Source organism: Zootoca vivipara, chromosome 10 (genome assembly GCF_965207765.1).
Source record: "Zootoca vivipara chromosome 10, rZooViv2.hap1.1, whole genome shotgun sequence".
NCBI lineage: Eukaryota > Metazoa > Chordata > Lepidosauria > Squamata > Lacertidae > Zootoca > Zootoca vivipara.
Window position 1 is genome coordinate 25134931 of NC_142593.1, and position 144179 is coordinate 25279109.

The following is a 144179-nucleotide window of genomic DNA, read 5'->3' on the forward strand; positions in this document are numbered from 1 at the left end:
CGCGCAGCCCCAGGACCCGGCTGCAGCCTCTGCCTGCCGCGCGTGCGCGCAGCCCCAGGACCCGGCTGCAGCCTCTGCCTGCCGCGCGTGCGCGCAGCCCCAGGACCCGGCTGCAGCCTCTGCCTGCCGCGCGTGCGCGAAGCCCCAGGACCCGGCTGCAGCCTATGCCTGCCGCGCGCGAAGACCCGGTGGGAGCAGGTCTGTGGTCTGTACAGATACCGGTACTGGTACTTAATTAAAAAATAAGACATCCCTTGAAAATAAGCCATGCTGTGTTTTTTTCAGGAAAAAATATAAGACATGACTTATAATATGAGAAACACGGTAGCACAGCAAAGAAGCATTTTTCCTACATACCCCACGAAACTTCTGCGGATCCAGCACCAGTTGCATTGTTTGATTAAGCCCTGCTGCTCTCAGCCAGCAGCTATCAAGTAATTTTCTTTGGATGAGATAGAACTGGAACTTACAGTAAGTTTGTGATTTTTCTCTTATTAACAAATGCAGTAGAGCATAAGTAGAGGCATTCAGATTAAATAGCAGCTCTGCTCCCCGCCCTAACACCACAAGGTAATTTTTTTTACTGTCAGTTGTTCTACCTTCAGACAACTCAGATATTGATGTACACCTCTTTTAATGGATTGCTTTTCGTACAGTTGCTGTGTCTTCAAAATTACCTTGGTAGATTTCAGACAACAAAGCAATGTACTTTGTGTATGTTCACAATTTCTTTATTCTTCATTATGGACTGCTCAATGAAAGCAAGGATACTTTAAATGCTTTTAATGTGCCTCTCTCACAATATGCCATGACTTCTTACCTTTCTGCGACAGTGCTGCTGTTTTTTTCCTGGCATTTAGTGCAACATATACCATGACATTTTTGCCAATGAAAACAGCAACATTTATACATGTCAACATCTGCTCATCATTCAGTTGCTTCATGTCCCTTTCAAAGTTGTGGTGTTGTTGTTAGGAACCTATGTAACTTAATGATTTCACCCATGGATGAAAGATTCGTGATTCTCAGGTCAGGAAATCATGAAAGCTTTATTGATAAAATCACCACACGATCTTAGCATCAGCTCCAAGTACAGGTTCAATCGTAAGCAGAGTTCTGGGATACATGGCTAGTCATAAGAAAAACTTTCGTCCCAAAACTGTTGACACACACAGTCCAATACATAGCTGTTTCCTGCTTCTGATATATTTAATGCAGTTTATTGTTTATCTTTTTCACCACATATTTCTTAATTTATTTCCCTTCCCACTTATTGTTACCTGCTATTCTTCCCCCCAGTGTTACTGCTTCTTTTCATTCTCCTTGTTTGGACAAAATCTCCATGCTCCACGGGAGCCTTCTCAACTATGACAGCTTCCCTGACTCTACTTGTAAACCATATTGACATGCTCTTGGATTTGTTTGCAGCTTTTCTATCAGTAGCATACATTCCAACCAAGCTTCTGTTATTGTGGTTTTAAACAACTTTCATGCATCCTAAAGAGAATTGGCCCTCTTGACATTCCCTTTTAACTACTTCTCCATTCCCCACCCCCTTTAAATTAAATGTGGCTATGCCTTCCACTTGGGACCCAGGTGGCGCTGTGGTTAAACCACTGAGCCTAGGGCTTGCTGATCAGAAGGTTGGTGGTTCGAATCCCTGTGACGGGGTGAGCTCCCGTTGCTTGGTCCCAGCTCCTGCCAACCTAGCAGTTCGAAAGCATGTCAAAATGCAAGTAGATAAATAGGAACCGCTACAGTGGGAAGGTAAACGGCGTTTCCATGTGCTGCTCTGGTTTGCCAGAAGCGGCTTTGTCATGCTGGCCACATGACCTGGAAGCTATACGCCGGCTCCCTTGGCCAATAATGCGAGATGAGCGCGCAACCCCAGAGTCGGTCACAACTGCACCTAATGGTCAGGGGTCCCTTTACCTTTACCTTTATGCCTTCCACTTACATATTTGTTAGTACTGTGGTTACTGTTTCCAACCAGTCTGACAGCACATATATCTCACACCAGATCTTGGGCACCCCTTGGGATGCAACCCTGGACTGAATCCTATGATTAAGTGTTCCAAAGCATTTACTACTGTATATCAAAAGGATGTGGATCTTTCTAAGAATTCAAATGTTCACTTTCCCAGTAATTGAGAATAAAGAACCATTTCAAGATTATTCTCATAGCTTTGGCAAAGGCATGGCAATACAATTCTCGTACCAAATCTACCTCCCTCAGAACAAAGCAAGGCATGGCAGGTATGTTGCTGCTACACAGTTCTTCGCAGAGGCAGCATTTCTCCCCTTTTTCCATCTATGTCATTTCATGACTTCTTGCATATTGTCGGGCTGTGCCCTATCGTTAATTATATGACCTGGAAGACTTATACCACTATTCTTTATGGAAGGATCATCCTGAATCAGATGAGTCTAAGCTCTTGATGGCTTTCAAATAGAAAAGAATTTAAAAGCTGATCTGCAAGCTTTCTGATATCAAGTGGCAGTTTCCCAGTTCCGCGGTGGTTTAACTATAACTCATTCTACCAGCTTTGCTTGAACCAAATTTTCCCCAGTACCTATGCTATATAAACCCTTTCCCCACAACAACACCCTGTTATCAATCCACTGAAAGTCTCCAGATTTGGTCATTTTTATCCCTGAAATGCTTCTTTGGAGATCCTGAATTTAAAAATCTTAGTTCTTCTTCTTCTAGGACTGCAGCACTATTTTCTCAACAGCACTGGGATCAACGTGCACCAAAGCCATGGATTCTCTTATGCATTTTCTAGATGGAATTCAATATCCATATCATTCACACCTTGCAGACAAGTCACCTTGCAGTAAGCACGCCTGCCACCTCATTGCTGTTTCATCATCAAATGGGCCCCTTTTAAGCAACTATTTCTCTCTTCCTCAGTATGTTGCCTTCCTATCCCCAAGGCTCCATTCTCCATCACAACAGATTACTGTGCCATAACCAGGCTAGCTATCCTATCCTCAAGGGAACAAAGAGCCAGGAGCTCAATGTCTTAGGGACACACCAGCAATTTGTTCCCTGCCAGCAGACATGTGATGCCCTGTACATTACACAGGAAGTTACCGTACTTACTGTACTCAGGCTGGCTTTCTATCTCCATAACTGATTGATTAAACCGAGTATAAACCTGTTTTAAATTCAAGTGCTAAGGACTAGGCATGGTTAAGTCTGCTGAATCAGTGGGATTAAGCATGTCTCTGTTGGATTTATGCCTAAGTATTTAAAGGTGCATCATGAATAATATAGATACTGTTGGCTGCAAATATATTGCATAACCTAAGTATAAACAAGGAAAAAAGAATGCCTCCTTGAGAAACTTCTTCTTGAACATCTGAAAACTTTTCAGTTTGTACCTGGAAGAATTGAGTTATTCCCCTCAACAAACATCCTGTATTCTCTTAGAAATCTAACAGCCATAGTTTCTTTCCAATGAATTTTTGTAGTTAAGAGTCTTTGAAGTGTGGGAAGCAGGCAGGAATCTAGCAGCCCTGAACACAATTTTACTATCTATAAAACTGAATTGTAACCAAAACTTAAAAAACAACAACCTATAGTTCTCTGATTTCACTGCAAGAAACCAAATTGATCTTAGTTAAAACACGAAAGCTCATACCTATGACAAACTTAGTTGGTCTCTAAGGTGCTACTGGAAGGATCTTTTTATTTTTATTTAGTTAAAACAAAGTTGGTAGCATACAGATGCCTTAAGACTGGATGTGCTGTAGAGAGCAACTGATCTCTGCTGGATGAGGGGTGACCATGTATTTGCTTCATCTTTCAAATGTCAGGAGATGTGCTGGAAGCATAGCTATATTCATGACAGCTGTGCTTTTAGAGATGACAATGGCCATAAAACATAAGGTAGGAAGAAGCTGGACAAAACATATGTTTTGCTGGTGTGGAGTTCTCTTTCGTAGCCCAGTTTTGACCTGAGAGATGAAAACTGTTAATGTGCTTTCCAAAGGGGGGGGGGACACAAGTTGATAATTAAGAGCAGGAAATTAAGTTTGAATTCTGATTCTGAAATTAACTTGAAATCAGCCTTCCCTACCACAAGCATTTGCCAGATGTGAAGTGTGGCTGTGAACTAAGCTGTTTTACAAACCTGGCACTAGAAGGCTATACTGTATTCCAAACCAAATTTTGGATTTCCCAATTGTGTCCCAGTATTAATCACAGCTTCTGTGAACTCAACCACAGTTCAGTGACTTACATAATGCTCCTATTACTCGGCTACTCTGAGGAATACACAGCTTGAGCCGTTTTCCCGCCTTGAAAACCAGTGCACATAGCCTTCCAACTGGAAGGGGGGGGGGGCAATATAGCTTTCCACAAGCAGCAACTACATTTTTTTTGAAGTTATAAAGCGTATACACTTTAAAGGCATATGAATGGGGGGGGGGGACGACTTTCACCAACCAAGCACAGAAGCCTGTCCCTAAGCAAGCTTACTCCAGAAGTAAACAGCCACTGACTTCAGAATTGCAGCCTAAAACTACTACAAGGCAGTAGGACACAACTTGTAAGTTCTCAAGCAGCCAAGAAGTCGGTGGAGCAGATCTGGATAAATACAGCGAGTAGGGTTGCCACTTTTAGTTGGGCAAAATACGGGGCAGGTCAGGCAACTTGTGTGGGGGATTGAGGGACTTAAACGTGCAAAAACGATTTCAAAGCAATCTATTACAGTACAATGATCAAATGGAAGCAAAGTTCAAACTGTGAAAGGATGATGAATGTAAACCCCCCCCCCAAAAAAAAAAAAGAGAAAGGAAAGAGGGAAAGGAAGAGAGACAGCAACAAGTTCTGTTTCTCTTCCTCAGAGCTTTACCTCCAACATCGTAACAAGGTTTGCATAACCCCTCATCGAGGTACAGTAAATTTGAGACGTAAGTTTTGGGGAGCAGAGAAAAGTAGCAATGCCAATTTGAATATAAAAAAATGGGAGGGGGGCTCCCAGGTAAGCCCCGCCCCGCATAATCGATCACATGATGCACTGCACACTATTTGAATGGTAATGCCCATCAACTGGGGGTGGAGGGGCTCAGCCGCTTTAAAAAATTGATTGGTGGGGTGAAGACCCCCTCGACCCCTAGGAGTCGGCTCCTGCGGAGAAGAGTATTTACACACGCGGGCAGCAAAAGCGAAGTGGGTTTATAAAGTGGAGTCACTGACGGCGCCCTCCTTCACCCCACGGGCCCCGGAGCCGCAATTCCCACAGACCCCTCGTGACCACTCCACGCGCGCCGCAGGCTCCCTCCTCTCTTCCCTCCCGGCAGGCCTGGCGCGGCCCTCTTCTCCTTCTCCCTCCCTCCTCCTGCCTCCTCGCGGCCGCTATCGTCGTCGTCGTCCTGCGCGAGCCGCGCCGCCCGCTTCCCTTCGCCCGTGACTCCTCCCTCCCCTTCCCGCTCTGTCCCAGGACTGACATCACGCCCGGGGTTTCCATCGGACGAGGGGAGGGGAGGGGGTGAAGGAAAGAGGAGGACGTTGTACGGAGCGGCTGCGGCAGCGTGATGGCGGCGGCGGCCGGGAGGACTTAAAGCAACGGCGTCGCGCGCCCGCTCACCTCGGGCTCGCGGGGTGGTTTTTTTAACCCATTCTCTTCCCTCCCGTCGCGCTCTTCCCTATTAAGCCGCTTCTCTCTGTTTCTGCGAGGGCTCGGGCTGCTTCTCCCTCCCTCCCTCCCTTTTTTCCCCCCGGGTAGGCCAAGAGGGAGGGCCAGAGAAGCGGCAGAGGGAAGAGAAGAGAGGGAAGAGATCCCGGCAGGCCCCGGAGCGCTCCTTCCTTCCTTCCTCCTCGAGGCCCGGCTGCAGCGCTCTCCCCCTCGCTGACTCCTCAGGAGAGGCCCAGGCAGGCCTGGCGGTAAGTGCGGCCCGACGGAGAGCGAAGGAGGAGGGGAGGCGAGTGCGCGCGGAGGGCAGGCTGTGGGGATCGGAGAGAGGTGCGCCATACCCGGCTTGGGCGCCTTCTGTAGGCCGCGGTGGGGCAATGGAAGGGCGCAGAGGGAGGGAGGGAGGGAGCCAGCCAGCCTCCGGCTAGACGGGAGTTAGGAGCCGAGGCTCCGATCTAAGGAAGGAAGGAAGGAAAGGGCCCGGCCCTGGCGGTTTTGCTCGGTTCTGTGTGGAAAGCGGGTGGACACAGGACGCGCTGAGGGGGAGAAACGCCGCTTTTGTTCAGCCAGTGCGCCTCAGGCCGGTCCGTTTGTCCGACCGCCTTCGCTTTCTCACACTCAGCCCCCGCCCTTCACCCCCATAGAGAGGCTCGCAGGAGCCGGCCGTGTTGGTGCTGCTGGTTGTCTTTTTTTCCCCCCTCCAGCTTCCCCCGCCATCTCCCTTTGTTTACCAGGCGGCCGAGGAGAGGCGGTTATGCAGGACGCAGCGAGGCTTTCGCAAGCGGGGCAAGGAGGGGAAAGGCGGCCGGCCTAAAAAAGAAGCGGCGGCAGTAATAGTGGGAAGGGCGCCCCGCGAGGAGCAGCGGGAGACACCCGCCGCGATAAGGGGGGAACCGGAGGGAGGGGAGGAAGCCCATTTGTTTTGGCACCCACTAAATCCACGAGGCCCGCTGCTCATTGGCTGACAGACTGGCTATCAGGGACTCGGTGCGGTGCCTTCCTGCTGCTCTGATCAGTGGCCCCGCCTTTTGCTTGGGTTCCCTTAAATAAATATATATACCTGGGTTGATTGAGACCAAGTGGATGATCTTTGCTGCTGTGATATTCCAAGTTAGTTTGTATGATGCCCGAAGGACGCTGACTTTCTAAGTACCGTAGCTAGAAATTACTCTTGTGCTGGTGGCAATAAGATTTAGCAGCACAAGAGTAATTTCAGCTACTTAACAGAGCTGGCCTTAGTATAGGATTTTGAAAGGGGCAATGCCATAGAAATCATAGTCGGGATCTGTGATTTGTACATTCACTGTGGGTCAGGAAGACAATTTTGTTATAAATCAGTCTTAGTATGTTTACTTGCAGTTTCAGTTCTCAAGTAAGCAGACAGGAGACTATAATCTTAACGTGAGTGAGCAAGCTGCATTTTACCGGTGCTGCAAATTTATAAAATGGTTCATGTATGCATGTTGCTTACAGCACAGTCCTATGTATGTTTACTCAGAAGTCAGATGAATTGTTATAATAGGACATGCTCTAGTGAGGTGGTTTAGGATTGCAGCTTTACTTTCAGAAGAAAAAAGTTCCAGTCTCCTTCAGCACTACGGTACTCCCTTGCTTTCCCTTGGCACTGTCACTAATGGCACTGCTAATTAGATCAATGTCAAAATGCTTCAGAAAGGATCAAATTGGGTTTTCCAATGTATGAAGTTACTTAGCCTCTGAAGAATAGTACTGACCCTGCTGTGTGAGCTTACAGGGTAAAGATCACTGAGAGAATCCATTATGAGTGTTCACTGTCAAACTAGGACTGGAGAGACTCAGGTTCAAATCCCCACTCAGCCACAAAGCAACATTGGGCCAGTCACTATCTCACGGGTTTGGTGTAATTAGAACATGGATGGGGAATAGGAATGCAAGGTTATAAATGTAACAAATAATTCAAGAATCTGATGAGTTGCACATATCCAGCTAGTTTACTGCAGTATCCTCAAGTAGATTACAGATTTGTAAACATTTCACATCTTTATTATTTGTGTATTCATTTTTTAGGGTAACTTGGGAAAAACAATTAACCGCTGAAGTTACATGTGAAATATCTGAAGAGCAAGGAAAACGACTCTCTTAAGTGGACTTTTCATATCCAGCTTCCAAACTGGAAGAACTTTATTTATATTTTTATTTTGGTAAATATTTACAATGAATGGGCACAGTGATGAAGAAAGTGCAAGGAACAGTAGTGGAGAATCAAGGTATGTGCTTAAAGATTTGCCTCTGGTAAATCTTATATTTTCCTTACATTTTTGTGAAAGTGAATTTACTTAAAAATCAGAGTGTGCACAAGGACCAGGACCCAAGTCTAGTGAATCCGTTAATAATGTGCCTCCGGCAGTAATGGAATATGGTTAACTAACACTCAAATATGCATGTCTTTGCAACAGCAGTATACGTAATGGTTTAGATAGGGTGCTTAGCCCAGCCTGTCATATGTATCTGATTACACAGGACTAAGTGATCTCCATAGGATACATTTTGTGACCATATCTTAGACAGATTCCTGCTCCAGCATCATGTTCCTCACTTGCGTTTCTCACTTTCTGTCTCAGTGGTGTTTCATGTCATCCTTGTGTTGTGTTTATGATTGAGGTGAGAGGAGGGAGTTCCACCTCCATATTTGCATGGAATCAAGGAATGGTTTCATCTAGAGTGAGTGCTGGACATGGAGTAGCTAATTCCTGCATTCCATACTTACCTGGTTAAATAAACTTGAATCCAATTCTATACCATCTTAGGACTTGAGCCTTATTTCAGAGTAAACCCATTTGAAGTAGCACATAGTATCTTGGGACTTGTGCCAGTGAGGGTTATGTTCAGTCTCCACTGTTGCAGGCAGTATGCCTTTGAATACTGGAAATCACAGGTGGGGAAGCTGCTGTTGTATTCAAATTCTGCTTGTGAGCTTCCCATAGGCAGTTGGTTGGCCACTGAGGACAGGCCTTTGGCCCAGTCCAGCAGAATTCTTATATATACTTGTGTGTTACCCAGCCTTGCAGATACTGTAAAGGATCCAATCCTATGCCATCTTATTTGCAAGTAAATACTGTTGAATGGGACTTGTGAAGAGAGAGAGAGAGAGAGAGTGAATTGTACTGTAGTGAATTGAATTATATATATCATGTAGTTTTCCTTGTATGTTCATATCTTATGTGCTGTAGAGTGTCTTGAGCAGTGGTTCTCACAAGCTAGATATCGGAACACTCCCTAGCTGGGTAGCTAGCTGTAAAATTGGACTTGCCTCTGATAAGAAGGCCTGTCTTAGAAGGCCACTTAAGGTGTCTCTTTTTGTTCTTTAAAGGGATTCCAAAAAAAACAAATGGATAGGTTTGTTTGTTCATGTATGTTGAAAACACTATATGTTTATAAATTGGAAGCTTTTTAGAAAATGTAAGAGGAGGCCTGCTCTAATCCACCATCCTGATCATAGTGTGGCTATATGTAGTGAATGCTTCTGGAAAACCCACCAGTAGGACATGAAAGGAATAGTCCTCTCCCCACAACCCAGTAACTGCTATTCAGTATCATTGTGCCTCTGAACCTGCATGTACTGCTTAGCGTATATTGATGGCATACCTCTGAATACCAGTTGCTGGGGAACGCAAGTGAGCAGAATGCTATCATGCTCATACCTTGCTTGTGGGTTTCTCATAAGCGTGTGAGAACATGATGCCAATTGCTGCTTATTCCTGTACTTCATGACTATCTAATCCTCCTTTAAAGCCATCTCAGGCAGTGTGCACCACACCAAATTTCAACAGTGAATTCTATAAAGTGTGCTGTATGGAAGAAGTAGTTTGTTTTCACTCTCGAACCTACTACCGCTCTGAACTTAAAATGTGAGGAAGAGCCCGATTAAAATTACAAGGTTTCCCCTTTGTCCTAACACTCCCATGAATATTCTGAATTTGGTAATGTTTTGGTGCAAAAATAATGTGACCCTCCATTTTTATTGTAGTATGGAAACTCAAGGGCAGCTGTCATTTGAGCCTTAGCTACTATAGCACAGACAGCTGTGTCACAAAGATGGTTGCTTGATTTGTAGATAGGTGGTCCCCATCAGTGCTAGTTGAGCAGCCTGCAGTTACTAGTGAGGTTTGGCATTGCCTGTTTCTTCAGCCTGGTGGAATGTGGAGCAGAAGCTACCCAGAATTGCTCCTGCTTTCCATCCCAGCTGTCATCTGCAGACTGGTAGTTTGTCATTTCTCATAATACATCTGGAAATATATTGGAGACTTGGAAGTAGTGCTTGAAAGGCAGTATAATTGTGCTTATATGGATAAAACTTGGGATGCTGATAAAGTTGCCAGTTTATGTTCTGTTTTAACAATTTTGATAGTTTGAGTATGCTTTTCTAAAAGTGTAATTGGTGGAATAATTCATATATTTTCCATATTAGTGGAATATAAAAGAGATTCCCAAGTCATGCTCATTGGTAGACTAATATGAAACAAGATAAATTTGTAATTGAGCCATTTTTATATTTTATAAAGATGCTCTACATGTCTGAAGTCTGCCTGTCTACTTGCTGTTCTTAACAGCTTTGCTTGCATTCATGGGAAAGTTTTGGTCAGAAAGTTGTGGAATGCAATAGAGTGTCTTTGTGGCATCTGACTTCTCAGCTGTAGAAGTTCCCTTTCAAAACCCTCCCAAAATGTCTATTTCCCTCAGGAAACTACATTGAGTAAAATCACTTTAAGGCAGCCTGAGAAGGCTTTGTGATATTGCCAGCCACTACCACTTCAGTCTCATACTTTTGTATTCTTACAGCTATTTGTATTCTACTGATAATGTGTATTAGATACCCAAGGATTAACTATAGCTGTGTAAGACAGGAGGATAGATGACATGGAGAGAGGTGGGCTAGGGCTAGTTAACAGACAGAGGCCAGGAGGCTGAGGGAATGAGATAGGGGGAGGCTGGAACAGTGTCTGTGGAGTGGTGGGGAAATAAGAAAAGCATGAGGCTGTAGGAGAAAAGGAATGTAGGATGCATGTACTCAGGGATGGAGGAGGGGAAATGGGTTCTGACCAGGGGCATCACATGGGGGAGAGCTGCTGGAGTGATTGACCTGGGTGCATTTTTCAGGGGAGGGGTGCTGCTGCTCACACCGCCCTCTCCAAGCCAGCCGTGCGCTGCTTTGTGAGGCTGGGATCATTCCAGCCTCACAAAATGGCTCAGGGCTGGTGTTGTTCCAGTGGCAGCGAGGACTGGGCTGGTGCACAGTGAGCTCCTTTCGCCTCCTGCACCCATCCCCCGGCGCATGTGCACCCTGGGCACTATTAATGTATGCTCCGCTGCTGGTTCTGACTCTTGCTTTTACCGCATTAAAATACATGTTCCCATCTGAATGTCTCTTCTGTCATGAATTCATAAGATGGTCCCTCCGTCTTAATCCTCATTTGTGAAAGCAGGGCAATACCAACAACCTACCTTTACAGGTTTTTTTCTTTTTGAATAGTCTGATATGTATGTATTTGAAACACTCTAGAGACTAAAGAATGGTATAAATGTGTGTGATTATTATTGGCAATTAGCATGATGATACTACCTTTTCCCTGCTGGGTTTGCCACTCTGATCCTTAGAAGTATCCTTAATTAAAATTATGAAAAATGGTTAAATCTGGGTTTAGCTTTCAATATCTCATTTTATTGTTTAGTAAATGATCTAATCATTTGGTTAATCAAAGTAGCATATTGTAAAACTATATTCAAAAGAATAGAATTTCTTGATTGGTTGACAGCCCTAGTAATAAGTAAATGTGTCCTATCTAACAAATAGTTTGTTGGGGTAGAGTCTGTTTTATGTGTCATGGCACATATTCTCAAAACTGATTTTAGATTCTCAATCTCCCCTGGAATCAACAGATTGCAGCTTACTGTCTCTAGTTCTTTTGTCTGAGACCAGTTTTAATTCTAACTTAATTTATAAATTATAAATCAGGGTTTTTTTATTGGTACACTGTTCTTTTGCCTCAACACTGCTATGAACCAAATGAGCTGTGTTATCTGTAGTTACAAAATTACTTTGAATTCAACCAATTTGATTTTCAGAGGAGCCTGGGAAGCACTGAGTACTTTTTTCAACTAATACATTGAACAGGCTTTATTAGTTTGGTAGTACTTCAATTCTTTGCAAGGCAGAACAATAAAGCTAGGCTTCAAAGGTCAGTTTAAGGTCTTTAGGAGTCAAATCTGGTCACAGAGGTCATATTGTGGGAGGTAAAAATTCTTAACTTGTGGAAATTGGATAAATGTAAATTCTGTAATAAGGATTATTGAAAAGTGCCAATACATGTACAGGAAATTGTTTTGAACTTAAAACAAAAGTTCTTTTCTGAACTTAGGCTCTGTTGGTCTACTTATTTAATGAGCATTTGATCCTGGTCCAACTGCACTGGCTACCAATTAGTTTCTGGGCCCAATTCAAAGTGCTGGTTTTGACCTATAAAGCCTTAAACAGCTCAGGACCACAATAACTCAAGGACCGCTTCTTTCCATATGAACCTACCCGGACCCTGAGGTCATCTTCTTAGGCCCTTCTTTGTGTGCCTCCTCGAGAGGTCAGGAGGGTGGCAACACGAGAATGGGCCTTCTCTGCAGTGGTTCCCCATCTGTGGAATGCTCCCCCATGGAAGTTCGCTTGGCGCCTTCACTATACACCTTTAGGCGCCAGGCAAAAATGATCCTTTTTAACCGGGCCTTTGCCTGACCTGATCTACATACTATACCCTTTTTAAAATGCTGGCTCTTTTTACGGTTTTTTAATTGGGTTGTTTGTACAGTGGAACCTCGGTTTATGAACACCTCGGTTTACAAATTTTCGGTTTACGAACGCCGCGGACCCATCTGGAACGGATTAATTCACTTTCCATTACTTTCAAAGGGAAAGTTCGCTTCAATTTATGAACGCTTCAGTTTATGAACAGACTTCCGGAACCAATTACACCCATGCTTCGGGTTAAGTACACTTCAGGTTGAGTACTCCGTGGACCCGTCTGGAACGGATTAATCCACTTTCCATTACTTTCAATAGGAAAGTTCGTTTCAGTTTATGAACAGACTTCCGGAACCAATTGTGTTCATAAACCGAGGTACCACTGTGTTTTGATTTTATGTATGTGATCCTTTATGTGAACCGCCTTGAGACCTTCAGGTATAGGGCGGTGTAGAAATAAAATTAATAATAATAATTAGGTGTTCTGCTTTTATGAGCAAAAGGTTTTTAACTTGAGGTTTTTGAGACTTAATTTTGTTGGTGCAGCTGTTAGTACTGTATGTAAAATCATTAGCTCTTTGCTTTCAATGTGACACTGAAATGTATTGTAACATTGTAGATGCTACTATTTTCTGAAATGGTACCATTAGTTGTATGTAATTCGTATTCATTTGAGACAATGTTACTTTAAAATGTTTTTATTTTCATAGACCTGTTGTCCGATCAAGCTGTGTGTGTTTTTTTAAAAATCGGTAATAACAATATGCAGCAAATCTTGGCCTAACATGTTCCTCCCTTTTCCATTTGCAAGGGGAGGAAATTGAAAGATTCCATGTTAAATTACACTTGTTCAGTTTCTGTAAGTTCAGATTTGGGTTTGTTTGAACTAACAACAGAAAACTTGTGCATTCAAAATTAAAAGTGAAAGCTTTAATATCCCACATTCACAAAGGAAGTACACAAACCTAAGTCTTAGCACAGCTCATTCTTGTAATGCAGAACTTTGATAAATTATATTTGTATTGGGGCTTTGTGTAATATCCAGTTGTTCCACTGGACTTTTGATCCAGTAGGCTATGTCCATTCAGGGAAGATGAGAGGCCATTTTTGTTCCACTTCCCAACATCCTAGCAGTAGCAGCACCCCCCCCAAAAAATGATCTGAACCTCGAGTTGATGTTGAGGGTGGTATTAGGAGCTACCTAGGGAGGGGAATTGGCAAAAATCACATTGTCTCTTTTCCCGTGAGTGGCTAACCACTTCTGACACACTGGTTCTGGGAGCACTGACTGAATATCACCTATTGAAAATAGCAAAACAAACTTGAACCAAAAATGCACCTGCTGCAGCAAGGGGGTAGCTCAATGGTAGAGCATCTGCTTTGTATGCAGAAGGTCCCATGTTCAAACCCCAGAAGCACCAGATCTCACAAAATTGCACCTGCTGCTTTAGCAACAATTAAGGAGCTCGTGAGTTTTCATATTAAAGTTAAGGATTGGATATTATGCTTGCTCCAACAAAGTCCATTCTTGGCTAATTTAAAATACTGTTTCTGATAGTGTATGAAGTAAATATAGCAAGATACTTGTCATGTTTGGATGATCATATCTCAAAGGATATTTGAATGAGACCTGTTCCTCCTCATGCAGCTATTTCATGTTGCATGAGCAAATGAAACCAGGAAGTTTCTGTTAACTATAGTTTCTTACTATATTGAAACTGGGCACAATAGGTTAATGGCTTCCAAAGACGCCATGTTATGAAACTACAGTGGTGCCTCGCAAGACGAATTTAATTCGTTCCGCGAGTCAATTCGTTTTGTGAAAAATTCGTCTTGCGAATCGCGGTTTCCCATAGGAATGCATTGAAATTTCTTTTTTTGCCCACAGGAACGCATTAATTAAATTTCAATGCATTCCTATGGGAAACCGCGATTCGCAAGACGAATTTTTCGCAAAACGAATTCGTCTTGCGAGTCACCATCAAGATCGCAAGACGCATTCGCCTTGCGAAAAATTTGCCTTGCAGGGCATTCGTCTTGCGAGGTACCACTGTAACTTTAAACTGTGATGTTATATCTTGACTTTTTTAGAAGCCATAGTTTTCCAGTTCAGTAGTAAAACTGATCCTGAGAATTCCTGGCTTATTTCCCAACCTGTGAGAAGGAAGGAACAAATTGTCTGTGTTTTGTTTTGTTTTTCGTTATTAGGCCAAGGTGTGATCATCTGAATGCAATGTTATACTCAAACTAGCTGGCCCTGCCATGCGTTGCTGTGGCTTAGTCTGTTAAATGGGCCCTCAGAGTCCCCCTTCAGACTCCCCTGTTGGCCCCACTGTGGATTAGTCTGTTAAATGGGCCCTCAGAGTCCCCCTTCAAACTCCTCCCTCCACCCCCCGCGGCTCACCCCTGTGATTGGCCCCAGTCTATCCCGATCCATGACCTTTCCCGTCCCCTCCTCCCCCCATCCCCCACCCAGGGGAGCCCCCACCTCTATTTGGCCTAGTCTGCAGACCTCTACTTGGCCTAGTCTGCAAAGCCGAGCTAAGCTGCTGTGGAGTGGGAAGCTTTCCTACCTGCAGTACCAGTGTAGCCACTGCTAGAGGCCGCTGTTGTGCAAGGTCTCCTGATTTTATTTACCAACATGCACTTTAGGGTGAGTTGTGTGTTTTTGAACACAGGCGTTTGGGTTTTTACGTGGCCCAGGTGTGACATTTGTCTTTGAAAACGGTATGAGCTTGCTATTTCAGTCACGTTTGACTTTGTGTTAAAATTTGAATGCAATCAGTCCAGCAGTTTTGTTGAACATTGGAGAGGAACACACATGCCCAGTTTACGTGTATATATGTGTGTGTGTGTGTGTGTGTGTGTGTGTGTGTGTGTGTGTGTGTGTATGAACAAAATGATGTCTAATTAGTTTGTCTGAAACACTTACAAATTTAACTGATACTTACATAATTGCTTTTTATTAACTGATGAGTAGGTGAACAGGAAACTGAAAGCTGATAATGAAATGCAATGGGGGAGGGGGAAATGATATTTCAATCTGGAGGCACTTGTATAGTATGGTCAAATTGATTAAATCAACACCTTAGCTAAGTTGGGAACAGATTAATAATAATGGATCCTAGCCAATACAGAAATTGTATATTACTAACATCAAGTTTTAGTAGGGAAATCACATCCATCTAGTTAGAAATAACATATTGAAATAATAGAAGTTGATATGCAAATAGTAATGAAGAGATTATTTTGCTGCAGATGTGAAAGCTTAAAAAATACACAAAATAAAGCCTTTGCATTGATGGACCTAGGGAGCTTATCAGTAGAATAGCCCCCTCCTTGACCTGAAGAAAATCATTGTTTCCAAGACTCAATGTTAATCAATTTAGTATTTGGAAATCATAAATGGAATTGTCTTATGTCAAGTACTCTGCAGACCATCTGATACCTATAAACATTACTAATGCAAGCTGTGGTGATTATAAATAGAGAGAGTGTGTGCACGATTCTACTTTATTCAAACAACAATTTGGAGGACACCTCATTTCAATTGGATATGTAGGTGTGATAACATTTATAATAACGTAAAGAGAGCCCCTGCTGAAAATAGGCCACCATCCGATTTTCCGCAGTGGCATACTAGATGTCCCTTGACAACAATGGCCTTCACCCTTTAATGTTCTCCACCAACAGGTATTCAGAGCCATAGGACCAATAGCTATTGCCACTAATAATTATTGATGGAGACCTTTCTGCAGTGCTATTTTCCCATTAAAAATAGTATAAATGGAAACAGGACCAATTCAGAAAATTGATTAATGATGCTGAGCAAGAGTGGGGTACTAGGTTTGTTATTTCTCTTTCAAATTTACTGCATTCCTGGGAGTTTATGGCGTTCTGCTCGCCAAGGGAGGAACATCCAGCTCTTTCAAGACGGGCAAAGTGTGGACACTGTCAACTGCTGTGTCAGTGACCATGTTTTCTCATGAGTACAGTTCTTGATGGTACTCTGCTCATTGCTTCATCTACTTGTTGCAGCTTGTGATGATCTCTCCCAACTAGGTTTTCAGTGGTGCAGTTTTCCTGATGGTTTGTACAAGGCTTTCTTCATGCCTGTGTACATTTTGCAAGTGTTACCACTGACAGCAGCAAGTTGAATGCTCTGACAGTAGTCATTGGCACATTGTCTGGCAATCCACTGGGCATCACTCCCTGCCTGTCTTAGTGCATCTTCTCACAGGGTACACACTTGTAGGTCATAAGAGCTCTCACTTTGCAAGCAATAACAGGCTCCATTTCCTTAATGTCAGCCTTTAGTGAAATAGAGGACTCTGGGAATAACCAGAAACTGGGGTTCATGGTAGAATGCATTCTGGAACTGAGAAAGCGCGGCATTTTGGGAAATGGGCTATGCCGACCTTTTTCTGGAATGTGTTCTGGTCTTCTTTAAGAGCCTTGTGTGAAGTGCCTTTCCGTGCTAATTGCCTTCTGTGTGAGATAACAAGAAAGAGGGGGTAACTTTCAATTATGGGTTGATTGCAGGATAAGGCTTAGCTGTGAAAGGGCGTCTAACCTTTGCCAGCTACATGGGGAGGTGTCGGGGAATAGGAGAAGGGAGTGCCTTAGTTATTTCTTTGATATGGGTAAATCATATACATCTGGCTTTTGTCCTGTCAAGCTATAAGATGGATGTCTATCAATCGGCTATTGGCTAGTCCCTAATTAAACAAGTATGTTAATTGATTAATTCAAACTTTCCCTGTGGGTCTGAGAAGGATAAAAAGTCCCGTTCTTTGTAATGGAGATTGCTCTTAGCCCTGCTCTAAGCAGAGGCTTTTAGTCACTTCTTGGAGGAACTTGCCTAAGACTCTTGCCTGATTCCTACCTTCGGGAGAGGGAGCCAAGGTGTTAGTAAATTCTGTTCTGTTTGTGAGTACTTTCTCGAGTTTAGTCAGTATATTTTACAATGTTTTTATTTTGTTTACCTGTAACCTGTAATTGGGAACTATGTAATTCTGATATGATATGTGGTTTTATTTAAATAAACCTGAAAAAGATTATTTCTAGTCTGTGGATTTTTCGGGAACTTCCACGAGGCAAAGCTAAGTCTAAAGTGCTCCAGACTGCTCACTCCTACTGTTTTGGAATTTAGTTGTGCTCACGGAAAGTGAACACAGGATGTGCAGCTGGAAAAGCAGAGGGACTTATCCCTTTTCCCTCTGTTTGGGCAGGCAGCAGTTATTTGCAAAGGGTGGTGGCAGCATTTTTATCAATTGGCTTGTTTTGGGGAGATAGGGTTGGGGGAAAGCCCTCCCCTGGCTAGTGAATCCTTACTACAGAGCCTCAAACCAGTCAGAGATCTGTGTGTATCTCTCTGTTTGAAATATATCAACTATTGGTTGCCAAGCTCCACAACACAAGCCATTAGAAAAACTACATTCTAAATATATGAGTCTGAAGTTTAAAACACATTTTTGTCTGTCTGTCTGTCGGAAGCTGCTTGTGTGCAAATGTAAGCAAAAGCATGCAACTGCATGTCCATAGCTCTAAAGCACGTGGCAAGGTCTTGATAGGGTGTTATTAACATTTGAGCAATTGTTATCTGGATGGGGAAACATCAACATTCCCTTGTCCAGCATGCAGTGTTCAGTTACCTAGCAACTAGATGTCTGAGGTCATTCCATTCTGTACTTTATCCTATGTTCTAAGTATGTGTGTTCCAAAAAAAAGAAGAAGCTTATTCCAGGGTCCTTAATTCATTGACACTCCTTTTGAGAGATTTATTTGGAGAACTCCAACTTCCAGATGCAGGCATTGCTGCAAAGACTGATAATCAGCTGGGCATACTGTTGAAGCAACAACATTTACTATCTAAGGCTAACACTAAGGGGCTTTTAAATGAGGACTGCACACCTGGATCTGTTCTTCAACCTTCTTATAATATTTACTTTTAACTTAAAATTGCAGCCAGTCAGATGATGATTCTGGTTCAGCATCAGGTTCTGGATCTGGTTCAAGTTCTGGAAGCAGTAGCAATGGAAGTAGCAGCCAATCGGGAAGCAGCGATTCAGACTCTGGTTCAGAGTCTGGCAGTCAATCAGAATCTGAGTCTGATACATCTAAGGAAAAGAAAGTCCAGGCTAAACCTCCAAAGGTTGATGGAGCTGAGGTAAGGTGGACTCTCTCCACATATGGGAAACTCTATTTAAATGGTTGTTGTATTAAATGAGCATCTGCATACATAGTGTAAATTAGAAAATACTTTAGTAATATGAAACATTGGAAATGCTGATAAAAATATCAGATGGCAGCAGTGCCAAACTTTCACATTTCTAAGAAATGCCCAGTGTTGACATTAACACTGCCTGGGTTATTTAGCAATGTGTGTTGTATCCACTAGTGCCATTCCATTTGTGTAACAGAGTTGCGCTTGCACAACTTCACCCTCCTCTCCCATGCACCCTCAAAATCTGCTCTAGAGGATTGGAACACCCTCCAGAGCAGGTCTGGTGGGTGCAAGAATTCAAGAGGAAAGAGAAGTACCACATATGGAACTCATTTCATGCAGCAGTGAATACGTTGGATGTTTCTGGCAACCCTTAAGTAAAAGTCTCTTTTAAGTTTAGAAGGAACTTACAAAATAATATATTAAAGAATCGTGTCTATTTTTTGCCACACAAAAGGCAACAGTATTATAACCTTTTAGATGCGGTTTTGACGATGACATGATATCCTTAGCATATCAATATAACTTTAACTGTTTCAGTTGTTGAATCAAGTCCCCATGCCACCCCACCTTAAAACATGCACAAATTCAGCATGGCATATTTTAGTTGGAGTGGTTTGAATTTGGTGTGTCATGCTGTGGTGTTTCACCTGAGCCATTCAAAATCTGCGAAGAGGGTGGCTTGCACCTGGCCTCCCCCTTATATAAACTAGAGGTGGGCTAGGTGCAGTCCACAAGCCTCTGCCCCTGATAGGCCCAGAAGGAGATGCCTGTCCTTCACCTGGAAGATCTGCTGCAGTCGAAGGTGAGCGGGACCAGGTGGCCACACCCCCCCCAAGCTGTCTCAGAGGGTCTCCATGGAACAGCTGTGGCCATTCTGTGCAACAAATGATGCCTCCCCGTCCCAGATGAGCAGGCCATATTAGATGTGCCTGCAACCAAACAATGGAATCAAGTTCACAATAGACCCTCCAATATAGCATGCCTGGTGAGACAGTGCTTAAAAGGACTATTTAAAAGTGCCAGTTGATGATGTTGTAGTTTGGAATTAATTTATTATTTCTATGTTGTCAGTGAAAGAAATGTAGATATATTTCAATTGTGTTCATTTGTTTCTTAAGGTAAGGCTTCTGAACAGTGATTAAGATAACTTTTCTTGTATTTAGGATCTGCCTGTTTCTTGTAAAGTTTGGGACTTTACTGAAGAATGTATTTTATTGCTTGTGTTTTATATGACTACATAATGTTTTTATTTGAATTCTGCTTTAGTTTTGGAAATCAAACCCAAGTATTCTGGCTGTACAGAGATCAGCAATGCTCAGGAAACAGCAGCAGCAGCAGTCAAAAGCAGCATCCTCAAACAGTGGCTCAGAAGAGGTGAATAGATAGCTAGTATTTTAAATATAAATGTAAACACAGATTTTTACTAGGCAATGCCCGTATCTTAAAAGAGAAAACAGAGTCAAAGCATTCGTTAAGTAAAGTTACCCTTCAAATCATTGTCCTGTATACCACTGTAGATGCCAACTGTTACCTTTCTTCTTGCTTTCAGTATTAACAAGATTATAATATATGTATTCTAATTCTCTTGTAAAAGAAAAAAGGTGTCGAGTTCAAAAGGGCTGGAGGACCAATTCAGGGGCTAATTTGACAAGCAGCTTTAATGAGGCAATCAGTAGCTGGACTGAGGATCAACTTTTCAAATGTCCCTTGCCATCCAAACTTAATGTACAGTACCATCCTTCCTCATCTTACCTGCAAAATTACCTGCAACTTCGGTGTTGAAATGGTATAGCAGTGTTAGGAGAATGATGGTTTGTTTACATCCTTATGGACCTTATATTTTGTTTTTCTGTGTAGGATTCATCAAGTAGTGAAGATTCTGCCGATGACTCATCCAGTGAAATCAAGAGGAAGAAACATAAAGAGTAGGAAATTAAATATTACATAGCTTGATGTAGTGTTATAAATTTATCTGATAAGTAGAGCACATGATGTTATCAATGTTATTTTATCTCAGAGGTTGCTTAGTATCCAGTGAGTAAACTACTTGCTTATCTGTATACTTTTATGGCTATCCATATAGTGACACGTCAGGATTTGCATATTTAAGAGCTTTGCATGGAAACATTCTCATTTTAGAAAGATACAACTGCAACAGTATTAGGAGTTTAATTGACCAGAACATATTTCTTTTCAAGAGGTCAAAGCCCCTTAAGTGTAATCTGGTGAATGTTTTCTGTGCAGTTGGCCAACCAAAATGTTTGCTTTCTATCACCCCATCATTCTCTCACTGAGGCAGATCTGGTCTCTGACATCACACTGTTTTATATATACTGATATAATGCCTCCAAAGCATGTTACTAGGTCAGGACAGTTCTGTGCCCCTTGCTTCACTGAGATTTGCTTCATTTAAAAGCTTTCCCTAGAATTTACATACTACTTCGTTTATTTAATATATGAAGGTTTGAGTATTGATGGCAGTGAGAAAAAGTCATTAATGTGGAAAATCTATAGTTAGCATTTCATTTTAATGAATCTGGAATCATCCCAGATAGTTCTTAAATTGTGTGAAAAGCTGTAGAGATAGAATTTTTAAACAAAGTGGCAAATAACTACATACTTAAATATCCCACAAATTCCTGTAAATCATTAACTGTTGATTTCAGTCATGTAAAGTTAAAGTTTTAACCCTTTTCCCATAACCCCTTCCATCTATATATATTTTTCTGCTAATTTCACTATTGTTCAACATTGCTGTTTTAAAAAATGTCAGGATAGTAACTCACTCCCCTAAAAATTTTATACTGAAAAAAATTGATTTTATAAGATGATTCTAACTTCTGTTGATCTATATTTAGGTACATAAATGTGTTTTTTTGTAATTTTAATTTATGTAGTGAAGACTGGCAAATGTCTGGGTCAGGGTCTGTCTCTGGAACTGCTTCAGATTCTGATTTGGAAGAAAGCAGAGATAAAAGCAGTTGTGAAGAGAGCGAATCTGACTATGAGCCAAAAAACAAAGTCAAGAGCAGGAAGCCTCCAAGCAGGTATGTGAAAAATATTTTAGATTGTAAAGTGTCCCCCTTGTTTGGATAAATATAAATATCCTCCCTACATGTTGACATCTAGGAGTCCAGTAAGTAGATAAGCTTGTTTTTGTACACTAGGATGCAGAAGAAGAAAAAGTTTTCTTTTGGCTGAGGGGGCATCTCCATATATTTACTATTTTTCTTGCCTCCATAGCAGAATGATCTTCTATCTAATTTAGACTGCTTTAGGCCAAAGCTTGGGCTGATTTTCTGTCTTGCAAGTTTTGTGCTCCAAGGACAAGTGGAGTCGATTTTACAGCTTCCCGTCTTCCTTCTTTATTGAAGATAGTTAAGAAAAATGGGAGGCTGCATGAGAGATCAATTGTGCCTTATGGCTTGACTTCATATCCCAGGCACCATAGCACCAGCCAGTTGTGTCGTAGTTCCTTATTCCTTCTCCAACATTCCTATGTCTCCTGGTGTCTCTCCACCCCTGGCATAACATCTTTTCCTGTTTGTGACCTTCAGTTTCTGGAGGGTTTTGTGTTGGGTTCATCGCCTTAAGGTTCTTTGTTGTGCAGTTCCCATTTCTTAGCCAGAAATAATTATATCACTGTAGAGGGAAATTGCTACATCAATAGTAACATTCAAGAGACCAAATTATGATGATTAGGGTAATGAATTAAGGTGGTGGTTTATTATCCACTGTTCATCCTAAAGTCCCAAGGTAGGTTACAGTGCTACAAACAAACAATTTAAAACAACTTTTAAAAACAATTTATTAAATTAAAAACAATTAAAAACGACTTAAAACACTAAAAACAAGGTGCATCCTTAAAAGATACTAATGGGAGATGCTTCCTACCCGTAGTTCAGCCGTCAGCTTAGTTTTTCTTCTAAAGAACTTGCTTTCTCTTTTATAGAGATATCACCCTGTGTCTGGATCATTTTCAGATGAGACAGAAGGAGAAGGCACATATAAGCTAATTCTCTATTTCACAGTGTTCAAATGCTTTCCTGGGTCCTGTCAATATTATATTTTATTCCTTTTGATTGACTGCAGAGGCAACGACCAGAGTACAGAAAGCGCTGGGCTGTGGCGAAGTCAACTGGTTAGAATGTGGTGACAAAGGCTTTAGAAATCTGACAGTTTGCAGATTCAGAGATTTACTACAGGAAGTTAATAAAAAATTGGTGCTCCAGCACAACCTGCAGGGCTTTGAGCATCTTTGCCTGCCATTTATTCTAGGGATTTTACTGATGAGTGTTATGAAAGTCTGTTTTTCTTTTATTGTTCTTCAAATGTTTAAGAATAAAGCAAAAAAGTGGAAAGAAAAGTGGGGGGCAGAAGAAAAGGCAGCTTGACTCATCAGATGACGACGATGACGATTATGATAAAAGAGGATCTCGCCGCCAGGCAACAGTAAATGTTAGTTACAAAGAAGCTGAAGAAGCAAAGACAGATTCAGATGATCTGCTGGAAGTCTGTGGAGAAGATGTCCCACAACCTGAAGAAGATGAATTTGAGACAATTGAAAAATTTATGGATAGCCGCATTGGACGAAAAGGAGGTAATACTGATTTATATTTGTAAAATTTCTCAAGTGGATGAATGTTTCAAATTATTTCTGTTGGATGAAATATGTGAGAAATACATGTTGTATATGATATAGTAACTGATATTTTAACAACCTTGTTAATCAAACTTAGTTTTTTTGTATGTATTACAAAATATTTTGATTATATATGCTGTTTCAGTATTGTCCTTTTTTCTCTTTATTTGCTGTAGTTTTGCTGTATATGTTGGTTTCAACATATACTTCTGGCATTAATATAGTTTGTATTGAACTTTTAAATAGCACAGCGATGTACCAGCATTCTAGTACAACTTCATGGAGTGATTACAGATGCTTCTGTCATCTAAAACCAATCTAACAATGTTTGCTGTTCTATCTAAAGCCATTTAGTATTGCAGTTGATGCTGTTGTCATGCTCTTCTTCAGCAACTGGTGCTACAACCACTATCTATGCAGTTGAAGCTGATGGAGATCCAAATGCAGGATTTGATAAAGCAACAGAACCTGGTGACGTGCAGTACTTGATTAAATGGAAAGGTTGGTCTCACATCCATAACACTTGGGAAACTGAAGAAACCCTGAAACAGCAGAACGTTAAAGGAATGAAGAAACTGGACAACTATAAGAAAAAGGATCAAGAAACAAAACGGTGGCAAGTATTGTTTATCGTAAAAGTATAATACAAGCACGTATTGTATATTACTGAAGTGTTCATTTGGCACAAGTCTTTATTCATGCGTGAACATAATTGGCAGAATGCTGAATAAGGCAGATGTAATTCATTCATAATGTTTTTTTTTAAAAAAATTCAAAGTACCATAGTACTGTTGATCTGCAGATTTAAGGTTCAGCATTATGCGGGATTCTTAATAGTTACTGTGTGCTATATCCAGTTGTGGCTTTGAGCCAGCAGAAACGCTTCCACTACAACAATGTGAGGTACCCAATTTTCACCAGTCCCTCTTCTCAATTGCAGCCCTTTAAGCCATATTACAGGGATAACCAGTGTGGTGCCCTCCAGCTGCTTTTGGGCTACAGCTCATATCCTGGGCCATGCTAGCAGCGGTGATGGGAGCTGTAGTCCACAGCACTTGGAGACCACTCCATGTAGTCTGTCCCTGCCATATTCCATACTGTTCCAGAAGGACCGATATCCTTTTGGTAGGATGGAGGTGCTACATTAGGTAAGAAAGAATTAATGAAAATATGGATTCCACTTATGTACTTATATCAACTGAACCTCATTTATGTTGTGGGACTGTTGCAAAGATAAAAAGAGGGGAGAATAATAGAATGTTGCCTCCATGTTGTGCTTTCTAACTTTATTTATAGATTTCCAATTTACTTACCTTTCATCTCTTCCCCCCGCCCCCACAAGAAAAGTTTCTAATCAGTCTTCCTGTACTTCTGTTGAAAGTTTGAAGAAGAATAAACTATACATCCACAGGGCTATAATGAATACGCTGTGTAATTTCAGGTTAAAAAATGCTTCTCCAGAAGATGTGGAATATTATAACTGCCAGCAAGAACTCACAGATGATTTGCACAAACAGTATCAAATAGTAGAAAGAATAATTGGTAAGTGGCAGATTTTGAAACTGAAAATAATATACTGGGATAATGCATGCATTTGTGTTTTTCAGTGTTCATGTAGTTGGAAAGAAGTTGTATCTCATCATATTTTATAAACTATTTTAAAGACTTCCAATGTACATGTTAGTTTTCCTACAGCTATATCCATAAGTTAGTCATCTATTCATGAGTTGTTCAGCATAGTGCCTTATTTGAGCATAATTATGTGTCATCTGAATAAGAAACTGCAGTGTTAACTTTCATTTTAAACATATATTTTCCACAGCTCATTCAAATCAGAAGTCAGCAGCAGGTTATCCAGACTATTATTGTAAATGGCAGGGTCTCCCTTACTCAGAATGCAGCTGGGAAGATGGTGCTCTCATTGCAAAAAAATTCCAGTCACGCATTGACGAGTATTTTAGCAGAAATCAATCCAAGACAACTCCTTTTAAGGACTGTAAGGTGGGTACATTAGTGTTTCTTTTAACAATGTCTCCTTCAGTTGAAGTGGTATCCAGTGTCAAGCATTTTGCAAATGGTAGCTCAATTCAAAAAGAAGAAACCTGCATAGAATACTATTGGTTAGGAATAAGGGATTAAGCCTAACATTCTTCCCAATGTCTTATTTTCTGTGTCACTGAATTATTTTGTATAGAGGAGCATTTGACTGAATGATGCTAGGCATAGCTTTATCACTTCATCTGCTGTATGTGAAATCTAATCCAACAAAAAGTAGTATAGGATTTAATGGTTTCAACTATTTAAGAACTATTTTTTAAGCATGATGCTCGGGGTGGAAGTTAGTCCTTGGCTGTAGTAATTCAGTTTTTCACTTGTATAACGATTGTTTTAATTTTCTATATTTGAATTGGAAGAAGTGATATTCTCACCACCTTTCTTTTGCCAGGTTTTAAAGCAGAGGCCAAGGTTTGTGGCCCTCAAGAAACAACCATCTTACATTGGAGGGCATGAAGGTTTAGAGCTAAGAGATTATCAGTTAAATGGACTGAACTGGTTAGCTCACTCTTGGTGCAAGTAAGTGCATAATAAAATGTTACAATTATATGATAAATACACACGCGTATTTTTATTTTATTTTACAAGCTTAACAGGAACACAGTCATACACATTGGCATATCTGTGTGCATGTGGTAGTTATGTTTAATGGCTTGTACAAAAATAGTTATTTTTTATCCCATTCTTATTTCCATGCAGACTTAAAAAAAAAAAAGCATGATCATCAAAAACCGTAAGCTAGCTAAAATCTGAAGATAGGACTTCAACTGACATGGTTCAGTTTTAATTGTGTAATATTTGTGTTTAAATGGTGTGTGTTGATTCTGTGTGTACCCTGAATTATAAGTTGAATGGGGAAAAATGGGGGAAGGTTCTCAGATCCTAGGTCAGATTGTTCCATTAACAAAGCATTTCTGTCCTGTTAGTGACTACCTGAGCTTCTGAATTGCTTTGCTGCACCCGTTGTCCAATAGTACACATGCCAATGACCTAACCCCACCAGTGACATATGCTGAGGGGGATATTTCCATACACTAGACTTTCCTGAGAAAAGGGTGGCCTTTTTTGCCACCCTTTCGCACTATGCAGTGATGAAATTTTGCTATCCTGGGGGAAAGTGGCTTTATCCCCAAAATTCCTTGTGGGAGGGAACAGAAGCCCCTCTCAAAATCCTTGGGGTAACAGGGTCTTTACTAGGCTCTGAAATGTCCCCCTCCAGTCCTTCCTGGGGAAGTGTTGTCTTTTTCCCACTGCCCCCCCCCACCCAAAAAAATGATTCCTCTTGTACCCACTGCAAAATGGTGACATCTGCTCTTGTGGGAGAAATCCTGCAACTGTCATTCTGAAATTTGCCATGTTTTATATACCTCACTTTACAGGAGCAACAGTTGCATTCTTGCAGATGAAATGGGCTTGGGCAAAACGATACAAACTATCTCCTTTCTGAATTATTTGTTTCATGAACACCAGTTATATGGACCTTTCTTGCTGGTAGTACCACTTTCCACTTTGACATCTTGGCAAAGAGAAATCGAGATATGGGCTCCCCAGATGAATGCTGTAGTTTATCTGGGGGATATTACTAGCAGAAATGTGGTAAGTGATCAAATAGTACAATGTCACCATATTCTTAGTAGATCTGAAATTAGTGCTTATACAGAGATGGTATTGGAAAATTTAAAAGTAACCAAATTTCACATTTATTTTAAAGAGTTACTCATTTTGGTAATATTTAATATTTTTGTGAGTAAAATAAAGTGTGTATTCTTCAATATTTTGATACTTGGTTGAATAACAGAGAAATATTAGCCTTTCATTTTTGCAAAGTACATTGCTGTTATCTAGGAAATGGCACAGACTCTTCCATTGTCTGCTAAGACAGAGGGAGGCCAACTAACCAAGAAGCAGTATTCATTCAAGCTTCAATTTACTGAACTCAAGTAGTTAAAATGTAATAATTGATTACTTTCATTAGAATTTACAGATAATAGCTTTATTCAGTAATGAAATGGACTGTAAAACATGAAACTATAGGTCTTAGCATGTTATATGTGAAATTTACATTATGCTTATCAGTTCTTTTGAATTTACTACAAATGCAACTGAAAATAATACTTCCAATAATTTTGATGTAATCTTCTTTGTTACCCTTGAACTAAGCAATATTTTAACACAGTCTTTTAATTTACAAATGTTCTTAATAAAATTCACTGACAGCTTTTTTGCTGTTGCTAGTTAAAATAAACTTCCTCATAGTTGATCAAGAAGTAAAGTGTTCTACTGATCAAGCATTAAGCACATTTAACTCCGGTATCTGAGGAGCTTTAATTCTTTCTCGGGAACAAGGCAACAGTTTGAGCTACTTTGAAGTCAGTCTCTCTTTGATGATGCAGGATTCAGATTGACAAGTTATTCTCCAAGTAATTTACAGTCATACCTCGGCTTACAGCTACTTCAGGTTGCGTCTTTTCAGGTTTTGGCGCACACGCATGGGCAGAAGCGCCGAATCGCGACCAGCGCGTGCACAGACGCGGGTTGCGAACGTGCCTCCCGCACGGGTCACGTTAGCAACCCGAGCTTCCACTGTATTTGCAGGGGTGAGATGCTTTCCTCCCTCTAAAGAGAAAGAAGTGTTTTGGAACAAAAGGGAGGGGGAGCGAGAAGGAAGGAAAGCTAGGAAACAAAAAAGAACTGCAGAATAACAGTTCCATCTTTCAGTTCCTCATTTGTACAGTAAAACAGGTGCGGGGTGGGGGAGATGACCACTCTGAGGAACAAACCATTCAGGCAAGAACATGATTAACTGTTACTCTTTATCCCTCTTTATATAAAGATATATTTAGCCAGGTAGCAGTAGTAACTATAGCCTTGCCAAAAGCAATCCTGTTCCACAGAACCTCTCCTGTCTGTCACTATCATGATTGAGCCTTCAGGCAGTACTCGCCTAGACTCAGAAGGACCTGTTTATAGGATCTCCCAACTCACCAGATACCCATTTTCAAACCAATTAAATGTTTTCATATGTCTGCCTGCAGATCCCCATCATGCCATAGGACCCAACTCTCCTAAAGGCCCAATAGCGTAATCTGGATTAGATGTTATTGCCTGAAAGGGGGGGGATTGCAGTTGCAGTAGTGTAGCAACTTCAGGTATCAGAGGATAAAGGGTTTTCCAAGACCCTGCTAAGTATCTCAGTGTGCTTTCTAACCAGTGGCATTACCCTCTTGTCCTGCCTTGTATGTGGGCAGTCATTTATAGACTTGGCAATCTGAGAGATGATAGCATCAGATCAGTTGATCCTAGAAAATGTGCATGATTGAGTGCTGATACTAATCTAGAAATTGGTCCGTGCCCAGTACATGATTGAAGAGCTTTCTCAGGCACTTGTACAAAACCAATCATATCTGCTTCAGTTTCAAGCTTTAGAAATGGTTCCAGCCCATGAAGCATTGGGCATATTTTTTTCACCATCCTGGAAATAAATAGGAGGAAACGAGCCATTCTGTCTCTCAAGTACTTCAGCAAATTGCTGAAGAAAAGGTGCTCCAAGTTGTGGATGCTGAAGTTCACAGCAGCACAACCAAGATATTTCCTTGCTTTGTAGATATAACAGAAGTCCGTTGCTGTATTCATCACCACTTGCCTGGGCAAATTGTGTTACAATTTGAATTCCATAGAATTCCTCAGAATTCATTTCAGTCAAAGAATATGTTGAGCTTTAAGCAGTGCTGTTACGCCTTCTGGACTTTCAGTATCAGTTGGCAAATAAACAAGCCTAATTCATATAAACAGGTGTGTACTACCAAGATTTATATTAGCAGGCAGTTGAGCAACAGAAACTTGTCTCATTAGGTTATTTGGCATAGTTCCTAGGTTGGGATCTTGAAAAGGTAGTGTTTTTTTTTACTTACGGACTTCTCATATAGTTATGAACCTTTACTTATAATTATATCTGTGAGCCTACACACACTTCCACAGATAGTTAGATACAGGTTTTACATAAGTAGATACATGGATATAAAATATGTGTTGATAAATAGAAATAATACAGCATTTTAATACCACCAAGGAGGTCTGGGCAACCTACTTGATTCTGGTCCCCATTCCAATTTTATCTTTGTAACAACCTTGTGGAAAAGGTTAGGCTGATAAGTTAATAAATGACTTTTCATTCAGTGGACTTGAGAGAAAGCCCTTCCCTCATCAATCTTAATCTTGCTTCCTCTCATCCCCGAGGGAATGACTTTGCCACAGTCTGGGCTGCTATCTTGTTCCTCAAGGGAAATAGAGATTTACAAGTAAATAAAAAACAAAATATGCATTTTCTTTTGTGAAACGTGCTTGTAAATAAAAGCTAGTTCCCTGGCTTCTGCCTCTGGTTACATCATTCGTAATGGATCTTTCTTCCATAAAGGCTGAAGAGCAGACATCCCCACACTTTGGCCCTCCAGATGTTTTGGCCTACAATCCCCATCACCCCTGACCACTGGTCCTGTTAGCTAGGGATCATGGGAGTTGTAGGCCAAAACATCTGTAGGGCCGCAGTTTGGGGATGCCTGCTTTAGAAGGACCAGAATGAGCAAGGTAATGGCTTGTGTTGTGTACTGCATGTGTGGTTTACATTCAAAGTTGGATCAGTTTCTCTGTTTTGTAACATAGCTGCAAAGGAACAGTTGCAAGACAGTTACAAAGAAACAGGTTAAGCTGCGCTGGTGCAGAAGTATATTGCATTGGTTGTGCAGCTATTCTAATCTGATCCTACTTACTCACTTTCATATTTATGAGCACTTAGCTTGTGTGTCAGGTAATATTTAGACGCTAATAGCATCAAATATTATCAGAATTTACAGAAATATTTCATAACCTAATTTCTCACCAACTTTGTCTGCAGATAAGAACACATGAATGGATGCATCTGCAGACCAAAAGATTGAAATTTAACATCCTTCTGACAACTTACGAAATTTTACTGAAGGATAAGGTAAGTAATTTGACCACCACTCACTTCTCAAAATGAAAGCAGAATACTGAAGGAACTAGACTTGCCTGTCAACAGTCCATAGGTTCAATAGAAGAAGTGACTTGTGAATTCTGTTAGTGAAAAAGGCAGTCATTTTCAGTTTTGTGGAAGGAGGTAGAAAGTTTTTAATAGATTAGATGTGCTTTTTTCTACAGCATCACTTAAATTGCCATTTCAAATTCTTAATCTCTGAAACAAAAGGTCATTCATTTTCATTTTATTTGAACAGTCATTCCTTGGTGGTCTGAACTGGGCATTTATTGGAGTAGATGAAGCCCATCGATTAAAAAATGATGATTCCCTCCTGTACAAGACGTTAATAGACTTCAAGTCCAATCATCGTCTCCTTATCACTGGAACACCTCTGCAAAACTCCCTGAAAGAGCTTTGGTCCTTGCTGCACTTCATCATGCCAGATAAGTAGGTAAACTTACTATACTAACCATGTATTGAAAAATGGTAGGGACTACAGCTTTGCTGGTTTGTCTCTTGCTTTGTTTTGGTGCATAATGTCTGGAGAGTATTTGTCTATGTTGTTAACCTGCTTTAAGTGACACTGGAACCATGTTAAAACAACAAAAAAAGTTCAATGCCTCTGGGAAGCTTACAGGCAGAGCATAATGGTGACAACCGGCTTGTGTCCAGCTAAGTTCGGCTATTAATGGGCATGCCCGATTTATATATACTAATTTCAGTGGGTCTACTCTGAGTAGAATTTAGTTGAGAACAAACCTTTGTTTTGTATATTTTCAATATAGTCTCGCAATAAAGATAAATAATGGTCTTCTGGTATACTAGCTACTTTTATTTGTTTGTAAACCCTACATCTTCAACATAGATTTGTTTTTAGGGTAATGAAGCAAAATAATAAGAAACAGGAAGTTAAAATTAAAATGATAGTAATGATTATTCTAATAATACAGAAAACTAATATAGCAATTTAAACAAAAAAACCCTCAAACAGCAACAGCCAATTTAAATAAATTAAATAGAGTCACTTAGACCAGTTTAATTTAAAGGGTGCTTACGTTAGCAGTTTGTAAATTTGTGTAACTACAGAAAGCTGCTGAAAAGACTCTGATTATTTGTTTACTTCTACTTATTCTACTATACAGATTTTTATTAAGATAAAAACCTGAGCATTGTGGCTGTACTAGGAATCTTGCTGGTTATTATTGGAGAACCCTTTGAAGGCAGGGGTGGGGTTTTGTTTTGTTTTTTGTTTTTGTATCTGTGTGGTCTCTGTCAGTAGAATCTTTTATATCTCTCCCAGTAAAGTCTTGTTTGTTCACCTTTTACTTTTCCTTCAGTATGTTGAGAGAGTGACAGCAGCCTAAATATTGCTACTTGCCCATATTTTTCTTATGGACAAATATGAACAAAGCGGAAGGAAATTAAAATGGGGATGAACTATCAGAAAAGAAGGGAGAATAAATTAACAGAGCTGCTTTTTTTGCGTGTCACTCAGAAGTAAGTCCCATTGAATTCAAGTGGGACTTACTGCTAAGTAAGTGTGTATAGGAATGTGTACAGTGCTTTGTTGTTGTTTAGTCATTTAGTCGTGTCCGACTCTTTGTGACCCCATGGACCCAAAGCATGCCAGGCACTCCTGTCTTCCACTGTCTCCCACAATTTGGTCAGACTCATGTTCGTAGCTTCGAGAACACTGTCCAACCATCTCGTCCTCTGTCGTCCCCTTCTCCTAGTGCCCTCAGTCTTTCCCAACGTCAGGGTGTTTTCCAGGGAGTTTTCTCTTCTCATGAGATGGCCAAAGTATTGGAGCCTCAGCTTCAGGATCTGTCCTTCTAGTGAGCACTCAGGGCTGATTTCCTTAAGAATGGATAGGTTTGATATTGCAGTCCATGGGTACAGTGCTTAAGCTGCTTTAAAACTAAGTAGCATAGAACTTAGTGAAACATCTAAAAACAAGGGTCATTATTTTTCATAATTCAAATTTTCTATTGGCTTACTAACTTGGCTGATTATACGCTTGTTTTTCTCAAGTCTGAGAACTTGTGTGTATGTCCAGGATGTCATGTATAATAGTACAGTAAGACTACTGGCATAGCATGTATGTTTATTTTGAAAATCTGCCACAATGGTTATATTGAAAATCTGCCACAATTTAGAATATTACATTTTATATTGAAGGTTTTCTTCTTGGGAAGATTTTGAAGAGGAACATGGGAAAGGAAGGGAATTTGGCTATGCAAGTCTTCACAAAGAACTCGAACCATTTCTATTAAGGAGAGTTAAGAAGGACGTAGAAAAATCCCTTCCTGCCAAGGTTGAACAAATTTTAAGAATGGAGATGAGTGCATTGCAAAAGCAATATTATAAGTAAGTAATTTACTGTGGCTGTCAAAATAATTCATACAGTGAAAAGTGAGCAGGTTTCTTTCATACAGTAAAGAGTTTGCCTGCCTGCCTGCAAGCATTTTTTTTTAAAAAAAAATTGTTTCCCACAATTTCATTACTGACAATACACTTTTTTTAATACCAGGTGGATTTTAACTAGGAATTACAAAGCCTTAAGTAAAGGTTCAAAGGGCAGTACCTCAGGCTTTCTGAATGTCATGATGGAGCTCAAAAAGTGTTGCAATCATTGCTACCTCATTAAACCACCAGATGATAATGAATTCTATATTAAACAGGAGGCCTTACAGGTAAAATTTCATGTCTTTGTAAAACTGCATATATTGTTTGTATATAGAAGAAATTGGTATATAAAACAAATTAAAATGCAATGATCAGATTACAGGGTTTTTAAATGTTAATTAAATGGCCTAGGAAAGATAATTTATTATTATTATTATTATTATTACTACTACTACTACTACTACCAGGTAAACATATCTGGGGATGAAGTTCCACAAACACGGTGCTGCAGCTGAGAATGCTCCCCCTGCTTGCCCACTGCCTCACCTTGTTTCATAGCAATATCCTGAATGTGTAGTGTAGCTTTTTAAATCTAAGAATTCTATACACAGGAATAGATCTAATTGCGTTAGGCATATTCAGGCTTCCTTAAATTTTTGATTTGTGGTTTCAACCTTTGGTTGCTGGCAGTTCCCACAAAAATGCATTAATGTTAATGTACAGACATAATCTTCCATGCAGTCGTTGATTTTTTTTATATCTTGTGTTTTCTTTCAAGAATTTAATCCGGAGTAGTGGGAAGCTCATTCTTTTAGACAAGCTGCTGATTCGCTTACGAGAACGTGGCAGCAGAGTGCTTATATTTTCTCAAATGGTGCGGATGCTGGACATCCTTGCTGAATATTTGAAATATCGTCAGTTTCCCTTTCAGGTAAGAGCGTACTATTAAATTATATCACTGTGCACACATTTATTTTATTTATTAGCCTCATGCTGTTTACACACTAGCACAGTCTTAGTCTAATTGGTCTTTTTCCCTCCAGAGGCTAGATGGGTCAATAAAAGGAGAACTGAGGAAACAAGCACTGGACCATTTTAATGCAGAAGGTTCTGAGGTAGTGTGTTCACTTGCCTGTTTTGTGTTTTATCTTTTAAGGAATGTGTTATGTTTCTAGCAGAAGAAAAGAATATTTACCATCTTATAAACAGAAATCCAGGATTTTATGTTACAAAATGGAACTGTAGTACTTTGTTTAAGGCTAGCAGTTTATTTTACAACATGGTTTGTGTTGGAGACAAAAGTTTTGATTCAGTTTTGGGCAGTTTTAGAATAATTGCATTCTTAAGTAGTTTAAAACAATTTTAATGTATACCGTACTTTGAAGGTCAAAATGTATCGGTTAACTCTCCTGTTATGTATATTTTTACAGTTTTTGTTTCAATCTTCCCGTCTCTCTTAATTTCAGGACTTCTGCTTTTTACTGTCTACCAGAGCTGGAGGTCTAGGTATAAACTTGGCATCTGCAGATACTGTTGTTATATTTGATTCTGACTGGAACCCTCAGAATGATCTGCAAGCACAGGCTAGAGCTCATAGGATTGGGCAGAAGAAACAGGTACTTATGTTCTATTTGATTTAGATACTTGGTTGGGGACAGGAACAAATTATATGAAATCCAGTTTACATATATACGTGTGTTTATCTGTGTTTATTCCCCCCGCCCCTCAAGTGACGTAGTTTGAATGTCTGGGTCATGTTTTATGGATGTGTTAGTTTACTTGTCTTTATCAATATGCGGTTTGTTTGTTTGTTGGGTGTGTGTTACAATTAACTAAAGAATTCAACTTTTTAATAGAAAGACAACTTTAATGTGCCCAAAACTAGCAGCCTGACTCCAACAAACACAGTACTGGTACTAGCATATAATTGTTTGTGATAGAGTATATTTAAAAGAGTGCAAGTACACTTCATATACCTTGACTGCAGTCCACCAGCAATGAACTGTGTGTGCTCCCATCTCCACAGAGACAGAGGAGCTCTGCTCCCCATAAACTATGCACAAAGCTTTCAGGTTAGCCATGGAATTCTGGCGATGTTCCACCACTGTGATCAGCCTGACATCTCCTTGCCATCTGTGCAGTGATGATTCAGAAAATGGGAAAGTGCTGATAGCAAGGCCATAGGAGACTAGATTTGGGTTTCACAGCAGCAACAGCACTCACATATGAAATTTTATTTATTTTTTGCCCACCCTTCGCCCTAAGGTGCTAGGGCAGATTGCAACACAAAAACACAATATGAACACTAGTTTAAAACAACTTAGAATCACAAAAATAAGGTGGATCTTAAAAAATATATACCTCAAATGTAAAAACCAGGGTAATAAGCTACATCTTCAGTGTTCACCAGAAGCTGTACATTGAAGGTGCCAGACACACCCCTGCGGGAAGGGAATTCTACAACTTAGGGGCTGCCACAGAGAATAGAGCAGAATTGGATTCTTACTGCAGAATTGAGGGCTTGCATGGTTTCTGCTTGTAGGATTGCAGCCTCTGGAGGTAGAAACATGTCTGTTTTGTTAGAATATACTGTTCATTCAAATACTCTAAAATACTGTCACATAATTGCTCCAAGCACATTACACATTTAAGAGGAGTTAAAAATATGAATGCCATTTAAAATTTAATATACAGTCGTACCTTGGAAGTCGAACGGAATCCATTCCAAAAAAACGTTCAGAAACCGGAACACTCACTTCTGGTTTTTGATCATTCGGGAGCCTGAACGTTCAACTCCCAAGGCGTTCGGGAGCCAAGGTACAACTGTATTTGTGACTAGAACTTCACATTATTTCCTAATACTTTAGTGATTCCCGTAAATTTTTATTTTTTGTTTGGTTGTTCATAGGTAAACATTTATCGGCTAGTCACTAAAGGATCTGTAGAGGAAGATATCCTGGAAAGAGCCAAGAAGAAAATGGTTTTAGATCACCTTGTCATTCAGAGAATGGACACTACAGGAAAGACTGTGCTGCATACAGGTTCTGCACCTTCTAGGTATATCTTTGGGGATGACCTGTAAACATATCTAACAGACAACTTCCCAAAAATGTGCAGATAATCCTTCACAATGTGTTGGCTTGTCCAAGGTTACAAAACTTGCCAATCGGCTTCTTTCCCTCAGGATGCCAGGGCTAAATCTCCTGGCTCCTAAGGCTAACATGGAGGCATCACCTGAGATATTTCTTGCTTTCCCATCATGCAGTCCTTTCTGCCCTTCTCAAATGATAGAAGATGGCTTCAGACTGATTCCTTCCTCCCTTATTAGAGCAACTGTTCTGAAGGTGCCAAACTGAATTGACCCAGAACTGCTGAAAAATATAATAATGGAAAGATAAACATGGGGGAGGGCTGAAGAAAGGAGGGCAGTAAACAAAGGAAGAGAATCCCTCTGCCTGACCTTTTCCCTATTGCTGTGGATTACGGTGACCTAAGAAGCTTAAGGAACCAAGACACAATTCTAGGAGAAACTCTGAATTTATGTTACTGTGATTCAATGTGTCGGCTCATTGTCTGTGGGCATCTAGTATCTTAGACACATACATTTTTGTGCCTTGTGCTGAGTAAAAGAGTAACATGTTCCCTTTATTTTTAGCTCTACTCCTTTTAACAAAGAGGAGCTGTCAGCTATTTTAAAGTTTGGTGCTGAGGAACTTTTTAAGGAACTGGAAGGTGAAGAACAGGAACCACAAGTAAGGTTAACATCCTTGCGTTTGATTTGCTGGTCTATTCAAATCAACATTTCACCCGTAAGATTTTATTTTTATTTTTTTCCAGGAAATGGACATAGATGAAATCTTGAAGAGGGCTGAAACACGGGAAAATGAAACTGGCCCATTAAGTGTAGGAGATGAATTGCTTTCCCAATTTAAGGTACTATACTTTTTCATTCCATAATTATGTTAAGCAAAAAGTATTAAAAACAACTCCGTTTTAGAAATGCTTTCTGTTAAAAGCTCCAAGTTTTTCTTTGGGAAACAGTTTTTCAAAATCTGTTCAGAAGAATGTAGTCACCTCTATCCCTATTTGAGGTTGAGATTTGAGGTTGGGATTTGTTTATATATTTTTAAGCTCACTAAGACTCTTTGTGCCTCTTCCCTGTATGCAGACCCATGCAGGGGGAGGGGGCAGCCAGGTACACTTGCCCCGGGCCTTGGAAAGCTAAGCTGGCAAGGGCCCCCCACCAGAGACCAGCTGCTTTTTTGTTCGAGTTTATAACTTTATTCTAGCAAGTCTCCTGCCCTGGGCCTCAGACAAACTCTGCACAGTCCTACCTGTATGTACTCCAGAGAGAAAAGAGGAAAGCTTATTACTGTTGTTAGAAACTTCCTTGAGTTTCTGGAGAGGTATAAATAAATATATAAACATCTGACAACTGTGGCTGCTATCCTGTGAACATACTTGAGAGTAAATATTTGGACTCGCTGGAACTTAACTTCCACATTAGCATGCGTAAGATTGGTCTGTAAGTTAGCAAGCCCTCAGTAACTTTATGCTAGGGCCTCTAACACAGACAAACAAAAGATGACTGAAACACATTTGGGGAAGAGTGCACAAAGGATAGGATCCCAGATTAATACAGTGGTACCTCGGGTTACAAACGCTTCATGTTACAGACTCCGCTAACCCAGAAATAGTACCTCGGGTTAAGAACTTTGCTTCAGGATGAGAACAGAAATCGTGCTCCAGCGGCGCGGTGGCAGCAGGAGGCCCCATTAGCTGAATTGGTACCTCAGGTTAAGAACAGTTTCAGGTTAAGAACAGACCTCCAGAATGAATTAAGTTCTTAACCACTGTAATGCTTAGAGTTGATCCATTGAAGTCATGATGCTTAGGTTAGCCCTGTTTATTGTATTTGGAGAGAGAGAGAGAAATTACTTTTATCAAAACTACCATTTTAACAGGTGGCGAATTTCTCCAATATGGATGAAGATGACATTGAACTGGAGCCTGAACAAAATTCAAGGAACTGGGAAGAAATCATTCCAGAGGTCCATAGGAGAAGATTGGAAGAAGAGGAAAGGCAAAAGGAACTAGAAGAAATTTATATGCTACCCAGAATGAGAAACTGTGCAAAACAGGTAAAGATTACTTCTGAGAGCCTTTCCTTCTCATTGAGTTTTGTAATTTCAAATTACATTTGAAGTGTTGAAATTTGCTTTAGCTTCACAAATGGAACACTTAAATTTCGCACTTTATTATTATTAAAAAATACAGATCAGCTTCAATGGAAATGAAGGCAGACGTAGTAGAAACAGAAGGTATTCTGGATCAGATAGTGACTCTATCTCAGAAAGAAAACGACCCAAAAAACGTGGAAGACCACGGACTATTCCACGGGAAAACATTAAAGGATTTAGTGATGCAGAGATTCGGCGGTAAGAAATGGGGAGGGGGGAAGATCTACAAGGGGCAAGTAATAGGAAAATTCTTCATTGGAAGCTTGAAATGTTTGTATGTTACAATTACTTTGATAAATACCGTTTCACACATTTCTATTAAGCTGTTAAATTGAGGGTACATATTTGTTTAAATTCAGATAGAGTGGTTACATTTACAGAATTTTGGGTTCATATCGCAGTACCTGCATCTTCCCCACCCCAATTAAAGTTCTACAAGCCATTTTAGAAAGAAAATAAAATTATTTCCTTTTGCTTGTATTGCCAAATAGTATGGATTTTGGATTGAAATAAATTAATATTTATATAATCTATAATGGCATTTCAGTATAGAGAAGGTAGCATCTCTTTCTCTCTGCATGGCATCTGGTGGTGTATGGAAATATTTAATAGTATTTAATATTTAATAGTATTTAATAGTATCTATTTTGACAGATTAGACACTTAAAAGTAGTCAACATGAATCTGGTTACTTTCATAATTTAAAATGTATTCTTATTCTCCATTGCCATATTTTGGCAACCTAAAACAACGGTTTCTGGAGTGACTTTGGTTTCAATCCCATACCAATTTATATAGGAGGGAGCCACAAAAGTTCAGTGGGACCTACATCTGAGTAAATGCATATAGGATCGAGACCTTTTTGTATTATTGTGGAAGATAGTACACATTTTTAAAAAGAATTTTGAAACTTAGCTTTGTATTTACACATTATATTCTCTCATAAAGATTCTTTATGGGCACGCTAACTTCAGTAGAATATCCTATACTGTATAGGTTGCCTTTATTCACTGAAGTTGCCAAATATTTTCCCTTCTTAACTTCACCTAGTGTATTTTTCTTGCATGCATATTTTACTGATTTATCTTGAAAAAGATATGATATAAAGACCACATACTTAACATATCGCTTTTTGTTTTTACAAAAAAAGGTTTATCAAGAGTTACAAGAAATTTGGGGGACCTCTTGAAAGGTAAGCTTGCCTACCTAGCAGCTGGGAACTTTTAAAATTATAATGAAGTATTCTTGCACTGCATTTTTAAAGGGCCAAAAGCAGCTTTGATACTGCTCCTTGCATGTTCAAGGAGCACAGATAAGGTGGTTTTGCTATTTTGGGGGGGAGTCAGTAAACTGAGTGATGTGGTTCAAACAAACATAACATAGCTTAGTACAAGCCTTGCCTCAAACCATGCCATCTTCTTTCTGCTTGGCACCCCCCCCCCCATGATAAATCAGGAAACCTATTTCTTGGTTTGAAGTTGGCTGAAGACCTTGGCTTGTTCTGAGCTTGTTGACCATAGTCACCATGTTTGGACATAACAGGAGACTTGCACTCCAAAGATGGAAGAGGCAGCAAGCAAAGTCAGAAGCATAATTCACACCTGAGATGTTCACGAACGTGTTATTTTTCTAACACACAGAGAGCAGGTGTTTGTGTGTGTGTGTGTTTTAGAAAGAAAGAAAAATTGTCGTACAGCTAATTTACATTACCCACTTAGCAAGGGACTATGTATAATCAAACCCTCTTTCTCTGAAATTAGCAGCGGGCTCCCACTGGGTGTGTTAGAAGCTTGGGGTGGGAGGAATCTACTCATATTGCTGAGGGGAGGTCAGCCGCTGCCAGAACAATGGATAAGGAATTTGCCGGTGCAGTATGCTGAGTGACCAAATACTGAGTGTGCCGTTTTAGAGCACCTGAGGAGGCTAGGGTAGAACAGGTATTTATTTTTTTTAATAATGCATCCATTGCCTGCTGTGACCACCAGGGAGTGCTATACTACAAGAGGCTACAGTGGTACCTCTACTTACGAATTTAAGTCGAAAAAAATTGTAAGTCGAATCCCATAGGAATGCATTGGGAGAAAAAATTCATAAGTAGAAAAAATCTTAACTAAACTGCATCCAAGATGGCGGACGGAGCTCTGTTCGTAAGTAGAAACATTCGTAAGTAGAGTTCTTCGTAAGTAGAGGTACCACTGTATTGGGGAGGGTTGACGTCTTGAATTTCCTCATTAAGAAGGTTGTATAAATATCTAGCATTAATGTATATTCTGTTTTTCATTTCTCACTTACTGATACTTACTGAGCTATGATACTTCTGCTCTGTTGCAGGTTAGATGCCATAGCAAGAGATGCCGAATTAGTCGATAAATCTGAGACAGACCTCAGACGGCTTGGAGAGCTGGTACATAATGGATGTATCAAGGCTTTAAAGGACATCTCATCTGCACAAGAAAGAGCAGGTACAGCTTCCAGGGGGTGGAGGGAGAGATTGCTTTATAACCCATGCCAAGAACTAAAGAAGTGAGCTCCTGTGACACTTCTTTTTCTACCCACACAAGCAGTCCCAACCTTCCTTGGCCATGTTCCTGAGTGGACAGACACAGCCTGTGATCAGGGATATGGGATTAGCAGTAGTTCCCATGATTGTAATGGTGCTTCTTCCTAGTCCCAAACCAGCTGTACTCATAACTGTAATAATAAAAGATAATTTAAAAAATTATTATTTATACCTGGCCCATCTGGCTGGGTTTCCCCAGCCACTCTGGGCATCTCCCACCAGAACACTAAAAACAGAATAAAGCCTCAAACATTAAAAACCTCCATTCCTGAGGACACAGACAGAAAACATGTGAAGTGACCCTAATATGAAAAGGGTTGGGGTAGACAATTTGCTCAAGAGCTTTCATTTCACTGTAATGGCTTGTGCTTGGTATTGTTACTGTATATTTCTACACTTGATCTTAGCCAAAAGATATACTGCTTTTGGCTGTCAGCAACCATTCCATTAGGTTGCAGAGTAGAGAGCAAGATCCTTCTGTCCCTGAACTGTTTCTGAATCAGCCTGTTTTCATAAGCACTTTAAAAACTAGAGCCTGTCTTGCTTCCCCCCCCCCAACCCTTCCTGTCTTTCTGGGTGAAGCACAAAAGCTGGATGTTACCAATTAATGGTTTAAGTTACTTTGTGATAAGATTTACGTAGATTTGTGAGGTATAAATGAGGCCATATTCTTCACTTGACCTGAAGCTGTTAGTCCATGTCAGCAGCACTCCTTGTTGCTTTTTTTCTATCTGGCACATTGTTGGTTCATGTCCTTGAAGCACATTTGTATTGATTACCTCTTCCTTCTAGTGACCTCATGTTTAAAGGGCATCTTGTTCCTTCACATTTTGGAATAGTGATGCATAAAACTGATCTAACATTTACCTGTTTTATATTCTTATTTGAAAGGGGGCAGACTTGGAAAAGTTAAAGGCCCTACGTTCCGAATATCGGGAGTGCAGGTAAATGCAAAACTAGTCATCTCACATGAAGAAGAGCTGGAACCGTTGCATAGATCCATTCCTTCCGATCCAGAGGAAAGGAAGAGGTTTGTTACATTTGCTTTATTTTGATGTTGGGGGGGGGGGGTAGTATGTTACTAGGGAGTTCTGACTACATCATTGCTCAGGAGTTTGAATATCTCCGTTCACAGCTTTTGCCACAGCTGAACTAGCTTTTTCCTGTACTTGCCACTCTTATGCACAGATCTGAGGAGTGAGACCTATGAAGGGCAGAGCAAGTGTCATATAGTGGTTAGAGTGCATGACTGTTCAGGAAGTAGTGTCCTATTTGGTAGAGCCCCCTTTCTGATACCAGCATTGTTGCAGCTTACCTGGGAGGGGGTTGGGCAGAGGCGTGGCGAGGTCAAGGCTATGCAGATAGACCAACAGAGTCAGAATGGCACTCTCACCTGTGTGCCTTGACAGTTTTGTCACTATGTGTCCCGTCCCCCCACCCAAGCCCTGCCAGGTAGTCTGCAGCAGTACCAGAGGGTAGCTCCATGGCTTGCCCCACACATGGGTCACTGTTGCTCATAGCACTAATGTAAAAATAAAATGAGAGGGAATCATGTGTTCTGCACTGAACTCTTTAGAGGAAGAGTGTCATTAAACTTCTGTTTTTGCTTCCTTTTTAAATGATTATATTGTATCTAGCTGCCAGTAGAGGTAATACAAATAGCTTGTGAACTTATTGTTTTTTTATTTAGATACACCGTTCCTTGTCACACTAAGGCTGCTCATTTTGATATAGACTGGGGCAAGGAAGATGACTCTAATCTTCTAATAGGCATCTATGAATATGGATATGGTAGTTGGGAAATGATCAAAATGGACCCAGATCTCAACTTGACACACAAGGTAAGTCCTGCTGTCTGTCTGAACGTAATGTTATTCAGGAGATCAAAAATTGCTGGTTGGATGGTTATGGTGGTAGCCAAGTGGACTGTATTCTGTTTTGAGACATTTAGATGAGACTGACTGTTGTATCTCATTTCTCACACACTGCATTCCCACTTGAGTCTTTTATATTTTTATTTTTCCCATGGTATCCCTGGAAATTTTTAGAGAGGGCTTCCTTTATTACTAGCTAAGACTGAGGCACTTCCCTGGACAGGGTGGATGGGAGATTGCCTGCTCTTGATGGGGTTACACTCCCTCTGAAGGAGCGAGTATGTAGCTTGAGGGTACTACGGGATCTATTGCTGTTGCTTGAGGATCATGTGGCCTCTTCGGCTAGTGGCCCAGCTGCACCCCTATCTGGAGAGGGATAGCCTAACTTCTGTTATCTTTGCTCTGGTAACTTCTAGGATAGATTACTGCAATGCATTATTTGTGGGGCTGCCTCTGAAGATGGTTCAGAAACTTCAGCTTGTGCAGAATTTGGCAGCCAGGTTGCTCACCAGGGCAAGACAGTTTGGGTATATTACCATAATCCCGGGTCAACTGCACTGGCTGCCGATTAGCTTCCAGTGCTGGTTTTTACCGAGAAAGTCTTAAATGGCTCGGGAATGCAGTACCTCAAGAACCCCCTCTCCATATGAACTGACTCACCCTGCAATCATCAGCTGAGGCTGTTCTTTGTGTGCCTCTTCCATGAGAGGTGCAGAGGGTGGCAACAGAAGAACAGGCCTTTTCTGTGGTGGCTCCCTGTTTGTGGAATGCTCTCCTTCTCCTTAGGGAGCCTTGTCTGGTGCCTTCATTAGATACCTTTAGGGATCAAGTGAAAACCAGGCCTTTTTAAGAACTCTTGTGTTCCATTTTTGGTAAGAAGAAAAAAAGACACGCAGAAAGAATCTAGATTCAGATAGCTTTTCCCAGTTTAGTGAATCTTTTCTTAGCCATCAAGCTGATAAAACTCTCTGTACTTGGGGAAAAAGCATCTTAAATTGCCCTTTCAGATTCTACCAGATGATCCAGATAAGAAACCCCAAGCCAAACAGTTGCAGACCCGTGCGGACTACCTCATAAAATTACTCAGTAAGGATCTTGCAAGGAAGGAAGCACAAAGACTATCTGGGGCAGTAAGTTATTTTCTGTGTATTATCTTTTTAAGTGCACCTACTTGAACTTGAATAAATAATCTAACATGGCACTTTCTGACATTCAGGGAGGCTCAAAAAGAAGGAAAATGAGAACTAAGAAGAGTAAGACCATAAAAGCAGCAAAAATTAAGGAGGAGACAAAGAGTGATACATCACCACCACCTTCAGATAAGTCTGAGGAAGAAGAAGAGGAAGATAGTAAGGTGAATATCTAGAAGTTTGAATTTGTTCAGAAAGTAATAATATTTAAGCGTAAGATTTATTTGTTCGATTGGTCTTTTTGAAGTTTTATCATTCAGATAGCCCCCATATTTCAGCCAGGGGGCTGTAGTGGAGAAATTAGTGGCTATCCTCAGACCACAACAAATTCAGATGACATTTCACCCCTCTAGTGAACTTGCCTCTCTTGACGTGAACCAATAGCAACAATATGGCCAGAGTATAATTGATTGGACAAATGACAGACAACGTGCAACTTGCATGGTAATTAGGTTCCAGGGATTGAGCGTACAGCTAAAACTGTGCATAGCCAGAACAACCCCAGAACCCCCACCCCACAACCACCCCCACCTTTCTGGAGCCGAGTGGGCCTTGCCTCCCGCATGAGGCAGAGAGTTTCTAAGCTCTCCATGGGAGACCGACAGTAAGTGGAACAAACTGAACATTGAATTTAAATTGGAAGTGGGTGCACCAGTCTGCTTAAGGTCTTTTCCCCATCTACCTCTGCTCCATTGAATGTGTAGGTGGAAAAGGAGCAGCTGTGGCAAACAAAAGTTTGGCAATAGAACCAAAAGAAATGACTAAGTACTAAATGATTCTAATATTTATATGTGAACTTCTTAAATTAGCATTTTGATGTACATGCTTGTTTGTTCCAGGATGAAATGGCTGCAGTAAAACATCCAAGCAAAAAGATAAAAGTAGAAAAAGAAAATGAAGAAAAATCTGATGCAGATATTGTCCTGAAGAAGGAGGCTGATGACAAAAGAGAGGCCAAGGAAAACAAGAGGGAGCTGAAAAGGGAGAGAAAAGAAAAAGAGGACAAAAAAGAATTCAGGGAAAAAGATGCAAAAGAGAAGAAGGAAAGTAAAGCAAAAGAGTACATGCAGAGAGAGAAAGAAGTAAAAGAAGAGAAGGTGATTAAGTTGGAGCCGTATTAGAGCACCTTGTGCCCATAATAAGCATGCTGTGTTTTTAGTTCCTCTCCCGCAGGGGTGGGGTCTGAAGGGGAGGTAGGCCTGATGCAAAGTCAGAACCAGGTGGAACTGCCCAATCCTTGCTCTCCTGTATTCTTCACATGGATTGTGACTAAGCTCTCAAAAGGAAGGGAAAAGCCTTGTATGCTTCATTTTGCTCTCTAGTAACATCATTGTGTACCCAGTCTATATATGTTATGTGTGAAATGCTGCTTTGCCTTAATGTACATCACTCTACTTCGATGGTGGTTTTGGGGTTTTTTGCAATCAAGCAGTACAGTATATGTTATTTTTATGAAGTGAATATTCAGCGCATCATTTCAGAAATTTTGAATCTCTTATTTTCTAGATGAATGAGTCCAAATCTGAAAGCAAAGACAAAAGCAAGAAATCTCCTTCGGCAGACACACCTGTTCATATAACAGCAAGTAGTGAGCCAGTTCCTATATCTGAAGAATCTGAAGAACTGGATCAGAAGACATTCAGTATTGTAAGACTTCTTCATTTCTAACAGTCAACGCTTAAGAATATTTTGTCCTTTGGTCATACTAATTAGCATGAGGCATGTGATTCACTGTTAGCAGAAAAAGCGTTCATTAGGCCGCCAGTTAAATATGGCTCCTGAAAGATAATGGCCATCCCTGCTTAACAACAGTATTAAATGTTGATGAGTTTGTACTCTGCAAACTGTCTTTAAAAAGTTTTAAATGATGCTTTATATGTTTATATGGATTATTAAGTTTGATGCTCCATACAAAATTTAAATATTATTTGTACCTCGCCCATCCATCAATGTTGCCCCAGCCACTCTGGGCAGCTTCCAACAAATACAAAAGCATTATAAAACCTCAAACATTCAAAACTTCTCTATACAAGGCTGCCTTCAGATGTTTTCTAAAAGTTGAATAGTTATTTATCTCCTTAACCTCTGATGGGAGGGCGGTCTACAGAGTGGGCGCCACTACCCGAAGGCTAAATTGGGGATAAATTGCATTTTCTGAGAAAACACAGTAAAAGCAAGAGTGGTGGGCAGAATCTTCATATTATAGATGTCTAGTGCCTATAAATGTCACGTTATGTTGATAGAATGTCAGGTCTCTGGATATTTCTTTATTTTTACAGTGTAAAGAACGAATGAGGCCTGTCAAAGCAGCATTGAAACAGCTGGATAGACCAGAGAAAGGACTTTCAGAAAGGGAACAACTGGAACATACTAGACAGTGTCTTATCAAAATTGGAGATCATATTACGGAGTGTCTAAAAGAGTACACAAATCCTGAACAAATAAAGCAGTGGCGAAAGTAAGTAATCTTTGAGGTAGGGAAAAATGTGTCTTTTAAGTGCCCCTGTTAGCACCTATGGGCAAAACCTCTATTTTGCAAAAAAATCTATTTCCCAACTTATGGAAAGGCACTTGGAGGTGTTGTGATATCATGAGGGGGGGGGGGCTGCTTAACCTTTTGCCAGCCATTTCTTTGATCAGGACCAGCCACTTCTCTCTCTGTGAGGTGAAAAGCAGCCTTTGTAATTATGATGGTGGAGGTGGGGAAGGAGTGCCAGAGGCTGTCATAGAGATTCCTAATAGCATCTTTAATTTACAAATTAATGAAACCTATTAAGAAGGTTCAGCATAGTTTCACACATTTGAAACTCCTGCAGTTACCGGAGAGAAGAGATCCAGAAAAATTGTCTTCTGAAAACGCTTGTGTGTACAAATGCCCCTGAATAGGTTCAATACTGGAAAAGCAGTATGGTTTGCTGCCTAGCTAGCTTTTTTAATACCTAGGCACTTTATTTTTAATTGCCTACTCTTTATGGCCACATGGAGGGAAAAGTAGTAAATATGGATTGCAGAAAATGTGTTCAGCCCATTTACAGATTGCAAGATGACAGCTGAATTGTATTTTAATTTAAAGTTATGTGAAGCAACAGAACTACATAGTTGCTGTATCATAGTGCAGTATGTATACTAACCACTAGATGGAAGCTCAATTCTGTTATATCTCTGACTTGCTTGAGGTGTACTTTGCTGTGCAGATTTATATATACTGTTTATATATATATATATATATATATATATATATATATATATATATGATGCAATTCATTCCATAATAGTAAAAGCAATAACTGTGATAGTGCCGTACAAGTAAAACAATGTACTGTAGAACCAGGAACGTGACCTGCTAATGATCTTTTAGAAAACTAAACCACTTCCTTTTTCTCTCCAATTCTAGAAACCTGTGGATTTTTGTTTCCAAGTTTACAGAATTTGATGCCAGAAAGCTACACAAATTGTACAAACATGCAATTAAAAAACGCCAAGAAACACAGGTATTAATAGACTGCCAGGTAGTACAGAACAAAAAAGCTTTTAGCTGTGTTATTCTAACATTGGTATTAGTACTTCATGCAAGTGAGACATAGTTGGAACTCTATTCTTTCGGTTTAATTTGGTAATAAAATTTTTTCCTTATTTTTCCCCCCCAGCAGCACAATGACCAGAATATCAGCAGCAGTGTGAATACACCTTTGATTAGAAATCCAGGTAAGAACCTCAGCATTGGGATGCTAAATTTTATACAATAAACCAATAGTTCCTGTTCTATATACAGTGGTACCTCGGTTTACGAACACAATTGGTTCTGGAAGTCAGTTCATAAACTGAACGTTCATAAAACTGAAGCGGACTTTCCCATCGAAAGTAATGGAAAGTGGATTAATCTGTTCCAGACGGTCCGTGGAGTACTCAACCTGAAAGTGTACTTAACCTGAAGCATGGGTGTAATTGGTTCCGGAAGTCTGTTCATAAACTGAAGCGTTCATAAACTGAAGCGAACTTTCCCATCGAAAGTAATGGAAAGTAAATTAATCCGTTCCAGATGGGTCCGTGGCGCTCGTAAACCGAAAATTCGTAAACCGAGGTGTTCATAAACCAAGCTTCCACTGTAGTAGGTTTGATGTAGAGAAAATTGTATGGAGCTGCTAGAAACTGACTTCCCCACTCCTCACCCCAGCAGCTCTCCAAGCCACCCCACCCAAAGAATTGGGGACTGGAGGGGAGGGAGGACTGAGGGGAAAGGAGTAGTCCCTGAAAGTCAGGCATGTTCTCTGAATGAAGCCTGAGGGGCTGAGAGCTGCCTAAACATATGTGTATGTGAGTGAAGCTAGCATCATATCAATGTGTAGTGATGTACTGCTGTCTCAGTTGGCATGTATAAATTATTTGTTTGAGCACCAAGTCTTGAGATTAGCCTGCAATTTACTCAAATCATTAAAATGCATGCAAATTGGTAGTTCTCATTATGAATTTCAGTTTATTACAGCCAGCCATGATAACATTGGGAATTGGTGAGACTTCCTTCCAACTAAGGGTGTTAAGGATCAGGCTGCAAGTTTCAGGGCTTTTGAATCAGGCTTAGAATGTGTGGGGAAAGCAAAATCCTTCTGTTTAAATGTTGTTAAATGGATTGTTTAAATACATTTCTTTAGTTCTTCACTTTTTCAGCCCATTTGCTGGTCTCAAAAACATTCAGCTGGTAATTTATGTTGCCTGTTTACAGCTAAACAAATCTCTGCACTTTCATTTAAGCAGATGTGGAACGCCTAAAAGAGAATACGAATCATGACGATAGTAGCAGAGACAGCTATTCCTCTGACAGACACTTATCACAATATCACGATCATCACAAAGACAGACTTCACAGTGATACCTACAAGAAAAGTGACTCTAGGAAAAGGCCTTATTCCACCTTCAGCAATGGAAAAGATCATAGAGATTGGGATCACTATAAACAGGATAGCAGGTGAGTTCATGACAGACATCCAAGGAACCCTGTTTTCCCAATTACTTCATAATTCTTTTTCAATATTTCTCACTAATGAGATGATTAGGACTCTTTGCTCAGAAACTGTTGGCTGTGTGTAGGGCAAAACCATGTATGATGATGATACATGTCTGAATGCATCTGCTATTTTTTGTTTTATATTTGGGGAAAGGGGTGGCCAGGAGTGTTGATAGGGCTGTAGTTTGTTGGTGTGCAAACTCCACAACTGATGCAGTTTGCATTTTAAAATATCAGCAAATTAGATGCAAAGATCTGTTTCATGCAAGGGCCCCCAAACTGTGGTCTGCAAGCTTCATTCAGGCGGTCTCTGGCATGTCTGTAAAAATACGAATAAATGTCATACATAGTACATTACAATTTCAACAAAAGGCAGATATAACATTAAAAGGTCCGTTGGCACCCATAGCAGTTTTCAAATGGTCTGGTGCAGGGGAAAGTTTAATGTCACCTGTAGTTTGGTTCATGGTTGCATTGCTGAGAGAGAAAAGTGATGCAGTGCTATGCTGTGCTGTGCTATCCTGTCCACACCACAGAGCACACCAGGATGCTAGAATCATTTGGTTTCCCCCCTTAGTTTTCAGGAATCTTTTATTGTTTTGTTCTTAGACGAATGAGTGTGTGTGTTTAAAAATCCTGTTGCATTTCTACAAGGCCTACTCTTTTAAAATAGCTTCTACTGGTATTTATTTTGTGTTTCAGATACTACAGTGATGGAAAGCACAGAAAGCTAGATGACCATAGGAACAGAGATCACAGGTCCAGTCTGGAAGGAAGCTTAAAAGACAGTCGGTCACACTCAGATCATCGGATACACTTAGACCATCGATCCAGTTCAGACTACAGCCATCATAAATCTTCGAGGGACTATAGGTATCACTCGGACTGGCAAATGGACCACAGAGCTTCCAGCAGCGGTCCTAGGTCACCATTAGATCAGAGAGCTTATGACTCCAGATCTCCCTTAGGGCACAGATCTCCTTTTGAACATTCATCAGATCACAAAAGTACACCGGAACACATGTGGAGTAGCCGGAAGACATAGCAAAGACTAACATTTCCTGGACTTTCCCCCCGCCCCCCAATACACAATAAACTAACACAGCAATTGCCTTACATGACTTGAAAGACATGGACCGTATGTGCTATGAGTAGCAGTATTGTTACTACTTTCCAGTATGCTAGGTCTATTATCCCAACAGAAGAGAAAATATTTTTGTATTTAAAGTTTTAATGCTGCACTGTGCTACAAATGTTGTAGTGCATTTTTTTAAAGAAAATATGTTTACTTTTTACAGGGACCTCAACACTGCCCCACTCAGACTGGATCTTAATCTGAACTCCTCCTCATCGAAGTGGTTTTATTTTGAACACAATTTAAATTATGTTTTTAGATGAGCATTTACATGTTGACCTGTGATCATATTTCAGGAAAGAATCAAGAGGTTGTTTTTTTTTAAAAAAATAAAGATTCAAGGACTCTGTTCACTTTCCAAAGCTACTTGTTTACATTGTACACTGCGACCACCTTGCCGCTTTTTCATCACAAGCTTGAATATTTAAATTCTGTACCTACAATTGTAAAATAGCCACATGTTCCCCAGTTTGATCAGTTGTAATGCCCTTTTGCAAAATGGCTGTAAATTATTGTAAATTAATTAATTAAGCTCCTCCTCCTCCCCCCAGACATTTCCGTTCAGACTTGGCCTACCTTCCTCAAATGTGAAAAAATATTAATTTCTAAAATAAAATATCTGATGCGGAGTCATTGTTCAGACTAAAACTGAGAAAAAGTAACCTCTTTACCATAGCTATATAATAAGATATTTTATTTAAATTATTGGTTCGCCTTTAAAAAACTAAGATTCTGCTTCTTTGATGTTGTACTGTGAGAACTTCGAGTGATGCTTGGATTTTGTTTTTATAACATAAACAAATCTCACTAAGTGAGCATGGATTTGAAGATTGCACATGCATAGTCATTTCAATTAATGTTTAAACATTGGCCATCACAATTTCAATTAGTTTGAGATAATTCATTTTAGCAAGACTAAGCAGTACATAGTTCCTTTAGATTTCTATTTCTGCTGTTCCCCAAGGACTGAGATTGACAACTTGTTCAGTACCAAAATTCAACTTTGAAATGTATGCTGAATCAGAGGACCCTAGCTGATGTTTTTACTTTACCCTCGGTATCAATTTATAAATATGCTTTCTGGTTTGATACAGCAATTTTACTGTATTCATGCTACTTAAAGGTCAACTGAATATTTAAAAGCATATGTAGTCACCATAGTAGTAATCTTCTAAAGCACTACGGAAGTGAGTAATTTCGCTTACTGCCTTTTGAACTGGGCAATTTCTTGGGTGCTGTTTTCAGGGCTCTGTTCATTGCTACAGTTCAGCTTGCATGGAAAGGTTTTTTCGATTATCCATAATTTTAATTCTAAATGTTTCAGTTTAAAGAATTAAATTAGGGCACTAATTCAACCAAAGGGGGTGTAGCAGCTAGGGCTGTGTGTGGCTTTCTTTAAAAAAAACATTCAAGGGTTAAAACAACCACTTGTGCACAGCCCCCAAATACTGGATCAGGCCAAGGAACTGTTATCTGCACGCTGCTTCCTGTATGCATATGGTCCCAGATGACATGGATGCTTACCATTATGGAACAGGCACGTTCCAGAATTAACTTACCGGAGCAAGAAGAAGACTACACCCCAGATGTTTCACTACTATGCTATAAATATGGAGACTCAAGCAAAGAGGCGGGGGGGGGGGTTCCCTGCTTCTAATTCTGGAAGACAGTGACCAAGTCCTGGCAGATGAGTATTTTGAGTTTTGTTCTGGACGGCTTGTGTTTACATCCTTGCTGAATTATGAATATACTGAATAGTCTTGGGCCCTTTCAAGTTCATGCTTGTGAAATAGGAGTAAGAGTGACACTAGAAGCTCATGAAGTTGAGAAATGCTGTATGAAGGGTTTAGCAGGGGTGCTGTGCCAGCTATATAGTGAATATAAGATGACATACCATCCTCAGTTGTCCCTGTGTTTTAATGCACATGGAGTATGTGTATGCAGCAAACTGGATTCAGAATGTTCCGTCAAGCTACTGAAGGGGTTTGGCTTCTTCTACTGCTGATGCATTTTAATTTAACTGCTGATTTAGTGAGGGAGTCGCCTCATTCAGTTCCTCAGCCACTGCTGATGAGATGGATGGAATTTCTTGAGTGCTTAAAGCCTGAAAATATTTGTCATTAGCTGAGACTAATGGGCAAATCTTGACTTATTCAGACTCAAAATTCCTACGTCTTGGATTCACAGGTTCTTGCAAGCCGCTGTTTTTCACTGACCTGCAGTTTGATGAGCCATGATTGTGTTGGCAACAGGTGAACTTTGGTAAATTCAGCACCGATTCAGTCACAGATTCAGCAACCTGACGGGGGGGGACCGGGATATCGAAATGATTTATTCCAAGTGAAACCATGAACAAAGAAAAGCTACAAAGAAAAGCATAAAACCAACTGAGGTGCGTAATTTTGAAGTCAATTTTATCTATACTCCTTGAATGGAGAGGACAGGATGTTTGGGGAGTTCACTGAAGGCGAGCAGTTACACAAGGAATTGGCTGCAGGAGGGTTTGTCGGATGGTACCAAGAATTCTCCATCTCTTGGGAGAATGGATGAAACTAGCCCAGGCTAACTTGCTTGTAGTGTCACAAGCAGAACAGCAGGTGGCGGTAGTGATAGGGCAGTTAAGCTGTGGCTTGCCATCTTTGAAATGCTGGGGGAAGAGCATTTTATTTGCCTAAACCTTTAAAGACTTTTCTACTTGTTTTCATAATTTTTCTACTTGTTTTCATAATTTTGTTGATTTTAAATTCTTACGTTGCTCTGGGAGTCCGAGCCAAAAAGCTGGTTGTTATGATTTGGCAACAATGCAAACTTTGGATGGTAGCGCTGTGATTATTGCAAAGTGAAATTGGAGATTCCCCGGGAGATCTTGCGATCTTTAAGAATGTGAAGGAATCCAATGTTCTTGCTGAGCAGAATGCAGTTGGACAGAGTCAAAAACAACAGGAGTCACAGATGTGTTAAAGCATGCATTACATCGAACTATAAATGGACGTTGGGGAAATGATCTGAATTGCTACAAATGTTTTAGAACCAATGGCCTATCTCAGGCGTCGGCAACGTTTTTCGGCCGTGGGCCGGACATGTGCAGAAGCGATTTCCAGCGCCCGTGCTGCCCATGTTCAAAATGTCCGCAGCGCCAGAAATCGCTTCTGCGGCTGCACAGATGCAATTTCTGGTGCCGCTCGGCGAGTCACTGCACCGCGCCAGTTTAGCGCAGCGGGCGGGGGACTTGCAGAGCGGGCGGCTCGGTTCACGGGCGGTCCGTGGGCCAGATAAATGGCCTCTGTGGGCCGGACGTTGCCGACCTATGGCCTATCTAGTCCAGCATCTTAATTCTTACAGTCAACCCCATCCCTGTGGGAATCCATCAAGAAATCTGCTCATCACCTAACGGGGGAGCTAAATCCTATTCTGTTCGCACAGTCTAGGGAGAGCATGGGGAAAGCCCAAATTGCAGGTTTTCTTGCCTCGATCCCATGTTCTCTCTGCAATTCTCTGCACATGTAGAGAGGCCTTCTGTAGACCTAGCTGAAGCAGTCTAAAGGTAAAGCTCATTTTGTCCTTCGCGCAAATAAGAGTTTTGTCAATGAACAATCACATAAAAAGGCTGTTTGCTGCCACTGCCCTTTCATTTCAGCCATTCTTCTTTGCAGTATAGTATGTGCAAGATCCAGGTGGCGCTGTGGGTTAAACCACAGAGTCTAGGGCTTGCTGATCAGAAGGTCGGCGGTTCGAATCCCTGCAATGGGGTGAGCTCCCGTTGCTCAGTCCCAGCTCCTGCCCACCTAGCAGTTCGAAAGCACATCAAAGTGCAAGTAGGTAAATAGGGACCGCTCCGGCGGGAAGGTAAACGGCGTTTCCGTGCGCTGCTCTGGTTCGCCCGAAGCAGCTTTGTCATGCTGGCCACATGACCTGCAAGCTGTCTGCAGACAAACGCCGGCTCCCTCGGCCTATAGAGCGAGATGAGCGCCGCAACCCGAGTCAGACACAACTAGACCTGATGGTCAGGGGCCCCTTTTATGTGCAAGATAACAGCCTTGTTTCAAGCATCTTTATAATGACAAAAAAAGAGTTTTGCTGAGAAAGTAGGCCTCTAAAGGTAGAACCAAAAGACACATCAAAGTGATTCCATGTCATTTTTTTTTTGAATGACTTGGAACCATGAAAAATAAAACACAATTATGGTATTATTATTTTTTTAAGCAATTTACTGCTGAGGATGAGTTGTAATTCTTACTGACGCCTGCAGTAACTTTTTTACTTTAGTGTGCTGACCTTTATAGCATGGCATTGTAATCCTATGGATTTGTGGTGGAAAGCGATGTAGCTCAGTGGTGGGGCCCTTTGCATGGAAAGGATCTGTTCAATTCTCCACTTCTCCAGGTAGGGCTGAGGAAAGATCCCTGTGTGAGAGACCCTGAACAGTGACTGCCAGGCAATGTCAACAATACTGAGCCAAAATGACCAATGGCCTGACTCTATATAAAGAGATTCCTACATGCTCAGCAGTGAATCACATTAGAAAGCTGGCTGCTACTGGGAAAGAGCTGGTGGCCTTGTGGTCTAAACCACTGAGCCTCTTGGGCTTGCCGATCAGGTCAGCGGTTCGAATCCCTGCGACAGTATGAGCTCCCGTTGCTCTGTCCCAGCTCCTGCCAACCTAGCAGTTCGAAAGCACACCAGTGCAAGTAAATAGGTACCACTGCAGCGGGAAGGTAAACTGCGCTTCCGTGCACTCTGGTTTCTGTCACTGTGTTCTGTTGCGCCAGAAGTGGTTTAGTCATGCTGGCCACATGACCCAGAAAGCTGTCTGTGGACAAACACAAGCTGCCTCGGCCTGAAAAGCGAGATGAGCACAGCAACCCCATAGTCGCCTTTGACTGGACTTAACCGTCCAAGGGTCCTTTACCTTTTACCTTACTGAGAAAGTCCATAGTGCAGCAGCCGTGCTTTGCACACTAGAAGAAAACAGAAAAACAGGTCCAAATCCCTGGGATCACGAGACCCATTGAGATCCTGTGCCAACGTAGACAGTGCAGAACAAAACTGCCCTATGCCTTGGGCTCAGGATAAGGCTGTGTTCCATCTTCTTAACACGCTGGCGCCAGAAAAAAAACCCTTGTAGCCCAGCCGCATCACACAGAGCTTGTGAACATTACCCATCATCTCGCGTGTCATATACTGGCGTCCACCAGGGGTCAGTAAAACCACATTACAAACATTTCACAACATGGTATGTAGCTTTATTCTATCATAATAATTTAAAAGTATTTGTACACTGCATGGTCACTTTTTGTTTTTGTTTTTACACAAATGTATACTTATTCGTATATCCATGAACCACATCTAAAGGGGGCTTTGCAAAGACTGGGCACACTGTGGGTTTTTTCTTCCCTTCTTTCTTTCTTTCCTTTCCCCCCTTCTTTCAAGCATAAAAATAGGTTTGAAGCCTTCAGGGAGCGAGAGACAGCCAGCCATTTGGAGTGTCTGTGAAAACTAGTGTTCCTTCTAAGCGCAAGCTGTCCCCAGACACCACTCGCTCGCTTCAAACTATCCATATGTTTGGCATTAACCAAAGCTCTCTTGACTGTGATGGACTTGGAGAGCCAACATGTGCAAATAACATTTTCTCAAGAAATCCCACAGCAGGAACAAGAAAGAAAGAAAAAGAAAAGAAAAAAAATCCCACACACTCCAGGTTCTAACATTTCCGAAATATTACTTATCTCTGGACTTTATGATTTAGATATTAGTGTACACAGATACTCGTGGGGCTTGGGAACACAGGAAATTAGCTAGCACACAGCTGCTCTTTTACGATGGGCTCACACGGCAGTTACACCTCTAAGCTTGTCTATATCGGGCTTCTTCCACAAATACCTTTTCCACTTGGCACACAAAAAAACCAGGAAAATCCACCTATTCTAAGACCATCAATGCTTCTCTCTAGACAAGATTCAGGGGAGGGGGGGGGAGGTTATGCTTCAAATTCTGTGCTGCCCTAACCAACAAAAAAAGGACAGCTTAACACTGCCATTTTAAAACCATTCTGGCAGTGGGGAAAGGACTAAGCGGCAAATTCAGCGCTATACTCCCAATTCATTTACACAGTAGCCAGCATTTTCACCTCGCTTAGGAACTTTTCCAAAAGCATTTCCAACTTTTTCCACAATTTTTTTTTTAAAGGATGTGAATATTCTTCTCCCAAAACTGATCAGGATTCCCACAAAGGAAACCAATATTATGAAGCTTTTGTTTGGCTTTATTTCAGTACTTCTTACTTCCTGAACTGGCCCTGCAATGCAGGCCAATATTACTATGGCCACATTTTAGATTTGAGGCAATTCTAAAAAGAAGCACCTTGTCCAAGGGTGTCAGTAGGTTCACAGCAGTAGGTTCTGCTGAACAAATGCCCTTTAGCCTCGTCACAACTAAGCAATCCACACATGTATCCCCTGGGCTAACCCAAGGCTAGTCAACATGGCTGCCTCCCAGTGTTGCTGACTACAACTCTCATCCCTTTGTCGTTGCCATCTGCGTTTCAGGCAGGAGATCTTGCCCCGAGACAAGTGGCCCTGGACCCCAAAAGTCAGAAACAGGTGGATGAGGTACTCCAGTTAAAATGGCCTGGGCAAAATTCTTCATGTTCATCTAGGACCAGTTCCTTTTGCCAAATATTATCCAGAAAGCAAAAAATTTCAATAGTTCAGGTGGTTACTTTTTTTGGGGGGGGGTGATATTTTGAGAAGTTTCAGCTAAGCCCTAGCTCCGTACCTTACTTTACTTAGCAATTCCAGCTACCCCTCTGCTCACTAAATCCGGAACGAGGTGGACACTTTGATCCTACACGAGTTTTGCTACCCGCCTAGATGCCAACCTAGACCTCAAAGATTCTCCCAAGTGTCCCAGTGGGCTTTCTTAGGTAATAAGGGAGAGGGAGAGGGAGAAGCACTCTTAGCTTCCTCATCCCCAGGATAATTAAGAGAGCATTTTTGGGGGGGGGGACATGACTCAGTTGGCAGACAGCCTTTTGAAAAAGAGCTGGGTGTAGACCCAACTGCAGCTGCAATATGCCACAGGGTCCTCTGGCAAAACACGGGAGCGGGAATGGAGCCTCAAAACAAGTGAGCCATTATAAACATGAAATGTGTTTATGACTGCCTGCGCCGTCTAAAAGCAATGATCTTGGGGCACCTCAAAGACTTAACACAGTGTACACTTTCATAGCTGCACCCCGAGACAGAAAAGCTGCGGTTCTCCAGGTGTTACGTCATCCACTTCCGCCAGCATGGCCGATGTCAGGAATGGTGGGAGGTAGAATCCAGACATGTCCAAGGTGGACTGCAGCTTTGTGGGTTACCGCATGCATCACCAATCTGGTAAATCGGCCAGATATTTAAAGATGTCTCAAAGTTCTCTTTCGGTGTCTGAATTTTGTAACAGAAGAAGCTACTGCAGTTTAGCAAGTTGCAAAAAAATAAATAAATAAGGAAATGAGGACCAGACCACCTCTGAGCAAAAGTTCCTGTTGCCTTAGGCTGCTCAGGCTCCAAATGTAAAATATAGGCTGGCACAGCAAGCTTTTCGGACTAAACTGTGGGGTTCCCTTATTTTCTCCTTTTTAAGACAAACACCTAAGTCAGAATCCTAAAAGGTTTATCCCCAAAGCTTTGGAGTTTTTTTTTTTTTTTTGTAGTTGTTGAAAAAAAAACTTATTTAGGTAGGCTGAAGGTTCCTACATTTTTTTTGGAGGGAGGGCAAGGAGAGAGAGAGAGAAATCAGACATGATTAACCCAGTGAGGCCTACCACTATCATAGGGAACACACTAAATACAAACCACTTGAAGATATCCATATAATCGATATATATTAAAGAGACCGAGCCCCAAAAACCTCGGCGAGTTTTGGGTTTCACACGCGTACGCTTGGGAAGGAGATAGAGACACCTTTTTCTACGTGTGCGCCCTTCGTGACCAAGGCGAGAAATGGGTCTTTGCACTTGGCGAGTCAATACCCAAGCACAAAGTATCGCCTCCCCCACCACACACCAAGAAAGCAGTCCTTAGGAGAAGGACCGGGGGGGGGGGAGAATCACCTGCATCAGGAATGATGCAGCAAGGGCAGGTTCCAATTGTGAGATCAACATCCAATGACTTTTTTTTGTTCTTATGGAACACAGGCTGGCTACTGGCCCAGGGTCCAAAAGGAATAACTAGCTCATCCCAGACCTGCACCTTATCTTGTCCCCCTCCAGCCAACTTCTTGGGGTATGCCTCAAAAGGTGAAGCAGAGATAGGAGGGGGGGGAAAGGACCGCAGAAGCTCGCGAGTTCAGCTAGGTAATACTTAAAGAGGGAGCACTGGGTATGATATATGTACACGTGGCTAAATGCTTTACATATTACCTAGATACACATAAATATTCAATATATAAAAAATAAAGTGCTTTCTATCAGGTCCTGATGAAAGGACATTATAAAACATTTCACCAACTGCAAAGCAAAAAAATTATTACAATCAAAAAAAAAATATTACATCCAACATACATGAGGAAAGAAAAACTAACACAATATGTACAATCCGCTGGGCGTCCCAGGAGGGGGTGGGGGTAGGAAAGGCAGAAGCATCCCTTCATATACATGGTATATACATATATATAATCTTTAAGTCAATATATTATGACAATATATATTTTTAAACCTTTGTTCTCGGGGATGGGGGAACCCAACACAACCCTACAAAAACACAACAAGCATCAAGCACAGGAGTCCAAGACTAAGACACAAAAGCTGCTGCCCTTGGCCAGCCGCCCCGTTGTCGGGGAAGATGTGCCACCGCTCCTTCCTGGGGTGCAGGGCCTCGACGTCTTGCAAGGCACTGTGGGCAGCTGCCGTGAAGTTGGCATCGCCGGTGGTCAGCAAATCGAACACGCAAGAGTAAAAATAGATGTCCTTCAGAAGCATCTTCTCGTGGCATTTCGCCGTGGCGCTCTCCAAGGTGTACATGGACCGGGCCTGGCTGGAGGCGCCCAGAGGGAGCTGCCCCATCACGGGCAAAGGGAGGTGCCCACTGTCGTCGATGCGCTCGCTGGAGGGGCAGCCGTTCACGCAGAGCTGTAGGTCCTGGCTCTCTTCATAAGCCATGGCAAGCTCTTCCGGCATGCGTATGGCGAGCGTTAGGTAGCGGCCCAGCTGGCGCACAAAGACCGTGGTCCCAATGTACCGGGCGTGCATCTCCACATACTTGCCGCTCACTCGCTCCACGATGTGCAAGCTCTTGGTGTCACCGTCCCCACCGCTGGTCGTGCCGTCGACAAACGCGGCAGGCAAATCGTCCGTCACGGCCTGGTACACTTTCTGATCAGTGCAGTCTTGGTAAGATTTGAAGATGATGGTGATCTGCAGAAGGAAAGGGAGGGGGGAGCCAAGAAGAGAAGAATTAGAGCAGGGAAACGACACGACACGCCTCTCGGCTACGTACTGTACAGCCGTTTAAAATCCACTCAAAAAGACTCCATTCGCTGCCGGGTACCAAATTCAACACCTGCTGGGATGCTACCGTTAGCACAGTCCAATTATCAGCATGCAACGTTCAATGAAACAGAAACCAACCTTGCCCCAAAGTAGTCTTGGAGCATCAAAAAATGGTGTATCACGGTGCAAACAACACCTTCTACCAGCGTTTCTCAAACTTGGGTCTCCAGCTGTTTTTGGACTACAATTCCCACCATCCCTAGCTAGCAAGAGCAGTGGCCCGGGATGATGTGAGTTGTAGTCCCACAACAGGAGCACACCCCAGCTTGAAAAACACTTTCAGGCTATCCTTTCCCCCAACCTGATGCCTTCCAGATTTTTTGGACTGCAGACACCAGGCTGAGGAAGGCTGTCCTAAATTCTAGAAATCACAAGCAGGTTAACATGCAACCTTTCTAAAGGTTCATTCCCAGCGCTTGGGCTTCCTACTTCATGAGGGAAAGAAGAATGAGCGGCTCTCTGTATTGTTAAGTTCTAGCTGAATGGCCAGTTAACGGACCGAAGGTGTGCTCAAACTCCATAACTACGGGATTGAATGATACTTTTACAGAGTAATAAAAAGAGGGTTTTATACTGCAGTAAAGATGGCATGAAATAAACAAGCATTAGTGTGCTTGTACTGAAGACAAACTCCTCAGGCTTTGCTACAGACCAGGAGTCTGCTGTAGGAAAAACAACACCCCTTCAGTGTTGTCTCCTGTGGGCGGAAAACGTTTGGGGACATTGAGGGATGAAGCAGCAAGCTTTTTTCTGAGAGCAACCACCTGTCCCATGCTAAGCAACCAAGCAAGATTCACTGCAATTATTGCGAGACAGCCCTGCCCTCCCCCCCCCCCGAGTCCCATAAATGGTTCCAGGAAGAATTTTCTGACTGTAAGAGCTGTTCTCTGGTAGAATGATCTCCCTCGGGAGATTGTGGGTGATCTCCATCCTTGGAGGTTTTTAAGCAGCGGTTGGAGGGGCTTCTGTTTTAACTACTTTAGCTGAGATTTCTGCATTGCAGGGGGTTGGATTAGATGACCCTCGGGGTCCTTTCCAACTCTACAATTCTATGATGCCCTCCTGTGAGTATAAACACATCCCTGGGGAAGTGGACTGGGAAGCTCTTAGTTCTTTGTGAAGTACTGGTTTGAAAGATAAAGCTTGGGGAAGCCTCCTTCAGGCATTCCCACACCCCAGAGTTTTCAGAGAGCTATGCAGTAGTAAGAACTTTAGCAGATGGCGGGGGACCGAGAAATAATGTTGAAGGCAAGTAACGTGTTGCACTGCAATATGCTGCCAGGAGAGAGAGAGAGGGAGGGAGGGAGGGAGGGAGGGAGGGAGGGAGAGAGAGAGAGAGAGAGAGAGAGAGAGAGAGAGAGAGAGAGAGAGAGAGAGAGAGAGAGAGAGAGAGAGAGAGAGAGAGAGAGATGCAGCCCATAGGAACTCCAGGAAAAGCACTCTGAAAAATATGCAGACTTTGCAATGCCTGAGGGACCCAGACCAGGCCTGCAGGCACACTGAAAGTGATGAAATTGGGGTGCCACCAAAATCCAGGAAGTCAAAGTTGGGGGAAAGAGAGGAAGCGAACCCTCCAACTCAGAAACGGAAGGTTACAAAATGACCTTCCACTTTTCAGCCTATGCCTTTCACAGGGGCAAAGAGATTTTCAGATCCTTCCATTGAAGCCTTTCTTATTTCTGAGCCCTTTCTTCGGCATACTGGAGGAGTCTGGACTCAGCCTGGGGACTGGCTGCTCTCTGTTCTTGCCCTCCCCTCCTTAGCTGTCCAACATGGCCACAGAAGACAGGCCCTGTGGGAGGGCCACAGATCTGCACACGCATTCCAGGGCAAGATTACCAAGAAATCGAGGAAAGGGGTACGCAGGAGGGCTCCCCCACCATGACGTTAAAACAAAGGCCTTATTCCACAAAAGACCAAACATTCCCCTTTTGCTTTCGCCACCTCATTTGTGCTACAAGAAAGGTAGGTCCTTGGCGCAAAGTAAATGCAGTTAGGTTGCCTATTAGTCTGCACAACTTATCCAGACCTTTGCAGAAGACGGGACATTGAAAAAAGTGAAATGTAAAATCACCACAGAGTTTTTTAAACACCCCTTTGCCCTGACATCCGCCCTGCCCCCCCCACCAACCAACCCCCCTCCCTCCTCTCCACCCCAAAACACACACCCTCATTATTTCAGCACCACATGTTCCTCCCACCAATGCTGGGTGACTGGAATTTTCCAAAGGTTCCTTCAGTTTAATCACTTCCACGCCAATCTGCAGACCAGCTGCAGCCAAGCAATCTGTTAAATGCATAGCCGTGGGCCACAGCTGAGACCAGCGGGGAATTTTTTTTCGCCTTTGGGGGGTGGAGGAAGAAAGCAGTTGACTTTGAGTGTTGTCTGGATTGGAGCAAGAATTCAGCCCCTTTCTACTCCACTGGAGCAACTCCGCAATCCCTCATTTGGCATTAATCATTGTCAAATCTCTGTTTGAGAACCCGGAGGGAGGATATGCTGGAGATTGTCTCTTTGAGTAATCTGTTGTGTAGCCAACTCCTCTGCTCTTTCTCTCTTCAGAGAGAACTCCTCAGCAATCTGAAAACAGCTGCTTTCCCCAGAACAGGAAAGATCTAGCAGCTCCAAACGCAAAAGGCAACATGACTTCGGGCCTTTCTCTGCAGCCACGCTAGTGCCGCTCAGCGAGGGAAAGTTAATTTTGGCAGGCCGGATGAAATAAGTGCAAGCCTGCTCACATTGAAGTGAGAGATTAGCAGGACAAATGACTTCTAATGAGAGACAGAACTCTCTCTCTTCCCCACTGCCATATTCGCCATGAAATCGACACCAGCCATGATGAAGGGGAACCTCTCTCCGAGAAATCACAGAAAGGGGCTTGTTTTGTGTTGTCAATCAGCTAGTTCTATCCTTGGGAGGAACTTGGTTTATAATAATTTGGGGTGTGTGGGTAAAAACGGGGGGGGGAGACAAACACCGTTGCTCCCAATATTAGCTTAATAGGGCTGGTATGGTAAAACTGCGACCCTCCAAGTGTTGCTAGAACACAACTCCCATCCTTCCTGGCTATTGGTGATGCAGGCTGGACCAACAAAATAGTGAGGGCATCAGGTTGTAGAAGGGCAGAATCATACCATTGGAAGAGGCCCTGAGCATCACCCAGTCCAGTGTTTCCCCAACTTGGCTCTCCAGTTGGACCAGAATTCCCACCATTCCTGACCACTGGTCCTGCTAGCTAGGGATGGTGGGAGTTGTAGTGCAAAAAGAGCTGGAGACCCAAGTTGAGGAAACGCTGAGCTCGTCCAACATCCTGGCACCGCAGTCCCACTAAGTGGGGGGGATGCGTGTACCATGAAATGGACAATAAAAGGTGAGCTGCTCTCTTTTGGTTTCTGCATCTCCACCCCCATTCGTTCAACCCGGACACCGAGGTCCAACTCCAAGGGCTTTCTGGCGGTTCCCTCTCTGCGAGATTGCAGGGAACCGGGCAGACGGCCTTCTCGGTAGTGGCGCCCACCCTGTGGAACGTCCTCCCATCAGATGTCAAGGAAATAAAACAACTATTTGACTTTTAGAAGACATCTGAAGGCAGCCCTGCTTAGGGAAATTTTTAATGTGTGATGTTTTATTCTGTTTTTAATCTGTTGGGAGATGCCCAGAGTGGCGGGAAAAACCTGTTGGTTGGGCGGGGCATAAATAATAAAATTATTATTAGTAGTAGTAGTAGTAGTAGTATTTACTCATGAGCTAAAGGGAAACTTTGGCCCTCCAGATGTGGCTGAACTACAACTCCCATCAACTATTGGGCCATGCTTGCTAGGACTGATGGGAGTTCAGTAATTTCAAGGAGAAACAAGTTCCCCACTCCTGGTATGCACCAACAAATGCATGGGTGAGAATTAAGCCTAAACAAGACCCAGGGAAGTAGAGCTTTGTCCACTTAGCCTTTTGTCCACTTAGCCTTGAAAAGGTGCCAAGCAATTGTCTGCCTTCCTGCTGCCCCGAGTGCAGCACTGCTCTGCAGCTCATCTCTACAGGCCACACAACTCCTCTTAAAAGGCAGCAAAGTTTTCCAAAGTCTGTATTAAGTGGGGTTGTATTTTTTTTTTAAATGAAAATAAAATTGGATGCATTATGCAAGGCAATGTAAACATCTCTCTCAATTTAGAAACCACAATGCAATATAATCTGAAACGTATTAGTATTCTTGGCTGAGCATCCCACCTTTGGGATAAGGACCTTTTACAAAATATATTAAACCACACATTTTGAGTTGCTGCTTTCCAGCAACGCCAGGATCAAGCAAATAAACAATCATCTTTCACGGATTTAACTTTTCAATCAGGCGCAGAACTCTATTATTAACAGGTCTGCAGAATATTCTCAAACTGCCCTAAGGTATTAGGGAAGTCACAGGTTGTGACTCAATTTGCTAACCATTTCTCAGCTCAAGGACAGCATTCCCTTCTAAGCAATCTTCCAGGAACCACAAGCAAGTGGAGGATGGGGCCAGAGGCGAAAGTGTGGCTAAACTATGGAAATCGCTGTGATGGTCCCCAACTTGGACAGTTTTTTTGAAGCAGAGTGGACAAATTCAGAGAGAGGGCTACCCAAAGCTACTACTCATGATTGCCTATGCTGTACCTCCATGAATTGGAGAATTGTTACCTTTGTACAGTAGACTAACTTATACGCACACTCCTATCCTCTATCCAGGAAAGGAAGATGCATTATAAGAGTTCAAGATGGCATTCTAGCCAAGCAACAACTTCCCAAGGAGGGTGCAAAGTAGGGATATGACATATGGAGAATTCACAGGTTAGTTAGAGGGATGCATTTGGCCCCCGGATCTGAGGTCTTCCATCCCTGCTTCAGGGAAATGTCCAACGTCAATCACACTCAGAATACCACCCACTGAAAACCATAGACTTAAGGAGATTCATTTCAATGGGTCTACTCCAAGTAACATTGGACACTGTCTAGTAACCAACTGCAACATCCAATCCTATCTCAATTTCTATTTCTATGCAAGGGTGCTTCAGACTAGACCATAAAAACAGCCTTCCCCAACACTGCACCCTCAACACGATGTTGTTGGGTCAACACACTTCAGACTCCCCAGCCAGCAGTACCAATTGTCAGAGATGACAGGAGTTGTAGTCATATAATGTAGTTACTTCAATTAGTTTTTAAGGGTTTTTCTGATTTTATCTGTGCTTTACAGACAGTGATTTTATGTATATTTGTTTTTTCAACAGCTCTGTGTATTTTAGCTTGGCTACAATCTTTTTACTTAGAAAGCTTTGTGATCAAGCAGCTTATGAATCTTTCTAAATAAATAAATAGTCCAACAACATTTCTGGAGATAAAGGCTGGTTGCAGACCCTCCAAATGTCCATATTTTCCAGGGACAGTCCAGGATTTACGGAAGCCATCTCAGTTTCTGACTTGATCCTGGAATGTCCTGCTTTTCCTTAGGGCGTCCCTGTTTTCATTGGAGAAATGTTGAAGCGCATGAAGTTATGTGACCCCGAGCCAAGGAGATAAGTGACTATAAAACCTTTAGAAGACATCTGAAGGCAGTCCAGTATAGGGAAGTTTTAAAAATGTTTAATGTTTTATGTTTTCATATACAGTTTTATTAAGTTTTCATATACAGGGATACAGGTGGCGCTGTGGGTTAAACCACAGAACCTAGTGCTTGCCGATCAGAAGGTTGGCGGTTCGAATCCCCGTGACGGGGTGAGCTCCCGTTGTTCGGTCCTGGCTCCTGCCAACCTAGCAGTTCAAAAGCACGTCAAAGTGCAAGTAGATTGGGTTAAACCACTGAGCCTAGGGCTTGCTGATCAGAAGGTCGGCAGTTCGAAAGCATGTCAAAAATGCAAGTAGATAAATAGGAACCGCTACAGGAAGGTAAATGGCGTTTCCATGTGCTGCTCTGGTTCGCCAGAAGCGGCTTTGTCATGCTGGCCACATGACCTGGAAGCTGTACGTCAGCTCCCTCAGCCAGTAACACGAGATGAGCACCGCAAGCCCAGTCGGTCACGACTGGACCTAATGGTCAGGGGGCCCTTTACCTTTATACAGTCAAACCTCGGTTGTCAAACATAATCCGTTCCGTAGCCCATTTGGCTTCCAAAATGTTCGACAACCGAGGCGCGGTTTCACATTGGTTGCAGGAACTTCCTGCACTCAAGCGGAAGCCGCGTCGGACGTTTGGCTTCCAAAAAACATTCGGAAACCGGAGAATTTACTTCCGGGTTTTCGGTGCTTGGGAGCCGAAACATTCCAAAACGGAGGCATCCGGGATTCAAGGTTTGACTGCATGTTGGAAGCCACCCAGAGTGTCACGGGGTAACCCAGTCAGGTGGGAGGGGTATAAATATTAGTAGTAGTGCAAGTAATAGCAGTAGTAGCAGCAATATTGAACAGGATAGTCCTATTTTCATCAGAGAAATGTTGGAGGGTATGGGGTCTTGGCAGACGCAGCCAGCTACTGCTGTAGCAGACCCGCCAGCGAACGTGCTGTTTCGGTCTTTGCTATGAAAGAGAATCAAGGCAGGATTTAGCGCTCTCCGTGTAGCATTCAAAGTCCTGCAATGGTCACTAACTGCTTTCCAAATTTAGCTAGCAGGCTTCCAATGCAAGTAGGCGAGCTATGCAGTAAGCACATCCATCTTGGATGTAACTGCAATAAGCAGGAACTGCAAATGCATTTTTCCCCAGGCTGCTCGTCTTCGACAGGAGTGGGGGAGATATCCCCTCAGGACAACCCTATCCAAGCTACAGACTAAGCTGCTGTGTCAATTACTGCCCCTTAAAGGTTTCTGCCCCCACCCCAGCCCACCTTGAGGAGGCCCGTGCAAATGTTTTTTTAGTCACTGAACCTCCAAACACCATCCGCATTGCTTACTTGTTTCTCTGACCTAATCCATAAACTGCAATAATTTACTCTGGCACACTTGCTCTCTTACCACACCATTTATTATTAATAGGTAATATTGTTGTGCATTTAAAACATCGATGCCTTTGTTAAACATTTCGCCTCTCTCTCCCCCCGCCCTCCCCAACTCTCCTTCCGAACTACTTTGGCTCATTCATTTTTCATACTTCCATTCCACTCGATCCTCTCAGCTCACCCATAAGGAGCACTTGCCATAAATCCCAGCTCTCCAAAGACAACCCACGCCACACAAACACCTGAGCTCTATACTTAATGCGCAAAGTTCAAAGCTCTACTCGGCGTCACCTGACTGGGTGGCGCAAAGCAACCTCACTCGCTCTCAGCCTGTCAAAGGTTACCTATGAAACAGTGTTCGAAGCTCAGATATACAGTGGTACCTCGGTTGTTGAACGTAATCCGTCCTGGAAGACCGTTCGACTTCTGAAACGTTCAACAACCGAGGCGCAATGGGTGGCCGGCAAATTCCATTGAGAAAATGGAGACAAGCGCCTTGGAAGCCGTTCAACTTCCGAGGCGCTTTAGAAAATGGAAGCATTTACTTCCGGGTTTTCGGTGTTCGAAAACCGAAACGTTCGGCTTACAAGATGCTCAAAAAACGAGGTTCCACTGTATAAACGAATCACCAAATGGCACCGTAAACCTTGGTTGCAGTGACCACAATGGAACATCTAGGCATCTTTCCCACCAATGGGATTTGATTTTTATTGTTATTGATATTATTTTAATTTCTACACCACTTTATATTTTAAAGGGGAGGGGAATCTCAGAAGTGGTTTACAATGCATTGAAACATCGAATAAAACAATCCAGAATCAAACAAATTCAGACTTCAAGGAAGATATTTCGGATCCTTCTCTCTAAGGGACATTTGGCTTTCCGTATATACCAACTCAATTTATAGAGCTGCCCCATAGTAGAAGTACTCTAGGAAGTTGATGTGGTGTAGTCGTTAGTGTGTCGGACTAGGACCTGGGAGATCAGGGTTCGAATCCCCACTCAGGCATGAAGCTCACCTTGGGCCAGAAAGAAAAGCTCTATTGTGTAAGGAAAAACTCTTGCGCTGGTGGAAGGAGTTAGTTGGAAAGGACCCATGTATGTTCCTACTGCATGGGTTCAAATTTAAAACTGGATACTGGGACACCCCCCTTCATGGATCAATGCCTTGTCGTGGCGAAGGGGCTTGAATAACTCAGAGAAGCTATGAGCTATGCCATGCAGGGCCACCCAAGATGGACAGGTCATAGTGGAGAGTTTTGACTAAACGTGATCCACCTGGAGAAGGAACTGACAAGCCACTCCAGTATCCCTGCCAAGAAAACTCCATGGACAAAGACAACAGGCATATAAAAGTTATGACGCTGGAAGATGAGCCCCTCAGGTCGGAAGGCGTCCAACATGCTACTGAGGAAGAGCGGAGGACAAGTACAAGTAGATTCAGCGCTGATGAAGCGGCTGGGCCAAAGCCGAAAGGACGCTCAGTTGCGGATATGCCTGGAAGCGAAAGGAAAGTCCGATGCTGTAAAGAAAAATATTGCATAGGAACCTGGAATGTAAGAACCATGAATGGCGGTAAGCTGGATGTGGTCAAAAATGAGATGACAAGAATAAATATTGACATCCTGGGCATCAGTGAACTAAAATGGAAGGGAATGGGCGAATTCAGTTCGGATGACTATCATATCTACTACTGTGGGCAAGAATCCCGTAGCAGAAATGGAGTGGCCCTCATAGTCAACAAAAGAGTGGCAAAAGCTGTAATGGGATGCAATCTCAAAAATGACAGAATGATCTCGATACGAATCCAAGGCAGACCTTTTAACATCACAGTAATCCAAGTTTATGCACCAACTACCGGTGCTGAAGAAAGTGAAATTGACCAATTCTATGAAGACCTACAACACCTTCTAGAAATGACACCAAAGAAGGATGTTCTTCTCTTTACAGGGGATTGGAATGCTAAAGTAGGGAATCAAGAGATAAAAGGAACAACTGGCAAGTTTGGCCTTGGAGTTCAAAATGAAGCAGGGCAAAGGCTAATAGAGTTCTGTCAAGAGAACAAGCTGGTCATCACAAACACTCTCTTCCAACAACACAAGAGACGACTCTACACATGGATATCACCAAATGGACAGCATCGAAATCAGATTGATTATATTCTCTGCAGCCAAAGATGGAGAAGCTCTATACAGTCAGCAAAAACAAGACCTGGAGCTGACTGTAACTCAGATCATCAGCTTCTTATAGCAAAATTCCAGCTTAAACTGAAGAAAGTAGGAAAAACCACTGGGCCAGTAAGATACAATCTGAATCAAATACCTTGTTTAAAGATTTAGATTTGGTGGACAGAGTGCCTGAAGAACTATGGATGGAGGCTCGTAACATTATACAGTAGGCAGCAACGAAAACCATCCCAAGGAAAAGGAAATGCAAGAAAGCAAAATGGCTGTCTAACGAGGCCTTACAAATAGCGGAGGAGAGGAGGCAAGCAAAATGCAAGGGAGATAGGGAAAGATACAGGAAACTGAATGCAGATTTCCAAAAAACAGCAAGGAGAGACAAGAGGGTCTTCTTAAATGAGCAATGCAAAGAAATAGAGGAAAACAATAGAATGGGGAAATCCAGAGATCTGTTCAAGAAAATTGGAGATATGAAAGGAACATTTCGTACAAAGATTACCATAATCAAGGACAAAAGTGGTAAGGACCTAACAGAAGCAGAAGACATCAAGAAGAGGTGGCAAGAATACACAGAGGAATTATACCAGAAAGATATGGAGGTCTCGTACACCTCAGGTAGTGTGGTTGCTGACCTTGAGCCAGACATCTTGGAGAGTGAAGTCAAATGGGCCTTAGAAAGCACTGCTAATAACAAGGCCAGTGGAAGTGATGATATTCCAGCTGAACTGTTTAAAATTTTAAAAGATGATGCTGTTAAGGTGCTACACCCAATATGCCAGCAAGTTTGGAAAACTCAGCAATGGCCAGAGGATTGGAGAAGATCAGTCTACATCCCAATTCCAAAGAATGGCAGTGCCAAAGAATGCTGCAACTACCGCACAATTGCGCTCATTTCACACGCTAGCAAGGTTATGCTTAAAATTCTACAAGGCAGGCTTAGGCAGTATGTGGACCGAGAACTCCCAGAAGTGCAAGCTGGATTCCGAAAGGGCAGAGGAACCAGAGACCAAATAGCAAACATGCGCTGGATTATGGAGAAAGCTAGAGAGTTCCAGAAAAACGTCTACTTCTGCTTCATTGACTATGCAAAAGCCTTTGACTGTGTCGACCACAGCAAACTATGGCAAGTTCTTAAAGAAATGGGAGTGCCTGATCACCTCATCTGTCTCCTGAGAAATCTCTATGTGGGACAAGAAGCTACAGTTAGAACTGGATATGGAACAACTGATTGGTTCAAAATTGGGAAAGGAGTACGACAAGGTTGTATATTGTCTCCCTGCTTATTTAACTTATATGCAGAATTCATCATGCGAAAGGCTGGACTAGATGAATCCCAAGCCGGAATTAAGATTGCTGGAAGAAATATCAACAACCTCAGATATGCAGATGACACAACCTTGATGGCAGAAAGTGATGAGGAATTAAAGAACCTTTTAATGAGGGTGAAAGAGGAGAGCGCAAAATATGGTCTGAAGCTCAACATCAAAAAAACCAAGATCATGGCCACTGGTCCCATCACCTCCTGGCAAATAGAAGGGGAAGAAATGGAGGCAGTGAGAGATTTTACTTTCTTGGGCTCCTTGATCACTGCAGATGGTGACAGCAGTCACGAAATTAAAAGACGCCTGCTTCTTGGAAGAAAAGCAATGACAAACCTAGACAGCATCTTAAAAAGCAGAGACATCACCTTGCCGACAAAGGTCCGTATAGTTAAAGCTATGGTTTTCCCAGTAGTGATGTATGGAAGTGAGAGCTGGACCATAAAGAAGGCTGATCGCCAAAGAATTGATGCTTTTGAATTATGGTGCTGCAGGAGACTCTTGAGAGTCCCATGGACTGCAAGAAGATCAAACCTATCCATTCTGAAGGAAATCAGCCCTGAGTGCTCACTGGAAGGACAGATTGTGAAGCTGAGGCTCCAATACTTTGGCCACCTCATGAGAAGAGAAGAATCCTTGGAAAAGACCCTGATGTTGGGAAAGATTGAGGGCACTAGGAGAAGGGGACGACAGAGGACAAGATGGTTGGACAGTGTTCTCGAAGCTACGAACATGAGTTTGACCAAACTGCGGGAGGCAGTGCAAGACAGGAGTGCCTGGCGTGCTATGGTCCATGGGGTCACGAAGAGTCGGACACGACTAAACGACTAAACAACAACAACAACAACTGGGACACCAATTCAGCATCCCATAAGCCTCAATTTTCACTGAAGAATTTCTAGGCCTCATGGGTTTCAAAAATATGTTTTGATAATACAGAGGCAACTTCTAATGCCACAGGTGGGTCTGTGCATGATTCCCAGTAGCCAGAGATTGAAGCTCCGGTGCCCCACGAAGAACATTGCCCCTGCACATCAGTAGGCGAATCAGACTATAAATTACAAAAAAAAATTCCATAAATTTGCTTATGTTTATGTAATCCATGCAAGCCACCAGTCTCAAAAATAAAACACACAAGTTGTCCTGGTGAAAGTTTTTGTTTTCCTAAAAGCTCTTAGGAAACTGCCATTTTCATGGGCACAAGCTGCCCAGTCTGAAACCCGCCTCCAAGGTACATCACCATCTTTTAAGTCCCAGCTCCTATTTTTCACCAGGGAGGAACATCAGGCAGCAGGAAGGAACCGTGCCCATTAGAACAGGGAGTGCTGGCCTAGATGGGCTAATTGCCTGCCTCAATATAAGGCAACCTCTCACAACTGCAATCAAGGAGACATTAGCTCTGAAGAGCAATGACTGAGAAGCTCCTGGGTACATCTACGAGTGCTCAGATCTTAAGAGCAAGACATAGGCTGCGTACAAAGCCACAGCTTCCATGCACAAAGCTTCTCCCAAAGAATCTTGGGAAGTGTAGCTCCCCCCCCCCCCCGGTTATAATTCCCAGCACTCTTAAGCTACAGTTCCCAAGATTCTTTGGAGGAAACTCATGCGCTTTAAAAATGAACGGTGTGTACACAGCCCTAGAAATCCTCCCCTGTTCTGCCGCCAGCAAGACCTCCTTGTTGTCAGGTCCCTCCTTGGAAGGCTTGAGGTTTGCTTGGGGAAGACTCAGGGCTGATAAGACCAACCTAATAATAATTTATTACTTATACCCCGCCCATCTGGCCGGGCCTCCCCAGCCACTCTGGGTGGCTCCCAACTGAATACTGAAAACACGGTAAAACATCAAACATTCCACAGGGAGGGCGCCACTACCTAGAAGGCCCTCTGCCTAAGTTTTTCCAAGCATCCTCTAAGCCATAACAAAGAGCCAGCAGCACCTCGCCTATCGCTACGGAAAGGTAAGTTTGCACTCAAACTTGAAAAGAGAGAGGCAGGCGTCTCATGCACCTGCTGAGGGGCAGAGTGACCTGATGCTCTGAGATGCAGTGGAGGATACTGTCCCATCAAAAGTAAGTAAAGGACCCCTGGACGGTTAGGTCCAGTCAAAGGCGACTATGGAGTTGTGGCACCCATCTCGCTTCAGGTCAAGGAAGCCGGCGTTTGTCCAAAGATAGCTTTCCGAGCCATGTGGCCAGCATGACTAAATCACTTCTGGCGCAACAGAACACCGTGACAGAAACCAGAGCGCTTGGAAGCGCAGTTTACCTTCCCGCTGCAGTGGTACCTATTTATCTACTTGCACTGGCATGGTTTCGAACTGCTAGGTTGGCAGGAGCTGGGAAAGAGCAACGGGAGCTCACGCCGTCGCAGGGATTCGAACTGCCGACCTTCAGATCAGCAAGCCCAAGAGGCTCAGTGGTTTAGACCACAGCGCCACCCTATTGTCCCATCAACAGTATCAAAGATCCACCACTAACCTGCTCTGCTTTTGTATGAAGAACAAGATGGGGCAGGAGTTATATTGCCCTCTGACCCAGATAGCCGTATGCATTCAAACGCTTCTGTGCACAAGGCCTAAATCCAGGTGCATTTTCTAACTACAGAGGTAGGTAAGCAATGCAAATCCCTTTTCATGCTGATGAACACAAAGGTGTTTTCTCGCCGTACCCAAGAAGGCCTACTGTATATTTTACTGTACCAAATTCTCTTCCGGAAATGTGACTGGCATGCAAGTCAAAGGCAATCCCAAAACAGGTCTGTCTAGCTAGCATATCTATCTATCTTTTCAAAAGCACAGTCGTCATGCAGGCTGCTGAAATCGCACGCTGACTCAACAGGAGGCCCACATATGACGTAGGGTTTTTTTTGGTATTTTTTACTCCTTGCATTTTCTGACAGATATTTTCAAAAATGATGCCTGTGGCCCAAATGCCATTTCTGAAGTACAGAACCTATGGGTGTTACTTACCAGAATAGATGGTTACCTGGATTTACCTGAAATAAGCAATGCCTTTAGAAGAGCGAAAAGTGAGGAAGGATGGAAAAGAACAAGATCCCATCAAGATATGGTTGTGACTCACACTGCACACAGGTGCGAGCAGTTACAAAACTGGCATTTCAAATGACACTGTGAAACTAGACAACCAATTTCCTTTTCTTCTTCTTCAAGGAAGTGAAACCAACATAAGGACAGAGAAGGTAACCCTGAGGTCAAACTTATTTTCTTATTTTGTCAGTGCCACCATTTCCCTTCCCCCCTCTCTCTTGTTCTTTTGCTACCTATTTATGTAGATTCCAGGTGAGATCTAATCAATTTGAACCATCTGTTAACTTCTTCAGAGCAATGCTGGAAAGCAGTTCAGAAAGATCTAGTACTCTGCCCTGTAGATTTCAAGAAGTCTGGATTTACAATGCTGCCAAGTAAAGATCTTGCTGGGTTCACCTGCGGCATGAAGGTAAAGGTAAAGGGACCCTTGACCGTTAGGTCCAGTCACGGGCGACTCTGGGGTTGCGGCATTCATCTTGCTTTACTGGCCGAGGGAGCCAGCGTACAGCTTCCGGGTCATGTGGCCAGCATGACTAAGCCACTTCTGCCGAACCAGAGCAGCGCACGGAAACGCCGTTTACCTTCCCACCAGAGTGGTACCTATTTATCTACTTGCACTTTGACGTGCTTTCGAACTGCTAGGTAGGCAGCAGCAGGGACCGAGCAATGGGAGCTCACACCGTCGTGGGGATTCGAACCACCGACCTTCTGATCAGCAAGCCCTAGGCTCTGTGGTTTAACCCACAGCGCCACCCGCATCTCTTCCCACCTGCGGCATAGACAGCAGCAATTCAAGCTTTTGGGGAGACAGCTCAGCCTTTCCCCTCAAAATTAAATACTGCACAGAAACACAGTAAGTGATGACAAAGGTGAATTCTAGAAGGTGGATAATACACAACTCTTTGGCCTCAATGTCACAGAAACCAGAAGACAAAGCTCATCTCAACCAGTTAAGTAAATTGTGCCTCCACTACTAGTTGCCAAGCATTGCAACTCACAGAAACAGGCACTAAAAGAAGCAATTCATGCTTCTTTCCATGAGTGCTTTAGTTGAGATTCCTGCATTGCAGGGGGTTGCACTAGATCACGCATCCCCAAACTTCGGCCCTCCAGATGTTTTGGACTACAATTCCCATAATCCCTGACCACTGGTCCTCTTAGCTAGGGATCATGGGAGTTGTAGGCCAAAACATCTGGAGGGCCGCAGTTTGGGGATGACTGGACTAGATGACCCTTGGGATCCCTTCCAACTTTACAATTCTATGAAAATGAACAAATTGTTGCAAAAGTTGAGCTAAGCCGCCACACTCTTGACCTGAAACCTGATATGCTCGTCTTCTGCAAATAAAAAAGGGCATGTGGAACTTAACTGGAGATTAAGAATATCCTTTATTTCAACAACGTTACACAGCACGCAACTAAGGAGTAAGAACTCTTAGTGCCAATTGTTTGCCTCCTATCAGAGAGGTGCACATTTGCCCAGAAAATTAAAGAAACTGCAACAGAAGGGACACGAAAACAGCCATTTACCAAACCGTAAGAGTCAGAGCCAGTCAGCGAAAGGCAACAAAGGAGACCACAAGAAAGGCGAACTGTTCTGCAACCAAGATTGTTTACAACCTAGATGGCTGCATGTGCTGCAAGCTACTCCCAACCTTGCAAGAAACAGGCAAAGGAAATGAAGCTGACCTCTTAAACCTTCCCTGATGGGAAGTAAGCCTAAGATCATCAAAGCTACAACAGGGTGTTAGGGAAGAGGTTTCTATAAAATGCTGTCTTAATTCACAGCAATCAGCAGTGTTGCATTACTCTTGCAGGGAGGTGAGTAACTTTTATGTCCAGTCTCCTACCCGCTGAAGATCTTCTGCTGCCAGCCAAAACCCAAAACATTCGGAGATTCCACAGTTGTTACTGAAAAACCCACACTGGTGCCTACGGGAATACAACACTTGCAAAGTTCATTCCGTGCTTCCTGATTTGTAATGTGCATATTGATTAAGAAGAGCAAGGCATTCCACCACCACCACCCCCCCACCAACGCAAGACGGGGGTGGAGAGCCAGGAAGCCCAAATGAAAGGCCTTATGAGTCAGATGTGAAAAGTGGGCCACCGGTTCTCCACCCCGGTTAAATCTGGTTAAATCTGTCGTCTCTCCAGACAACGTGAATTACTGTTCCTGCCTATTTTCTCCAAGGTCACCAAACATCCAAATTCATTTTAGCGTGCAATACAGGTGCCCAGCCTCACTTCCGTGTGGCTGACTTGCACACGACTACATATATGCCCGTCGCCGGGAAATAATTACCTAGTTCGATTCAAACCCTGATATGGCGAGAGAGAGCTGAAAAGCTTGCAAGGAGCTTGCGAGGAGATGCTCCCCCAAAGAGGACGGCATTGAGGGCAGAGAAAGCCCCTAAGAAACCAGAGGTGCAATGGAGCTTTGTTTACGCTGCTCAGCCTCCCCGCCTAACAGCTGGTGTGTGCAGTAGCCTAGCAGCAACAGCCACTGCTTCCCTGCACTGTCTCCAGCCAGCCCCAGAGCTTCCATCCTAGTTGTGGATATTTCTGGATACAGTATTTGGGGTCTGGATTGGAGAGAGAGTGCGTTTAAAGGATGCTCCCCACTTTACGCAATTTCACTTATGTGCATGGAAGTAACCACGTAAGGGGGGGGGGAGCAGCCTGTGTATGTTGTTTCTTTTACTCCAATCTAAATTCAACCTGTTCTCTTTTTAATGAGAAATCTATACTGCTTAGCAGAACTTGCAATATGCAGGCTTTAATTCCGAAGACTCGTTCTCCTAAACAAAAGGTGATAGTTCTCGCTCGCTAGTTGTCCTGTTTGGAGAGATCACTTTTGACAGCAAAAGGAGGAGGAGGAGGAGGAGGAGGAGGAGGAGGAGGAGGAGGAGGAGGAGGAGGAGGAGGAGGAGGAGGAGGAGGAGGAGGAGGAGGAGGAGGAGGAGGAGGAGGAGGAGAAGAAGAAGAAGAAGAAGAAGAAGAAGAAGAAGAAGAAGAAGAAGAAGAAGAAGAAGAAGAAGAAGAAGAAGAAGAAGAAGAAGAAGAAGATTATTTCGGGGGGGGGGCTGTCTTGTTACAAAGAAGAGAAGCGACTGACTTGTCATTAAGCCACCCTGAAAGGCCCCCCTGAAAATGGTGGGCGCTTTATGCAACTTTGCATGGATAAATGTGAGAAAAGAATTATAGAAAATGGAAGACTTTTCCATAATGAATCTTTAAAAAGAGAGTGTTTAAGCAACAGAACTCAAAGGGTTTCAAGTAAACGCATTAAGGCTTTCAGGGGTATGTCATTCAGGGCTTCCATGACAGCACAAAGGTGTTCTGATAAAAGCCTAATTGCCAGGCAATGGAAGCAAAACCTCAAGGTCTGTGTAGCATCCAATAGAATCACCAGTGCCAAGAAACCTCTTTCAGACATCCTATAGTCAAAGTCTCTTTATGAACACACCACCCACATCCCATTAGTTGCTTCTGCCTATTTCAACATCCCTGTGGATGCAGATGGACAGTTTGGATCAATCACCTCTTAACACTGACGATGGTATTTTCATTTTCCATTTCCATTTTTTGTGCTTGCTGGCTTCTGTTGTTAAAAGGCAGTGTGTTGAACACAGCGCTTTCCCCAGGCTTGTGAGCCTGGGCAATGCAACTTCAAAACCACATTAAGTAGTAACAAAAGACATCCACTTCGGGTATCTGACAGCTCACTTATTCAAACCTCTCTTATCCATTCACCAAAGAGAACTAAATGTCACACGGAAAATTATTTATTTTTATTTCACCTTTAGCTCAGTCTTCATCAGCAAAAGATCCCACGGTGGGTGACATAGTTTAAGATAAAAAAATTACCAAAAGCCAGTGGTTAGAGCAGCGTTTCCCAAACCTGGGTCCCCAGCTGTCCCCAGACTACAACTCCCATCATGCCTCGTTAGCAGGACAAGTGGTCAGGGATGATGGGAACTGTAGTCCAAAAACACTCCAGTTTGAGAAACCCTGGGTTAGAGTGCTGAACTAAGAGCTGAGGAGACCAGGTTTCAAATCCCTACTCGGCCATGAAGCCCGATGGGTGATTTGGGCTCAATCGTTCTCTCACAGCCTAACTTACCCCGCAGAGCTGTTGTGAGGATGAGAGGGAGGGAGGGAGGGAGGGAGGGAGGGAGGGAGGGAGGGAGGGAGGGAGGGAGGGAGGGAGGGAGGTGTACAATGCCTTAAGGTGCTTTGAGAAATGGTAGGATAGAAAGCCAGGGTTGTGGGTTTCCTGTTAGGGAAAAGATTCCTGCATTGCAGGGGGTTGGACTAAATGACCCCCGCGGCCCCTTCCAACTCTATGATTCTATGGAAAATAACCACCACAAATACTGCAACTGCTCTTCCTCCATATCACTATTGCTGGCCTGACAAATTAAGCACCTGGTGGAAAAGCTAAGTTGGTAGCCAGCATGCAACACTAAATAATATTGGTGCCAGCCATTTTTCAAAGGGGAGGGCATTCCACAGCTGGGGTACCACCCCCAGGAGAAGCTCTCTCTCGAGTTGCTGAACTATGAGCATCGTTCTGAGATGGTGGAAAGAGCCTTCCCAGTAAGGAGAGGGGGGCCTTTGGATAACTCGGTTCCAAGCAATTCAGGGCTTTAAAGATCTTGATAGCATGTTGAATAGTTAGGTCATAAAATGACCCCATGGCTACAAAAAAAAAGCACCTTGGAAGGTCATGAGGGTTTTTAAAAAACAAACAAAAAACCACCATTAACCCCCCCAGATCAAATTGTGTGTGCAGCTTGGAGCTGATATGCAGGAGGGAGGTTTGGGGGGGGGGCAGGGGCTGCTGTGCGATCCTCAACACCCAATTACAGGCATTAAGGGTCAATTATGCATAGAAAAGGCCCAAACATATTGTTCTTCCCAAAATACTTCTTACAAATTGATAATTGTATGCTTCCACTGGCACTCTGAAAGCAGCATTATGACACTTTTGTGTGTGTTTTTTAATAACCACCCTGCGCTTCAGATTACTCTTTAGCCCAAAAGCCCAGAGGCACTAACAGTGTTTCCTTAATGAAGTCATTCTCAGAAGCAACTTCTAAGACAAATCTCCATTTTTCCCTACTTGGAAACTGCCAAGATCCCTCCGTGAGTCTTAGCATTTGAACTCAGGCCTCTTAAGATTCATTGTACTTAATGGACTACAACACTGGCTCAATATGGGCCAAAGCCATCTTTCAGTCAAGAGGGAAGTTCCCCCACCCACTAAAATAGTCATATCTCGAGGTTACAGACGCTTCGGGTTGTGTCTTTTCGGGTTGTGTTCCGTGCTGAACCCGGAGGTACCGGAATGGGTTACTTCCCGGTTTCAGTACACATGCATAAGCACTAAATTGCGCTTTGTGCATGCACAGAAGCGCCGAATCGCAACCCATGGGTTGCAAACACTGCAGGTTGCGAACGTGCCTCCCACACGGATCACATTCGCAATCGCAACCTGAGTGTCTACTGTAAAGTCAGACTAAATCTGCGAAGAGCATTGACCCAGAGCCTCCCCCTTTTTCATTCATACAAACAAATCACGTCTTTCATACAGCTCTTCTAAGTCGGAAATATTCCTCATTGGGGGAGGGGGATCCTTTCAGTGTTTTAATCCTACTACTCACAAAATTTAAGACAACAGATGCCAGAAGTGCCATTTAGCCTCCTAGCATCAGCACTGCATAATTTAATTTGAATGCATTTATTTTAATAATACTATTAATACTAATAATAAACATTTAACATTCTCATAGACCAGCACACTTTACATTTACAAGAGTGCATTTTCAGGATCTCTTTAACAGTTGCCATTAACACATCTCTGTCATGTGATCCCAAGTACAGTATATTCCTGCGTATAAGACTACTTTTTAACCCAGGAAAATCTTCTCAAAAGTCAGGGGTCGTCTTATACGCTGGGTCGTATTTCTTATACAGTGAGTATATCCCAAACTCTATATTTTAACTGGAAAAGTTGGGGGTCGTCTTATACACCCAGTCGTCTTATACGCCGGAATATACGATATGTACTCTTGCTAAAGAACAGAATAATTCAAAATCCATCTCCTATTGGACTCAGCCACCAGCCACAACACAGCCAATCAAAAACTGGATAGTAGAGCTCAACCTCCTTTCCACCAAACCTTATTTACAGACTGTAAACCAGAGACATCACCTTGCCAACAAAGGTCCGTACAGTTAAAGCTATGGTTCTCCCAGTAGTGATGTATGGAAGTGAGAGCTGGACCATAAAGAAGGCTGATTGCCCAAGAACTGATGCTTTTGAATTATGGTGCTGGAGGAGACTCTTGAGAGTCCCATGGACTGCAAGAAGATCAAACCTATCCATTCTGAAGGAAATCAGCCCTGAGTGCTCACTGGAAGGACAGATCCTGAAGCTGAGGCTCCAATATTTTGGCCACCTCATGAGAAGAGAAGACTCCCTGGAAAAGACCCTGATGTTGGGAACGATGGAGGGCACAAAGAGAAGAGGACAACAGAGGACGAGATGGTTGGACAACATGAGTTTGACCAAACTGCGGGAGGCAGTGGAAGGCAGGAGTGCCTGGCATGCTCTGGTCATAGCTGCCAAGTATCCCGTTTCCGCCGGGAAAACCCCTTTTATCCTACAGTTTCCCGGCGGTCTCCCGTTTAGGTTTTTATCCCGATATTCTCCCTTAAATCTGCTTCTGCCGGTGGCCATTTTTCTGGTGCCGCTTTGCCCTTCTATGGGCACCAGAAAATGGCGGCGCCAGCGCCGGAAGTCGCTTCCACACATGACCGGAAACGCGTAAAAGCGACTTCCGGTGGCGCTTTGCCCTTCTATGGGCATCAGAAAATGGCAGCGCCAGTGCCGGAAGTCGCTTTTACGTGTTTCCGGTCATGCGTGGAAGCGACTTCCGGCGCTGGCACTGCCATTTTCTGGTGCCCATAGAAGGGCAAAGCGCCACGGGCTGTCGCGGGCTGCCGATCCCGGATCTTTCCGTCCAGGACTTCGGAGGTATGGCTCTGGTCCATGGGGTCCAGACTAAACAACAACAACAACAACAACAAACGTGCTTCACCACAATGCAATTCCTTCCTAGTTATTTCCAACCACACCTTTCCTTCGGGATTTGGAGAACTTTAATGCTGCTCATAAACCCTCCATTCTTCATCAACTCTCAGCCAATGTTCTCTGCCCACAGCACAAGAGACCTTCCCTTGGTCTCTGCATAGCATAGGTGAGCTGCTCCTTAAAACCAGCTGTCTCTTGGCCGCCTATCTGTGAGCATGCTTTGATTACATGTTCTCTAGTCTGAAAGAATTAAACATGGATTCACATGCAACAGCTCTGCTTTCTCACCATCATCACCAAAAAGGGGGAGGGAGGAAAGTTTTGGATTTAAAATATTGTTACAAAAATCGTCTGCCGCCGCCACTACTCTCTGCAAGATCCCAGGGGTCCCAGGCACTCACCCAGGGCCAGTGTTCCTTTGCAGAACTGAGATACGTCAGAGACTGTCGTTGCTTTAAGAAATCTGATTTATTTGCCTATTTACCAATTCAGTCTGCATGGAGGAAGCCCAGATCTTACAGCGCGGTCACTTCAAGAGGGGCTTTCCCCCCACAGCAGTGAAGCCATCTTGCCCAAGATGTATCCCAGTCTTTCTTCTCCCTTCTTCCCAGAACACCTTGCTATTAAAAAAAAACCCACCTCTTTTTCCCTGCCACCTCAAAAACACACCCCATCACCTGGGCAACATCCATCTCTCCAGGCCAAAGGATTCCTCTGGGATGACCCATGGACACCCTTTTGTCATCCTAACAGATTTCCACTAGGCCAGCCAGGCTGGTTCTCATAAGCCAGCCCAGGGATTCCCTGCCTGGCACAGCTCTGCGCCTTGCCCTTTCTTCCATATCCCAATTCATCAAAATCTTGCCTTCTATAAATTTCAAATTCCACTGTAACCTTTTAAAGAGGAAAATAAGGCCTTGTGTACGCACCTTATTTGTGGCAGTGGCGCTGGATCTGGGGACCACGGGCACATTTGTCACCTGCACCGACAAGTAGTTGTTGTCTATGAGGGGCCACGCCCCTTCCACTTTGCACGTCTGAAAGTGATCCTTAAAGGTCCGCAGGTGTGGGTCTCCAAACAGGCCACAGAAAAAGTACGTGGGCGGGGCCTGCTCTCCTCCCCCGCGAAGTTCGCCGGCTCCCTGGCGGCCGCTGTAATTACACGGGTCGTGGGTGATTTCGGGGTTCGTCGAGGATGTCGGGCCATCCTTGGAGCAGTTCCTCTGGCTCATGAGATCGCTGATCCCCAGCACGGCCGAATGGTAGACCAGGTTCCCGCGGCAGACTTTGGAGTTGCGGTAGGTGCAGGCGGAATAGGCACGCAGGGCTTTGCAGAATTCCAAATCAAAGCCATCAAGGGCAGAGTTCAGGTGAGAAGTCAGCGCCACAAAGTCCGTGGTGCACTTCTGGATTCGACACGGCGTCTGCAGCTGGCAATCGCCTGGGCAAAAGAAGAGCGGACATTACTGGGCGTGATTCACTTTTCATAAAACAAACAACATTTATATGCCACCCATCTGACTGGGTTGCCCCAGCCACTCTGCGCAGTTGCCAACAAAATATTTTAAAACACAATAAAACATCAACCATTAAAAAACTTCCCTAAACAGGGCTGCCTTCAGATGTCTTCTAAAAGTCAAATAGTTCCACAGTGAGGGTGCCACTACAGAGAAGGCCCTCTGCCTGGTTCCCTGTAAGTTCACTTCGCGCAGTGAGGGAACTGCCAGAAGGCCCTCGGATTATATATATGATATGCTCAAACAGACACATCTGTAGGACTTTCAGCAAAACTTTTTTATTATTATTCCATGAGAGCATGCTCAAAAAGGGCTTTATCTTATCCATGCTCAATCAGAAGAAGACACCAGCGACTTCAGTGAGACTAACTCCAGATGAGCGAGTTGCAGCTTCCACTGTCATCTGGCTCAGTCGGTAGAGCATGAGACTCTTAATCACAGGGTTGTGGGTTCGAGTCCCACATTGGGCAAAAAGATTCCTGCATTGCAGGGGGTTGGACTGGATGATCCTTGGGGTTCCTTTCCGTCTCTACGATTCTATTAATATTCAACTTGGCTGAAAGCTGGCCAAAATGCAATTCCCAGAGTTCCCTGTGAAAGAGGGATTGACTATTGAACCACTCTGCAAATTGTTGCTCTGAGAGGGGAACAGGGGACTGCTAAGAACTCTCTGTACCTTTAACAAACTACAACTCCCAGAATTTGGTGGGGGCACTACTGAATAAAGTGGCATCACAGTGTTTTAAACATATGGTGTGAATGTAACCGTACACATAACCTGCACATATTCTACAAAGCAGAAAGAAAAGAGCCTGTTAAGTCACACTCTTTATTTGGGAGAATCCAGATTTTGGTCTGACTTTCCTTCATGGCTGAAAGCTGAGTACTTGGGGTTTATTTTATTTTTTACAGAGATTTTGCCCCGCCCTTCCCTATCGACCACAGTCCCATAATTATTTAAAACTACACTTAATATTTGTTAACTACGGAAACCACATGCTGCAGCTATGCCTGGCTAGCCTAAGGGGGAGACGGGCTATGGAATGCAGGTGGTAAATTTACAATTCAATTCACATTTAAATTATTAAAAAAAACCAGACTCTCCCAACTTCACACTATTTCATGACTGCCTGGTTTCTTTTAGGGGGGGGCAGCAGTCTGGCTCAGTAAGTGCCTGGAAAAGTGTTCTCTCTCTCTCTCTCTCTCTCTCTCTCTCTCAGTTATTAAGGAAACTCATAGAATAATAGAATTATGGAGCTGGAAGGGACCTTGACAAACATCCAGTCCAACTCCCCTCAATGCAGGAATTTGCAGTTGTCCCACATAGGGATTGAACCTGCAACCTTGACTTTATCAGTACCATGCTCTACTTCAACTGAAAGCCCACAAGCCAGGAGAGCCTGCTTTCGACAGGCGCATGCAGAGCACATGGCCAAACCATCATGCGCAAGGGAGCTCCCAACCCGACAGAGGTCCCCTGTTGCGAATATGCTTCTTTAAACACACATTTACCTACTGCAAAACAGCAGAGAGCACGGAAGAAGACAAGTAATACCTCAGCCACAGAACAGCAAGGAAATCTTGCAGCTGAACAGCACTAGTTTTGTAGCTGTCCTTCCAGAGGTGCTTCATGCTAGTCCCTCGAGGGTATCTTGCTCACTCCCTAATGATGCAGCCTAGCAAAACTGGCCTAGCGGGGCCTCAGCCTGGACTACCTCATAGGGTTGTTGCAAATATAAAATGGACGGGTGGGGAGGGGAAGAGAGAAGAGAGCCATGTGCCATCTTGAGCACTTTCTGGGAAAAGTGAGGTACAGTGGTACCTTGGTTCTCAAACACCTTGGTACTCAAACAACTTGGAACCCAAACACTGCAAACCCGAAAGTGTTCTGGTTTGTGAACTTTTTTCAGAATCCGAACGTGCTCCGTTTTGAGTGTTACGCTTCCGAGTTGAGTGCCACACTTCCGTTTTAGTGTTAAGCTGAGGTCGGTCTGCTTTTGCTATTTATTTTGCGTTTTTGTGGCTTTTTTGTTTTGTTTTGTTTTTGTGACTGTGTGGAACCCAGTACAGTGGCTGATTGATTGTGTGACTGCAGCACATTGTTTATTGCTTTCATTTTATGGATCAATGGTCTCGTTAGATTGCAAAATCCAAGCTAAATTGCTGTTTTAGGGGATGTTTTTAAAAGTCTGGAATGGATTAATCCATTTTGCATTACTTTCTATGGGTTTTGGAACGCTTTGGTTTTGGAATGGACTTCAATAATGTATTAAGTTTGAGAACCAAGGTACAACTGTATACATGAAATAGGAAAGTGAGCAGGGAGTACAAAACTCATTTTAGGATGCTGGGGCAAATCCCGCCCCCTTAAAAATACATAGTGCCCATATTTAACCCTAGTATCAGTCATGATGCTTTTCTTGTAGAAAAAAGATACTGGTAATGTGTACCCAATGCTTTTTTCCAGCCGGAACTCTCCGGAACTTGGTTCCGGCACCTCTCAGCATAGCTGCCAAGTCTCCCGTATTCCCTGGGAAACCCCCGTTTTTCCGGCTGTTCCCAGCCGAAAAAAATGGATTTTTTTGTTTTTCCCCGGTTTATTCTGGCGTGCCGGCCATTTTGGAACTGGGCGGAGCATGCTCAGAAGCGACTTTTGATGCTGCTCTGCCCAGTTCCAAAATGGCGGCAGCGCCACTTCCGGTCTGCTACTTCCGGTCCAGTCCCTTATTTCTCAGGCAGGGACTTGGCAGGTATGCCTCTCAGGTGAGCCTCATTGCCATTCTAAGAGTTCATGGTGAGTTTTTGTAGAAAAATAGCACTGTGTGTACCCCTGAGTACCCCCCAGAATAAAAGTACTGATCCAAAGCTAAGTAATTTAGAAAAGCTGGCATTCATTGTGGGGCTCACTGAGATATGTTATGCATAAGCTTTAAAAGAGAGATTTTTTTTATTTAAAAAGTACTTAATTATGATAAAGAAGATAATTTCAAGGCTCACTTGTAAATTTCAGGGCTTTTATCATGTTACTTGAACACACGTTTCAGTTAAACAGTTTGCAGATACAAGACTTGATGGGCTGTGTCCACCACTGGGGGAAGGGAGAGAATTAAGAACATGCCCTTTTAAAAACAAAAGAGAATTTATCGTGCTAATTTGAAATCAAAGAAGGCTGCAAGGGAATTAAGCTTTCCACCACAAACTGATGAAATCTTGAGCGCGTTTTTTCTGCATCTTTTAATGCAAACTTTACACACGTAATTCTGACATGTTTAAAAAGAAATTTTACAGGATACTTGAAAAGAAATTGGAATGTTCTACACCTGGGGAATTATCTTCAAACCTCCCAAAAATAAAGCTGGCTAACACACGTATAAACCTATGACGGAAAAGGGAAGGAATAAAATTATCTTTTCTCCATTATAAAGTTGGACAGCTTTTCACATCTGGGGGATTGGTGGGGAGGCAGTTTAGAGGAGAGAGAAACGAGAGCAGCGCTCTAGAAGTGCTCTGCACCGACATAATTAAATCCAGTTTTTTGCATGCTCACTGCCCAGCTAAAGGGTGTAGTCTCAAATATCTTGAACACTTGTCTTTTCATACTCTCCAGCATTCCACCCAGGATAAACTTCTGAAGAGTCTAAAACAGCATTCCACACACAAAGCCTTGCCACTTTTCAAAACAGATTTAATTACATTGCCCAGTGAAAAGCTAGCCATATTAAATTGCCCTGAATTTGTGTTAAGTAGTTAAGTAAGTAGTTAAGATGGCGTCTTGAAGGTAGCCTCGGAGAGTGCCTGGTAAAGATTCTTCCTTATTCTCCTTTACTTAGCCTCACAAGCCTCACAAGCTTTTTTCCGAGGGTACTAATGGCATTTTAAGATTGTTTTAAGCTTGTTTTTATGTTTTTATACTTTTATGCTTTTACCACTCCCACATACCTGCAAATCTGCAAACCTGCAAGTCAGCGTTGTAGATAAAGACTGAAAGGGAGTGAGTTGTTAAAGAGAACGCACACTAACTAGCACAGTTCACTCTGCTTTGGGCTAAGTGGGGTTTCTCCCCCTCTCCGTCTGTGCTGGTATGAGAGGGAAAAAGCGTTCCAGGCACCATTCCAATGAGACCGTGGACGCAGCCAAGAAACAGATGAAAATCAGTGACTTCTTGCCCAATAATGACCTGGCAGAGATTTGCAATAGTTTCCCTACTGAAAACAGTTTTGCTGCTCTTGCCTCTAGTATTGCCCATAAAGTGACTGGCTGTATGGTGGGCGAGGGGCAGCCAGCCCCGGGATTACAAGAGGAGGCCCCTCCCTCTGAGCAAATCCAAACTTCTCTATCCGAAATACCACAATCATCCACCCAACTTTTTGCGGATCGAGAGATGTTGGAATTGCTAACCTGCCAATCTGAACTGATATCGCATACAATCAGCAACCTGTATAAAAGGCTGGACGGCATTGAAAAGAAGCTCGAGGAAGTGCTCAGCCTGGCCAAACGACCACCCACTCCTCCCCAGTTTGACTACATTGCCAGTCCGGCTCCCCCCCGCCCAAGTCTGCAGGTCGACTCCGCACAACAAGCAAAGGGCCCGGACGAACAAGCACATAACTTGAATCTACAACTCCAGCCTCATAAACTGGCTGTGCTAGTGGGAAACCACCCCTTGAATTACAACAATTGGGTAGATAAACTCTCAGTTGCCAACTCTCTGTCCCAACTGCTGGGGCACGTCCTACGTCCATCAGAGATTGTGGACATTCTATGGTTGCCCACTGGGTCCTTCCTGAAGCGGCTGGTTATTAACTTTAGATCTACTTATCCACCTGCTAGAATCCTAAAACTAAACGGTTGCACAAGGAAATGGCATATCTATTTCACAAGAGTGTTTGCTAACCAGATCTGCAAACCATTACCCATCAGGACAGGGGCCATCTGCTCTGAAGCTAGGCCTGTCTGTCTCAAGAAACCAGTGAACGGGGGGCTGGAAACGAGACCTTCTCGTATGGGCAACACCATCGCCCAACAGGACTCGGACAGCCCTGCACTGTACCAAAGTCTGCCTGCAATTGATTTAATTGACTTTTTACACCCTCCTCTTGGCTCCCAGGACGCTCCATGTGACGCGCCCGCCCCCGGTCCGCCTAAGCAACTCCAATCTGAAATGCACTCTCCTTCATACGCCTCGATGCCTGAACTGGAGACTTCCGTTACCTCCAGCCCAATACAAGGCGACAAACCACAACACCCATTAAACTTTAATCCCCTAATCGATCCACCCCAAGATACAGTTGCTGACCTTTTACAATCTACACCACCCGGTGAAGTCTATGCCTTCAAAACAAATCCGGAACGCCATGTAACCTGCAATAGAGTCATCGAGGACCCTTTCGGCCACATCAATCTGTTGGCCTTTCAACCCAAGCCATCCCAGTCTCCCGGTTCCCAGCAATCTAAGGCCGGTCGGAATCCTTATACGGGGCAGAGTGAAGAAGTCCCCCAAATCATCCTAGCAAAAGACTCCAGGGCCCACGGACCAATAACTGACGCTCCAACGGTAGTGGTGGAAACGCGCCTGGGGCCGCCTGGGACATCAAGCGATAACCATCCTCCTGATATTCACCTAGATTGACTTGATGCCGCGGTTAGGAGTCAGGTGCACAATTCTCTGCAAATGATATCATGGAACGTGGCAGGGTGGTCTCCAAAGCTATGCCTTCCAGAGTTCTCAAACTTATTAAGGGCTCATGATGTAGTTTGTTTACAAGAAACCTGGTCATTACATCACATCGAATTTGCAGGTTTCAACGCTTACTCTGTTCCGGCAACTAAAAGCCACAAGAAAGGCAGACCTTCAGGTGGATTGTTAACTCTAGTGGCTCCCCATATAAAATGCGAACACATCCTGTCGACAAATGATACCTGTAAACTACTAGTAACAAAGATAGTGCTGGAGAACCAGGAAATGTTACTGATCAACGTGTATATTCCTCCCACTCCCACTGCCACAGTCAAGAACCTTCAATGGAATCTCATTACACATGTGTTCGAGAATCTGGACCTCATCTGCCCTGATTTACCTATCATTCTAACTGGAGACTTTAATGCTCGCCTAGGCCAAGGGTGGGAAGTGTACACAAAAGCCTGGGAGCTCCTGGATATTTCTGTCCTCCCAGATTTCTGTCTTTGGGAACGCAGATCCCTGGATCCAGTAATAAACCAGGCGGGTCTGCGTCTCACCAAGTTGACTACCACCAGGGCCCTGACATGGCTTAATGGGCTAACGGAATGGGAAGGCTCCGGGAACTTCACCCATATCTCCCCGCAGGGGAACAGCGTGGTGGACTATATTATAATACCTGCTGGAATGACGCCATTCGTGGATGAGTTTTACATAGGCGATCCTATGCTCAGTGACCATCTCCCTCTTCACTGCAAGCTTGTCTTTCCATTGAGCAAGACTGTACAGTTAAACAGCCCACTCCCCCAGGAACCAAGACTCCAGCTTCCAAGGATACAAACCAACGAACACACTCTGTCTCTCTTCCAAGGCCTGGTAAAAACCGACCGCGTGACCCAATTGTTTTCAGCAGAGAAAGGTGCTCTTACTCCAGCTGAGGGAATTACTCGGTTCGAGGAATTTATTAACATCTTAATAACAGAACTGTCCCACACGCACTCACATAGGCCTCCTAAGAAAAGGAGCCCAGGTGATTGGACCGACAAAGAGACTTTAGCTATGAAAGCCGAAATCAGGAAACTGTACAGAGAATCCAGAGAATCGGGCAGTTCCCGCCTACCTGACATCTATTTTTCTAGAACTCAACAACTAAGGGAGTCCATCCAGCTCGGCCGGTTAAGACATATCCAGAAAAGCTGGGAAATTTTACTCTCAGCCATACAATCTAGAGATCACAAAAAATTTTGGAAGGCCGTAGCAGATCCCCCACTGCCACAGAATGAGCAGCTAACCTCAATTCCATCGGGCACATGGATAGATCATTTCAAGTCAGTATTTTTCGACAACTGCATCCCACCGGACAGGCAAGATCAGAACACTCTCTCTTTCCTAGATGAGTGGCCTCCAGTATCCATGTCAGAAATCATAAATTTAATTGATCAGATGAAAGTAGGGAAGGCCCCTGGCCCGGACGCCATTCCATCTAAACTGATTAAAACTAAACCGGAGTGGTGGGCTCCGATATTGGCTGATCTGTTCACGTTGGTCGATAGCTCAGGAATTATGCCCAGCTCCTGGCAACAATCCATAATTATCCCTATTTTCAAAAAAGGTGACAAAAAGCTGCCAGCAAATTATCGGCCAATAAGTCTTCTCTCTAACATTGGGAAATTATATGCTAAGCATCTGTTAAACAGATTAACTACCTGGCTCGATGACAATAACATCTTAGGCCCTGAACAGGCTGGGTTCAGACCAGGAAAATCGACCCTACGAAACTGCACGGTGCTGTCTCACCTAGTCGCCAAATCCACACGATTCTATAAAGAACATCTACATGTGGCCTTCCTGGACATTCAAGCGGCATTTGATACCATTGACAGGAGGTTGCTTTGGGCCAAATTGGAGGCTATGGGCTTAGAACCCAGACTTCTTTACCTGATCAAAAAGCTTTATACCAATAACACCTGCTGCATAAAAATCCATTCTGGGAATGAAATCACAACACCAGTCAGTATCAACAGAGGAGTTAAACAGGGCTGCGTACTTGCTCCTACGCTTTTCAATCTTTTTCTCAACGATCTAGCCCCATTACTAAAGCAGGTGGATGCCCACACTCCAAAACTCCAGGCCATAAACATTCCCATCCTCCTGTACGCGGACGATATGGTTTTGCTCTCGCGGACCAGAATAGGTCTAAAGCGTCTGGTAATTGCCTGCATTGAGTACATGGCCAAAATGAACTTATGCTTGAACTTTGAAAAAAGCAAAATCCTGGTGTTTGGTAACTCACGCACGAGTTATAGCTGGGTTTTTGGAGGTAAACCCATCCAGCAGGTCTTTAAATTCAATTATCTAGGAATCACCTATCACCATAGGCTCCTCTGGTCTCCACATCGAGGCACGGCGGTGAACGCCAGTAAGATATCCACGCAGGCAATTACGCGATTTTTTACAACAAGGGGCAACTCACATATCCCTTCTGCGCTCAAGATCTTCAATGCCAAGACCATTTCACAACTGCTCTACGGCATTCCAATCTGGATCCCGGGGTTCACCCAGACAGTAGAGCAAGTGCAATCAACCTTTCTCTACAAGATTTTCTCTGTTCCAAGATGCGTCCCATATGCAGTTTTATGTCTAGAGGGAGCTCAACACAAGGTGGAATCTGTCGCCTGGGCAAGATTCCTTATATTCTGGCTAAAAATCTGCCTCAACTCTGACAGAGATCCCTTCCTCCAGGTAATGCTTTCGGACACCTTCCTCCCCCCAGGGCTGCAACACTTCAATAGGAAGGTACTGCAACTGGGGCTTTCAATAGAACTCCTCCGCTCAATGTCCTTACAATCTGCCAAAGCCACAGTCATTACTAGGTTGTGGGACATTGAGAGACAGGATCTTATAGCGGCAGCAGGCACAACATGTTCCCCCCTTCTTTTCCACCTCCCGTGGGCTCATGAAACAAAACCTAACTATCTTGACTTCCTACTGAACCCACAGGAAAGAAGGGCATTTTCGTTGGCCAGGTTCAATGCAAATCCATCGAACCTCCTGTGGGGAAGATTCTCGGGCAGGGCGAAGGATGAGAGGATCTGTCCGTGTCATGACCCTCAGGTGGAAAGCCTTCCACATATGGTTTTTCATTGTAACCTTTACGTCGACCTTCGTCAACGGTTCCTGGACCGGCTCTGCATTCCCAGAGGGAGACCAGAGCGGGAAATCTTGCGGTTCCTCTTGCTGGGGAAGGACCCGGTCCTCACCGAGATGGTGGCTCAATATCTTAATTTACTATTTTCTCGGCGTTGTACTCTGCAGTCGTCTGAGTCGCCGGAAGCCCCATTGTCGTGAAAGCGGATGGCGGATTATTCCCTTCCCTCTCTTGGCACAGCGTTTGCCACAGTGACAGTTTTAATCTGTTATTATTTTGTATGCGAGTTTGTTTGATGCCAATAAAGGTTTTACTTACTTACTTAATTACATTGCCCAGTGAAAAGCTAGCCATATTAAATTGCCCTGAATTTGTGTTAAGGATATGCTCATTTAGCGAAAGCTATTTCTAAGCCATATACACCATGGATTTTGCTTGAGCATCACGCGGGAGCATTTCAAAGTAGTGCCATAATGTGCTTTGCTCTCTTAAGAAAGGGTGGTGTATTGGGAACTGTAGAACCATACAATTCCTAGTCCAAACCCCCCTGCAATGCAAGAATCTCAACTAAAGCATCCAGGACAGATGGCCATCCAAACTCTGCTTAAAAACCTCCAAGGAAGGAGAGTCCACCACTGCAAGCTGCAAAATTCAGTTGTCGCTCACATTAGCAAGCAATTTCCCAACTAATCAAAATGCCAAGATGAAGAGCAACACAGAAACAGTAGGCATCTGTGTTTGGTTGTAAATGGAGAAAGCAACCGAAATAAATGACAATAGCATTCATTTCCCCCTTTTAATTAACTGGTTTCCATGGACACCAGAATGCAACGGCTCTTGTTTTCCAACTCAGGTTAAACACAAAAGTGCACCAGGGAATAAAATCCCTATTAAGGGTAAGGTAGGACGTTGAGGGGTTTTGTTGCTGTTATTGGTTTGCCTGTTGACTGGGAGGCTTTATCTCCTTCTGCATTACGATTTATAGATCAGCCTGTTTCGTTACATCAACAGAAGTAAAGAAATAGCCAGCCTCTGATTGCATGGCAATAAAAGCACTTGTTTCTGAGAAGAATCTGGTTTCTAAGAAACTGTTGGAGGAGGGGGGGCGGATATTTGAGGGAAAGAAAGAAAGAAAGAAAGAAAGAAAGAAAGAAAGAAAGAAAGAAAGAAAGAAAGAAAGAAAGAAAGAAAGAAAGCATTTTAGGAGCTTGGTCTAGTGGGGATTTGAACCCTGGTCTCTCAGGTCCTAGTTCAACCATCTAGGCACTGCACTCACAATAGTCCCTTTAAGACCTGTTATAGCACTCCAGCAGAGAGCAGACTTCTTATTGCTGAGGAAGGAGTGTTGCTGCTCAGGGAGGAGAGCTTGCAGCCAGAGCCTTTTATGAAATTATTGTGAGGTTTAATAAGTTAACTGTTTATATTTGGACAGCTTTTCTGCTGTACTTTACTGGAAGGAGAAAAAGTATCATTTCCTTAATAACAATTCAAACCATTTATTTATCTAAAACAGTAACATTACTGCATATGTATCCATGTTTGTTATCTGATGTGTTTAAACAATTTTTTTAAAAAAACTGAGCACACATGAAAAACTTAAAACAAATCCTTATTTCCTGATGAATAGCCTTAGGACCATAATGTAACTTAAATAGAAAACTATCTTTAGAACGATTTTTCCTCCAAAAGCATTTTATTTTAAAAATCCAATCTGATTTAAATCAAATAAATCCAATTTAAATTTAAATAATCCAATTTAAATAAAAAAAATCATACACACACACACACACACACATATTATATATATATATATATATATATATATATATATATATATATATATATATATATATATATATATATATAATATCATTTTATCCACCCTGGTGTGTACTGAAAATAATAAAATATTACAGGCCTACAACTTCATGACTAAGTACACAGGCATCCCCAAACTTCGCCCCTCCAGATGTTTTGGCCTACAATTCCCATCTTCCCCGACCACTGGTCCTGTTAGCCAGGGATCATGGGAGTTGTAGGCCAAAACATCTGGAGGGCCGCAGTTTGGGGATGCCTGCTAAGTACAGAACAAGGCCAGCAGCAGGTCACAATTGGAAGACCTGCAAGACTGAGCCTCAGGAAGCAGAAAGAAGCTCTGCCAGAAGGGGGCTGGAATTGGGTAGAAGTACTCACCCTGATCCTTACTCCCTTATCCCCATGTATGAAAAAACCTGAAGTGTACCTACCTTTCTGCTTGAGCTTTAACACATTGAAACATCAAATAAAACAATCCAGAATATAACCAATTCAAGCTTCCAAGGAAAGTATTTCAGATCCTTCCCTAAAGGACATTTGGCTTTCCCCATATTTATTTGCCTACTTAATTTATAGAGCAGAAGTACTCTAGGGAGCCAGTGTGGCACAGTGGTTAGAGTGCCGGACTAAGACATGGGGTATCAGGGTTCCAATCCCCACTGAGGCATAAAGCTCGCTGGGTGACCTTAGGCCAGTCCCTTACCTCTTAGCCTACCTCACTGGGTCGTTGTGGGGATTAACTGAGGAGGGGGTGAACCATGTACCCCTTGAAGGAAATGCAAAAAAAAAAGTTCTTGTGTTTAAGAAAGCTAGAGGGGCCAGCCAGGTGGAGATGTCAGTCGCCAACCTGGCTTCCAAAGATCTGCATATGGTCGCAAAACGCGCTTGGCACCTGGCTAATTTCGAACACTGGGTTCTTTTATAAATCAAAACATATTATGACTATAATACTGTCCTTTTCCTGCGTGGAGCTCTTCCAACAACTGGTGGCACATGAGGGGGCAGAGCTGCAGTGGCACTGGGCTGAGGTGGGGGGGCAGCTTGTAGGTGTGTGCCCACCTGCTCCAAGATGGCAATGTAACCAGCCTTGACCTCACAGGTGCTTCATTCCATTGCAGCCCACAGAGTTGGCATCCTCTTGGAGTAGCCACAGTCAACATCTTGCTTCTTTCTGTACATGTTCTCATTTACAGTGCTATCTGTAAAAACTTGTTGACTTGTATATCAGATCTCCTGGGGTGCAATCGGACTTACTCCCAGGTAAATGTGCCTAGATTTGCAACCTTTGCATAGGATTTCTCAGCAAGTCCTAGTTGGAAAATGTTAACAGGGGTTCCTGGTGTCTTTAATGTACTTATATATATATATATATATTCACCAACCCGCAGAAGCTTGTCTATTTTGGATGCAGTTCTGTATATTTAACATACCCCCCAAGAGGGAATCAGAGAAAGTATGCTGGAAAAAGAATTTCCAGTTCAAATGCTATTTTAAACAGCTTGGTGTTTTTGTCGCAGCCCCATCCTCCTTGAAATGTAAATACAGTGATGCCTCGCAAGACGAATGCCTCGCGCAACGAAAAACTCACAAGACAAAAGTGTTTTGCGATTTTTTGGGGGGTGACTCACAAGACAAATTTTTCTATGGCCGTGGTTCGCAAGACTAATTTTGTTTGCATATTATTTTTTTTGGTTTGTTTTAAATCTTATGGGAAACCGCGCTTCGCAAGACGAAATTTTCGCAATACGAAATGACTCGCGGAACGAATTTATTTCGTCTTGCGAGGCATCACTGTATTCAATGCGTTTAAGGCTGCAGTTATACAGATTAATCCCACTGAACTCTATAGGACTTGCATCTGAGTAGATGTGTATAGGATGGTGCTGTAAATTAAAGAAAGCCATACATACTTTTAGGAATAACAGACAATGAGAATTTTGTATTTACAGTATTTTAGTAACTAAAATTATGATGTTACAGAAGTTGGGGTTTTTCATTTAAAAAATTGGTGCTTTGGTTAAAGATTAAGAAAATGAGGAATAGATGAAAAGGGTAGATCTACATTCCACTTTCTACCACAACTCTTTCCACTGAATGTTAATCTTGGTAGGGAACAGGAAGTGTAGCCGACCCAGCATGCCTTGCCTTGTTGCCAGTAAAAGGAATTGCTTCAGTGATGTTGGCAGCAAACATGTACCCTCATTGAATATTGTATGTAACTGTTTGAGTTTACAACTCAACTACTACGTACCCAGGGGATATAAGAATGTACACTTGTTGAATGCAGCAAGTGTGTGGTGTACGTTTAAGAGTGTTTGTTGGGAGCCCAGGGTTCAAATCCCCACTTGGCCATAAAGCTCACTGCATGACCTTGTGCCACTGCCCGTCACCATCTTTCAGTCAAGCCTACCTCACAAGATTGTTGTGAGAATAAAATGGAGGCAGAGGAACCATGTACACCACATTTAATCCCTTGGGGAAGAGGGAAATGTTGATAGCTCAGTTGGTTAGACTAGAGCAGGCATCCCCAAACTGCGGCCCTCCAGATGTTTTGGCCTACAACTCCCAAGATCCCTAGCTAACAGGACCAGTGGTCAGGGCAGATGGGAATTGTAGTCCAAAACATCTGGAGGGCCGAAGTTTGGAGGTGCCTGGACTAGAGCATGGTGCTGATAACAGCAAGGTTGCAGGTTCGATCGATCCAGTTGCATATTCCTGCATTGCAGGGGGTTGGACTAGAGGACCTTCCAACGCTACAGTTCTATGATTCCAAAGTGTAATAGATAAACTGATTTTTAAATTTTAAAAAACCATATGAACTCTCCCTTATTGTTTTGGTTCATAGTACCGGTATTTGTTACAAAGTTCCAAAAGAGACAGGACTTTGCTCTAGGCCTAGGGCCTCTTTGTAAACAGAAAGAGAAGTTCTGGATCCAAAGAAACAATATTTCTGAATATTTCATAAAGGAAGTCACAAAGAGAATTTGTTCTTTGTTCAGTACTGACTTGTCAGTGCTACACCTTCTGCAAACAAAAACCTCACACGTTCTACGGCTGCCAGGTTGGTAACCTACACACAAGAATCACAAGCCACAAACACGAGTTCCGTTTTGATTAAGGACAATCACTTCTCTCGATGGACCGCAGAGAGCACAAAGCCTATTGAAAGGTAAGCTATTCTACACCCGGAATCCTAAATTTAGCTGGTGCTCTCAGATTGGAACGGGAGCCAATTTGTCAACACATTCTTCCTTAAAATTCAAGCAATGTTGGCCTCTAGTACTTCAAGAAGTGGTGTGCTCTATCAGAAGCTGTAAAATACAGTTTCATATAGTTAAATCTCATTGGCAATGAGACATTGGGTCAAAACTAGAATCAACCCTTTCCTTAAAACAACCACAGTAATACCACTCTCTTATGCCTTGGACAGACCACACCTGGAATACTGTGTCCAGTTCTTAGCACCACCATTTAAGAAGAATATCGACAAACTGGAATGTGTGCAGAGGAGGGTGACCAAGATGATCAAGGGTCTGGAAACCAAGCCTTATGAGGAATGGTCGAGGGAGTTGGGCATGTTTAAGCCTGGTAAAGAAGATACTGAGAGGAAACATGATTGCCATCTTCAAACATCTAAAGGACTGTCACATGGAAGATGGAACAAGCTTCTTTTCTCCTGCTCCGGAGGCTAGGACCTTTCTCAATCAATTGAAGTTACAAGAAAGGAGATTCCAACTAAACAACAGGAAGAACTTTCTGATGGTGAGAGCTTTTTGACAGCGGAACAGACACCCACAAGTGGTGGACACTCCTCCCTTGGAGATTTTAAAGCACAGGTTGGATGGACATCTGTCATGTATGATCTAGTTGAGATTCCTGCATTGCAGGGGGTTGGACTAGATGGCTATTTGGGTGCCTTCCAACTCTATAATTCTACACATCTCCGACACGGTGATCTCACACTTTCCTGTTACTCTGTGAAATGTCTCTAGTAAGCTCTTCTCACAGCATTCCAAGGTTGTATTACTGCATAATTTTGTGCAATCTAGAACTTCACAAAATACGTCTGTGTAGATTTTCATTGGGACTCATGTATCTGATCTCTGCACAAGGAACACAAAGAGTGGGCCTCTCTCAGTTTCTTTCTACTGAACAATATTTTCAAGTATTGCTACTAACTGTTGTTGTTTTAAATAGTTTCCAATTTAGTATTGTATCTTATATCACTGCTGTCACCTTCAGAGCATGTTGTCCAGAAAGGTGGCCTACAAATATTTAAAATGTGTGTGTGTGTGTGTGTGTGTGTGTGTGTGTGTGCAACCAAATACCCCAGCACAAAAGCCTGTTGATTTCAGAGACTTTTCATTTTTAGAAAACTTCTTGGGTGCTCCCACTCCCTCCGAAATAAAGAAAAGCAGTAATAAATTCTTTAAAAGCAAGACATTCACAGAAGCTGAAAATTGCTGTGGTGTGTCAATAGTGACAGGAAAAGGTCTTACTTGATTTGTAAGCAAAAGTGTTAAAGGCACAGAAGCCCTATCGGAAAAATAGTTGGGGACCCAAATCCCCATCACACACTGATGTAACAAGCTTTACTAGGAAGAACAGAAGAAATCTACCTTATACGGAGTCAGGCAATGGTCCATCTAACTCTGCACTGCCTAACACTGACTGGCAGGATCCCACCGGGATTTTGGACTCTCCCATCCCAGCCCTAACCTGCGGATGGCCAAGGATTGAAGCTGGGACCTGCTGCACACAAACCAGACTCTGCCCTTCCCCATACACACCAAACTTACTTTTAGCTTCTTAAAGTCCCCCCACCCACCCAAGCCATGTTACAAACCCAACCTTTGTTCATGAGTTTGCCTGAGCAGGAGGAGTCCTTTGCCCAGCAAGCTTCCCTGGGTGAAATGAAAAGGTGAAGGCTACAACCCAGCAAGGTTTGGGCTCCTACAGGAAGGCCAACAGAAATACAATTTTTTTAAATAAACAGCTGGCAAGACAGAGGCATCTTGCAGAAAACAAAACAGGAGCAGCAAGCCTCATCAAGTTGCACCATTGGAGCACGGGTCCCAAAAAGAAAATAAAAAGTGAGAATTCCAGCCGCGCAAACAGATCCGCATTCAAAGTTCAGCCGATGGGAAGAAGGGAAAGCAACGACTTTTCACCGAGATCGCCTCGCCTTCTCCTCCCAAAATCCTTCAACGCCAGCTGCAGATTAGGAGAGCCCAGGCGCTCTCTTTCCTGCGCCGCGGAGGAGGAGGCGAGGAGAAGAGAAACCTGATCTCGGCGCTGACTTAGTAAACACCAGGGCAGGGAGGGAGCGGTGCCAATCAAACTCACCCAGACACGGCAGCCCCCTCCCCCGCTCCGTCGAGCGGGGCCAGCTCCGCGCCTTTCCCCGCCGCCTTGCTGGGGAGAGAAGGCTCGCAGACTTGCTTTTTAAAAGCAGAGACCGCGGAAAGGAGAGGGGAGAGGGGGAGAGAGAAACCTTCGCGTGTGTGTCAGATTCCTCCGGGCTGCAAAACAAGCGTTTTGGCACAAGCGGTTCCCACTTGCAAGAGCAGCCTCGGAACACCACGCGCCTGCAGCAAGGAGCCGTCCACCCCGCCTGCAACGCTCCAGGACTGTCGCGCAAAAAACTTCAGATTCCTCTACACACACACACACACACACGCACGCGCGCACTTTCCGCGATCGCGGGCTTTCAACTTGCTCCCGAGGAAGCGAACTCCGGATCTGGGCAGCCCAGCTCGCCCACCAAACGTCCCGTTAAAAAAGAAAGAAAAAGGGAAGCCCCAAACCAAACAACTCGCGAACAAACACGTCTCACTACACAGCTCCGCAGCCGTCGGGGCGTTGCTTCCCGCTCCATCCCGGCCCGTTTTATTGGGGGTTTCCACCCCCCCACCCCCGCCCAAAGAGGGGCCCAGGCGGTACCTGTGTGTAGGAGCAGCCCCAGGCTGAAGAGGACGAGGAGGGCAGGCGGGGGGCGGCGCTGCTGCTGCTGCTGCTCAGCCCTGGCGGCGGCGGCGGCGGCGATGGCGCAGAGAGGGGCCGCTCTCCCCATGCCCGTCCATGCAGCTCGGCGGGACTCCAACGGCGGGGCGGCGGCGGCGATGGGGCTGCTGCATGAGCAGGCGATCGGGCCTCCGCGCTTCCTCTTCTTCCTCCTTCGGATCAACCCCACGGCGGAAAGAGGCCGCCAGGCCACACGGGAGCAGACGCGGAGGCCAGCGAGGGCGGCATCGCGGAGAGGCGGCGGTTGATTGGAGAGAGGGAGGAGGAGGAGGGGGGGAGAAAGAACAGAGACACAAAGCGGGTGAACGGAAAGCCACCGAGCAGCCCCGGAGATGGTCGGCCCCGTCCTCACTCCGAGCGAAGCGAGACCTGGCAGCAGAAAAGCAGACCGACACCCTTCCCACTGGAAGCAATCTCGGCTCTGCACACACGCACACACTCGGCTCGCCCGCCCGCCCCACTCCTCCCGGCGCGCTCCCATTGGCTCAGAGAGCCCGTTCAGCCAAACAAAGGCAACCCTCATAGGAGGCCGGAACTTACCTCCTCCTTCTCCCTCCTCCACCTAACTAAACCAATTTCTGGAGTAGATTTTTCTCCTCCTCCAAGGAGCCTGCACTACTGCTTAGGTGTTTACTGTTTGCAATGGCTGGCTGCCGGTAGTTTTTTTTTTTTTGCTCTGGCCAATTGCACAAAAGAATAAAGCAGGCTGCAGATTTAGTGCAGAGTCTCGTTACCCTACACTAGGAGGAAACGGCCCGACTGGAAGAGACTTTTTTTGTTTTCACTGCGGAGCCCTCACACACTCCAACGATTCCCACCCCCTCGCTGCCGGGAAGTCTGCGCCTCTATGCACCACCCCCGGGCCGCGTCTCCTTCCTCCCAGCACACACATTCCTGCCGAGACTATACAAGAGCTCGGGCCGGTGAGCGCTGGCTTGATGTAATCTAAGCTGTTCTTTCGAGGGGAGGGGGTCCCCACGTGATTCAACTTTTTCTTTTTAAGCGGCCAATCACCTTCCTAGCACAGCGCAGCTCCGTACTTTTAACACTGGAACGTTGACTAGGCAAACCTTCCAAACTGGAATCCTGGAACAAGCTTGAAGGCTGCTTGTTTTCAGCAACACGTTTGGAAGGTAGGGGTGCGGTTTGCCCGTAGGATTCTGCCTGAAGGGGTCGAGAGAGCGCTGTGTCTTCTCCCGGTAGAGATTCAGCTTCAAATTAAGTTTCTTGTTAACTTTTTGTGTCCTCGATTTAGCAGCGAAGTTATTTGTTAGACGGGGAAAGTGGGGCATACGACTTCCTTAGGCGCATCCCTAAAGAAAAGGGCTGGACTTTAATGTTGCCATCCTAAGCAAGCATGCTTTTAATTAGTCATCATTAGGACTGAGGCGTCCTCCAATTGGTCACTTCCAGTTCTCATTTTAAAAGGGTGTTTTTTTGTTTGAACTGGTATAATTAATCCGTAACAACCACCCTTCTCTAGTAAATTGTAAAGAACAACAAGGAGACCGGAAGCTCCACTTATTTATATTATCATGCGGGGGGGGGGGATTATAATTAGCAACCTGCCTATTCTTAGCCCGAGCGTATTTTCCCAAAAGCAAGTCGAGTCAAGGCAATTGAAAGAGCAACTAATCCGCGTTTCGCTACCTTGACTAAGCATCTAGTATAGAATAATCACTTATTATCAGGAGGGCAGCTCTTATTGAAATAGTTTATGGATTGTGATCTAAACGTTAGCAGCACTGATCTCGTACTGAGCTGCTGCTTCTGTCTCTCTCATATCCAGAGGCTGAAGGCGGTGTACTAAATTGCTGCCAGGCACGCGGACAAGGAGTCTGCCGAAGAGGGGCAGGATATACACAACGTGGAAGCGAGGGGGGGGGGGTGTCTAACAGCATCCAGTTTCCTTATCTGTAAGTGTAAAGTGGAATCTAATCTTCACGAATTGCTTTAACACTTGAATACACTTTCCTTTTCATCAGCTCGCACGCATATCTCCTTGGGGCAGTCAGAAGGGCTCCTTTTTTTATTAACCCTCTTTCCTCCAACCTGGATAGAGGCTGTTTCTTGGAAGAATTGTTATGCAAAAATGAGAGGCCTGGAACTGAGCCAGAGGAAATGTTGAAGATCCTACTTTAACCTAATCCTGAAGTCATTTAGGCAAAAACTTGCTATTAGTTGCAGCCACAGCATCCCTGTACCCCCCACTGAGTTCAAGGGGATTGACTCTCTAGTAAGGGCACAAGGGCCTTGTTAAACAGGTGCCCTCAACCCCCCCAAATATGTACAGTATTTGGAAGTCCCACCAAGGTCACAAAAACTAACTTAAAATACCAGCATAATTCTAAAGCTATTTGCCTTTGGAATGATTTGAGGGAGTGTTTGAGGTTTCACTTATGAACAACAGTATAGTCACATATTTCAAGCAAGCAATCCAGGCAATCTATTTTGTAATTGTTTTAAGCAATGCTGCTGCTGTGCCTTTGGCAAAAGTCTGAACTGCAACAAGTTGAGCAGATGAAATCCCCCCAACCCCCATTGCTCATATCCATGTCAATAAGAGAATGCAAACCTACCTATACAGGCAGGGAATCCTGAACAGTGGTGGCTGGTTCATTGGGGCAAGTGGGGCAGTGCCTTGCCAATCAGCCCCCACCTGTCCACCTTATTTCTCATGACTAGTGCAGTGAGTAGTGTGAGAACCCATCAACTTCTTCCTTAGTCTCAGAGTTGCCCTTGTATAAATTAGCAGGAAAGAGGATGATGGGGAAACTAAAATTACTTGACTCTGTCTGTAACTGGCTCAAGCGCCGCCTACTGTTTGGGATCCCTGCATTCTGCCCCTCCAGCCTCAGTGGGCACCAGCTGTCTCCATTCACACAAACATGGGCCAACAGTCAACACTCAGGTGGTTTATATAACAAGCTGGTGGACTAGCAAGTTCTAAAGCAGAGATGGGGAACCGCCACATAACATTGGACTACAGTGTTAACTCCCAATTAACCCAGACCATTTTCTCTGCTGATCTGGGTCTGTTGGTAACTGAAGTCTGACATCATCTAGTGGACCACAAGTTCCAGATCCCTAATCTAGTTTTGAAGACAGTACACACTGCACATCCATCAAGTTATAATGACTAGCAAAAGTGGCTTTTGGGATGCATGAACTCCCACAGAGAACCTGTTGTTTCAGTTCTTTACCACTTATGTGGAAGTAAGCTTAATTGAACCCAGGACTTCCTTCCTGAGTAAATATGTACCAAACTGTACTAAACAGAGTGCATTTAATTGCTGCCTCAAAACCAGGTGCTTCTCAACAAAGCCATCACATTCATTGGATACATTTGAGAAGCAAAGTAAACCACTTAAGGTGTACAAATTTCTAGCATCACCATAAAATCTTATAAAATCACTGTGTGATTTTAGCTAGTTTACAGGCCACCTGTTTCATTCCAACTCCCACAGACTTCAGTAGAACTGAGTCTGCAGTTATATGCACATCTATTTTTGAGTTACTCCTTTTAAAGTGACTTCTGAGTAAATATGCATAGGAGAACACTTTGCCTAAATAGTAAAATATCTGTTTTGCCAGAGATCCACAAACCATTTGTCTCTGGTAATTTTATTAAACAATAAAGAGACACTGGTCACAACATGTGCTATAAGACAATTATGCATTAAGCACCTGCATTAAGACAATTATGCATTTCTAAAGTATGACAACTGAAAGAGTTGGGGCCCTGCCCTCTTTAAAGCTCTGTTAACTGCTGTAACCTGTACTAGATTCAGGTCAGGGTATATATAGAAAATAGTTCAAAGCCAGAAATAATCCAACCGATAAATGAATTGAAGTTGGCAAAAAATATGTCAACTTATATAAGTATATAAAATGCAAGTGTTTTTTGTTTTCAGGGCAGTTGATTCTTCAGCATAGATTACAGGAAGACCATCACTGAATGAAGAAAATTACTTTTAAAAAAACAACCGCTGGAGGAAAAGGCTCTCTCTGCTCTCGTTCTACTGCATGGCAGCCCTTCACACTGTAGAGGGCGCTCTTGAGTCATTGTAAACACACAGGTCATGAAATGTTACAGCTTTCATTAAAAGAAGCTACATTTCACCAAAGGGGACTTGATTGTTCAGTTGTAGAGAGGCTGGAAAATTAAGTTTTTCAGTTGCATCTTTTGCAATGGTATAAATGTCACTGTTAACAGATGTGCTACATATACATTCTCTTTATTTATTTATTTATTTATTTATTTATTTATTTATTAAATATGCTGATGCCAACATAATACCCCTGAATTAAAAAGGTTACTCCCCCTGCTTAAAAAAAAAGATATCCACTAATGAAGTCTTATTTAGATCTGTTGTGACCAAAAAGTTTGGTTTTTGAAGTGCTGGCATGTGTTTGCAAAGTTCCAACAAAACCATAAACTGGAAATAAACCACTGAGCAGTTCAGTTTCTCCTTACACTGAAGGAGGACCCCCTTAAGTTTGGCCCACATGCGTTCCACATGTTACCAGCTGCAATAGTAGATGCTGTGCGTCATCCGCCGACCATGTTCCTATGGCAGGGGCCTTTTGAAGGAAATGCCATGGTCACCTTGACTGCTAACTTACTAGTTGGCCCTACTTAATTCAGTGTGACTTAAGTCTCGAGCCTATAAATGGCTACTCAGAAGAATGTGTGTGTGTTTTAAGACAGGAATGTGGAACCTGTGTCCTTCCAGATATTACTGGACTCCAACTCCCATCAGCCTCAACCAACATGGCCAATGGTCAGGGATGATAGGAGTTGGCCTCCATCTGAGAGTGTCTCCATCCCTTGCATATGGCCGGGACTCTGAGAAAGCAAGAAAACACTGCCATCCACTGGCAGAGGAAGAGGAGTGTGGGGGGAGCGTACCGCCCCCTGGCAGCGTGATCCCAGTGGGGTGCCATCGCGGCTTCCCCCCCCCAAGCTGGGTGCCACGCCCCCACAGGCGGCATGCCACACCCCCAGGATGCGAGCCAGCCCCGCCTGCTCTCTGCTCCGCCACTGCTGCCATCAACACGGTTTTAGCTTAAATCCACACAAAGCACCTGAGCACTTCAGACTCCTACTAAATCCATTAAATTGTAAGAAGAACACTCGGTTATTTACCCCTCGTCCTTAACTGCCTTACGGACTTGTGTGACTACTTGATGGAAGTCAAACGGCAAGAGCCATGAGCACCATAATCTTGTTTATTTGCAAGCTCATTGGCAAGTACACCTCAGAAGTACTTACAAGTAAAGAGGCATTAAGGTCCCAGTTTTGAGCACTTTCCCTTGGGAACAGATTCCCTTGAAAGTAGACGCTTTTAGATAAAGTATCTAGGGGTGAAATCTTTCCACCTGGAAGTGGCTCGCAGCCACTAACACCTTCCTGGTTTGGCCAGCTAGGCTGGGAGACCCTATGTGAATGAACGCCTAACAGGGGATCCAGTTAGCCTTCCTTCACACTTAGGATCCAGCAGTTACTGTTCTGTAAGCAGAAAACCGAGGGAAGGGGAAAGTGAAACTGAAGGATAGTGTGTCATGTGTCAAGCATATGCTAGGAACGTTAGTGAAAGAAACTGGCTTCTCCTTCAAACAGCACTAGTCCCCAGAAGAGACGTGAGCTCCTTTAACTGCTTCCCCCCCCCCCAATGCAATTTCCGTTTGCAGAACTGTTTTGCCAGCACACGATTCTTAACCCTGGAAACTTGGTGGATGGGTTCTGTTTGTGGACAAATTCAGCCCGGAAGGGTTAGTTGTAAAACTCGTACCCAGAACTCCCGGGGTCCCATTCCAGCTCCCTCCATTGCTTCTCTCCTCCGGCCATCTGGGGAAGTCTGGGCACCAACGCGTGCGCGCGCGCACCCACCACGCAGCGCTTAATAAATCCGCTCGGGGGGAAGAAGAAAAAAAATACTTGGCTACTTACATCATCTTTAACCCTTATGGCGCCGAGCGAACCGAGGGCGTCGTCAAACCTGCATCTCCGAGGATGTGACGCCGGGCAGTTCAGGACCTGATCGGCAGCGAAAACAACAACAATCGTAAATAATAATAAAAAAAATCAAGGTAGCGGCGAGACGGTCCCTCTTCCCGGGGCCGGGGGAAAGGGGCTTTCTGCTCGAGCCAGGCTGGAAGGAAGTGATGCGATCGCGCGGGTGGGGGGGGAGTTATTTTTTTTTTGCAGCGCCGAACTGCAAAAATGCAGAGTAGCAGGTGGAAAAAGCATTTGGGAGCCGCTGGCCAGAGAGCAGGGGAAGCAATTTGCTTCCTGCCCATTTATCTCAGGAAACCAGCACGCTCGTCCCTCCGAAACAAAGTTTAACCTCTTGCTTTCCAGCAAGGAAGACAGAGCCCTTTAATGTGTTTTTCAGGGCTCTTTGCTTTCCTAAAAACACGGGTGATTAAGGCTGTCAGGAAGACTGGGGGGGGGCTCCCCGCACTTGCTTTCTTTTTTAAGGTAGGGTCCGACATTGCAGATTAGCTGTCCTGAAATTGATAAAGACACATCAGACGCAACTTACTCCGCGAAGCTCAGTTGGTTCCTGGCTTGGGGCTCCCTTCCTTCCAGCGTCAAGTGCGGGCAAAACCAGTTCTCTTCCCAGTTTGGTGAAACCGCGGAAATGGGCACGCTTAAGAAAGATATCTCACAAAACTCTTAGAATCCCAAAACTGTAGAGTTGGAAGGGACTACGAGGGTCATCTAGTCCAACCCCCTGCTATACGGGAATCTTTCGCCCAAGGTGGAGCTCGAACTCATGACCCTAAGATTAAGAGTCTCAGTGTCTCCCAAGTATATACACGTTAGGATTTTACTTGCCAATTGACCGAGGGTGTTACGAACCAACCTCCCCAGCTTTGCTTAGAAGTATGGAACCCCACTGAAATCCTTGAGATTTCCTCCTCGCAATGAAGCTTATTTTAGGAGCGGACTGTGGGATCACCACGCTCTGAAAATGCAAAGATCGCAGCCTGACGCTCCCGAGCCTAGATTTTATTCCCAGGAAAACGATTTAAGGATAGCAAAAGCTGCGGGCGCTTTCGCTTCGACCGCAGTTCCTTGAGAATGACATTCCAGGGTAATGTACACGGGCAGCTTCCGAGGAAATCGCTTGAAAGCGAGGCCGTGTGGCATAGTGGTTAGAGAGCCAGACCAGGACTTGGGGTTTCCACACTCGTGCGTTCAGCCACGAAGCTCGTTGGGTGGGCACTCCCTGCCTCTCTCAGCCGAGCCTACCTCTCAGGGTTGTTGCGAGGATAAAAACGGACAGGTGAGAACCAATGGGATGTGGTTGCTTCATTCTCCGCAGCAAGCTGGCTACTACTTCCCCACAAGTACAGTACAAAAAAGAAAATTACTCCAGGTGCTTTGGAAGAGGAGGGGGGTTATCTCAGTTATTGATAACAAAAGATCGTTGCTCCTTATAGTTACAGCAGGTGCCGGATGCTCTACCTAGGCAGGCATTGGAGATCGCTGGTTGTAAAGAGATCCTTGCAACGACAATCTGGTCACTCAGTATAAAGGGATCCTTGTGTAGGCATGACCTGATCACCCCAGTCGTCGAGATCCACCATCTCTTGACTGCTTACTCAGAAATCCCAATGTGTGCGCTGGGCTTGCTCCCAAGTAAAGTGCGTGCACAACACTAACGACCCCCCCCCCCCGCCCCTTTGAAAGCAGTGTGGCTCAGGATCCGGGTACGCGGCTCCTCGATCCCCAAGCAGCTGTCTCTCCGCAGCCCTTCCCTGCCGCCGGATGAGGCTCAGACAGAGCTAGGCTGCCGCTCCGAGCCTCGCATGGACGGAGCACTTTTTCCCGCCAGCGCCTGAAAACTCCAGGTGTGAGGTTGGCCCGAGGCGAATTCCCGCCACAAGTGATTTCCCAGGTTCTATTTGGGGCGGGGGAGAGGCCGACACCCCCCCCCCCGACGCGAAGGCGTGGGAGAGGCAAGGAAAGTAAATCTCCCCCTCCCGCCGCGACCACCTCCTTCCTCCCTCCCGCTCCCTCCCCCGCGGGAAAAGAAACTCACCGCGAGCATCGCCTCGTCACTTGCATCGCTGACGTTCCCCGCGCTGCCAGCGAGCGAGGAGGTGCGGCTCCTGCGGGGTCTCCGGATCCGCCACCAGAAGCGCTCGCTCCGCTCCGGCTTCCTGCGCTCCGTAGCGTTGGCACAAAGGGAGGGAGGGTGAGACGGAGGGAGTCACGCAGGCAGGCGACGAGGTGCCTTTAACGACAGCGCGACGGTCTCTCCGCAAACAAATGAGGGAGGCGAAGGCAGCGCTCCCAGGCTCGACTCCGAGTCCCAGCCTCTCGCTCGCCGCCCCCTCCCTTCTCGGAAACCGCTGGAATGTACCTGAACATCTGGACCATCAGCTGGCTGCCCCTCCTGGTCTCTGCCATGAGACAGGAAGCGCCTTTTTGCTTTCCTTTTGCAACTCTCTCTCTCTCCCTCTCTCCCTCTCTCCCTCTCCCTCCCTTCCTCCTCTGCTCAAAGTGTCAGCCACTTTTTGTTTTTTCCCTCCAGGGTCCTTCTTTTATTTCCAGATGTTTCATTATCCCCACGCCTCCTGCTGCATCCCTTTCCTTTCTGATTGCCAGTCAGAGCGGTTGTTATTATCTGTTGTTGTAGTAGTTCATTTCTGGAGCGGGATTGCATTTGGAATGGATGAATGAATGAATGAATAAGTAAAGGATATTTCCCCAAGGCAGAATCGGAAGGCAAAGGAAAGTCGAGGGTCCCTTTGTTCGCACACCACCATCGCTTGGGTAGCTTTCCTGAATTCACTAGGGCTTCTTATGTTGGAGTAAACTTTCTTTTTTTATTTTTCAGAGAGCATCCTCACCCTCCTGGGAAAGTCAGGCAGAGACTTTGCCCTCCACACGTTCTTTGAATCAGAGGTCACTCCTGAATTTCACAGAAAGTATTAGTTCTCCTGTGCCCCCTCTTCAGATCTGGGACAAACAGGTAAATCAAGAAGTGAAGTTACAGTAAAATAAATAAATAAAACCAACAATTAAAAGCAATTTCATATGTAAAAACAATTTTATGTATACAAGCAACAAAAACCATTTCAGATGCTTAAAAGCATTTTCATATGTAAAAATAGTTTTGAAATTGGTACAGACTGGGTTAAAGAGCCCAGTTATCTTATTCCAGACTTGGCTTTGTTTTATTTATATACTTACACCTAAATGGCTTCCTCAATGCAACTCACATGGGGGATCTTCCAGATATTAATCAGCCTTGGCACCCCCAGTGCAGCAGGAGGCAGATCACTCACCAGGTCACCTATGCAGTATCCCAAGACTTGCCAGCTACCAGCAGGCAAAGATTGGCAGCTGGATATGTGGAATAAGATGGACAGCAGGCATGCAAATTTTCCATAGGTCTCTTTATGGTCTGGAAGACAAAGCCGTAACATCTCTGAGACATGATATAATAACTAGGAGTGCTGTGGGATGGGAATGCCTTCCCCAACTTCTACAATTTCAACCACAGAGGTGTCAGGGAGGTGCAGAGTTTCCTCGTCCTTATTGTGTGCATCATAGAAACTATAAGTCCTGGTGCTGTATTCCAAGCAAAGTAAAGCCAAACTTTAGCAATAACTTGCACCCAGTTGCGACATGTAAAACTAGTATTCCTCCCTTCGGCTGTGTGTTTTCATTTCAGTGAGTCCTCCTTTTCTCTCTGAATTGGATAGCTAGTATCCAGGAATTCTCCTAATTGCCCCACTGCCTTGAGGTGTATTAATTGGCTTGCTAACTTGAAGTATCCAGATTGCTGTACTGTACCGAATTACCCCTTAAGGCACCTTTAATACAACATGAAATCTGTAGTGCCCAGCTGTGTTTCTGCCAGGGTTTTGTAATCTTTATCAGCTGCATGGCAGGCAGCCATTTAAGACCAGAAGCTCCCCATCACTTTACCATGGTGCTAGGAAAAGCTTCCTCAGTTGACTTTCTGGTTTGCTATTGTTCAAAGCAAATTGTCCCACTTTCAGGAAATGGGCAAATCAGAGAAGGTTCCCGAACAACTAATACTTCTTCAGTTCTTCCCATGGTGCTCATGCTTTAGGTTGCCAAAACCACATTGGTGGCGCACAAGAAAGAAATACCGGTACTGACAGACACAGGGTAACCTCAAGGAATACACAAGCACAAGAAAACGTGTGTGTGTGTGTGCTAAAACAATCCCATGATAACTCAGTGGCATGGAATACTGGGAGACTCTTGGTGCAGGAGGGAGGATCCTGACAATTGAATGGAGGGAGGAAATAGAGTGAAATATGTGGAAGAAAGAACCACCTCATTGTCTGGGTAAGTTACTTGCTGCTTCACACAAAGAAGCTGTTTTTAAATGTTCCCAGGGATGAAAGAAATTGCAGGCCATAGACATCTGTGGATAAATTCAATAAATTTAATATGCAGTAGCTGGGATTGGACACAATTGTGTTCACCCCACCCTGAAAAACAACAACAACAACTACTACTACTACTTATTTCTAACCTGCCCATCTGACTGGGTTGCCCAGCCACTCTGGGGAGCTTGCAGCATATATAAAAACTTAGTAAAACATTAGCAAAATGGAGGGAGGAAATGGAGAGAGACGGGAGGAATCCAGAAAAAAACAATTTAATGAGAACTAAACATGCTCAGTAGGCAAATATAATGTTGAATGACTGTTTAGTAGGAGGGCATGGAAACCAGAAAGAGTTGGATGGAGTAGAGTGGCTTGAGCAGAAGTACGCCATGCTGCCACAGTTTGTACCTCACTTTTTGTTTCCTAATAATGCTGGGTGGGGAAGGCCTTGTCTTTTTTTATGAGCAGAAAGAGCCAACTTGACTAGCCACATTTCAGGGGTCAGCAACCTTTTTCAGCCATGGGCTGGTCCACCATCCCTCAGACCATGTGTTGGGCCGGACTATATTTTGAAGAAAAAAATGAACGAATTCCTATGCCCCACAAATAACCCAGGGATGCATTTTAAATAAAAGCACACATTCTACTCATGTTAAAATACCAGGCAGGCCCCACAAATAACCCAGAGATGCATTTTAAATAAAAGGACACATTCTACTCATGTAAAAACACGCCGATTCTTGGACCGTCCGCGGGCCGCATTGAGAAGACAATTGGGCCGCATCCGGCCCACGGGCCTTAGGTTGCCTACCCCTGCCACATTTGATGGCTTTGTTCCTCATGGATGTGTCTAAGTCCCTCTTAAAGTCACCCATAGCAAAATCCTACAGCTTAACTCTGTACAGTGTAAATGAGGACTTCCTTTGTCAGGTCTGAATTTCTCAGCATCTAGTTTCATTGGGAGACCCCAGGGTTCTAATATTCTGAGAACAGGAGGAAAACTTCTCTCTCTCCACCATCACCCCAGCATGCATAATTTTATATACCTCTATCATTTCCCCCCTTTAACCAAAAATCCTCAAGTATTGTAACCTATCCTTTTAGGGGAGTCACTCCAGTCCCTTGATCATTTGTGTCACCTACACCTTTTGCAGCTGTACGATATGCTTTTTGAGATGCAGTGACCCTAAATGCACACAGTATTCCAAGTGTGCTCACTTGTACCGGGGAGATGCAATCAAGACTGGGACTGCAGTGAGCAGGAAAAGGGTTCAACCCATGCCACATTTTGGATCTTCTCTCCAATGCAAATAGCAGTTTAAGGGGATAAGGGAGGATATTTATCTGGCCAGTGAGGGTCTTGATCTCCAAACATGGTGGTTACCAAAAACAAAAACAGCCACATCAAATGCAACGACTCAGTTATTGTGCAGTTTGGCTTTAAAACAGACTTTTAATTAAGGCTCCAATCGTTAACTATACTTAAAGGTAAAGGTACCCCTGACCATTAGGTCTGGTCACGGACAACTCCGGGGTTGCGGCGCTCATCTCGCTTTACTGGCTGAGGGAGCTGGCATAAAGCTTCCGTGTCATGTGGCCAGCATGACAAAGCCGCTTCTGGTGAACCAGAGCAGCACATGGAAACGCCGTTTACCTTCCCGCTGGAGCGGTACCTATTTATCTACTTGCACTTTGACGTGCTTTCGAACTGCTAGGTGGGCAGGAGCTGCGACCGAACAACGGGAGCTCACCCCGTTGGGATTCGAACTGCCGACCTTCTGATCGGCAAGCCCTAGGCTATTTGGATGCAAAACTGGTGGAAATCAGCTTGGCCAATATTTTTAGTGTTATGGTGCTCATGTTTTTAGAAGTTCAATATGGGGGATGGAGCTTGCCTGCTCAGAATCTACTCTTTGATTTATTTCTCTCCCTCCATGTGTAATATGGTGCCACCATAGGTTTTAATAGGAACATTCTTAGAAGTTTTGAATATGCTAAAGCAGGATGCCATTTTTCAGCATAATTGGAAAGGCGTGTATCTTTATTGCTGGCATGCCAGGAGTTTTCATAAAAGTGCTTTAGTGCCTTTCGAAATGTTTCTGCCCCCTGATACTAAGGAGGTATAATTGGGGAGGGGGAGAAATGTCCTCTCAACAGGAGAGGAGGAGCTTCTGCCTTTTCAAGCAGAGCTGCTTGTTCAGTGTTCAAAGAAGAGAAGAGCCTGGGCAGGGGAGACAGCAGGAGAGGGGCTAGCAATGATCTTTTGCTCTTTGTCATGTGTGTATCCAGAGCCACTTGGGAGCCTGATAAAAGGCCTGAAACTCCAGGTTCAAAAATTGATCTGTTTGTAGGTCACTGAAGTTCTGCAGTTTGAGAAACCAGCAGTGATGGTGCTGTAAGAAAGTGTCCTAAAAATGCAACACCACATTTCTCAACCGGGCAACAGTATTTTAGCTCTTTGGGGCTTCAATAAATATACCAAATGCCCAGAAATGTATTAATACTTTTACCGGTATCTCATTCTAGGAATCATGTATAGATCTCCTTTTTATCTGTGGAGCACAGTGCCTAGGCATAAGTGTTGTATTTATCTCTTATAGTTATGTTTTATTTGATATTCTAATAAAACATAGTCAAGTAATTGCATGTGTTTCAATATTTTAATTCTCTGGTTCCATTTTCCTTTTAGAATGAAACAAATCACAGTATCATCTATTGCGTTTATACTTTATTTCCCACTAAAAATAGTCCTAAAGCAATCAGCATACACCCAAAGTAAAATAAGAAAGAAATGCAAATAAATAAACAAACAATGAAAATTATTAAAAACAGATTTTATAGTGCAATAGCCTTACACTGATGCTGCCCAAATGTCTGGGAAAACAAAAAAGTATTTGCTGGGTGCCAAAATGATAATATGGGTACCAGGCAGGCCTTCCCGGGGACAGCATTCCTGAAAATGTTGGAGGGGGAGCATAGTATGAAGAGAGCCTGCTCTCTCACTGCCACCTTTAAGCCTTACTCAGATATGGCATCTAGAAAAGTGCAATATACAGTCTTAAAACTGTATATTGCATTGCAATATATTAAATAAATACATCCTCTGATGGAACCACTTTGGCAGAAGATGCTGTGCTGGCCACATGCTCACTGAGCTGAGTTAGTGTTGTTTAACAACCTGCTTCCTGCTCTCCCAAATAACACCTTAATTATTGAAGGTACAGCTCAGAAAACCGTAACCATCATTAATACCCCATTCTCCCTTGAGTACATTTGGAATGACCATCTTTCCATAGTCCATAGGCTGGTGTGTATGGCGCACGCGTCTGAGTGACATCAGGAGATCAGATCAAATGAGAGCAAAGACCTGTACTCCATTGTCAAGATGTGTGATTATCTTCCAGAAATAGGATAGCCATATCTGCAGGCCCAGTGGTGTTTGTAAACGTAAAAAAATGGTTGTCATGTATAGGTCACCAGACTTGAATCTCTCCGACCGAAAACTCATTGCAGCAAGAATCAGCAAAGCAGCAGCTTTGATTTTAAAAATCCTGAAGCCAACTTCGGTTGTTCCTCTCTTCCCTCTCCCTCCCCTCTCATAAGTGTAAAAGCTATCCTGTGCATGAAATAATGATGAGGAAGAGTTCAAAGCAATCCCAGGAAGCAAGCTTGCCTGTGAGGCTGTTTTGTCATGCTGTTCCAGCATCTTCCCCGTTCCCCTTCCTGTATCATGTCATGAATGAAGGTTCTCTCTCTCTCTCTCTCTTTCTTTCTTTCCCTGGCTTGGGAAATGAGAGAACACTCTAGTAAGGAGAAAACCGCTCTTTCCCTTCTCTCAAGGAAGATTAGGCAGCATGTCTAAGTACTTAGCTTGTTAGCTTTAAATAAACACAGTAATGAAATAAACACATTGTAATTCAGTCCAGAATTGGCCCCTCCAGTTCATCATCAACACAAGGGACCTTGGCTTTGGCAGCCGTTCCTTGCCTGATTTTTGTCTGATTTCCAGGCCTTTCTGACACTTAGAAGAATGATCCCCTCTGGGGTTTCCTCTGGGTTTTAAGCAACTGGAAACATTGCAGAAGATGCAATGAAAGCTGCCCATCTTCTTTGGCTAACCTTCAAAGTTAGAGGCAGGAGAGGGGCGGGGGAATCCACAATGACATTAGCATTGGTATAATAAACAGGCTTCTTTGAGCTGTACACAGTGGATTGTTGAGAGCAAGCAGAAAGATTTCTCCAGCTGCTGGGTGCTGCTGATCCAACATCCTGATGTACAGAATAGAAGGGTGAGTCGTTTGGGAAGAAAGATAACTTTGTTTTCCATAAAAGCAGCAAGAATCCCTTAAAGAATAGCAAACATGATGGACTACGCTGAAATACCGGTAGCAAAGCTGACTGGAAAACTCAGGAACCAAGAGGACAAAAACTTTTAAAAGGAATGGGGAAAATTTATAATTTATCTAGGAGACCACTGCAAGCACGTGAAAACATTAGCAGGATTTACAACGCACTTGTAATGTAACAAATACTATGGATAAGATGGATTCATTTAAAATATAGAATATGGAATAATATGCAGTTGTAAATGCTGACAAGAGGACCCATGGAGGGGATGGGGGGGGGGAAAGAGTCTCGAGATCCAGAGTAATCTCTATATATGGATATGCATTCGGAATGTTATAAATTTATATTTGTAAAATCAAATAAACATGATTTGAAAAAAGAAAGAATAACAAATGTATTATGAGATAAAGTTTTCCACATCACAATTCTAGTCCTTGTGCCGTAATAAATTTGTGAGTCTTTAAGAGGGTCACAAGACACTTGATCAACTTTTCAGCAAGAGATTAATGAGGCTACACCTCCCAAATTTGTATTTGGTACACATCCATCCCCCACCCAATCCCTCTGTGCCTGCTTCTAGTCCTCATCATTTTATTAGAAAGCTACACCAGGCCTGGAGGCAACACCCAACATCCTTAGGCATCTCGCAGGATCTACTGCTGGTCAGCTACCCAGTTGCAGATGCACCCATTTTGGATAAGGCAACTGGGTTCAGCCCTCTTTATGGGTGTTGGGTGCCCTTTACCAACAAGAGGGACTGGTTTGTGAGGCGGGAACTGGGGGCTGGCTTTAGACTGCAGCACTTGGGGGATTGTTAATTTGTCCCCAGTGCCATTTAACATCTATAGCAAAGGTTTTTAATCTTTTTGCTTTGCTTTGTTTTGTTTTTTCTAAACATATATTACATACAAAAAAAACAGAGAAAGAAGAAAAAATATTTCTAGACTTAAGATAGTTATTACAGTACAGTATACATAATCAAATCATCAAACATCTAGAATAAATGTGTATTATATAAAAGAAATAAAGAGAGAGAAAAGAAAAAAAGAAAAAGAAAAATACACGACAATAAAAAATTACAAGACTAAAAATACCTATCAAACAAAAAAAACATCATTTATTTAATTCAAACCAGTACCTGGGTGTTCTGCTCACAAAGTCCCTTGTACTGGATTGGATCCCTATTGGTTTGTTGACTTCCATCTACTCTCTGCGCTTTCAATTCAGCCATTCCTATTTTGATCTGTACTTAATTATTTGTCTCCATCTTGGGATACCTCTATCTGCGAAATTAGTCTAGAGACACAGCCAAGTGTTATTGTTGGAACCATGTTTGTTCAAGTAGTTTTTAACCTTTTTGAGTCCATGGCTCCCTTAACCAACCACATTCTTTCTACGGCTCCCCTGTGGGGCAATATGCTCAGAGTCTCAGGAGCTCAATTATGTTGCCCCTAGGTTGCCAAGCTGTCAGCCCCGGAGCCCAGTCTTCTGCCCAAGCAAAAGTGAGAGTTGGTTGGGAAACCAGTGTAAAGTTCCATCTGCTATTGTCACTGCTATTGCGGATAAACTTTTCCAGGTACCAACAGATGCCAGAGACCGCTTCACACCCCCAGGACCCAGCCTGGGTCTCCATAAAATGAACATCACTGCTCACTTCAAATATCTTGACCATAGCTTCATGGAGGTGCTGAAGATGTTTGTCTTTGGCCTATGCTTCATGAAAAGGGTGAGGGGCCTTTTTTAGCCCCAAAGCTACATCCCCTTGATTCCAGCCTTCCAAGGACTCCGTTCTAGTGGTAGGTGGAATCAGAAGGAAAAGTGGGTGGAGCCAACTCTGACCTTGGCAGGTTACATTTCAACCTGGGTTCCACACAGATACTGCTACACTCCATCGAGGAAACATAAGTTTTATCCCAGGTCATGTTCCAGCCACGCAAAAGCACCCAAGGGTGTGGAGCAGGATCATGAAGCAGGGTGTTCTGGGAAGAGAGGGTGTGCTACCCAAGGAGAGTAACAAGGGCCATAGAGAAAGGCCTGAGGGCCACATTGGGCGCCTGTGCCGAAGGTTCCCCATCCTTGCCTTATTAAGTGAAATACATTGGGGCATGGCAACAGTAATTATTTCTATTGAGGAGCAAAATAAATTTTGCTTTTCTTGGTGAGAGCACCGACCTCATTTTGCAAGCTCCTTGATGACATTTGACCTGGAAATACCGTGTTTCTCATATTATAAGACATGTCTTATATTTATTTTTTTCCCCAAAAAACACACTATGGCTTATTTTCAAGGGATGTCTTATTTTTTCCCTCCTCCTCCTGCCGCGGCCGGCATTGCTGCTGCGCCTATCACTATGTCTTATTTTCGGGGTATGGCTTATATTCCTTGAATGCTTAAAAATCCTGCTATGGCTTATTTTATGGGTATGTCTTAAAATATGAGAAACAGGGTATGAAAGGTAAAGGTAAAAGGTAAAGGACCCCTGGGTCCAGTCAAAGGCGACTATGGGGTTGCGGTGTTCATCTTGCTTTCAGGCCAAGGAAACCGGCGTTTGTTCCACAGACAGCTTTCCGGGTCATGTGGCCAGCATGACTAAACCACTTCTGAGGCACCGGAACACATTGAACGCACGGAAATGCCGTTTACCTTCCTGCCACAGCGGTACCTATTTATCCACTTGCATTGATGTGCTTTCGAACTGCTAGGTTGGCAGGAGCCGGGACAGAGCAACGGGAGCTCACCTCGTTGTGGGGATTCGAACCGCCAACCTTCCAAGAGGCTCAGTGGTTTAGACCACAGCGCCACCCGCATCCCTTGGAAAGATGAAGCACATGTTGCATAACTTCTATCCAAGATCATCCATGTTTATTTCCCCTTTCTTCTCCAAATTATACTGCATGCATCTGTTATGCTGGAGACACCTGGGAAGATTACAGTGTGCTCAAAAAGACAGTTTCCACCCCCCCCTCCAGTTTGCGAATGTCAGATAAGCAATGAATATTAATACTTTTTCCATGCAACAATGTTAGCATTTCATTAATTTCGTCTCAAATACTCCATTATATCATTTGATAGGGAAGAGATCTCTCGTGGGTCATCTATCCTATCCCCCTATGGCAGCATCATTTGATTGCTATTGAACTTTTTTTAATTGATGGGTGTCAGGAGTAACCTTGAAAACTAAGAACTGATAGCAGTTGAACAGCTGCTCCTGGCAACTCTTTGCTCCGTTGCCAAACAATTCCTAATTGCCCTCGCACTAGAATTTTCCATCTTAATTACATCCCTAGAAATTCTCTTTTTGTTGCCACTGCCTCACACAAGTCATTGATCTCTGATTGATCTTTATTTATTTATTTGTCTTAATTTAAATCTCTAATGCCTTGATAAGATTTTCAAATGGATTCATAAGCAATTAAGGTGAGAAAGTTAATGTGGCCTTGCGGATAAGATCATGAGCTATGAGCTAATAAGTCTTGGTTTCAAATCTCTGTGCATCCACTAGTTTGCTGGGAAAGCAATATGAGGGGGCTTAGGCAAACTGATATATCAGGATCAGTCTGTATTAATAGTTGCAAGAAAAAAACAGAATTATAGAAACCTAGAATTGTAGAGTTGGAAGGGACAGCAAAGGCCATCTAGTCCAACCCTCTGTGATGCTGGAATCTTTTGCTCAATGTGGGGCTCAAACCCATGGCCCTCAGATTAGAAGTCTCATGCTCTACCGAACTTTATTTATCAATGCTGATTTGGCATTTATAAATTGGAGAGAAGGGGAATAATTCAGTCAGTGTAGTACAGTGGGTGGAGTAGACAAGGGTGGAATCTACACACACACACACACACACACACACACACACACACACACACAACAACAACAAAAAACCACTGTGAAAATGCTATTTTTTAAAAATAATAAAAATAATAATACATTGAATTTGCCATAGCTCACTATCACCATCTAGTGTCACATTCGTGTATTGCACCTTACAACACATTTAAAACATTTTATTTGCAGCTATATAGCTGAGTGCTAGTTTTGAGTTCTGCACATGGCTATGAACCAGTTCTCGGCCTAATCTACCTCACATGGTTGCTAAGAGTTGTGCGCCTCAACCCCAGAGTCGGTCACAACTGGACCTAATGGTCAGGGCTCCCTTTATTTTTTACCTTTACCCATTGGTCTAATTGCACCTAGCATCAAGGGACCTCCAATAGGGTGTTGTGGCCATCCAAAGGTTCCCACCCACAACACAGGGTTTGGTTGCCAGGTCACACCGCAACACCTCTTGTTAGGGAGGACCCGGTATATAAATGTAATAAATAACTAAAATCTGTTGCATCAGCCGTGAAAGTGATGCAGCTTCCTGCTGGAAAAGCAGCCCATAAACTAAAGCAATTAATTAAGTACATTCATGAAGGAAAGGAAGGATGACCTCACCAAGGTGAGGGTGCCAAGGGCCTTGTGTCACCAATACAAGGGATGATGCAGAATCTGTTCTTTCCGGGGCCCTGTAGGTTCAGGCTGGCATCAAATAACTGCAGCAAGTGCAGAATCACTGGGGAACTGCTTCAGGGCCACCCCACCCCCCAAATTCTTCACAAAGCGGTAATGAAACATGAAAATGTTCATAAAACTCAGTCGTTTGGAAAATACAGAATGATCTGAAATAACAATAACTAAAGACAATGCTATCTAATTTGCTCATAAAGGCCATAAAACTCGAATGATCCTTCTCTTAAAAAAACACAGCAACAACCCAAAAGCTTCTTCTTTTGATTATTTCATGGAGAGGAGACAGCAGTTCAAATAACATTCATATTGAACAGATAAAACGGTGGGTGACCTTGAGATTGCACTTAGAAAATGATAGCTGGGTTACCTGAGGTTAAACTTCAATGACATCAGCAGAGTTTTGTGAAGGGTGAAGATTAATTTTTGCAATGTGTATAATCATACCAGAAGCAGAAGCCAAATGTCTAATTTTCTGCTTCCCCCCCTTGTATTAATGTGATGCATTCTGGGGTGGTGGTTGTTTTGTTTTTTGAACAAAGGCATCGAGTTGGATTTACTAGAACATATATTTTGATTTATTTTCAAGAGCATTATTTTCATGCAGCTGTTACATGTTACATTTTAAGGTTCGTATCAATATTCAGCTGCAGAGCTGGATTGCTGTCTGATTTATTTCTCAGCTAATGGTAAGATTTTAATGAAAATGGGACACTTTGGCAATTTAGAATATTCCTATACTCTGGTTAGTGATTGCTCTCGCCTACCTTCCTTTGCAGCTGTCTGGATTCAAAAGCAATTGAGGTTCAGGGAATCTGCAGCAGGTTGATTTGAATGCAGAAAGCTCCTCCAACTTCATATTAACAACTTTAGTTAGAAAGTGATATGTGTCTTTGGGGTTTGCCTGTGGCAGAATAATCTAAGGCTGAGTGAGGGACTACAAGATTTGAAATGCAAGAGCTTTTCATAATTGCAAAGGCCAGGAATGGGTAAGTCTCTGGAATTGAATTTCTTACTCTAGCTCCTCAGAACTGGTTTTTTTTTTATCACTAAACTCATAATTGTGATTATTAACTTGCAACTCACTCCTGCTCCAGCGATTTAGGGAGAATCAATAATGAAATTGTGGTGTACAAGTGAGCTAGTTTGTTAAGATTATGATAAACTGACCAAGTTCAAATAGGCTCCTTCTGGAACATTGCAGATTATTTATATGTATTGAGCACAACCGTAAGACATAAATACAGGAAACTGCCTTATACAGAGTCAGACCATCTAGCTCTGCATTGCCCTTATGCTGACAGGCAGCAGTTCTTTAGGGTTTCATTCTGACAGAGGCTGTTGCCAGGAATTAAACCTAGGATGCAATGCATGTGCTCTACCGGCTAAGCTATGGCAGTTTCCCAGTGTAGGAAGTTGCCTCAGAAATCTTTAATAGGGTTGCCATATATCTAGAAGTAAAATTCAGGACACAAAAGTTGTTGAGCTTTCTTTTAGGAAATGAAACTCAAAGTTGTTGAGCTTTTCCCGGACATTGTGCCGATTTCCCAAAATTCCATACATATCGCAACCCTACTCATTAAGGGAACATTTCCAGGTGCGGCACAAAATGTTTCTGCTGCCATAAAGGTTTTCAGCAAGAAATCAGAGGAGGAGCAAGAGAGGGATCCAGCTGGGAAAGAAAAGGCAAGGACCTGGAGGAGACGCTACAATTTTTGCATTGGGGAACAGCAATTTTGGATTAATGTTTACCATTAAACGCTGGAGCAGGTGCTACTTAACTGGAACAATTTGCTGGAATCCTATACACATTTTCTTGGGAGTAAGTCCCATTGAATCAACATAATAGGCAAACAGAGGATTGCACTGTAAATGGTAAGAAATTGCTACAAGTGGAGTATTGGGGGAATCAACCCATAACCTGTAAGAGTGGCCATTAAGGCAGTTCTCTGCGCATCCAGACCATAACCCAAAATGATATTGCAATGTGCAGATGCTATCCCTCTAAGAGCAACTCACTTCTTGCCATACAATGTGTTTTGAATCGTCCCATTATGTTACATTTACAAGAAAATAGTAAAGATGCACTATTCCAAATGCTATAGTGGTATCTCTACATTCACATCTACAGGATATAGCACACCTAATTTTGAAAGTTTGGATAGTATCCATCTACTGATTGTACTTGCTGTTTTAAAATACACATATCAGTGACACACAAACTAAGCCTTGCCATCAATATATGCTGAATCATTTGGGTGAATGCCCTTGGTCGCTACTTCTTAATATAAAGAAGTAACTTTGCAGCTCATGCTTAATGAATAATGAGTGGTCATGCAAACTGAATGCTGATAAGAAGTGCTAAATCAAGCTGAAAGAGAGATTGTTATCAGTCATATCTATGAAGATAAAGTGCCTTATAGGCCAGACTGATAGGTATGAGATTTAGGCATAAACTGAGTTGCCGTTAATTATGCCTGCTGATAATATGGCTCTGTAGGAGCTATCTACGATTGACAGTGAGTTCCTCATCACAAATAATCTGTCATGCAATTTTCAGGTTTCCGTAACATAGTTGTGGAAGATCAGGTGTTTGATCCAGAGTCACTTGTTCGCAGCATTCTAAACCAGGGGTCAGCAACCTTTTTCAGCCATGGGCCGGTCCACCGTCCCTCAGACCATGTGGTGGGCTGGACTATATTTTGAAAAATAAATAAAAAATGGACAAATTCCTATGCCCCACAAATAACCCAGAGATGCATTTTAAACAAAAGCACACATTCTACTAATACAAAAACACCAGGCATGCCCCACAAATAACCCAGAGATGCATTTTAAATAAAAGGACACATTCTACTCATGTAAAAATATGCTGATTCCCGGACCGTCCATGGGCCGGATTGAGAAGGCAATTGGGCTGCATCTGGCCCACGGGCCTGAGGTTGCCTACCCCTGTTCTAAACTGTGTCACATTTTCTGATATGCACACCCTTCTGATAATAGCCCCAAACCGATCTTCAGTCTTCTCAGAGATGTGTGTGTGTGTGTGTGTGTTTTTAAAAAAATCAACTGAGTGTATTTTAAATTTTATAAAACTTTAACTCATTCTGAGCCCTTGGGACAGCGTGGAAGACAGAGCAAGCAAGCAACAGTGCAGCCCTATACATGTCAGAAGTCAACCCAACAGAATTCAAGTACAGTGGTACCTCGGTTCTCGAACGTAATCTGTTCTGGAAGACCGTTCGACTTCCGAAACATTCGAAAACCAAAGTGCAAAGGACTGGCTGCAAGTTCAATTGGAAAAATTGAAAAACACACAGCGGAAGCCGTTCGACTTCCAAGGCGCGTTCGAAAACAGAAGCAATTACTTCTGGGTTTTCGGCATTCGAAAATTGTAACGTTTGGCTTCTGAGACGCTCAAAAACCCAGGTTCCACGATATGTATAGGACTGTAGCCTAAGTAAGTAAGGCTGCAATCCTTAAAACTCTTGCAGCACGACTGTAACCACCCAAGGGCTTATTTCCAGGTAAGTGGGGTTAGGTGGCGAAAGCAGTGGGGCTGAGGCAGCCATTTTACCACATTTTACCCATGGGTGGGCCAGCTCTGCTTCTGAATACCAGTTCTGAAAACCACAAGGTTTCCCCTCAGGCATCTGGTTGGCCTGATCCAGCAGCCTCTTCTTATATTCTTAGTTCTTTCGGCACCATCTGTGAAAGAAAATAGCTGCAGCGTGAACCGTCCCTTTTGAATGGTTAGTCCTCATATACGTTTATAAACCTATTTCCTCGGTGGCAATGATTTGACTTTCAAAAGGCCTCCTTGTGCATTTTGACCTACTGGAACTGCTGTGATATTGCCGCCATTTCTTCTTAGTTCATAAAGGAGGTTCCTAAAAGCCGATTTATTAATAAAAATGTTTGTTTGCGAATAATAGCCTAGGAACTCTATAATTTCCCCCCTTTCTCTTTTAATGAGCATTGTTGGGCAGCCCGGCACCGAGAAACAATCAAAGACAAAGTGCCTGCTTGTGCTCAGGTATATATGCGCGTTAGTGCGCAGCTCAGTGGGAGGTTGCGAGAGAAGGTGCAATTAATAATGCATAGTGTTCGGCATAATCCAAAGCTTTGTATGTTTGTGTGTGGAGAATGCATAACTATAAAGAGCTATGTGTGTGAGAGAGAGAGAGTAAGAAAGTGTGTATGAGAGAGGTCTCTCTGTCTCTGTCTCTCACTCACACAAAGGTATTTTGTGTGAGAGATGGAGAGAGAAAGATATGCGTGTATAACGTGCACACACACACTTTTAAGTCTCTCTCTTTTTCTCTCGCTTAGAGACAAGTACAGTGCCAGATTACGTATAAGCTAAACAAGCTATAGCTTAGGGTCCCACTCTCTTTGGGGCCCCAAAAAAATGTAAAGGAAAAAAAAACTGGATGTACATATCCAAAATATAAGATAAAACCTACATACAGCAACAGTGTTTTGTTTTGTTTTGTTTTGTTTTGTTTTGTGTAAGCTCCTATGATGTAAATAATGGGCACCACCTGCTAGCCTGTTCCCTAAAAATCTCACTGGTTTGCTCATTTCTATGAGTGCCTATAAGGTGCCTACATTCTGCGTGTGCAAATGGCTCTAGATACCTATTAGGTCCATAAATTACCGTTTAGCATATATTCAAAACAAAAACAGTGACAATTTGTTGTTGACAAAGGACAGCTGGACATATAAAGGGCCCCATTACCTTCAGTAGATTAGGGCCTCATCAAACCTAAATCCGGCCCTGGACAGGTATGCAGTGCTCACCCCCCAAAAAACTATTTTTAGGGGTACTCTCATTTTCCTACTCATATTGAAATACTGCCCCTTAATGAGGCCAAACTTAGATTCACAAAATGTTTAGGGGTATGCATACCCCCAGAAAGAAAGCACTGCAGGTATGTATTCTTCACATACAAACGTAAGAATATTTTGAACATAAGAAGAAGAAGAGTTTGGATTTGATATCCTGCTTTATCACTACCCTAAGGAGTCTCAAAGTGGCTAACAATCTCCTTTCCCTTCCTCCCCCACAACAAACACTCTGTGAGGTGAGTGGGGCTGAGAGACTTCAGAGAAGTGTGACTAGCCCAAGGTCACCCAGCAGCTGCATGTGGAGGAGCGGGGACGCGAACCGGGTTCACCAGATTACGAGTCTACCACTCTTAACCACTACACCACACTGGCTATCAAAGCTTGTGTTTGTGAGAGAGGGGTGTGGGGAGAGGTCTGTCTGTCTGTCAGTCAGTCAGTCACCAATACAGTGGTACCTCTACTTACGAATAACTCTACTTACGAATGTTTCTACTTACGAATTGAGCTCCGTCCGCCATCTTGGATGTGGTTTAGATAGGATTTTTTCTACTTACGAATTTTTTCTCCCAATGCATTCCTATGGGATTCGACTTACAATTTTTTTTGACTTACAAATGTGCGTTCGGAACTCATTAAATTTGTAAGTAGAGGTACCACTGTACCACCATTGGTAATAGCAAATTAAGCTCTGTGCAATATAGCAGAAATTCTGAGGCTAAGGAGGAGAATGAAGCACTTGTCAGATTCAGAACACAATGATTATTGGAAAAATCCAAGCACTTTATCAGCCAGCTGCTGTTCTTAAAACAAAGGACAATATAATAAAAGGGAGAGGAATATAACAGAACAGAACTGTCTCTTCCACAACCTGACATGTCAGATCAGTTCAGGATTTTTATTTCTTAAAAAAATAATAATAATTCTCTCCAGGTAAAAATTAACTTTTGGGGAAAGGGATAAAGCTCTGACAATTAGGAACTACTGCCTACACCCTGCCGAGTGGGGAACAGAGGTCGCCACAGCCATCCTGCTGCTTTTTTAAAAAAATGTGAATTGGGAAACGGCCAGCAGACTCCCTCCTGTCACATGAGGGTCAACCCATTCCTCCTAAAATTCTGATTTTGCAAACTTTGGATCAAATTGCTGCCCTGGGTGTTGAGATGCTGTAGTGTCCTGAAACAGCCAGCCAACTTCCAGGTTTCCAAAGGAAAAAGGGTTTATTTTAAGATGGTAATGGTTCAGAATGGGGATGGGGAGCTTATCAGAAGAGTTAAATATAAAATAAATAATATTAAATAATAAAACGTGTAACTTCAGCATGATGTATACTTTGCATAATTTACAAATCTTTATTCTTCCCCTGTCACCTTTTTTTTTTGGCAACCTACAAGGATTCCCTTTTCTCATAGAGAAAATTTCCATCTGTACAATAGTCTTTTTGAGATTTGGTAACCAGAACTGCTGTATTCCAATTGTGGCCCCACCATGTATTTGTTTTCCTAATAATTCCTAGCATTCAACATTTCCATTGAATGACCTGCACAGCTTCAAGGTCTCTTCTCAGGGGATGGGGGAATCTGTCAGTGTTATTTTCTCCCAGTTTTTCATTTTTCCAGTCTACAGTTCTTCATATTTCAACATCAGTTCACAATTTTTTTCCTCATGGAAATCAGCCAGCATTTTTGTGTGGATTTCACCTAATGTACACATGCTTGTATGCAATTATGTTTGATATACACAGTTTTGCAAATTAATTTTCTATAATAGAATGCATTTAATGTTGCTTTCACTATTGGATGGTGCCTTGTAAGCCTCCTTCTGGCAATTCCTGCAGTCAAGCTGGCTTCACCCCCAGAGGCACACTCCATTGTCTCTTGAGTTAGATGGACGCCAACAACTATCCATTTGAATACACATGTTACCCAAGTATATGCATTTTTGTACACATTACTTGGATGGAGAACTGCATTGCAAAATTCAGTTTGAGAGGATGGCTGCATTTTCTTTTCCATATTGTTTCTGAAAGTAGACTGGCCTTTAAATACAAACTAAATCAAGTTTCTTCCCCGTCCCGAGTCTCTTTCCTGTTGGGCACTAATTTAGATCCCATCAGTATATAGGTGAAGTCAATACTTTTTGCCCCAGGTTGCTTCTATTTATGCTTACCTCAATCAGCCATTGCCCGTTCACCTAGTCTGGATTTCCCTTTCTGTGCAGTCTGCTTGCATTTCCAGCACTCTGAATTTAAGCTTATGGCTTCATAGTCTTCAGGGTGCCAAATGATTCGTTTTTACTGCTACAGATTGACACAGTTAGTCCTCTAGGAATGCAAAGTGCATTTTTATTTATCCAAAATGTTTCTCACCTGTGTGACAAAACATTTTGTGGCTTCTAAATACAATAAAATCAACAACTAACGTATTTTTCCACATTGGAATAGAGTAATCTTATCAGTTAACATTGCCACTCGATACAACAAGGTGGTGAAGGTTATCTAGGAAATTAAAATATTTCCCTTTGAACATGTCATCCATACTCTTCCTATTCTTTTACCAAGCCCGCTGCTTGTGGAGCAGGGGGTGGCGTCTGTGGAGAGAAAGAAAGAAGCCCCCCTCCCATCCCTGATATTCCCCTTGGCAACTACTTAGAAGAAGCTCTTTGAAGATTTTCCATTTTGAATAATTTGACTTAATGGGGATTTTAAAGCATAGGGACATTTTTATGATCTGAAAAGTGTCTGAACCTTTTTGGAACTGAAAGCATGTTAACTTATCCCACGAGGATGAAAACTGGGAAGAGTTCCTGCTGGAGAGAAGAAGTCTTTCAAGTGGGAGTACTGGTTGCAATGTCAAAAGCAAACTCGCCCTGTAATCTGTTTCCCAATGTGAAGGGTTCGGGAAACAACACACAGCTATCTCGCACCAAATGGAAGGTTCAGTATTAAGAGGAACTGCCAGCAGCTTCGGCTGAACATTTAAATAGGGAGACACAGAGATAGAGAGAGAGAAATGAGCCAAAAGGGAAGATAATCTTCTCCTTCTCCTCTCCAGTATATTGGTAAGAAGAAAAGCCACTGCTTTATATAAAGTATTTTGTTAACTGTGGGCCTGGTTTGCCAAACTATGCTTATGATGCTTTTTCATTGTATCTTATCATTTTTATTGCATGGCCTTATATACCTATAGTGATAAAGTTCAATGAAATCAACCTAGCTGTCTGGGCATTTATTTATCCATTTAAAACCTTGTTATATCATCCTTCCCACTAGTTTTGCGGGTGGCGCTGTGGGTTAAACCACAGAGCCTAGGGCTTGCTGATCAGAAGATTGGCTGTTCGAATCCTCGCGACGGGTGAGCTCCCGTTGCTCGGTCCCAGCTCTTGCCAACCTAGCAGTTCGAAAGCACGTCAAAGTGCAAGTAGATAAATAGGTACCGCTACAGCAGGAAGGTAAACAGCGTTTCCATGTGCTGCTCTGGTTTGCCAGAAGTGGCTTTGTCATGCTGGCCACATGACCTGGAAGCTATACGCCGGCTCCCTCGGCCAATAATGCGAGATGAGCAATGCAACCCCAGAGCAGCACATGGAAACGCCGTTTACCTTCCCGCTGTAGCGGTTCCTATTTATCTACTTGCATTTTGACGTGCTTTCGAACTGCTAGGTTGGCAGGAGCTGGGACCAAGCAACGGGAGCTCACCCTGTCACAGGGATTCGAACCGCCGACCTTCTGATCAGCAAGCCCTAGGCTCAGTGGTTTAACCACAGCGCCACCTGTGTCCCTTAAGCTTACTTCCTAGGAAATAAGCCTCATGGGACACAATGGGATTTGTTTTATGGATATGGGTGCATCAGATTGCACTTTATGATGGACATTTTATGAATAAATTGCTTAGTTTTTCAGAAACCTCCACAGAATATATAATCTGCTTCCTTTTAGATCCTCTTCTGCCTCCCTTTCCATTCCAGTTTTGCAGAAGCCATGCAAGACAATGAATCAATAATGCAGGGTAGAATTATGTCACCTAAATCACATAACCGGCGTTATGTTGCTGGATATTAGTTGGGAAAGCAGACACACATGTCACCACCTCGTATTTTGTTAGAAGCGGATGGAAGCAGAGTGGCACGCATGTGTATCATATGCATGTCGGTTCAGACACGCACCTACAAGGAACCGATTTTGACAGCCGCGGCTGCACCCCTTTGCAAAGGGCAAACGTAGCTTTGGTTGATTCAGACATGATGTACTTTGATGAGTCCTCTTGAGAGAGGAAGCACTGGCAAGCAGGCTTCACATTGCTAGGATCAGACAGCAGCCTGTCAGTCAGAGTTCAGGCACACTGGTGTTTTCTTTGCTACTTTCCACTGAATCAGCTTAACAGTCTTCTGACCCTGATTTTGTGTGTCAGTGTCTTTGGTAGTCTGTATCCTATTGATCATCCAAGGCTGGAGGAAGTGGAAGCTGTGAGGGTCTGCAGCCGCCTTCAGCACACCAATCCTATTACGCTGTCTCCTTTTTATAAGGCAAAGTGGGAGAGTAAACTCTAGCCATTTCTCCTAGTGTTTGCTAAACTAGGGAAAGCTTTGGAGGCAGGTGACACTATTTTTGTGATGGGTTTTATTCTATGAGATCCAAAGGGGAGAGTTTCTAAAAACTGAGCGTTTTTGCCTGACTGGAATGCGTTGGACAATGGTTTTTGTTTTTCCAGATGAAGGATAGAGAGGGATGAGTGAATGTGAAGAAAGTAGCCTGCTATATTCATGTTTCTTGCTCAGCCCAGTTTGCCTCTGTCTCCACCCACCACTAGCATTTGGCCCTTGGAAGACATGGTGGAACGGCATCTGAGCCACCAGTGCTTGCTGGGAAGGAGAGGATGTGGGGGTGAGGAAGCAAGGAGGTCAGTGCAGTGCAAAGACACGTATCAAGCACAACTCTGTATATGAAATAAGAGTACTGTATATTGCACACTAAATATCTCAATGCAACATGTTCTATGACTCAGAATAATGTGAGCTTGAAGAATATACAGTGGTACCTCGACTTACGAATGACTCAACAACTGACTTACGAATGGGGCTAATGGCCACGTGCTTACGAATGTCTCAACATCCGAAAGGAAACTGCGGCGGTTTTAGATAGGGATTTTTCGACTTACGAATTTTTAGATAGGGTTGCTTTGACTTACAAATGTTTTCGTTTCCAATGCATTCCTATGGGAAATCGCATTTCCAATGGCGTTTTTCAACTTACGAATTTTTCGACCTACGAAGGTGCCTTCGGAACGGATTAAATCCGTAAGTCGAGGCACCACTGTATATGTATACAGTCTCAGATCAATCTTGAAGAGATATATAGAAACTTACAGATTAATTTTCAACGTCACCAGGTTCAAGGTTTCAACTGTAATGAACTGAAGACCAGAGTGCGGATTCAATCTTGTGGTTGAGAAACTGTGTACGAGGAGGACTCTGACAGTGAGACATCCTCTGGGTAAAATCTCTGTTTCGTCACCCTTCTTCAGGTCACTCCAAGTACATTGATGAACAGGCAACTTAATGCTCAACAATTGGGTCAGCTCCTGTCTTGCGTTGGGGCTCAGCTCCTGGTAAAATATCATTATTTTTTACAGGTTACTTATATGCCACCCCTTTCCTCCAAGGAGCTCAAGAGAGTGAATATACTCCCCCCCCATCCCCATAACAACCCTGTGGAGTAGGTCAGGGTGTGAGAGAGTGCTGACCCAAGGTCAGCATCAAGGGAGGGGATGGCCAGGCATTTGCAGAGGGCCCACACCTCAGCAGGAGTCCACTGAGAGGAGCCCCTGGGCCTGTTCAGCATCACAACCTGCTTGGTTGCCCAGCTCTCTCTTTGCTCCACCCAACAGACAGAAGAATAGTTGATGCTCGCTGGCTCCTGGACTGGCAGGCAAGCAAGCAGCCTCCATGATGAGGGAGAAGAACAGCAGCTGGAGCTGGTGATATTGGCAGTGAGGAAGTTGACTCACTGAGAGAAGGGGTCCCATGGAAGGGTGCCTTGCCCTCCAAAGCCTGGAGCCAGTGGTGCTGGTGGCTGACTTTCTGTCAAGGAAAGGGGCTCTTTGAGGCTTTGGCATGTCCTGGTCACCATTGGAGGAACAAATGGATGCAGATGGACAACTGGCTGAATCAAGAAACTCTTTGTTCCAAGCATCTGGATTTGAAATACGTACAGATTACAAGATCTATTTGAAATATGTCTTGAGTCACACCCGCATGCCAGCATCAGGGCTGGCACCAGAATTTGGCCCTGTCTACAAAGTGTTATTCAGATGTTTTGCTCTTTTAAAAAAATGCAGTTTCCAGAGTTTTGACACAGATTCAGGGATTCACAGCCAGCTTGTATGCTTGTTCTTGATCAGCTAGAAAACTATTCAGTTTGCACCTTTGTAAATAGATGTAATTATTGTGACACCGCGAGACTCTCCCCCAAGTATTTCAAATGACATTGACTTCATAAATGCTGTCCTGAACATCCCACCTTTCCAGGAATGAGAAGGATGAGTATGAACCTGCATAGAAGGTTATCCCAATCAGACCGACGTCATTCATTGTGAAGCCCTATCGTTATGCACAGGGAATAGCCTACAATACAGATCTCTTTTCTGCAAGGCTCCAAGCTTTCCTCTGTTCTTTCAGAGCTTCAAACCATGCATCAGAAAACTCTGGTGCTTGTTCTCAGAGCACTTGGGGCAAGCCTGCGGGTAGCAGTTCAGCATTAATGAAGGTCTGCATGGCTTCTACCAATAAGTCCTTGGGAGAGAGAATTTTGATTAGAACATTATGTTGACTCTGTTAAAAGGCTGATAGTATTATCACCACCATCATATGGCAGTGCTCATTAATAACTAAACTTCTACTGTACAATGGTGTTCACTTGGCGGAGTTGCTTTTTAAGTGTCTTTTAGGGCAAGCCAAGTTAACTCTGCACAAATATGGGCTCTTAGATGCAGGAGGGCCTTAGAGTATGTTGCTCACCTTGGAACATGAGAAGGAAGCAAGATCTGGTGCTCCTACTTAGCACTCTACATGAGACGGCTCTTCAAGAAAGTCCAGCAGAATGCTGCAGCTTTGTTACTGAGCGATGTCAGAGTCATATCACACATATTTTTGCAGTCAGCACTGGCTGCCTATCTGCTTCTAAGCCCTCCTCAACATATGTATCCTGACTTATAAGGTGCTAAGAGGCTAAAGGACCTGATGTTAGGGTCTTCTTGGTTGTGGCATCTTATTTACGGAACTCACTGCTTATGGAGGTACGTCACGCATCATCTTTATTTTAGTTTCTCTGGGCCTTTTCAGTTTTGCTTTAAGGAGGTATTTGAGACCAATAGATGATTGTCATGTTGTTGTTTAGTCGTTTAGTGGTGTCCGACTCTTCGTGACCCCATGGACCATAGCATGCCAGGCACTCCTGTCTTCCACTGCCTCCCACATTTTGGTCAGACTCATGTTCGTAGCTTCGAGAACACTGTCCAACCATCTCGTCCTCTGTCGTCCCCTTCTCCTAGTGCCCTCCATCTTTCCCAACATCAGGGTCTTTTCCAGGGAGTCTTCTCTTCTCATGAGGTGGCCAAAGTATTGGAGCCTCAGCTTCAGGATCTGTCCTTCCAGTAAGCACTCAGGGCTGATTTCCTTCAGAATAGATAGGTTTGATCTTCTTGCAGTCCATGGGACTCTCAAGAGTCTCCTCCAGCACCATAATTCAAAAGCATCAATTCTTCGGTGATCAGCCATCTTTATGGTCCAGCTCTCACTTCCATACATCACTACTGGGAAAACCATAGCTTCATCCCCCCCCCAATGTGGCCAGTACATGCTTTACAATTGTTTCATTTTTTCTGAAATGTTAGGGTGGGGGGGAAGGGTTTGTCAGCATTGATAAAAAGTAAAAACTCTGGGCCATGTATGTATGCCTTTAACTCACTTAAATCATAGCACCTTAGGGACTAAACAGGGTTTGCTTCTGCCACCCTCATTCTAAACACATTTACCTGTGAATACGCACCATTTCGTTGTAGAAAAGGATAATATAAAAATATTAACATCAGATTCTGCAACCATGTGTATGCCCATTATGTTACGTATATGCTGTAATTTAAAAACAAAAACAAATACAAAAGAAAATGCCACACCAACCGACATCAGTCCTGGTGGGCTCAGTCGAGATGCTGATGCAAGACCTGTTTGCCATTGCTGTCACCACCCACCACTCTTTGGGTAGTCATTTGAGGTCCCCAGAGTTGTGGGGCGCCATGGTCCAGCTCTAGCTGCTCCACAGCCTGAACCTCCAAACCATAGTTTTGGAGGATTGCCTGAACTGAATTGCTGGCAACGTGTGAACTTTCCCCGAGCAGTATGATCATCAAGCGTAATTCCAAGAATATAAACATTCTTTCCACATAGTCTTGTAGTCTAAGGCATTCTTCCAAATGAAATCAGAGAATCCTGTTGTGTAAATCAGTGGAATTAAGACCAGATGCAAAAGAGGGGAGAGGGTGCCATATAACTCTTAGCAATGCTTTGGCTCCACAAATTGAAACATTTGTGAACTGACAATAATTATGAGATGAGAGTGCCAAGTCCTAGGTGGCTGGCAACGTTGACCCCGCACACTTTCTGCCTCTTTGTTCTTCAGAAATGTACTTATCTGTTTTAATTGTAACTGCAACTGTGTCAAGAAGCTCAGAGTCCATCTCATTCAGATTTACAGCAATCAATCAAATAAATAAATTAGAGGAGTTGGAGTACAAACTGAGAAGACTTCCACCACTTCATTTATGTTAGCATAATAAAGTCAGAACAAAGCGGCAGTAGCTGCCTTGGTACAATGCCTCAAAAACTCAAGAAGATAAATGTCTGTCCTGTTTTTAAATAGATGAAGAAGTCCAAAGTACCAAATAGACACTTTTCACCACCTGGTTCAATTCTCATATCTCATAACATAATAAGAGACCAGCTGGCTTAGGGTATGTGAATGGTGTCAAAGGATACAAGGCAGATTTTCTCATTTTACTATATGATTGCAGGAGAGGGATACCATTTTTTACCGCTCCTCATGTAAAACCAAAACAAAACCCTTTCTGCAAGTAAAACACTGGTGCATCAGGCGGAAAGGTGCTAGTATAGTCTACTCCAGGCATAGGCAAACTTGGCCCTCCAGATGTTTTGGGACTACAACTCCCATCATCCCTGACCACTGGTCCTGCTACCTAATGAGTGAAAGCATAGGCAATGTTTTTTCACAACAATTTCATACTTTCACAGTTCTATCCCCTAATTATTATTTTTTACAGAAGCTGAAAGTTGGAATATTCATGACTGGTAAAAGAAGGGTTGCAATGTTTGGGACTTTTTAGTTTAGAGAAAGTTAAGAGGCGACACGATAGAAATGTATGAAATTGTGCATGGCATGAAGAAAGTGGATCGAGAAAAGTTTTATCTCGTACCACTGGAACTTGTGGTCTTCCAGTGAATGTTGGGAGAGTCAAGATGGATAAAAGACTTATTCATGCGGTGCATTGCTAAACTATGGAACTTGCTCTCGTAGGAGGCAGTGATGGCCCCAAATCAAGATGACTTTAAAAAGGATTAGGCAAATTCATGGAGAGAGTTATTGAAGGCCACTAGCCATGATGGCTGTGTCGTTCCGCTACATTTGGAGGCAGCAATGCTTCTGTATGCCAATTTCTGGAAACCTCAGGAGAGAGTGAGTGCCCTTGTGCTTGAATCCTGCTTGCAGGATGGGCACTGTGAGAACAGGATGCTGGGCTAGATAGGTCATTGGCCTGATCCAGCAGGCTCTTCTTAGGTTCTTAAGACCAAAGACTGTGTTATACAGTATATAACTTCTGTGCAGTGGGGAACTTTGGGCACAGCCAATAAATTTTTTACCAGCCACCACTGCTTCTGTCTTCTTCTTCTTTGGCGATCACTCGTAGCCGAGTAAGATTGTCTTCCATAAACACGATTTTAACAATGGATCCGTAAGTGACTATGGAGGCCAATTCTGGATCCACACGTCCTTCCACAGTGGGGACATTGGTTTCCGGGTGGGAGTTGGTCACGGTGTGGATTTGCCAAGCGTGCCTTCCTCTTAGCACGTTTCTCCCTTGCGTCCTGAGATCGAGTGTCTTCAAAGCCCATGACACCTTTGGTAAAGGCTGTTCTCCAACTGGAGCGCTCGCAGGCCAGTGTTTCCCAGTTGTCAGTGTTTATATTACATTTTTTAAGATTTACCTTGAGACAGTCTTTAAACCTCTTTTGTTGACCACCAGCATTACGCTTTCCATTTTTAAGTTTGGAATAGAGTAGTTGCTTTGGAAGACGATCATCAGGCATCCGCACAACATGACCAGTCCAACGAAGTTGATGTTGAAGAATAATTGCTTCAACACTGGTGATCTTTGCTTCTTCCAGTACACTGATATTAGTTCGCCTGTCTTCCCAAGTGATGTGTAAAAATTTTCAGAGACACCGTTGATGGAATCTTTCGAGGAGTTGGAGATGGCGTTTATAAGTGGTCCATGTTTCACAAGCATATAGTAAGGTTGGTAGTACAATAGCTTTGAAAACAAGCATTTTGGTTTCCCTGTGAATGTCCCAGTCCTCAAACACTCTGCACTTCAATCGGGAGAAAGCCGCACTCGCAGAGCTCAGGCGATGCTTCTGTGAATGGACAATGGGAGCAGAGGGGTGGCATCACAATACCAGCAATTCCTGACAGCTGTCATCTAAAGTCCAGCAATATAAATCAATCAATCTCCCCCTAGATATATTTAGAACCCTTTAAAAAGAAAACAGGAGAATCCCTTATCGTGGTCTAACAGATTTTAAGAACATATATGCACTATTGGTAAAATGTCAGGAATAACCCAGCTACCTTAGTAGCCTTGTAGATTAGTAATCTGCAGATAAAACTGTACACTCCTCAAAGCTTTTAAGCGAGCCTCACGATAACAAGTTAATTTCCCATGGCTTATCACAATTTTCTGTTAAAGCATTAGTGGTGAGTTCTGAATCATTGACGATTGTGCCCATAATGGGACTTGCTGTTCAGAGTTGAACAACTCAATCTGAATTAAAACATAAGCCTAAGTAAGCATCACAAATGTGCTCACCCAACCTAAAGAACAATTGATGTCAAATCTGACGTGTACATCACCAGCGCATTACTGATTCAACACTGCACCGTATAACACGCTGCTGAACACCTAGTTAGCAACATTGGGAAGCTTCTGATATTAAGAAATAAGAGGAAGGGGGAATGCCTGCCAGTTGTGTTTGCTTTCTTAAAAATGAAGTTAATTACAGAAAGAAGGGGCTCTTTTAACCAGGTTAGTCTTATAGAGAACATTTCATTGAAACTGGCATTTCTAGAGCTGGCCTTACTATGAAGGTACATAGTCATAGAATCATAGAGTTGGAAGAGACCACAAGGACCATCCAGTCCAACCCCCTGCCAAGCAGGAAACACCATCAAAGCATTCTTGACATATGCCTGTCAAACCTCTGCTTAAAGACCTCCAAAGAAGGAGACTCCACCACACTTATTGGTAGCAAATTCCACTGCCGAACAGCTCTTACTGTCAGGAAGTTCTTACTAATGTTTAGGTGGAATCTTCTTTCTTGTAGTTTGAATCCATTGCTCTGTGTCCGCTTCTCTGGAGCAGCAGAAAACAACCTTTCTCCCTCCTCTATATGACATCCTTTTATATATTTGAACATGGCTATCATATCACCCCTTAACCTTCTCTTCTCCAGGCTAAACATACCCAGCTCCCTAAGCCGTTCCTCATAAGGCATTGTTTCCAGGCCTTTGACCATTTTGGTTGCCCTCTTCTGGACACGTTCCAGCTTGTCAGTATCCTTCTTGAACTGTGGTGCCCAGAACTGGACACAGTACTCCAGGTGAGGTCTGACCAGAGCAGAATACAGTGGTACTATTACTTCCCTTGATCTAGATGCTATACTCCTATTGATGCAGCCCAGAATTGCATTGGCTTTTTTTAGCTGCTGCATCACATTGTTGACTCATGTCAAGTTTGTGGTCTACCAAGACTCCTAGATCCTTTTCACATGTACTGCTCTCAAGCCAGGTGTCACCCATCCTGTATTTGTGCCTTTCAATTTTTTTGCCCAAGTGTAGTACTTTACATTTCTAATGATCACTTCATTGCCCCGTTCCCAAATTCCATCTTTGGGTACCTTTTTTAAAAAAGTGGAAAGATTCAATGTAGCTTTTGGTTACAGGAGAGACCATGTCCTAGGTGTATAAAGGCCAGCAATGAATCTTGCCAAATTTGTACCTTAACTGCCATGGTCATGCATCTTTGTATTGAAATGTACATATTTTTAAATCAGCTGTGTGGTAAGGACTGATAATGCATCAGGAACACAGTGTACAGAGAGGGGCAATTTAACCACTTCTCCCTTGGCTGTGGTGTGAACAACCCATTTTTGAAGCTGTTGTGAGGTAATCCCCCCTAGACATAAATAATAATAATAATAATAATAATAATAATAATAATAATATATTATTATTTATTCCCTGCCCATCTGGCTGGGTTTCCCCAGCCACTCTGGGCGGCTTCCAACAGAATATTAAAATAATCTATTAAACATTAAAAGCTTCCCTAAACTCTGAATGCAAATACTGTACTAGTTTCTGCAGGGAAGGGAAGCATTATATTCTTCTTCTATTCATGCTTCAATTCTGATATTTATTAGCCCCTCCCACCAGCTGATGAATCTTTTCATTTTTAAAAAAAGATGTGTTAAATGCAAAGTTGGATTTCTGTCATATCTAGTTTGGCCATGTTTGAGAATTACTGTTGGATACTGAGAGGGATTATTATTCCTCTACAATTCTTTTAGTAATTCTCGTGTCCTCATTGCAGAACTACTCTCCAAGGCTTCCTGAAGGACATGAAAGACATTATTTTATGCAACAGTTTCCTTCGCGACCTTCTCCAGATTCCTCCTCAGTGACTCAGTTACATTTCTTCCTTAGATTTCCACTTTTTTTGATGGCTACATTCTAGATGTTTTTCAGTTTTAGTAAAGGCCATCTCTTGTATCCACCTTTTCGCCGTAAGGCAATATTCTCCCAAGCCTCTGCAAAAGAGCCCAGGATCTTCATTCATGAATGCTGTGCTATTAATATTGCCAGTTATCTGAGATGGTGCATTTCATTTTGTATGTTGTGTGTTTTATGTATGCTTTTTATTGTGATTTTAAATTGTAAGCCACCCTGACTGATGCATGGGCACCAGAAGGGCAGCACAGATGCTAAATGGATATTCTATATTCACATTTCTGTAATGTTTTGCATAGTTTGATTTCTTTCTGTCTTTCTTTTACGTTTTGCCATAGTCTAGGCGCAGTAGCCAACTAAAAAGTTGTGCTAGCACAACTTTTCAATGTGCAATGTAACTTCCCCATCCTCTCCTGCTTCACCCTCCCCCTCCCACCCCATAATCTTCTCTGGGGGTTCACTCAAGCCTCCAGGGCAGATTTAGTGGACAGGGGGCGCACAGGGCGAGGACAAGTTATATTACAAAGCTAGTGTAATTACAATGTGCTAGTGTAATTGATTCGGCTGCCGAGCACCCCAAGTGGGCTTGCCAAGTAGAAGTGAACAGTATGTTTTAAAATAAACAAATAGACATGCAAGTTTGAATCAGGCCCAAGACAAAAAAAACAGAACTGTAGAGTCCCTGCCCCTAAATTTCTTCCCCTCCTTGTAAGTCCAAACCTTTGCTGCATTTCCTGGCTTTTCCCACCTGGGGCCAGCCCTATCATTAGGCTGAGTGAGTCACTCACCTCGGGCAGCAGATGCTGGGAGACTGCAGGTTACAAAAGCATCTCCCCAGGTTGGCTGCTCTGATCATTCCCTCTGCTGGAGGATAAAGTTGTGCTCTCCATGCAGCCAGCCTGCTTTGCGCTCCCAAGCTGCCTTGCTGCCCTGAGATGTGGCAGAAGACATTGTCCCATTGCTAGTAATCAAGTGGGGTAGAGAATATTGCCCTTTGCTCCAGGCAGCAAAATGGCTCGCACCGAAGTCCTGCAAGATCTCTGGCATTTCATCAGCCTCCTTTTGTAAAGTCTCGTAAAACGTATCTAGTGCTTCATCTGCTGTGACATTCATGAGCCTTGGATCACTGTTAACTTTCCAAGCCTCGTCCAAATCTTGAACATGATAATCTGGCAAGATCTCCAGGGCTGCACTGTCATTTTTCCTAAAATCAATGCCGTCCAATTAATGTCAGACTGCAGAAATCAAATTAATAAAATGGATGTTTGAAAGGGAGAACTCAAGCCAGCATCAGTAGGGGATTGCTATGTTGTAACCATAGAAACTGGGTTAATTTTGCAGTATAGATGGCTCCTAACCACCATTACACAGCAAGAGGTAAGGATGGGAGAGAAAATGTCAAACACTCCCCGCCCCCTATGCAGCTGTTTCTAACTTCTCCTTTCAAGGGTCAGGGGTAATGGAAATCCTCTATTTGTTTCTTTTCCTGAGGCAGAAGTTAAACAATGAAGTAGCCGGTTCAGATCTAGAATCTTCCAAACACACACACACACAAGTTTTTCTATATAAAATTATTATATTGCATGTGTGCACATACATACACCTGGAATAGTGGGCTCATGCATCATGTGATTCTCTGTGTTTACCTGTAATAGAAACTTTAGAAAGAAGGGGGGGGGATCCAAACTAATTCTGAAACTCCAAAGATCAAAATCCAAGACTCTGAGCCAAAGTATTTATGCATATATCTAAATTTTGCTGAATCGGGGCTTTTCAGTGCAATTGCCTTTCAAAGAATTTACACACCTATTCAATTTAGGGAAAATTCTATCGTATCTTATTAAATCATATCTCTCATGACCTCCCCAACCGCCGCTGCCCCTGAGTTGGATCATTGCTTTTCTGAATAAAGTATGGATTTTGTGAGGGACAGCAGAGAAAAGAAGCAAAGGGCTACACGCACTCTGCTCTTGTGCAATCTAGTTTCCAATGCAGTAATGACTGAAGTTGACACCATTGCTCTATGCAAGGCAGGACTCCCCTGTATTTCATCACTTATAATCTCCCGTTTAATTTGGATAATTCTCTAATCAGTTTTCCCATCAAAATTACTTCCCAACTTTGCTCTTTTAGCTGGCATAGCTCATAGCTTCTCTGAGTTATTCAAGCCCCTTCGCCACGACAAGGCATTGATCCATGGCTCAGACAAAAGCTTTCTTCTTAGTCCTTCCAGCTGATCAAATATTTACCATTGACCAGTCGTGAGGAAATAGTTAGAAAGAAAGGTGGGCAAGTGTCATTATGAGCATTCATTAATTGTAGCATAACTATATTTTAGAAACTCGGGGGGTTCAAATTAAACTATTTACAGAATTTTAGGCAAACCTGCATTTTGATGACAGCAGTTTTGCACTCTGGAGCAATATCGTTTGTGGTGTTAATTGAGATCTTGATAATCATTATAATTATGTTAATTAATCAGGATGATATATCAATGTAGGTTACTATGATGACGGTGAGGAGCTTCGAAATATTTTCTCGGGTTGTTTGATAGCCTCCAGTCTCCTCATAAATCACTTTCCTCTTCAATTGCTTTCTAATAACTTTTCTTCTATGCTACACAGCATAGTGTGGAGCACAGTGTGTGGAGCACTAACAGTAAAAGCTCTGTTCCAATTGCCCTCTGCCAGTAATACTACTAGGGCAAAACTTTGGGGCAAAGGTCTAGGGTCCCTCTCAGTAGAATGAGCAGGGGGGTCTCAAAGGGCAGCAGGGCAGGCCTACAAGTTTTTGTAGGCAGTGAAAGGATGTATATATAATACTTACGGGATGGGGGAATTTAAGCTCATTGAGTCCAGAGAAACTCCCCCCATAAGTGCTTTAAGTGCAGAGTCTAACATTACCAAATTGCACCACCATGCCCTCCAACATTTCTCCAGTGAAAATAGGGACGTCCTATTCCATATTAATAATGCTTTTATTATTTATACTCCTCCCATCTGACTGGGTTGCCCCAGTCACTCTGGGCGGCTTCCAACATGTGTGTATAACAACATAATAAAACATTAAAACTTCCCTATGTCTTTTGATGTCTTCTAAAGGTTGCATCCCCTTCATGGATCAATGCCTTGTCGTGGCGAAGGGGCTTGAATAACTCAGAGTAGCTATGAGCTATGCCATGCAGGGCCACCCAAGATGGACAGGTCATAGTGGAGAGTTTTGACTAAACGTGATCCACCTGGAGAAGGAACTGGCAAGCCAGTCCAGTATCCCTGCCAAGAAAACTCCATGGAGAGTCCCTTAAGAGTCCCATGAACTGCAAGAAGATCAAACCTATCCATTCTTAAGGAAATCAGCCCTGAGTGCTCACTGGAAGGACAGATCGTGAAGCTGAGGCTCCAATACTTTGGCCACCTCATGAGAAGAGAAGAATCCTTGGAAAAGACCCTGATGTTGGGAAAGATTGAGGGCACTAGGAGGAGGAGATGGTTGGACAGTGTTCTCGAAGCTACAAACATGAGTTTGACCAAACTGCAGGAGGCAGTGGAAGACAGGAGTGCCTGGCGTGCTATGGTCCATGGGGTCACGAAGAGTCGGACACGACTAAATGACTAAACAACAACAACAACAACAACAAGAAAAGGTTGCATAGTTACTTATCTCCTTGACTTGGGGGTTGCATAACTCCATATCCCCCAGCATTTCTCTGATAAAAAAATGATTTCCTACCATATCCTCTAACATTTCTCTGATGAAAATAGGGACATCCTAAAGAAAAGCGGGACATTCTGGGATCAAATCAGAATCCAGGATGGCTTCTATAAATCCAGGACTGTGCCTGGAAAATAGGGACACTTGGAGGGTCTGCAATCCTGGTGCCCCTAATAGACACACACAATTAGCAAGTCACCCTCAGGAACGGTTCCATTGCCTTCTCTATATCTTGTGGATCTTTAATTCCTTCCACAAGCAGGATCAGTGCAGTGCAGAGAAAGGGTGGGATTGGGATGCAAGGACTCTGACAGAGTAGGAGAATCACCTTCTACCTTGTTAGAACAGGTTATTTCTAAGGCTGCATTCTGATGATATTTCATTCCATTTTTACAGGATTTCCATACCTGATTATTTCCACATTTTATGTGATCTTTCATATGACATAAAAGCCACTTCTGGAAAAGTAGGGGAATCTAGCAGGAATTGAGTGCTACTTTCCATGTTACTTGGTTAACTCAGGAAATCATGGGCGTTTTGTGCTGCAACTTTCCGTGATGAAATTTCAGGCATTATCCCAGAATACAGGTGTTGTTGGTTTTTACTGCCATTTAAAATTTAACACGACGTAGTGGCATAGCAATCAAAAAGTCATAGTTCCATAATGCAGTGTAAAAGGAACATTAAAACTGGAGACAGAAGCGACAGTATTATTGTCAGGAAAACAAATGCAATGAACCCCATGTCTAAATGCGCCCAAAGTCTCTTTCTCACCAGCTGATTTTATGCCTGCCTGAGGCAAGCAAGGTTTCAGCCTGATCAAAAAGCCAGTTTTTAAAAGTAACAGATGTAAATGTTAGCATACCTTACAGTGGTCTCATGAAGAAAGGCAGTGGCAAGCAGGATCAAGACTGAGATGGTGGCTCTGGGATCCTAGAATTGCAGCACTTTAAAGCTGTAAAGGCCAGTGCATTTTTAAAGCTGCATTTTAATCATATTTGAATTAGGACATCCTTACAGGTTCTTGTATAGTTTCTATGGAAATAGTTTTTCAATTGCCAGGCTCCGAATGCCTGACTTACGTTTGGCAATTGCAGTGACCATTTCTTACGTCTCTGAGAAGCAACATTTGAATGTAAAAATTGTAAGTGGGAAAAATAAATAAAGTTTATATTACACTGTGGTTGTGTGTGCGATTTGATGTTTCCTGCCTTCCTGCCTTCCTTAGTGGAAAGCCAGAGTTTGAACTGGGGACCTTCTATATGCCAAGCATATGCTCTGCCACTGAGCTATAGTGCATAGCCTGCAACTGTCCTGTTTTAAGTAGGACGTCCCAAATCACAGAAGCCAATTCCGGTTTCTGGTTGGATCCTGGAATGTCCCCTTTAAGACTGGAACCCTGGCATGAGCCAACAGGGTGGAAGAGCTCTGAGAGGCATTGAGCTGAGTCCCAGCACAAGAGGAGTTGCTTTGCCTACAGCTGGGAAGCCCAAGGTAAAGAAGGATTATAGCAAAAAATCTGTGGCTGAGCCTTAACTCGGATTGACCTAGTTGATTTTTACTGTCTTGTTTGTTTCTAAATGAAACCCAAGAATATAATCAAACTCCTTCTGACATACCATTCTTTGATCTTTGCCTTCGGATGTTAATACATCTGGATTTTGCAGCCTGTAAAGTTGGAGTGAATGAGTCCAAAAACAAGATTAAAAACTGATTTAGTTTAGGAGTTAAAGACCGTAACTCTTTAAAGCGCTGATATTTACGTCACATTGAAGAATGAAAGCCTTCCTTGCGATATGGTTCTACAAGGCTATAGCCAAGTGCTGGCCAAGAATCTATAGCAGACAAGTAGAGACAGTGACTTGAGCCATGAGATCTATGGGTGGAAAGAAATGCAACAACAACAACAACAACAACAACAACAACAACAACAACAACAACAACAACAATTTATTATTTATACCCCGCCCATCTGGCTGGGTTTCCCCAGCCACTCTGGGCGGCTTCCAACCGAATATAAAAAAACGAATATTTAAAACAGTACAGCATCAAACGTTAAAAACTTCCCTAAACAGGGCCGCCTTCAGTTGCCTTCTAAAAGTAAAATAGTTGCTTATTGGCTTGACATCTGCTGGGAGGGCGTCCCACAGGGCGGGTGCCACTACCGAGAAGCCCCTCTGTCTGGTTCCCTGTAACCTCACTTCTCGCAATGAGGGAACCACCAGAAGGCCCTCGGTGCTGGATCTCAGTGTCCGGGCTGAGTGATGTGGGTGGAGACGCTCCTTCAGGTATACAGGGCCGAGGCCGTTTAGGGCTTTAAAGGTCAATACCAACACTTTGAATTGTGCTCGGAAACATACTGAGAGCCAGTGTAGATCTCTCAGGACCGTGTTATGTGGTCCTGGCGGCCACTCTCAGTCACTAGTCTAGCTGCCGCATTCTGGATTAATTGCAGTTTCCGGGTCACCTTCAAAGGTAGCCCCACGTAGAGCGCATTGCAGTAGTCCAAGCGGGAGATAACCAGAGCATGCACAACTCTGGCGAGGCAGTCCGCAGGCAGGTAGGGTCTCAGCCTGTGTACCAGATGGAGCTGGTAGACAGCCACCCTGGACACAGTTTATAGGAAGCTGGCAATATAGCTTATCAAACCATTGGATTATCTAGGTCGGTATTGTCTACACCAGGGTTTCCCAAGCTTGGGTCTCCAGCTTTTTTTGGGACTACAATTCCCATCATCTGTGGTCAGGTAGTAGTCAGGGATGATGGGAATTGTAGTCCAAAAAAAGAGGCTGGAGACCCAAGCTTACGAAACCCTGGTCTACACTGACTGATAGCAGCTCCCTGGGGCTTTTCCATCTCCACCTGCAGATGATCCGGGCTGAATCCCATACTTCATGCTTGCAAAGTGTGTGCTCTACCATGGAGCTTCAGCCCTTGCCTTAAATTCAAGGAATGGGATTTGCCCATTCCTCACCTCCAAAAGTCTCTTGAGAGGGTCAGGAGATGAGTGCGTTGGGACTGCTTTGGGTAAGGGGAGGGGGAAACTGTCTCCAAATCAGGCAGAGACATCTCAGGAATGTAGGAAACTCTCTTATACTGAGTGAGACCATTGGTCTATAGCTCAGTATTGTCTATGATGACTGGTAGCACCTCTCTCAGGTCACAGGCAGAAATTTCCCCCCCCCCAAGGCCACTTGGAAATGCCAGGGATCAGACCTGGGACATTCTGTATGTAAACCATTGCTCTATAACTGAGTTAGAAAAGCCAACAGACTAGGTACAAGAATGAGGTCAGATGTTAAGGTGGCGTGTGTTGTGCTCATGTTAAAGAGATTGCACATGGTATCAGGGTAGCCCAGGTAGGACTACACAGAAGGTTTTTCTGCAAACCATGACCAAGACAGGTTTGATAAAGTCCTACAAAGGAAAAGGAGGAAGGGCAGGTGGAAAAATCTGGTCACGGGAATAACAGGATCTTGCTGGCTCTTTTTTGTGCAGGCAAAGTAAAACAAGTAAATTCAGTACTAGACTTAGTCAGTCATGATGGAAGTAATGTTTCGTTTAGTCACAGATGTTCTTTGGAGTGTTTGCCCTCCCTAATGACTTATCAATAATGTTGAATGTTTCCACATTGTTGGGGTTATTTTTCTTTTGCCTAGGCAACTGCTTTAGCAATCTTGCAACTGCCACAATCAAGTTTATTATTTATAATTATTTCAACAGTCTATATACTCTTTCATTGCTATTGTCTCTAAAGAGTGTACAAAATATTTGATACAATGAAAATAAAAATCTGTGAAAATTATGCAGTTAAAATTCACTTGCATGCCTGATGGAATAAAGCAAGTATTTAGCAGTTCAACCAGGGAGGCCAGAAGTTCAACAGAGAGGAGGCCTGTCTCACCTCAACTAGCAGGGAGTTCCATAAAATTAGGCTGATTATGGGAGTTCCATAAAAGTTTGACAATTGCTGACTATCACCTGACAAAGTTTACCCTTGCCCTCCTCCTATCCATATATCGATATATCCTGGGGGGACTTATTTAGAATTTTTCCAGTGTATTCATCTCATGCTTTGCTGAAAGCTATATTGATTGCATAAAAGAAGGCAGCAATCTCCAAATATATAGTTTTCTTTTTCACTGTTGGCCTGATGGCTGATTAATTCTGGCATTGTTCAGGATGCCTTTGAATGAAGTGCTTGCTTCAGTGCCAACAGCAGCTGAAACAAGGCGTTTATGTTAAGTAAAGGAAGAAGGACAAATACTGCTGATAGCAATATAGCACTGATTTTTGAGTACGTCATTAGATTTGCATGCCGTTTGTGTTCCATGTATAATTTTGCTCAAAGATGCTGTCTTGTTCAGGAAGAATCTGTCAGAAGAGCTGCCTCACAGACAATTCACCTTTAGAAGGTAGGTCGTATTGTGTCGTATTGTGTATAGATCTGAGATGGAGAGTTAGTGGCCAAGCAGTGAATTAATAGCTGAAGTGAAATTTCCCAGCCTTGCAGATCCCAATTATATTCTTAGCAAATGGATCAGGTGACCATTTTGCCACTAACATATAAGAAGAGGAGTAAAGCCGGCCCTCTACTATAAAAGTGGTCGAGATGACTAATCTATTGTTCAGGTCTCTATTTTGAATGTGTGTAACACCACTTACAAGAATATCTGTACTGTAACTACTGTGGTTACGGCAGTGTTTCTCAACCAGTGTGCCTCCAGATGTTTTGGGACTACAACTCCCATCATCCCTAGCTAGCAAGACCAGTGGTCAGGAATGATGGGAGTTGTAGTCCCAAAACATCTGGAGGCACACTGGTTGAGAAACACTGGGTTACGGACACAGTACTGTTATTGACAGGGAGGCGGGTGGCGCTGTGCTCTAAACCACTGAGCTTGCCGATCAGAAGGTTGGTGGTTTGAATCCCCATGACGGGGTGAGCTCCCATTGCTCCGTCCCAGCTCCTGCCAACCTAGCAATTTGAAAGCACACCAAAAAAAGGGCAAGTAGATAAATAGGTACTGCTCCAGCGGGATGCTAAACAGCGTTTCCGTGCGCTGCTCTGGTTTCCAGAAGCAGCTTAGTCATGCTGGCCACATGACCCGGGAAAAACTGTCTGCGGACAAACACCGGCTTCCTCGGCCTGTAAAGCGAAATGAGCGTCACAACCCCAGAGTCGTCTGCAACTGGACTTAACTGTCAGGGGTCCTTTACCTTTTTTTACTGTTATTGACACAATACT

The 144179-nt window shown here is 43.3% G+C and overlaps 2 protein-coding genes and 1 long non-coding RNA gene across 9 annotated transcripts; 2 read left to right on the plus strand and 1 right to left on the minus strand.

Moving 5' to 3' along the window:
• Window positions 1-5155: 5155 nt before the first annotated feature.
• On the plus strand, window positions 5156-50363 carry CHD1 (chromodomain helicase DNA binding protein 1). 4 transcript variants are annotated; one of them, XM_035099670.3, is made up of 37 exons: window positions 5156-5893; window positions 7689-7888; window positions 18376-18577; window positions 19904-20011; window positions 20495-20562; window positions 21535-21684; window positions 22978-23237; window positions 23670-23895; window positions 24721-24821; window positions 25102-25280; window positions 25726-25853; window positions 26714-26930; window positions 30226-30315; window positions 30584-30774; window positions 32506-32694; window positions 32858-33020; window positions 33512-33664; window positions 33777-33848; window positions 34200-34349; window positions 35642-35790; window positions 36389-36485; window positions 36571-36666; window positions 37698-37874; window positions 38011-38171; window positions 39124-39165; window positions 40305-40435; window positions 41425-41563; window positions 42224-42374; window positions 43415-43537; window positions 43624-43761; window positions 44437-44694; window positions 45104-45244; window positions 45877-46055; window positions 46992-47088; window positions 47245-47302; window positions 48347-48560; window positions 49302-50363. In XM_035099670.3, exons 2-37 carry the CDS (start codon window positions 7836-7838, stop codon window positions 49642-49644), a joined length of 5394 nt encoding a protein of 1797 aa, XP_034955561.3. In that variant the 5' UTR covers window positions 5156-5893; window positions 7689-7835; the 3' UTR covers window positions 49645-50363. The 4 variants fall into 4 exon arrangements, with proteins under 4 accessions (XP_034955561.3, XP_034955562.3, XP_034955563.3 ...); XM_035099671.3 differs by having other exon boundaries at window positions 48350-48560; XM_035099672.3 differs by having other exon boundaries at window positions 47248-47302.
• Window positions 50364-54955: 4592 nt separating this feature from the next.
• Window positions 54956-107034, minus strand: RGMB (repulsive guidance molecule BMP co-receptor b). Of its 4 annotated transcripts, XM_060280177.2 has the most exons (5): window positions 106111-107034; window positions 104010-104096; window positions 97976-98208; window positions 80805-81316; window positions 54956-59131 (listed from the first exon to the last, which is right to left on the minus strand). In XM_060280177.2, exons 2-5 carry the CDS (start codon window positions 104012-104014, stop codon window positions 58469-58471), a joined length of 1413 nt encoding a protein of 470 aa, XP_060136160.2. In that variant the 5' UTR covers window positions 104015-104096; window positions 106111-107034; the 3' UTR covers window positions 54956-58468. The 4 variants fall into 4 exon arrangements, with proteins under 4 accessions (XP_060136160.2, XP_060136159.2, XP_088509209.1 ...); XM_060280176.2 differs by lacking the exon at window positions 106111-107034 and having other exon boundaries at window positions 104010-104226; XM_088653083.1 differs by lacking the exons at window positions 104010-104096; window positions 106111-107034 and adding an exon at window positions 98597-99013.
• On the plus strand, window positions 99054-102273 carry LOC148684400 (uncharacterized). The gene is made up of 3 exons (XR_015946191.1): window positions 99054-99189; window positions 99846-99972; window positions 101971-102273. It is a non-coding gene; the product is annotated as an uncharacterized LOC148684400 (long non-coding RNA).
• Window positions 107035-144179: the final 37145 nt, after the last annotated feature.

Coding starts and splice junctions, on each gene's coding strand:
- RGMB (XM_035100241.3), bottom strand. CDS start 98,579: ATGAGGGTTGCCTTTGTTTGGCTGAACGGGCTCTCTGAGCCAATGGGA. Junction 81,317..97,975: donor GGGGCTGCTCCTACACACAG/GTACCGCCTGGG, acceptor TCTTTTGCCCAG/GCGATTGCCAGCTGCAGACG. Junction 59,132..80,804: donor GCGCCACTGCCACAAATAAG/GTGCGTACACAA, acceptor TTCCTTCTGCAG/ATCACCATCATCTTCAAATC.
- CHD1 (XM_035099670.3), top strand. CDS start 7,836: ATGAATGGGCACAGTGATGAAGAAAGTGCAAGGAACAGTAGTGGAGAA. Junction 23,238..23,669: donor CCGCATTGGACGAAAAGGAG/GTAATACTGATT, acceptor GCTCTTCTTCAG/CAACTGGTGCTACAACCACT. Junction 48,561..49,301: donor CACTATAAACAGGATAGCAG/GTGAGTTCATGA, acceptor TTTGTGTTTCAG/ATACTACAGTGATGGAAAGC.